This window comes from Calliopsis andreniformis, chromosome 3, assembly GCF_051401765.1.
Source record: "Calliopsis andreniformis isolate RMS-2024a chromosome 3, iyCalAndr_principal, whole genome shotgun sequence".
Classification (NCBI taxonomy): Eukaryota; Metazoa; Arthropoda; class Insecta; order Hymenoptera; family Andrenidae; genus Calliopsis; species Calliopsis andreniformis.
The window spans coordinates 4,528,708-4,672,886 of NC_135064.1; the positions used below are offsets into that span (position 1 = coordinate 4,528,708).

Sequence of the window (144,179 nt, forward strand, 5' to 3'; positions counted from 1 at the left end):
AACACATTTGAATAAAAATTGAGGCATACGTTAGGTACTTTTCTTATAATGTAAAAGCTGTGGATTATATCAAAGTGTGGATCCCATGATTGGAGTATGTAATTTGGTGAACAATTGCTAAGTTTCCAGTTTTCGTGCAATAATATTATACAGTAATATTGAAGCCACTGTACTCCAAATTTGTATTAAATTGAATAAAACTGAACGTGCACGTACATTCGACACATAATACGAATGTATTATAATAATACGATCTTTAATACTTTTGGACAGTTCAATACACACAAAAATCGTGAACTTTTGATGGAAAATAATACTCAAAGTACATTTTATATAAAAATATATTTTATACTACTTTATATAATAAAAATAAATCGAACCACACGTATGTCAGTGTTACTTAAGCAGTGATAACAACAAAAATATTTTAAACTGGATATTCCTTTCCCATTAAAAAATTTCTTAGACTTAATTAAAAGAATGTATAATTTTTGGAGAGTTTGAAAACAACTTTTAAAGTCAGTGATTCATCATTAGCTCATAACTACGTATGTAATTAAACATTGGTTATACCTATTCTAGAGTAATTTAAAATATTCAACAAAAAAAATACTACGAAGAAAACATTGCAATTTTCTGAAGAAAATCATGTAGAAAATAAGGAAGAATTCTTGGGACATGAGACATGATGCGGAAAATTTATACGTTCAAACTGCATGTGCGTTGTATGAATTCTTAACATCTAATACAAGTTTCTTTCTGAACAATTTTTACATTTTCGACCAACGACAGCAACTCACTGTTTATAGAAACCCAACGAGGTTTTTCTCAACATAACTTATGGTAAAAAGATGGTATTGTTTTTTTACAGCATTCTTCACAGGTTAAAGACAATTACTTCGCGAAAAACGCGTATACCCATATATGTATACACAAAACAGCATGTGCGTTCCCAGCAATATATACAATCTCAATATTTAAATGTAAAATATTTTACATTTTAGTTCAAATAAAATTATGATTTCAATAATACTAAAATATACTTTTGCTTTGCCCTTTTCACATAAATGTGATAATTTACATTAAATAAAGAATTTATTTAAATAGACTATAGATATCATTCTGTGTTACTGTTTTTACTTACAATAGTGTGACGTGATATTAGTGATTTCTGAGTTTTTGTTTACTTATGCTGTTTTTTTATTTGAAAATTGAGCAGTAATATCGAGCCAAATATAGCCAGACATGTCTAAAAGCCCTAAGCAATTATATTATACGAAGAAAGACATAACAAAATATTGAGGCATACAATACTTTTAAAAACTGTAAATACTTTGTAGAAGTTATAAAATCCTTGTTATGTTATTGAAAACTTAATATTTCTCGTAATAAAAACGATTTCATTTTAAATGTATCTTCAATTCCCTCCTTGTTCAGACTCCAAATAAATGACACAATTCTAAGAGACCATAATTTGATCAGTTACTGCATTCTTCATAAATCTAAAGATCAAGAGCCCATATCCAACTACCGAAAACTGTCGTGCCGAAAGACAGCCTCAAAGGAGCAAGAATTTTTAAATTATGGTTGTTTTTTTTTCAAACCATAACAGATCACTGAATCCCTCATACGAAATGTCCCACGTGACCTGTCGACCTTTGCGCGCGTAAACTTTCTGTTCGCCGACCGCTTGAGGACGATAAACAAACTCGAAACCAGATCCCTAATATATTCCGTATCCATGGCTATTCCCTGTCCTTTCCCATCCATTGTACAAAATCGTTTCAATTTCGTTCGGATACGCGGTAGAGCCCACATTTAACACGCCGATTCGATCTAGGTTCGAATGCAGGAACAAGATTCGCGATCGATTCGTGAAACGGTGACAAATTCCGAGTACGCACCTTTCCTCCGTATGTACGAAGCTTATCCAAAAAGCGAGGGCTCCGTTTGTGATCCGTGAGTACACTTACTGAAAAACACTGTCCAAGCACACAAAATCCACCAAAATGTTACACTCGTTTTTGAAGACTCGGCAAACACACGCGTACCACAATATAACGACAGAGAGACGCACGCGTTTCTACTTCGCTTGGAACGGCAGCGTGTCGCGCGGAACCGACGTCTGCGCCAATGCGTTTGCGGCTTCGAACTCCAAAGCGGTTCTTCGTCTTGGTTTCCATCTCCCCTTCGCCTTTTTCTTTGCGATCGCCCCTCTCCCATTTACATTTATCGAGTCAATGGCTTCTGTTATTGAAAAAGCCGCTGTCGCCACCTATGCACTAGTAGCTGTACTATTATTTAGAATTCTTTCAGTCGATAAGGAAGTTTTTTTTACCTCATTTTTAATACAGGGGACCTCGACGTTCGAACATCGCTCAATAAATACCATAAAATTTGTTTTAATCTAGCATTTTATATACTATATACAAGTATTGTTAGGAGACCCTATTTGTAGTGTACTTTTCTTATCCTACTAAATATGTTTTTAAGTAAATATGAAGAGCGGCAGGAGGCCGTGGTATAAACATTTAATTATTCACGAGAGGGACCCGAGCGAGAACGCCATTTAATATAGAGGATATTACTTATTTTAAATTATATTTAAGTGCCATTACGAAACCTTAGGACGTTCTTTCAAGTTTATAAAAAGTTCTGTTAAATAAAATTTTAATTATACGTAGAGTTACTTACAGAAGTATCCAGTTAGTTACCCGTACCACTTTGAACCTTTGCGTCGTTTGACATGGTTGAGTAAGGGTTATTCCGTGACAACTCGATCACTCTTATATCTCGAGATCAGGGATTTTGATCATATCAGAATATATTGTGATCCATGTGCAATTGGGGGGGGGGGGGGGGGGGGGGGGGGGGGGATGTCATCATTTTGATAATTTCAAAATTATTTAAGCCCCCAAAGTTTACAGTTTTTACCAATTTTCACAACTGTCTACATGTTTGAGTTTATATCTCCGAAACTACTAAAGATACAAAATTCAACTTTTTTTCTATTAATCTATAAGGATATGCATATCTAAATAAATTTTGTTCATATTTCGGAATAGATACGACACATTTTGGAGTACCATCTCGGATTTTGTTCAAATTTGACTATGTTGTAGTCTTTAGTAGTACTTAAATGTGTGTCGAAGGATTTTTCAAAATTTTGAAAATTATTGGTTTACAGCTACTCAAAGTGTAATGGTAAGATTTTTTCGAAAAAATCATAACTCTTGAACCACTAAACATACGTGAATATACTTCTGAATAACTATAGCGAACACATAAAAGTACTAAAAAGAAATTGTTTCAGCTCAGAAAAAGTTTTTTCAAGCACTTTTTTTGTAATTGTTTTAAACAAATGCGATTTTTTAGTACCGGGCACGAACTTAAAAATTTGAAAAAAGTTGAGAATATAGTCTTATTTGTTTTCTTTAAATTGAAAATTGACCAAATGAAAACTGATTGAAAGTAACGTTGCGTCGCGTCGAAGCGTACCATGTGCAGCCTAGTCGTACGGCACTAATAGTTAGGCGGCTATACCTGTAATTAATATAGGGGGTATACAATAATTAATTATTTACTAATTTTAACAATTTTTTAATTTTGTCTGTAGAGTAAACTATAGAATGTGAGAATAGGATTATATTCTCGATTTTTTCAAATTTCTAAGTTCGTGCCCGGTACTAAAAAATCGCATTTGTTTAAAACAATTCGAAAAACTGCTTGAAAAACTTTTTCTAAACTGAAACAATATATTTTTAGTACGTTTATGTGTTCACTATAACTACTCAGAAGCATATTCACGAATGTTTAGTGGTTCAATAGTTATGATTTTTTCGAAAAAATCTTACCACTACACTTTGAGTAGTTGTAAAACCAACAATTTTCAAAATTTTGAAAAATCCTTCGACACACATTGAAGTACCACTACAGACTACAACATATTTAAATTTGAACAAAATCCGAGATGGTACTCCAAAAAGTGTCCGATTTCCATGAAATGACCCCAAAACAAAAGTAAACGATTAATAAAGTAATACACAATCATTAGCCGGCGAATTAAATCATTGACTGACTTACTTCGCACATCAGAGCTGTGCAAGCTTCTGGAATTAGTGTTAATAAGGTAAAGGCAGAGTCTAATACCGCAGATACTCTATAATATAGACGGACGCCGCTCAGGCCAGTTTGCCGTTTAAAGTCACGATAAGAATTTCTACGCAACAAAGGAAACTGCATTGCAGACGATCACAAAAGTAAAAAATATTCTTTTTAAAATAAAAATAAAAATATATATATATATAAATTTTTCCACATTTTAATTAACACAAATTCAAGTTTTAACGATTTCTCGTAAAAGTTCGTTTGAATTAATTACTAGCTGTCATGGCGTCAATTTCACATTGGCGCCAATTTTTGTCACTTTAATTCTAGTCCAAGGGTTGTAACAGAAAAGAAAGAGAAATTCAAGACATCTGTATACAACCAAATAGATATTTTAGAAAATAATACTTCGATGCAAAGATATTAAATAATATCAGATAGAGAATAGAGAAGAAACCAGAAAACCGATAAAATTTTACTTGAAATATTAAAGAAATCTCTAATCAAAAGTCTATTAACGTTACATGAAAGTAGTAATAGGAGATAAATGAGAACAATGTCAATGAATAAAATAAGAGTAGCAACAACAACATATCGACAGACAAATAATATTGACGAAGTTTTCGAAACATCTAAACTTCCCAAATGCCACTGAACAAATGGCACAGAATGACGACTGATAAGTGGTGGGAGGAGAGATATAGTAACAGTTAGCGACATAGCGACAGTAGAAATGTATAATTCCAGTCGAAAAAATACGATAAGTATGTTAGCTTTTCATCTGGTACTTACAATTTCAATGTTATCCTGAACCAGGTTAGCTAGAAACGAATGCTATAAAATCACCTTTCAACATTAATCAACTTGTTTATCTACGAATAAAGACTACAATATTTTTATAGCATTGCCTATATTTCAACTGTTTCTCCTTTTAAAAATTGGGTCTTCAATGTATCGTGCAAATCAGAGATACATCTCAAGTCTTTGCACAAATTCATTGGCATATGAATAGAATTTATCATCCCATTTGCTTTTGTTGTCCATTTTATTAGAGTTTGCGTACTTTTGCAAAACTTCATTGGGTGCGAAATTCAGGTTGGGTGTGAAATTCTAGGTATTCCTATCTTCATGGAATTAAAAAATAGGTTAGATGACGTATCTATGTTGTACATTGTTAATGTTACTGTTCATGGGGCAAACATAACCTCGTTATTGAAAAATACTTGTTAGAGATTTAATGTAAATGTAAATACACAATGACTGATATAGAAATACTTAGTACTGTTTTATCTGCGATTGATAGTAATACTAAGAAGCCGGAAGAATTTTTGAGGTAAGCAGTTGTCTTTTAATATTTTCTTGTACTAATCTGTACTAATATGAAGTAATGAGCATAATCAAGTGTTTCTAGTTTTATAATATTTTTCCTTGTAAGTGTTTTAAGGTAATTAGATTATATAATTTCAATTTTATTTAACGTTCATAATTTGTTAATGTTTTAGCGTGCAAAACCAAGCTGCTCTAGATTTTAAAAATTCGATTAAACGTTTATACGATTTTACAAAAGAACAGTCACAGAGAAATACAAACGCTTTGCCTGAGCTTGTAACTGAAGGTTTCGATGAAGAACAAATATGGCAACAACTTGAGTTGCAAAATGAAGGTGAACTCGAGCATTTTTTGAATGGCATTCCAAAGGTTTTAGCTGTAAGTAAGAAGTTGACAATACCAGTTACCACAACAAAACCTGAAATCACACAAAACGATGAAAGAAATTTAGAGGAAGAAGATGAAGATATGTCTGAAGAGCAAGAAGAAGAAGAAGAAGAATCCATGGGAGGTGAAGGGGAAATAGGTATTTTGAAGAAACAGAAGAGACAAACAAAAACACATAAGAAATCCATAGTGGATGACAAGTTTTTCAAGTTAGAAGAATTAGATGAGTACTTAACAAAAGAAGAGAAGAAGGAAAAGCAAAATGAAAAAAGTGGACAAGAATCTGACAGTGAATCTGTAGATTTATTTAATGACTTTTCTGACGATGATGATAACACTGAAGAAAAATTGGTAAAATATGCAGACTTTTTTGATAATCCACAGAGTGAAGATGAAGAAGTTAATGATGCTATGCGTTATAAGGATATTGAGAATAAAGGAACAGATGATGACGGATCATTGCATAGTAGTGATATGGATGATGTAATGGACACAGACAATGAAGAAGATAAAAAGTCTTCCAAGAAAAAAGTTACATTCAATCTCACTAATGATTCTGATGAAACAGATAGTTTAGAAAATAAGAGTACTAACGCAGAAACTGCAGAAGTTAAGTCTTCTCTTGAAACACGTCAAGAACGATTACAAAGACGGATTCAAGAATTAGAAAAAGAAGCACTTTCAGAAAAACCATGGCAACTTAAGGGTGAAGTAAGCGCAGCAAATAGACCACAAAATTCTTTATTAGAAGAGTTTGTTGAATTTGATATTACAACAAGGCCTGCTCCTGTCATTACTGAACAAACAACATTAAAATTGGAAGACATAATTAAACAAAGGATAAAGGACAAAGCATGGGATGATGTTGAAAGGAAGTTTAAACCTGTAGAAACTCCATTTGAATATAAAAAAAAGTTGATTTTAAATCAAGAGAAGAGTAAAGAAAGCTTGTCTCAAATTTATGAGAATGAATATCTTAAACAGAAAGAAGCATTAAATCCTGACAATGAAAAAGAAGAAGAAGAACCAAAATTACACATAGAAATTAGGGAAATGATGCATTCATTATTCTCTAAACTAGATGCCTTGTCCAACTTCCACTACACACCAAAATTGGTAAGATAATCATAAAAAGATTTTGTTCTTATTATAGTTTGTGTTACATTTTTGATCATTTTCATGTATCTATTTTAGGCTAAACCAGAAATTAAAATTATCAGTAATATTCCTGCAATTAATATGGAGGAAGTAGCTCCAGTGGGAACTAGTGATGCTGCCATGTTAGCTCCAGAAGAAATTAAAGGTATTCACACTGGAAAGAGTAGCATTAGAAAACAAAAAAATTAAAACACTTTCGATTTTGTAGCATTAAATTATGTTATGTATTTATTTTGCAGCAAAACCGCGAGGTGATCTGATTGGTAAAGCAGAAAGAACCAAGGCAGATATGAAACGAGAACGACGACACAAGAAGATGAAGCAGCGTGCGCGACAGAAGGTTATGGAACAGAAAGAGAAATTGAACGCAATGAAACCAGGCGTTGAGAAGAAATATAGAAATGCTAAAGCCGCGGAATTGGTGAAGAAGTTAACCAAGAATCGAAATATAATAAAAATGGATGAAACGAGTCAGAAAGTACCAAAATCGTCTACTGCATTCTTTAACCAATTGCAAGATCAAGTGAAAACTCATATAAAGTCAAAGACTGATGTGAATACTAAAAAGAAACAAAAAGCTGCCTTGTCTGCAGTGAAATTAAAATTGTAATATTTGTACAAAATTATTTAAATATAAACGAATTTGTTATACAGTTCTATGTTCAACTTTGTACAATTTAATTTCAATGGTATCTTTGTTTAAATAAAAATTCTTAATATACATGAAGTACTAATAAAAGTAGAAAGATAAAATACATGGGGTTTAATAAGTATTCCAATTCTGCAACGCAAATGTGGATTTTATATTACCAATTGTTCCACAGTTCATACAACTTGTATATTTATTTAATATAAGCGCATGGGTGACAAGTCTATAAAGAGTTTCATTTCTTTTTTAAATAATTGCATTGCATTGCAAATTTCAGGTAACTACCTTCTTGCACGAAAAATTAGGTTTCGAGCGAATATTGCTTTCACATAAAAAAAATATCAAGAAAAATAATCGCGAACAATAGAGGACAAAAGATTTTAACATGGTTAACTGATATGTTTTAAAATTTAATTGATTTGCATAAGTATATTGATGTCTTTAACGACTTCAATGCATATTTTAATTATTGTCAGAGCAATATGATACTGAAACTACTCTCGACACAGAATAATTAAAAAGAACTATATGCGTAATTTATTACTTTATGTATTCATGAAAACTGTTCCCAATTCATTATGATATGCTGCGATTTTTTTTTAAATCTTGTTTATAAGAATTTGCTAAACATGTACAAATGCACTAAATCACACGTGGTTATTTATAAATGCAATTATTTTGTATGTGTAACATTATCTATATTTTTTTTCTTTAGGAATATCTAAAAATGGTGTTTCTGCACAGAGAAGCAAAAGTGGATTACATAATTTTGTACATCACTGAGTTCAAACAATTCTTTCTTTTTCTCTTTTGTCCGTTGAGTGTCGACTTTACGATTGCACTGTTTATAATTACAAAGACCTAAATTAAAATAATTAAGCTAATCTTAGAAGTCTAACGATAAGCTGATATTAAAATTACCGTGATTTGTGTAGAATTTGATTGAAAAGTTTTAAAAATACTTTTTTCCTCCTTATTGTTTAGAATGCACCTTCTTTAATACCTATCAAAGTGTTCCTTTCTTTTGTACCAAATAAAATCTCTAGTGCGAAGTTATGCCCTATTTACTTATTAATAAGCACAGATGAGGCGTTTATGGTAATGTAAAATGTGATGATAATTGTACACGATATACGCAGTTCGATACAATGTTCATTTCGAAAATTTTAACAAAGTGCTACTTCTGAACAATTACAAATCTCACACGCATTTGTTTTTCATCCAAAAATTTATACATTTACTTACATCCATTAACAATAGCTCAATGAAATTCTAGGCCTTTCTCTATCGTTATTCTTGAACTTCATGTACAAGTTAAATATACCTTACCACTATAATAATTGCGATCTTCTTTCTTTAAAACAATAAGAAAAGTTAAAATTGAATACTTAAATTACATTTTCTCTTAAAAAATGTTTTTTTATACTTTAAATTCAGATCAACAAAAGAAATGAATAGAAAAAAGTATTTTAAAATTATTCAATAGTCATGATCTTAATTCGCAAAATTACAAAAATAAACGAATATAAGCTAAGAAGTGTAAATAATACTTCTCACTTGAACAATTTTCACATATTTCTCGTCGCATCAAATCCTACAATTCATTAAAAGTTTCCTAATCCTCATCAATTGATCCATCTGTGCGTATTATAAGTGACCATTTTTTAGGGATATTTAATGGCACTTTCACAAAATTGATGTTCACAAATTTCGGCAATTTGTTAGAAAATCGTGTACGATAATTAGAATCGTACTATTTAAGCGATAAGAAATGTAATTTCTTATGAAGGAAATACTAAATCGATGAATTAGGTCAATGAATTGAGGTTAGGTCATCTAAACCTCAATTCGAATAAACTGTTTACACGTGAGGTGCTAATTGCGAACTTTCATACCAGATTGAATGCTGAAGTAAAAGTGCGGATTATGATGATTCCGGGATAATAACCCTAGACAGTATCGATGATTCATAACCTTAAAATTTCTTTAAGGTAAACAATTTGTGGTCAATGCTAATTCTTTATCGCTACTCAAAATTGGTATTAAACATATTTAGTTCTTCGAAACCAGATGCTCCACCTTGATCTTGCAACATCTGTAACATATCTGAGAGTTCCTGGGGTTGCGTGCCAGGTCCACCTTGAGCAGGATGAGGTGGCTGAGCTTGTCCAGTCACTTGAGGATTTGATTGTCCACCATCTTGTTGAGGTGTTTGATGTTGTTGGCTTTGCCATCCCCACATACCTAAAACGTACATTTATGTGTCCTTAAAGTTTATTATATTTATTTATTAAGTATTGATATGTGTAGTGATGTTCAACACAGTTTCCAGAATAAATTCGTAACTACCAGCCATTAGTACAGTCGAAACTCAGTAACTCGAGTTATGGATGTTTCGTCTTATTGAAGTTTTCGAATAAGACAGGTTTTATATACAAAAATTCAACATACAGAGCGTTTGAATATAGACTAATATTTTTCTATTGTAAGAGTCCAAAGAGGTAGATTATGCTACTTTATGTTATTACTTGTTATTGTTCAAAAAGTCTGCAATTTAATTTTGTGTTGCTATGTCAACATTGTTGATCAACAACATTTTCCACTGTGACCAAGGCAGAAAGTACGATTTCCTCAATATTCTTACATCCTTTTATGAAAGTTCGTAGGACGTTAACTGTTCGAGGGTCCAAGGATAGGAATACGGCGGGTGTCGTCTTATATTCCCGAGCATTCGGGGCAATTCTAATAGTTGAAAAAAAAGGAGACAATATTTGATTATCTGTTACTGACACGTTATGACGCATTAATTATTTCGAGTTGTAGAGGTAGTGGTGATAAAAGCTCGACTCACGACCGATTTCTTCACCTTCAGTTAAAGTTAACAGGAGGTTCAGGTACAGGGAGCCTCATCAATTCGCGACTCCCTAGGCTAGTTACATTCCAAAGTATCAATATTGAGTTCAGCTTCAAAGTGGAAATGATGAATATTAGCAAATAAATGATCATTCTTCAAAAATACATTAATTCGGTTTTGGAGCAGCAGTTTAATATTGTTATTTTAAACGATGTAATGTAACTAATTTAATGGGGAATCACCAATCGATGACTCATCATATACTTGAACTTTCAGTTAATTTTAAGTTCAAGATAACTGGAGATGAAAAGATAGTCTGTTATAGAGATAAAGTTCGATCTGCAGAGGTTGGGTTACTCCGAATTCGAATTGCAGATGTATAATAACGCACCTAAGCATGTAGCAAATAATTCGAGATAAAGTAAGTTTATATTTGGACTTGTAGAGGTTTTCACAGAGGAGTGGATGGAAATGAACATCATTGTAGTCTTATGAAGGTTCGAGTTACTGAGGTTCAACTAAAATTATTAGTTACAGCCGCGGTATTAACATTCTTGCAGCTATTAATGTTTAATAAAACCAATCTTACCAGGATTATTAGGCACTGTTGTGACTGCATGATATTGTGTAGCTGGTGTCCTAGCACCGCTACTTAATTGAGTGTACGTTGGTCCGCTTGGTGATCTCGACGGACTTAATTGACTGTACTGGTATCCTTCCGTTACTGGTTGCTAAAGAATAAGTATGTATATTTTAGTATTTTTTAAAGTAAAACAAAAGTTGTATTGTATGTACATATGTACTTACTTGTCTACCAATGGTCCATGCTTGCTGTACCGGAGTTGGGGATGTATTAGCTGGCTTTTGAATTCTACTTAAAACTGAAGATGATGCGTTCTGCTGTCCAGGTGAACCGTAAGCTATTGGCGATTGCGTTGTTTCATATCCCTGATAAACGTTTTGGGTACTGGACGGCCTAGGCTGTTGAGGACCTAACAAAATTTGAAATATATTAATTAAATTATGTGACGAAAACTTTGGGTTGGTCTTCTTAATTAAGAAGATTAATTAATACTTTACCTGCTGTAGCTACAGTTGCCGGGTGCTGCATCATGTGATGTCCCGAATACAAAGGATCCCTGGCAGGATGTCTTTGAAGAGAATAATCTAAGCCAGGTTGTCCATAAGCAGGTACAGCTTCATTTTCTGTTTGACCATCACTACCAGGATGGAATGACCTAAAACAAAATTTAAATATATAACACAATAAAGGAAATAAATAAAATAAGAAATCTAGGATAACAAATCATACCTTGCATGCGTGTTTGTGCAGACGATATATTCAACTTCGTCATTAAATGGATTCAAAAATGCAAATGCAGACGTCCGTAACCACAACCAGTCCCGGTTTTTGGCTCGAAATCTGTACATCACAGACACAACTTGTCCTTTTGTCTTTAGCACTAGAAAGAAAAGTATTCATTAATGACAACGAACGCAAGAGTTGTTTTATATGGTTTTTAGGACAGCTCACCTTGCTCAAAGCTCTCTCGCATGTGCGTTAAATCTTCTGGATGAAAGAATTCGTAACACGGATGACCTAAGAGCTCCGAGGGTGTGTACCCTAGAATTCCACCAACTCTTTGGTCCACGAAGGTAAATTTACCTTCTGCTGAATGACGTGAAATAAATTCTGAAATATGAAATTAATTTACTCGATATTTCTTCTACCGAACAAGATAGCTTTTAAAATTTATGAAATTTGAATTTTACTATTCAACAATTTTATTCACAAACTTATACAAATAAGATTTGTAAATATCAATTCTATATAATTATGAAAGAGAAACTTACCATTATTGCTATTAGAACCTGCTAAATCGCTACTATTTGGTGTACTAGTGACCTGAAGTCGTCCAATGGCGACCAAGCAGCAATTGCTGCTACTGTTCTCATCTCCAACTACACCATCAGGTCTAGCTTGAACACTACCTGGTCCCCTGTCACCTAGACCCACACCTGGTATACATGGGGGAACAAAATCACCTACAGCGTAAAACTATGAATCAGTTTAAGGCCCCCCGTAACCATCAACTGATTATGATTTACATGCTGCTAGGTATTCTTTAAAACTACATTAACTTTAGTGCCTAAGAAATAAGAAAAGGAAATGGCGAAGGTTCCCGCCATTCCACTGGACAACACGATTCCCTTATTATGCATCGGGAGCCATCGATAGAGCATACAAATTCCGCGTCAGTTCGTCTAGGCTAGGATAGTTTATCGGTATGCCGACTTGTCTGTCGGCTGTTAGGTCAGCACGATTCCATTCATTCTTATAAACCAATGAGAGAGATACTGTCCTGACCTGTTCGGCCTCTCTAGACGGCTCTCTTAATTTATAGTACAAACGTCGCTATCCCCGTAATTCTACGAAGCCACGAGGTTCGTTCATATTCCTACAGCACATCGTCTCCCTCGCTTTAAAATAGAAAGTTGGCGCTATGTCGTGGCCAACCGTTATATGTCGACGATTAAACGACGACGTTGACGAGGAAGACGATAGCAACGCAATATTGGAACCCGTACCAAACTCACCGGTAGGAGGCCAGTTCTTGATGTACCCTGTACAGTGAACTACCGCGTAGTTCTGACCATCTCTGGCTGGAGGACCCAGTGAGTTTCTTTGCTTCATACGATGTAGACCGTGAGCTGCTGCCATATCCCCAGTCGTTTGAAGGTTGCCGACCTTCATGCGACAGATGAACCCTCTTCTGGAGCCCATGCACATCCTCATTGATGCTGTAGAATAGATTGTTACTCGATCGTTTCCTTATAACTTAATTTACCTTAATATCGAAAGAGTTAAGGCGGGATACCACCATGAAGCGTAAACAAATAAGCAACGTTTTTAGAAATTTTTTCAGGGGTAACTAGTGAATGAAAAATGTACTCTTTTTGGGACAGTATAAGAAATATAGGTGTCAGTTGTAATTTTCAATTTTTTAAAGATCAAAATTTTGCAAAATGGCGGAGTTGTTTGGTATTCTCTTCGGATAGAACATCAATTATTAGCCGTCGCATTAGATAAGAACCGGGTGCTCTAAAATAAAAAAATGTTTGCTTATTTATAAACTAGAAACTATTATCTATAATGTAGCGTACGATTTTCATATCTCAATTATTAGATTTTTCGTAGATGATAAAAGTTGATTTCTTGGAATAAAAATTGATGTTTTTCTCTTAAAAATGTTACCAGTTCTACAATTATAAAAATTTTCAAAAATCCGTATGTCACATTTTAAATAATAGCTTTAGTTTATCAATTAACCAAAATTTTGTATTTCAGACGTGTCAGTTTTTATCAATTGTGACAGCGAGCAATTAATGTTCTACTTGTAAGAGTTTTGGGAACAGCGAATAGCTTTGCCATTTTGTAGAATTTTTACTTTTAAAAAATTGAAAAATAAAATTGAAACTTTATCTATTTTTTGACGCGTCAGGGTGGTGTCCCCTCTTCAGTTAGATGCAAGTTTAAGGTATATATTACTAGTCAAAAGTTTAGCATCGTGTTCTAAATTGAGGAGAATAAGGTTATCTTGAACACATGGCTTTTATAATAGTAATCAGTTATATTAATTTATTGTATTATTTTGAACGATCAACAAAGACCTTTGCAAATATTGTTACAAATAACTTTGAATAGAATGTATTTTTCTATATATATAGTATAACTTTTAAGCGGTAATATTACTGAAAAGTCTATTTTAAGATTTTCAAGAGCATCAGCTATATTAATCATATTTTGGAAGAATTTGTGTAATTCTATGGAAGTAGGTTAAAGATGGTAATAGTAATGTAATCCTTTAAGTCAAAAGGTGACTTAATCCTTTATTAAAAGTCAATAACTGAGAAATCAAATATGTTCCAAGGTATTTAAGATTTATCTAGTAATATAATGAGGACTATTAATAATAAGGTATCATCCACTTACATTGGCCTTCTTTTTTCACAGTTCCTGTTTTAAGATCCAGTACCCTGCCTCCATGCTGGGGTTCTTCGGCGCTCAACTGTTCCCTCACTTTCTCAGTGTCATCAGGATGAAGTTGGGAATAGAGACTGGTGCCATACCAGTCGCTTTGCGTATAATTAAGCACCGGTGCGACGGAGTCGGAGACATAGATAATTCTACCGGTGTCACAGCTCACGACGAAGAGGAACCCATCGGCAGCTTCTAAGATCAGGTGCTTTAGCTCCTGATCGGTGAGAAACGATGGTTTGTACGCGTTGTCTGTCGCTGTGTTTCCTGTACCTAGAACAAACAAAATTTTATTATATGTAGTTACTAGTTTGTATAAAAGTTCTTGATTCATAATTAAGTCGGTGAGTTGAGAACAGTACAAGTACAAAAACGACATTTTCAGATATTTCATCTTAATTTGTAGTACTATGTATTTTATGTATCTGGATCCTAGAGCCAGAGTGTATTAAGTCCATTTTTTCTCCGTGTAATTTAATATACTTTGGTGTTGGAATCCAGATATAGTCTTGAAATTATTTAAAAATGGCTTAGTTTGGACTTGTACTGCTCTTCAACTCACCGATTCAATTATATTATGTAAGGAAAAGGTAACTATTCCCAAAGAGGAATGAAAATGTCTGACATTGAGATCTAAATAAAGAGGATTCGCTCTTTCCCTAATGAAGCTGTCCCAATTTCATGACTTATGTAACGCTTAATATATATGAACCCCATCGATCGATGAGTGATCCTGCTGGTTGCTCAGCATCGAATGCACGTGTAACAAGGAACACGTTTCAAACGAAATGATTACTCGTCCAAAGGAAACGTGCAAGTACCCCTGCACGTGTAAATCGAAGGCACAGATTTTGGGATTGTATCCACTCTGTATTTCTGTAATTACTAGCTTCGTCTTCTGTTGAAATTTGGTCGCAACAAATTTCTACTTCAGGCAGACATCTGAGCAACATGTAACTAATCTATGATTACAAATTTATGAAACAGAATTTTATAAAAAATAGAGTTCTACAGTTTTGAGATAACTAATTTCTGGCAGTAATTTATTTTATATTCCACCTACTAAGAAACACTTGTTATAAATATAACACAGGATTCTATTTTTCATGGATAAAAATTGTACACGCCTAGGTGTATGCAGACTTTTAAATTCAATATTGATCTTCACGTTGCTAATAAGATTTTGAACATACACGTAATTTAATTCATATAGTTCTAATATTAATAGTTCTTCTAAATAGTAATTACACGCACTGATAACAATTCATTTACGTAAAATTTCATCAAAATAAACATATACCTGAACGTTTTAAGCAGATTCCACCAGGTGTCCAAATACTTACAGATGATAGTATTGTACATAATATAAAGTGTCCATACTGTCGAAACGGTGGAGTAAGAGAGAGATACCGAACCATGGTACCAAAAATGAGGACAGGGCAGCTCGGCAGCGTAGGTAACTATCGAGGTGCAAGATCGGAATTGCAAAGCGGACAGGATCCCGCGAGGCGGAGGAGAGTGAGAGCGGGGCTGCGATGCGATCTTTACCCCGATATACGGAGAAATTCCGGGAAGAGGTACTTTAACGACTTCCAAACAAGATCTATGGAAGACCCCGGGTGACCTTCGTTACCATTACCTTCCACGTCGAGAACGTCTTCGATGGACATTAATGCTGCGCTATTCGGTCGGTTTCCTTCATTGGCGAAGGAGGGAGAGAGAGAAAGAGAGATGAACTTTTATCTAAGGATACCCTCTAGCAATCTTAGCACGCTTTTAATCTGGATCTGTGTAGGCGCTATTACTTCTAGTAGAAATCATAAATCATAGTTCTTAGATGATCCCTTGGCAAGATCTACAAAATACGGAGGTATCTTTAGGTTGCGACATATATTCCTTTTGATGAGGTCTAGTGTTGCCCTAGGGATTGTTAGTGTGAGAAATTGACACTCTCGTGGTGTGTGTACTGTGGATAGTTTACTGAATCATGTTTTTTAAGATTTGACATAACGTTAAGTTTCTTCAGTACAGGAATGTTGTAAATGAATTAAAATAGTGACTATGAGACTCGAATTTTCTGTAAGCCTTTAGGAATTAGGAGATTCGAATTTAGTATAAGACACCATAAAACATTCATTGCTACATATTTCTGAGTCCTAAGTAGATTAAGAAAAGTCCTTTAAAATTCTTCAATGAAGAATTAAGCACTGATCCAGGATTTCTATTTTGGAATTATTTCTAGTAAAATTTAAAAACCTCCTAAAATATACATACTTCCGCTACCTTGAAACACATGGTAGCGTGGTAGCCCAAGGCAATGTTTCACCACATTACAACTATTTACAAATTCAAACTTCTAATTGATTATTTAAGTTCACAGCATATCTTCATCCTAAGCTACATACCTCCTCCGGGACAAGACCAAAGGCAAACCGAACGATGCGCCAAAAGGGAATGAGAAGTCTAGAAGGCGAATACGGTTAAAATCAGTGGGTCTGACGCGTCTCACGGGTGCAACGAGGACGAGGGGGTGGTGCGTGTACGCGCGAACGAGCGTCGACGTATCCCCGGGAGGCGATAGCCTCTTCTTCTCCCGGTCAGGTAAAAGAGAGAGGCCCCTCTGGTTCGAGCAATTTGTATTCAGCGGCCCTCTTGTCGGGAAAGAGGAGAAGTGGCTATAAACAATGCGACGCACCACCAATACTTAGGTGGAATCACGACACGCACACCGATCCACGAACGATGGGGCCCTGTATACGCGCGCGTGTGCGCACGCACTGGCCAGGGGCTAAAGGGACAGCCGACCACGAGAGGCAACTCCACCCATTCTTGCACCGGAAGCATATATCGCGCTTTCTGCATTCGATATGACCACCGTACGACGAAACCTTCAGTGAATTACGACCGTTCCGGTACGCCACCGGCCGGATGAATTCTCGTCAGAGACAACTGACAAGAGGCGGCTGAAACCACGACACTGGCAACATCCCTTCAGAGAAGCTTAAGTTATGTCGTCACCGAAGCAATAATGGGGAAATTTTTCTTACTGTTTCGTGTATCCTGAAAAAGTCGCTGCTTGTTGCCGAATGTTTCTCCAGGTTTCTCTAAGCTATGTCTACGCTGAAGTTATAGCGAGGAATTTTTTGTAGCCTCTTTGAAAAAATAAAAAGAAAATGCAAGACGCTTTTGAAAGATGGGTTCTAGACACAAAGACAATGAAAAGTTTAAATGCATATATGCCCGAAAGCGCATAGCTTTTTAGTTATACACTTTAGGCAACAGGAGATGATGAGATGTTCCTCATTGTTATGTCAGTAGAGACATAACTTTAGGCTACATATAGTAGTTCATGAACGTATTTGAATATTAGACTGAAATATTGTTAATTTTTTAATTACCGTAACTTCTTAAAAAAAGTCGTACGGTAACTTTCTTTAGGTCATTTTAAAGGACAACTTCTCTACTTTCACATTCCTAAGTTGAATTTCTATGAAGGTGTTTCTACACTAAGAAACAGATGGGAAAACGAAAGTAATTTTTCTATACAAAATTTAAAAAATTTAAACGGTTGCAGTTTCTATAAAAATTGTTTATGACATTCAAATCACTATGTATTTAAGCATTGAAGCCTTACGTTTACAAAATCCTTCATGAAAGTTGATACGTGACTTTTTGTTACCGAGTTAGTTCATTTTGAATGAAGTTGCTACCGACATAGTATGTAATACCTACAACACAATACGAGGAGTTTATACGATCGATCACACACAAGATATAAGCCTTAACTAAGTAAGTTTGTTGTTGTGAACTGAAACGAGTAAAATATCGTTTGATTTTTGTAGTTATAACAATTATGATCGAAGTTAATTTGCATTATGGATATCTATATATCAGTGGTACTCTTCATTAAAAGTGGAATAATTTAGCAATAAAAACAGTTTTTCAACTCTTTTGAAGGTTTTTGTAAATGGACAGGAAACTGGATCATTTAAATTTTTACAATGCTTTAGAGAAAAACTATTGTTGCTTTTCTATCTGCCTCTTACTGTATAAATATCTTCATAGAGATTCAACTTAGGAATGTAAACATAGAGAATTTATCCTTTAAAATGATTTCAGGAAGATTAGTACATGATTTCTTTTCACGAAGTTACTATAATTTAAAGATTGACAATGTTTCAGCCTAGTTCGAATGTTTCGTGTGCCACTCGGTAAGGGCTGAAAACTTGAATGTGAACGTTTGTTTCCTATTAATTATAATCATTGTTGAGATATTTAGCAGGGCAGAGTGAGAATTACTGAAGCAGGGAGTTATTACTATCTTGAGTATCTCTTGATTGGCACAAAACTGAATTACATATGCGAATATTGAAGAACTTATTGCTGGTCAAAATATATGTAGTTTCTTGTGAATCCTGTTTTAAACGTTACGGGAAATAAATTGAAAATTATCTAAGTAGGAGATTTAAATGCTGGAGAGTCTGATTCGAACAATTTTTTGCTATGTATTTAGTTTAAGCCGCTTTTGAAATGTTAGCAAAAGTTACTAAAATAGGGAAATACCTTGAGTATTTCTTAACTGGCATAAGATTGAAATATGTAGATAAAGAGAAACTTAGTTTTAGAAGTATATTTTTTCGCAAATACAAATTTTATTTTAAATGTTACGAGAAACAACAAATTCAAGGTTACTTCAGCAGAAGACCTAGATACTGAAGACTCGGTTTCAAACAATTAATTTCTAGTTTGTCATATTTAAAATACTACGCAAAACAAGGTGAAAATTACTGTAGTAGAATTTTTATTTTAAGTCTCTCTTTGCTGCCATGAGATTAAACTATCTAAACAAGATATTTTTAAAATAGATTTTTCCATGAACTCAAACCCTACTTAAGATGTTCTGAGAAACAGACAGAAGACTATCTATATAATGTCTTTGTATTATGTGTTTATTAGCAGAGAAAGTGAAACCAAGACAATCTACTGCTTAATGTGAGTTTTCAGTGATGTATTAAAGTTTAACAACTAAAATTTTCATTAAAATACCGAAAAGTTGCGTAGCAATTATTAATGGTTAATTGAGAAACGATTTAAACACAATAATTTTAAATACGTCGCATTACTGAACTTAAGCAAGTACATTTGCAATACGTTCTTGAGTGTTCGATAAGGCACAAAGTAGCTCGAAATGAAACGTGACGATTATGTGCCGTCGATGTTTAACTTATCCGGCACGGGCAGCAAAATAACTTTGGCAACGCGATCTTTCAGCTTCGACTTGAAGTGATTGAATTACGCTCGAACCAGCTTACTCGATTTCTTACACTATCGATGTGTACGCTCAAAAATAGCCAGATATTGTACGAAGAATTTGAGGTCAATTGATCTTGACAAGGTTCAATTTAATTTGCAATATTATACAAACAGGTTTCAACATTTTAGGTCTCAGCTTAAAATAACTACGAATCAGTTTTGTACACATTTGCAATATTATATATATTAGTGAATTGATATAATAAAATATACTAGCAAGTCAGCCAATTTCAAAGTTTAAATAACTTAAAAATTTAAACAGAGAATAAAAATAAAGTAGTTTTCATAAGAAACTTACGTAAGAGTTTTTATAGTAAGAAACATACTATAAATCACTTTCTTAGAAGTATATTACTTATACAGAATTATATTACTTATATTCTGTACATATGTATATTCTGTATATTACTTATACGGAAATATATTACCTATATTTCTAAGAATGACAGTAGGTACTAAACTTTATTGTTCATTACAGATACTCATCGATAATTGATTGCTGTCAGAGCTATAGAAAGATACAAGGATTTATAGACCAATTGCATTAAACTTCTTATACAACTTTCATCCATAATTTTAAAACACAGAGGTTCGTCATTTTGACATCTGATAAAACTTTTGACATAAACCGTTAATGTGTAATAATTGTTCTAAATAATATATCTTTAATAAAACAAACTACTAAATAAAGATCAAATTTACTAAAGTCTGAAGAAAGTTGTTACAAATGAATATGTTTGAGGAATATTAAATAACATCTGTGTTCTAGGATTAAGAACTCACTTCTATATAAAATTTGAATGCTCGAAAGAACTTACCTCTGAGGGCTTTCATATGGGCGACTGCCATCCTCAGTATGGTCAATTTGTCCGGCTTCCTGGCTAATGCTGAACATGTTGGTACCATGTCCGACAGTTCGGTGATGTAGGCGGTCATCTTGTTCCGCCGCCGCCGCTCGATTTCGCAATGATTCTCCCTACAGTTAGACGCAAGACAAAACCAAGGTAATTGCATAGTTCACAATATAGTTTCGCGTATAATGACGAAACTGTCGTTGGCAACGCGCTTAGGAAGTTAGTTGAAACAATGTGAACGGGTCAAACCTGGAATTTTAAATTTGCAAAGGAGGTTAATTCACGAAAAATGATTTCTACTGATATTGGTAGAAGTTCTACTTAAATTAAGGGTTTAAAGACAGTATTAAAGTATTTTCTTTTGGTTAATTGTAGCATTTCTGCAAGTGTGAACCTCGCTTCACCCTGGAACTCTGATTCGATTCGAAACAAATTTTGCACTTTATTTGGCGTAGAAAAACATATGGATTGCAATGCACACGACATTGTTAATGAAGCGTAATTACTTTGAAATGTCGCGTAGACCTGAGCCGATCTTTGCAAGGCAGAATCGAGTCTGGAATTTAAGCCTGAGGTGTCTAGGAAGATCACAATACAGTGTTGCGCATGCCTTGAATTTTAGACTTCAATGTTTTAAATTGTTGACTACTAGTTAAATACCTTGGTACCGATATATCAATAAATACAAATTACTTTTGAAGAATACTATATTCATTATGTTCTTGTTTTTTACTGTAAAATAATTATTTCTTAATATCGTTTGGAAAATTATCCCGTTGTAACCGTAGGGAATTAAAAACATATATTTCGGAAAGTGAATAATAGATCTCCAAAATTTACTGAGAAGGTGTTCTACTTTAAAGGTCTATGAAAATTGGTAACAATAGTTACCATTTTAAAAATCTTCAGAATTGAATACTAACACTTTACCTATCGGTAGAAACTATTAATAAGTCTATTACATATCTGGTAGGTGAAGTATTAAATATATCAGAATTGGTGAATGAAAGAACAATTGTAAAGTACAATTGCAAAATTAACCATTTTCAAATAATCTTAAAACTATATTTGGATTATAGAATCAAAGTTTGTTAAGTTAATAGAGGACAAGTAGACTTAGTATACTCTGGCTCTAGGACCCAGATATATCAAATGCAAAGAACTACACGTTAGGATCAAACATCTTCACAGATTTATTTACAGTACAAATTAATATGAACGCAACTTATTTTATTAAAAAGATGCACAGAAAGTTATAAAATTATTCCAAGTAGAAAGGCAATATTCCCTCCCAGATCTATTTTTCTTTAACATTAATCAATTTTTGCCATAAGTGAAAAGTTTAGATAACCGCTAAGTTATCTAAATAATATGTAACTGTTGCAAAAATCTTTTTTAAGTCTGCAACTGCAATATACAGATTCTTTTTAAGGTTTCATTCTATTAAACTTCGAACTTCCAGCGATCAAAAACCTGTCAAGTACTCAAGAGATGAGTTTCTTTCGGTATATTTCAAGAGTCCAGTAAGATCATAATTCCAAGGGCCCGTAGGGCTAGCAGAAAGCCTTTCAGGATATTCTCGGCGTATGTTTCATCGGACAGGACCTTCTATTTTCGTTGGGTGATCCAGGAGGATCGGTAACGCTCCTCGACGACGTAGGGCCGGCTATTTAAAAGAGGCCAGAGCGCTTAAAGCGCAAGTATAAAGCAGGGTATGCACAGTGTACAAGACGGTGAAGGGGGCACAAGAAGAAAGGGGGAAGAAAAGAGGGAACGAAGGCGATCCGAGGAGCAGGACGGAGAGAACCTCCTGGGTCAAGGGTCAGACGGTCCGAAGTTGCCCGCTCGCTCCGTGGGTCCAGCGAACGCTGTACAGGGTGGTCGCCTTCGATTCGGCCTGGTATTCTCTTCCAAAACATTCTACTCTCTTCGTTGCAATTGTTTGTTAAGTGAATTTTAATGTACAGAAGAGATGCACATGAGAAAAATTACAGACCCTATTCATTCTAAAGCCGCGATTCGTTATCAGCAACGAGCTTCAAAAGTGTATAAGAACACATCTTCAGATTAGTTCTTCTAAACTGAGACTAAGAGAAAATAAGGAATTTCAAAAACTTTAATGTATCAAGTACGTATTGACAAGAAAATGCAGTAGGTAAATAAAGAATGTTTACATGTAGTTATACATTTTTGGTGTGACTTCAGTCTATGTACATGATCATTGTGTCTGATCAGTGTGGTCATTTTTGTACTTGCGTCTACTAAGCTGTTTGTCAAATTTATTTAATTGTTTTATTTCTTTTATTTCTTTTATAGAGGTTCTCTTTCCTTACTAGTTCTTGTTAGTCATTCTGCTTGATGTCACTCATAATTATGGATGTTAACATCATCTATAAGTATAGAGAGAAGCCTGTCACCCGCATGTGACGGACACAATAGTTCAAATAAGAGGAAAATTGCAAGGACTATAAAGTTTCTGAATTTTTTAAACTGCTTCATTAATTTGCCATGAATTTGAACCGATCTTCGATTATAGACCTCTAGACACATAAATCGGCAAAATGAGAAAATAAATTAGAAAAGAAAATAAATTAACTTATACATTAAATAATAATCTTTATACAATGCACAAATCATTGATTCTCATTACATCTCAAATTATTTCCCAATATATGATATGAACAAAAAATAGAGAAAAGAAAGAAAATCATACGCTTTCGTTTAAATAGATACATCTAATATCTAACTCTAATGGCAGAAAATAGTGCAAAGTACTAGAAAAGGTACAGCTCCCTCGAACCAAGAGAATTCACAAAAAAAGAACCAACGTTTTACTAAATCGATTATTTAATTAGAAACCAAGGATCGAACATCGAGCCATCGGAGCATCAAATGCTTCGCTGGAAGAATCCACCCTGTATATCGATCCTCGCATTGTGATGATACAAAGTCGGCATCGAGATGCACGTACGGTGCAGACACATAAAATCGTTTCAGAGGAAAAAGGGTAGAGGACGAGAAGAATGGAGAAACTTCTCCGATAGAATGAAGGTAAAAACAGATCGCGAGGAGATCCGTGTCATTATCATCATCGTCGCCGAGCCTATGAGACAATGCACCATGGTCCTATGAACGACAACGTCCGCGCATTGTGAATTATAGATTTCTCTGACGATCGATTCGAACGAGCTGTCGTGTCGATAGAAGAGTTCATAATAGACTGTATACTCTCTCTCCGAGCCCCTTCCATCCCTCGTCCGCGACGATGGGACAATGAAATGAATTATGAATCGTTCGAAGAGGACCGTTTAATGCGATCGTATTCGTTATCGAATGATATTCCGAGCGCGCAACATAGCGGTGGATGTATGCTAACGAGGTATCTCCAACTACTACGAGTGATTTATGCCAAATCTTAATATTCCGCATGCTAATGGCCGGACAGATGTTTGAATTTCGCGCTTCGAAACGGAATGACGATTCCCAGCGACGGATTTCCGGGTCTTCTGAAGTGTTGGAGATTGAAACAAATGTAGGGCTCGATTCGATTCGTTGCAATGAGTTATTTGAATTACTTGTTGCTTTGCATGTATGTATGATATTTAGGTCTATGTTTGCCAGTGGGTAGAAGCAGTGAACTTATGAAAAAGAAAAGGCATTTTAAACCTATTTTTACGTTCTATTGCAACTAATTTAAATTATAGGGTGTTTCGATAAAAACTGAATACTTTGTTTTTTGAATGAAGCAATAAAATAATGAGAATATTTCCGACTTATTTTATTGATTCTGAAATTGGTACACAGAAATGATGTATGGAATATAATATCATTTAAATGGCCATCTCAAATATTCTGGCAGATGATCATTCGTTTGGTCATGTTTCCCATGACATTTGTACACAAACTTGGCTCTATTTCGCCAACGATGTGACGAATATACATTATGTTTGAGTTCAGGAATTATTGCAGGGTTATTAGTGTAGATCTTACTTTTAACAAAACACCAAAAAGGAAATCCAATGGCTTTAAATTGTACGATCGAAGAGGTCAGTTGAGGTTGCTAAAATGAGGAACGCTGTGCAACTGTAATTGAACCATTATTTTGATAATAAGTTTTTATAATTTACAAGTATTGTAGTACTTTATAAACGTTCCATAACTATTATAATTTCCCGTGTTGCTAGATTACATATGTCAAATTTCAAATTTTAGAATAATACTTATGCAAAATGGTAGCAAATTTAAAACAATCAGCTCTTATTACTACACCCTTTATTTTAGCGGATAAATTTATTAAATAGGTTGGAGAAGTTTTCTAGTTTTTACATTACTATTGGTTATTCTAATTTATGACAGAAAATAGTGGAGCAGCCAAGAGTCTGTAGATATGTATTCCGTTTCAATAATATCACATCTAATCGTAAGTTTAACTGTCTCGCAATTGTATCTAGATGCCAGCTAAAATGCTAGCTAAACTTTGAGATACAATTTCTATTGAATACCTAAGAGTCACAGATAGAATTGCGAAACTAATGTAGAATCATAAATTATTTGTACCTGTTAAGTATTTAATATGTAAAAAATTTTTATTTACTTCTATTGATGAGGAATCTAGAAAATGTTTGCAGACAATGTCTGTAAATCTATACAGGGCTTAAGTTTGCGCGCTGAGTGTCGTTTAAATCATTTCCAGACGAAGATGTTAGAGTCGTAAGCGAAAGGAACAAGTGTTGGGCGATAAATTTCTTCGAGACATGTTTAGTACCACACAAACGCAATCGTTAAAGAAGGGACTTATCGCAACAACGATGCAACAAGTAACGAACTTTTTAAGTCTGTCTTTGCCATTTGTGTTTACTTGTCTGGTCATGGACTATCATTGTAACTGGTAAGAACAAACTTTGTAACAGACATACTAGAAAATTACAAAAATTTATAGGAATTTATAGGGATGTAAAACTATAAATCGGGTCAGTTTAATGATTTCGTATTTACATCTTATGTATTTGTAATAAAGCCAATAACATTTTTCAGTAAGTTTAGATTAACCTCTACTGGCTATCTAACTGCAGTTGAAGTTGAATCTGATTCAAGGGAAGCACGTCCCATTTATTGTTAGTATGTAATGTACATATAGGAACAGATTCTGTAAATGGGTATCTATTCGACCTTATTACAGTATCTGTGAGATACGATGCAAATATCATAAACAAAAATCACATTATTAGGCGGAGTATCTCAAAAGACAAAATCTAGATTTAATCCAAATTTGTCTTAAATCTTTACTGTCATTGATTATGCATGCCAAAGTTTTCAAAAGCATAAGAATATATTGATGCTAAAAGCACGTGAGTTTATAAATCGTGCAGGTTGCAATTGATAATCGAGATGCATAAATCGGTACTCCATTAAAGTATAGATTTTACTTTACGAATCAAAAAGAATTTTTTATTTCAGACGCTTCATTTCTTGTCGGCAATGGCACTCAACTATCCAAAAAAGTTTCGGAAATAACGAATATCTATGACATTTCCTAAAGATTTTACTTCAAAAAAGTTAGAAAATAAAGTTAGAAGATATATTAATATCCCTAGAAAAAGAGTGGAATTTTTCACCTATGAAAAAACTTATAAAAACATTACCTATCTTTAGACATGATTAAGGTGGTCCATCCTTGACCTAGATTCTGTACTGAGAACCACTATAATAGCAAGAACCATATCGAATAAAAATAAAAATAAAAAAAAAACAAATAGCAGCGCAAGCCAATAGCCCACATTGCTATCCGCGTCTTTATTTCTTACGACAAAAACCATTTAATACTCAATTTTCGAAGAAGAAACCCACCTAAGGTATACAAAACAAGTTACGGCTACAAGACTTCATCAAGATACGCTAAAATTGATACTCAAATGGAATGAATGTCACCGCAAGAGTGACTCCTTTCGGAACAAACCAGAAGATGGAAATTACAATGTCCATGATGCATTCCCGAAGGAAAAAGGAGGGTGTCTCGAGGCGAGAGAGCAAAAAGCAGCATCTGTTGCTCAGCGGACCGACAAAAGCGCGAACGTGGAGGCGATTCCGTGGTTTATCGTTGTGCCAAAAACACCCGGGTCTCTCGTCTGTGTTAACCGCGACTGTACCAGCAGCAGAGGTAAAACAGGCGAGGAAGAAGGGGGTCGGCACCGAAGGAGCGGGCGAAGGAGGATGAGAGGGTTGCGCGCCTTGCGGCAGGAGGCAGTAATTGCGTTATTAACTTAAAAGTGAGGTTCCTGGGCGCTCGCGACATCGGAGTTGCCGGCTTTTCCATGAAACGTGCACATACAGTGGGCGATTTCGCTTGGATTCAAAGTGGTGCTTCTGAGGTATTAACATGGATTGAATATAAGAGGAAAGAGAAAGAAAACGATGGATCTCACATTTTGTTTCTCATTTTACGCGTTTAGATACAGTGAATTTTTGAATTACAACGAAAACAAGTCGAGTTAATTAATGAATACACTTTGGCTCTGGGGCCCAGATATGATTTTTCTATGAATTTTACATGAAATCTGCACATATAGTGGGTGATTTCACTTGGACCCGAGATGGTACTCTTGAGGTACTTACATGGACAGAATATTAAAGGAAATAGAAAGAGGATCATGGCATTCACATTTTTTCTCTTAGAAGAAATCTTTTACATATGTATTTATACATATAGGTATGGTGGATTTTTCTATGAAACTTGCACATACAGTGGGAGATTTCATTTGGAACCGAAATGGGGGTTTTGGAGTAACAACATGAATAAAATATTGCGGGCAAGAAGAAGAGGAACATAGAATTTATATTTTGTTCTTTACGATTTTTCACATTTAAATATAGTGGATTTTTCCATAAAACCTGCATATATAGAGGACGATTTCACTTGGAACCAACATATCAATCCTGAGGTATCAATATGGATAGAATATTGGATAAAAGAAGAAGATTACAGAAGATTCTTCTTTATTTCTCAGAATCTTACTTTATGGAGAGTTATTTATACTCATTCAATTTTTATAGAAATTAGTACATGGGAAACTTGTAAATAGTAGCAATAGAATGCAATAGTAGTGATCTCATTGTAATATCCTACAATGCTGACATCGTATTAGCCGAGAGTTAAAAAGCATTACTAATTCTAGATGAAAATAAACGGTTCATGGCTACTAGTGGATTCCCAAAGATTAATTACTTGCATGTATAATAATTTACCAAAAATAATCGAGCTGTGTCATATTTTAAATAACCCTAATTCTTTAGTTAGCAGAACTACATATTACCAATAATATTTGTGTTAAATTTTACAATAAACTAATAAATATGTAACTAAAGTTTGGATTACTTCGCCCGGTAAAGGAATATAAACAAGTATATTTTACAGTATTGTGGGGCTATGGTTACTACTATTTCAGTTCACTTCCGATATTTGAAAATGCAGCCTACATTTATTATAGCATGTCATTTATTAATTACGACGACAGACATTTCCTTGATAACCATCGATTGTTACCATTAGGCTGCAAATCTTTAGGCACTCATAGTTTTATAAATACAACAAAAGGATTGGAACGTAAATAGGGACTTGTCATGTTTAATACATTATAATAGGTACTTTAATTTAGATAAATATTTAATCAGTCTTTTATTCTATATTTGTTCTGTATTTTTTTATATGTTTAAATTTCTTATAAATATATAAACATTTACAACCTAGTTATATATTACAACCTAGTAGCTATATATTACAACCTAGTTGTATATTACACTGAAATACTAGGACGAAATACAATATTAAAAAACATGAACGTATATCCTATGCAATATGTGCCTTAGGTTATTAGTTATAGATGATTAAAGAAACTATTCAAATTATTTACTTTATGCTGCAGCACCTAATTCAAGTTTGCAGTCAAAACACAAACAGTTTTCTGTTAATGCATGGGAAGAAATTGTGAGAGATAGTATAGTGGGACCATACTTTCTTCCAGTTCGAGTAAACGGAACTGTTCATCTTCATTTTTTATGGAACAACCTTGAGAAACTATCTATTGCATAATCCACTCCTGGATATCAGGCAAAACTTGTGGTTCATGCACGATGCTACTCTGCCTCATTCCTTTCGTACAGTGAAAACATTTCTCAACTACATCTTCCTAAACCGATGGATAGAACGAGGTGAATCTACCACGATCTCCTAATACCAAATCATAGAATATTACTTTTAGGGCAATTTAAGGAGGAAAATCACTATGACCGATAAGAATAGAGATTATTTTCAAGAATTTTTCGGGCAAATTGAAAATTTTTTTCTGAAGTGTCTTTAATGCTCTTATAAAGTACATATCTTGAACTTGTTCTTCTAAAAATTTGATAGAAAAATATTCATTATTGTAGTCACAGTAGGAACATGTGTGAGAGTTCACCCAGTAACTTTTGAAAATGACGGATGCATAACTTTTCGCTGCAAGTTCTCAAAAGAGTAATCATTCCATTTTTTTAAGTTATAAGGCAGTAATTTCAATTGCACGTTTAATTTGTTATAAAATAAAATAGTAGAACTCTCAAGAAAAAAGAGTTGAAAAGTGTGAATCAACATCTCTTCTAACATTATGTAAGAATAATTACTCATTTGAAAATTTCTTACGTTTAACTGGAGAGTAATATAAGAAACCACTACTCAAAATTTTTAGTAAATCGAATAAAAATTAACCGAATTATGAATCCGCCCAGTTTGAAAAACCTGGTTTCAAGAAAAACGTATTTAAGGTTTAAAGCGGCCATTTACGAGCATTTCACTACATTGAATAAAATTTCTGTATTTTTGCCAATTTCGTGAAGTTTACTTTAATATCTTAAAGGATCATTTTTGAAATCCCAAACATTAAAAAGAGATTACAACATTTTTTGATTTTTTCAATTCCTCACAGTGGTTTCCCTTTCTAACACACTGCGTGCCACGTCATTCATATACACACAACTAACACCAATGTGCACTGCGGGGCCGCGTCATCAGTAGGTGAAAATAAGTGATTTTTAAAAAAAATTGTTTCAAAAAGACTTTTATAAAATTCTCTTGGCACGCAATGTATAAAAACTGATTGTGTTGAAGAGAGGATACAAAATGGATTTGAAATTGCTTGAAAAATACCTGGTATTTTCGAGCGAGTGCAGAACTCTTTTTTTTAATTGTTCATAAGTCAAAAACTAAAGCATATAGCATATATCGCGAATTTGTTGCAGCAATTATATAACTAAAAATTTACTCTTGTTGAATTATTAGCATAGAAATAACGGTTTTTGCATTCAATAGTGACGCTGTCATTTCCCTTAAAAATCATAATTTTTAAGTTACCTCATTCTTGCAGCAACTGGGCGATACGTTCATTTAACGTTTTTCTCTTATTTTAGTATATGGATTTATCCCTTGAAGTATGGACATGCCTTTTATGAATCAGCCTATACATGTATTTCAATGTTAATTTTTAAAATCATCCTGCTTTTTAACCTCAAAATATCATTAAATAAATTTTCATTAACTTTTACTTTGTAAACGATTCAATGCAATCTGTTTAAGTAAACTACATAGATTATATTAGCTCAGATACAACCTTCTCAAGGATCTTGCATGCACAGTCAGTAAAAAGATACGTAGCGTTCTATCACAAATGCGCTGCTAGTAACATAACATATTATTATTTCTACGCATTCCTTTCAGTCTTACAATTGGATAAATTGGTAATGCATTCTTACGAGAGCGCAACACATTTCTTTGATCTATGTGTACATAATTTGGCAGCTTACTGTCATGTAATATAAATACAAACAATAAACCTTTCACATAGTGTCACAAGAAAATAAAAAAAGAAACAAATCAAGGTTTCCTTTAACATTAGAAAAGTTAGAATAAAATAAGAGTATTATTCATGAAAAAAGACTCAGAGCTCATATTACGATTAAATAAAACGTAATATTGAGCCAAGCTCAGAATAATAACACGACAGCATAACAGAACACCATAGAGAACTCTTGTATTTCTCCACTACGGGAAGTAGTCCAAACATTAACTACATTTCTCACTGTACTTCCACTTCATCATCAACACCACAATTTTACACTAAAACTGTTGGTAACATGTGTCATTTACAAAAACAAAATTAGCGATTCAGAACATCAGCAGATCGAACCTTCTCTCCGAGTCAGATGTATCTCACCAAACGACACCCTCCACCCACGGTTTCCAACAATCAGTGCCCCACAGTCGCAGTCTGCTACAGGATAATGGGAAGTAGGCATTGTTCGACATAATACGCGCTGCTCGTCGTATTTCATTTGGCGTGTCGCACTGTGTCAACGTGGATATAACGCGATAGAGGATCAAAGATACGACGTCTTGGTAGTATAGAGACCAAAAGGACTGCGCGCGCGTATAAGTACCTTATGGTTCCCACGCTGGAGCAGCCCGGAGGGCTTCCCATTCCGCTATCGACTCACATTGCCGGGCATCATGTAGGTATGTATGTATCTACGTACTTGAGCGACCCATGTACAGGGTGTACCGGTGGAACATATTGGGCCACGATTCCGTGAGACGAATTAATAATGCCGTCTCTTTCCGTACGAGCTTCGATCCACGAGATCCAGACTCGAGAGTGATTTTGGAGATACGACATACGTAGCCACGAGATTTTTTTAAGCATTTTATTTGCCAGAGATAGTTTTTTCCTCGAGGGACCTTTGTCTTTAGTAATCTCATGTTTTGAACAGTATGGTAATGCTAGAGAATAATGGCTGTTGGTGTGCACGAAAGTTCTTTTTGTTAAAGTGCAGAATTCTTCGAGATTAAATGTTTGGCTCAGTGGAGTTTGGGAGAGGGATAAGTGTACATGATTTTATAACGTAGAGATGCGTCTTGAGGTCGAAGTTATTTTCATGTCTTTGTACGGTATGTGATGATAAAATTTCGAAAATAATTTATTTACTAAGGTTTATTTGCAAATAAGGCTGATGTAAGGCTATCACCACCAGAGTTGGTTTTTTAAGACTGTATAGATTTATAACAAGAACTGTAAAGATTTTTAACAAGGACACCTTCGTTTTCATTAATTTAGGAAGTGATTCTAAACTTTTGGCCAATAGTGTAGGTACTCAATTTTTAAAATAAAAGTTTTAAATTAATTATTCTTGAAGCTTTATTATCACGCCTCGTACGTATTAGTATCTCAGAAGTCCTTTGCGTGAAGACGAACTCAGATTTCTTCCAAAAGAGTACATTTAACCCGTTCACTGACCTCCCTCATTTATCATGAGGACTGAGAGCATGCAAGTTACGTCGAGCCTGACACTCACCTCGCAAATTTCTCTTTGTCCTGTACATTCTCGTCCTCCAGCCTCCTGTATTTACACACGCTGGGGTCATCTTCGTCGGATCTGGAAGACAAATTGCCATTTATGGTCATTTCATCCTGCTTACATCATAATAATGATGCGTATCTATATATATATTATAATAAATATACATATTATATTAATTGTACAAATAATAAAATGATACGTATTATTTACAATCCTCCTGCTTTGAGACATTTGTTGTCTTCCATCTTTTTTAAGTTACTGAAAGAATGGTTGTAACTTTATGTAGAAAAGTTAAGCAAATAATTTTAGTTGAATTAACACTAATCTGGGAAAAATGAAACAGAAATAAATTGATATTAAATGAAGGAATTTGAAAAGTAATGCCTAAGTTCAGAGAACAGAAATGATCATTCATCCCTTTTTTGAATGACGTATTAAGTATTATATAACTGTTTTTCTAAAATGTTAATCAAGAATTGTATGTTCCATTTATGTAACATTATTAGTAGAGTGCTTAGTAAAAATTTAATTAAAATCATTTCCATAATTTTAAAGAAAATGGGTTATGAAATTCGCAAATTTTTCACATGGATAAAGCTACTTTTCTTCTCCAACCATTGAAGAACGCTCGATTGATTCATTCAGAGAGGCTCATCTGCCAGCTCGAGCCGATAGAAATGCTAAGAACGTCGCGAGTAAATGTCGCCTCGTCGATACGCGAGGTGTAATCACTTCCGGATTACCAAACGCGATCAAGCAGCGGTACAAAATTGGCCGTAGCCTAGCCAACTTCCCCAAATCTGGAGCGTGGTGTAACAGTTAAAGAACGATAAAAGTCTCTCATGCAATATTCACACATGATGATGCTCTGTTAACTCGAATCGATGCCAAGGTGGACGAAACTTTGTGCTCGCAGCCGCGTTAAAATTCAAACTAACGAACAGATATTTGCATAGATTAATCCTTTGATTTCTTTACGCGCAATGGAAAGAAATTCCATCTAGGTGACTTAAGCACAAAAAGTGGACGTTCCAGGTGTTGATGTATCAAGCACGTTAACACTTAAAAACAATTAAATAAATACAATAAGGTACTCTAGATGTAAAATATCCAGTACTTATGGAATATTTAATATTCTACTGCTATTCTAAGTGTTAGAATATCATGATATTAAATATACAGTAATAGATACAGATGTAGGCAAGTTAAGGACTTGAATGCTAAAGTTAGTTAATCGTGTTCTAACATTGTAAGATGCGAGTTAGAGTGTAATTATATTATAAGTACTTAATATACATATGGTCTTCTAGACCATACTATTAAAATTTAGTGTAACTTCGGAAAATTTCTTTCTTAGGAATTATTAAGAAAAGTATTTTGAATGTTTATACTTATTTATATCTACATATAATTGAAGTAATCATACAAATTTTCTGACAGTAAAATATTCATGATAATAAAAAGATCATTATTGCTAACATCCCTGGTTTCTACCAATTCGTTTATCCGAAATGGAAAGACCAAGAATATCTATATGACTAAGTTTTTTTGGTGAGAAAAGTAACTGCAGATATCGTATTAATATGGTTCCGGTCATAAAAGAATGTTTTGTCTCTCCAGTCATAAAAGAATGTCTGGTTTGATTATTATAACATAATATGCTAGAAACATACTTTCATGACATAAAATTTTAATGTTTTATCTTCTACATGTTCTACTGTAGAGGAACTCCATAAAGCATTAACCATGAAACATTTATGAACTGAAATCCAAGACACTTCGTTAAACCTAAATTCAAATTTTAATTCAAATTTTTCTAAAATCAAGGTAAATAGCCGAATTAGTACAGCTTAATCACTATGCAATCAGGCTCTGCACCGTATTTATGTTAATTACAAGAAACTAGATCGCTTGAAATAATTACATATTCGTCAGTGAATGTCATTTCTTCAAGACCTAATTGTATCGAACTCAAAGTGTTACACGATAAATTTCGTACAGGAAGTTTGTGCACCAATGCTAGGTTTTATCATTTTTTTGCATCATTTTTTCAATTTAATCATATTTTCACTAATCCCTAAATCCAATATGGACCGTTTTCACTTTCCATAATCCCTAACTATTGGCATTTAATGGTTTAGATACTATACAGGGTGTCTTAGGTTTTTTTTCAGCCAAATGGTGGTAATATATTCTACAAGTAAAAATAAGAAAAAAATGTCGTAAATGTAGATTAAAAAGTGCTTTTTTAAAAAATCAGAAGAAAAATACGAAATAACAACAGACTGATTGGAAATATTTACCTATGTTAGTGTCATTTCAATGTGTCGTTCGTTTTCGACAATACAGCATTGATATTTATGAAAAATTGAACGTACTACGTGGCGAATTTCTTTTTCGTTTCCTTTCATTTGTTGACGGACAAACTTTCGTGAAACCGCAAATAAAGTGAATTTCAACATATTCCCGATTCTACTTACTAAGTAATGTTAGAACTATTACCACACATATTAAGACGATTTGAATTTGTAAACACAGATAAGAAAAAGGTATAATTATCAAGAGAAATACCACTAACATTTCTACATTGAACGAAAACCAGTTCATTGTTATTTCATGTATTTTTTACAATTTTTTAATAAAGCATTTTTGAGTTTTTATTCATATGACATTTTTTCTTTATTTTCGCTCATACAACATGCTGACACCGTTTGGCTGAAAAAATCTGGGCCCCTGTATATTTATATTGAGATGTTACATAGAAGTGAGATACATTCTGCATTTTTATTTTGTATAAGTTGAAGTAGTTCTATGGTATACTATACTCCACAATTGTTTCATTGCAGTGTTCACACTTACAACATGTGTTATAAATGGTCATTAGAAAATACAGCACACTTACGTAAAGAAACCAATTTTTATAGGCGGACAAAAATAATAAACGTATGGCGTCAACTCCATAAGACTCTACAAAGGTTAAGAACCATTTAGAGAACTCAAAAACATCGATGCAACTTCAACCAAACCCAACGAACCTAGTCAAGTTCCTCCTTTGAAGCACGTAGCCTAACAAGAAACTCATCACTTGTCAGCAGACCTAATATCCCTTCGATCTTCATTATGGTCAATGCTCGTCACAACTCAATTTCCATCGCGACCAGAAGTTCCCCGGGTACGGTGAACGAAAAAAAGGGGGGAGGGGGAGAAAGCTCTAGAACGAACGAGCAAGAGAGTCGATCGATGGCGGGGGGGTGAGGAGCAAAGGGGACGAGGAAGAAGAGCGTCGTAAATCCGTCCATTGGCATCTCGTTACCGGCTTCAACCGTGTTCTCTCCACCGGCCAGGCGTATTAAGCACGATAGAAAATTATGCTCTCATTGGGGGCCGGCGCGGTGCACATAGAAATCCGGCCTGATCGTCAGTCTATTACACCGCGAGGAGCGCGGGTGATGTACGCCTCTGACCCTGAGCGAAAAAGTGAGATCCCCTTCTTTCCAGCTCACCCCTCGCCCCCCTCTCTCTTTTCTGTTCCCCTGCGCGAAGTGTCTTTTTCTTCCTCTTCGCTCTGGTGAACGCCACGGCGAGATACAGCTAGCATCTGACCCCCACCAGGACCCCATCGGTCCCGAGGAACGAGGTGGGGATGGTGTAGGACCCGCAGCGAGTGTATCCGGGTACACCGAGAAGGCCCCGTATACCTTTTGCCCCCCACCCCACCCATCCTTCGCGCTGTGCCCCTTTTTTCCCCTTTTTGCTGGTAGGGGCTCGAGCGGAACGAGGAGGAAAAGGAGAGAGAGACCACGGCCAGACCTGGAGACTTATGGAGTACATAATGATGCGGACCAGCGGTATTATGTCGACTTAACAGATACGTACATGCACGCCCGGCGATCCTGGAAATGCGGTGTCTCCGCGATCTAGAACTTTTTGGGGCAGTGTCCGAAGCTTGATATACGAGGAAATTGATTTTGGAAGTGATTATGGTATCAAGGGATTATGTTACAAAGGCAGAAGTTTGTTAAGGAATATGAAGGAACTGAATTGGATTGAATTGTTGATCATATCCTAAAGGATGTTTTAAAATGTGAAATAGAGGTTAAGACATGAAGTTCAAAGGTGAATGGGGTCTTATTATGGGTGCTACTCTAGACCTTGGCGTGAGACGGAAAGATTCATTGCGAAGATGGGATTGCAAAGAATCTGGTAGAACTGGAAGGTATCTTGAATCTATTTCTAAAACTGAGGGTAGCAATTTGTTTCAGACCTTACATCGGTATGTGATTATATACAATCTATTATAACAGTTGTCATCAATTTTTAAGTTATACTAATTGTAAGGAACTTGCACAGAGATAAAATTATAATAAATTTTTGGGTTATTTACGAAAGTATGTGTCCTAGAATTGAAAATGAACTTTGGACCTCAAGCACATGACAACTACAAGGCTTTCTTATAATAATTGTCGGGTATTTTTTAATTGAAGTAAAAGATATTAGCGGACAGAGAAATTCATAGATAGTTTCTGTATTTCGAATAGAGTTTTAAATTTATCTCTAAAGCCTGAATGAAAAATATCATTTGAAATTTCTGATACACACTACATAAACTTATTCTTTTTTATTCTAATTAATTAACAAGTTTCTAAAATAATTAACCCATAAATAGTGAACCCTTCAACAGGACAGGAGGCAAGCCAAAAGAACTCAAAATATACATATACAGGATTTTGTTACTAATAATATTTCAAAACATCTTTTTAAGTAATACATAGTAATACATGCCTTATAAATATTTTTTTGACAGATTTATCGTTTTATAGTTGTTTCACTATCAACGCAAATATTAATTGCGAATATTTTTTAACGGAGAAGTTTTACTAAACATAAAGTTCATCACGAAATAAAATCAACAAAATGCAGAATTTTGTCTAGGAAAATTATTCTATACATGAATCATCACTGGTTTTGTCAGACCAGTAGAAACCGAAAGTAAAATCGTTGACTATTGCTACAGTGTCGAGTCAAAATGACCCGACCGCGTTGTCCGAAGGTGAACTTGAAAAGAATATGGATTGTATTTTTAATTTAACGCTTTGAGATATTTATCAGTGCATCTGAGAGAAGAAATACTTCTTTAAACTTGTGCGGTTGAAGAATATATACATATAAATACATTTTGGAGAACTGTGGAGAATGACATTTTGGAGAACAGTGAAAGCAAAGTCTCTTATTCGCAACATTTCACGTATCTTGGAAACATTCGATAATTTGTAGTCATGAAAGTCGTGGGAACATAAGCTCGATGCCGACTTTTATCAGCATTTATTGAGAATAATCGTAAATCATCGAAGCAGCAGCGTCGCCAGATGTAGCACCAGCAGCAATGAGTTATGGCGTTGCGGTGGCTTACGAGCTTCATAGTTTCAGTTCATTTCTATTTACAGTGATACGATCGAGAGACGTTAAGCGACGATCACGAACGAACGAGCGAGAAAATCTAATTACGCATCGAATCGTATTTTGCTCAACCACGACACGAAATTGTATTCAAATCACTGTATCTTCGTGACCTGAATACTTTAGTATGAATTTTATTCTTTGCGGAAGTACTAGAACTTCAAATACAGTAGATTTCTTATCTGTAATTTCTCAGTGCATTTTAATTTCAAGTACTTATAAGTAAATATGCATTATATAATTTTATTTTAAAATAAAATAAATTTAGGACAGAAGTGAAAATTATGATCAATTGCTCTGATATACATCCAATATTTGTACTTATTGAATTAACAAAAGATCATAAGTTACCTGCTACATACAAGTTATTGGTCTATATACAATATCACGAGAAGTAGATATAACCTTGTCAAAACATTATAATGTTATACGTTTTCCAATGTTAATACGTAGTACAGCATATGCTTAACATACCATTATATTGGAATATAAACGTCAGTTGTTAAAGAATTAATGCAATGATGTTTTCACAACTCAACACAATAGCATGTATTTGTAAGAAAAAATTATTTTAAAAATCAAATTTATTGAAATATGATAAAAATAAATAAAAAATATTCTTAAGAGTTAACCTAACATATTAAATTAATGTTGCCATCTTTCTCTTTCATCACTAACAAAATACTCACAGATAATAAAATATGTCAAGTTATTCTTCGTTTCTTACTTTTTGTTCATTTGTACACATAAAAGAATAAAAATACTTCAATTGATAATATTGAATTTTAAATATTAATAATTTTGAGTTTATCTGATATCTTTATTGATTTCATTATCTTCCAATTCATCAAATTCTGCGACACCATTGCTAGTCGTTCAGGTCCTGTAAAACTCATGACAATCTTCATCTATGAAAAGCAAAATTGATAGAAAGTCTTGTTTTTTAAGAGCACTATTTTTAAGGCTACCCTTCCAGCATAAGAGAGAAATACATGAATACACGTTTAAATAATTAACGGTTTTTCATTTGTCACGAATCAGGTGACATATCTCACCTATCATGAATTATCATCTTGTATTATTTTTAAACAACTTGATAAATAAATGTTATCTTCTGTAAATTAATAGATCTTTTAATCTTTTTTTTAAATTTATAATTTTGGCTCGATGAAAATAGACATACATTGGTACTTCCAGCGTTAAAAATTTTTTTAACGCTTATTACAATGTTTCCCTGTCATACGCTCACAACTTTCTGACGAGCTCATATCGTGAGTCTTTTCTGAATCCACTTCATACACTGATAGCCCATCTGACTTTTACTGAAGACATGAGCAAGATAATTAGTAAAGAGACTGATTTACTCTCAACAACTCTCTGTTACTGTTAAATATGGCAACGAGCTTACAACGAGAGAATGCTACATTCGCGTTTATAATATCTAACGATTCTACTGACTTACTAGTTCAAACATTACACAGTAATTCTACGAGAATAGTAATTCTCCGTTAATACGACAACAGCAGAGTCCATAATCGACTATCATCTCGCGGGTACGAGGATTGCAATAACGTCTTGATAACCCACCCTTAGCGGTCAGTTTTCTTCTACTACCATCCCCATTAATGAGATGCGGTGTTACATACGCTGTAATCAATCCTAACACGCCGCGAATAGCGATCCCTGGCTGGATACATTGTTCGCCATCGATTTCGCGTCTTAGGGTCCGCTCGTTGAATTATTCACCCCTGTGCATGGAGCCCATGCGATCGATTAGTTAAACCGACGCTTTGCATTGAAATTAAGACGTTCATATACTGGTATTTACCGCTGTAAATAGTGTCAAAAAAGAAGTCGATAAATGGTTGAGTGGAATGAGACGTAGTTCGACTGAATTTAAGACGAAGAGGAGGTCACCTAATATCGTCTACTCAAGTTAAAAAAGCAGTCCTGATTGAAGAGTAATTAACAGTTTGGTATTAACTTTTTGTCTTTTATTATTTATCGAAGTGAAATTTCATAAGGGACAGTAGTGCGAGTTGATTAATTAGGAATAATTAGAGTGAAACGAAAAGTGAAACGCGGAGAGGGTTGAGAGATTCCATTCTGCAATATAGTGAGTAGTGAGTACGCTTGGTTTCACTATGTTATGGCACTATAGTGAAGCGAGTTACACGCGTTTCGTATAATTTTTTAACTCATCAATATTTTGGAGGTATTTTTAACTAAATTATTTAAAAAATGACTATTATAAAAGTAATAATATAGTTTCACAATATTTATTGTAATTATATATTATTTTTTGATAAGCTTTGAAGAATGTTTATAGGTAACTATTAAATTAATTTTAAACATGGGCATTTCCTGTTTTTTTATCCTTGTCCTTCAAATTAAGTAGCAAATATCCGTAATAAAATACTCTTGAGATATTATCAATAAATGGCCCATAAATGACAGAGACTCTTTACCACTTTTTAGGTTCGATGCACACGAGCGATATTTTGACGCACGATCACGCTGCGATCATATGTTTTTCTTTGTTTTCTAAATTACAAACAACGAAGATAAACATACAATTACAACGAGATCATACGTCAAAATATCGTTCGTGTGTACTGGCTCTTGAAGCCTTAGTGTTTTTCTATTACTGAAAAAAATTTCCCTGATTGTGTAACCCATCTTGTGCTTTATTTAAAGAAGAATTATTTATCACTGAGATGACGTTATTCTACATCTGTATATTATCATTAAAAGAATTTTCATAGAAATAATCACTATTCCCAGCAAAGATTAGTTACCCAAATTTTTCTAAAGATGTATCAGAAGAAAAAATGTCATTTAGGTAACAACATCCTCTAAAAATAATACCTTACAAAGACCATCAAACATCCAAGGAGGATCATATAATTTATTCAAAATATTGCCCAGATCAATTAGTTCATATGAACTATCGATCAAGAGTCAAATCACTTGTTAATTTTCACTAAAATCATATTGCCTGTCTCTTCACTACAATATTTTCTGTGTTAATACACCTGAGAAATGAATCTACACATATACAATATACAAATATTCAGAGTAACTTCAATTTATATCATTAATGAACAAGTCGCCACTTTCTCCAATTCAAAAACTGATTCAAATAAAGTGATCGATTTTAAGTGACTTAAATTGAAATGTAGATGATAAGAAACAGGCTTAGAAAAGGTAGTGAAGACGACTAAGGAGGTGAATCCTAGGACACAATCCTCGTCATCCCGAAGGAATGAAAGAGCAGACGCGCAAATATCGGAAGGGCCAAGAAGGAAGGGGATCCCAGTGACCGTGGAGCACCGTGTCCAGGTTACGGTGGCGCCTTTTTGCATTTTTCCTCCTCGACTCCGGAGTCACGACTTGGACTCCCTCCCATCCCCTTCCCACTCGTTGCCCACAATCGTCCTGGTACATTTACGTTCGCCATTCCTCTACGTTCACGTGTACATCCACCTAGTCTTCCTGTAGTCGAACACTCGCGCGTATCTTCAGCTTAGCCGTGTTTGAACGGTGCTGATCTATCTGCCATACAGGACTACGCAGACTTGGTGTCTTGGGAACAGGAGTGGCAGTGATGCATCAATGCTTTAAAGATTGATACATCGAAACCATTGATGATTTTTTCATGGATTTCCTTATTTGTGTAGTATAGCAACTAAATCCCTCCTGAAGTTATTTATTATGGGAGTTATGCTAGAAATATTGACATAGGTATTTGTCGTCGTAAGTAGTGTCGGTATTTTCTTTTGTAATAAATTTTTTCTCGCAATCAGATTTTTATTTTTTATTTAGTTTTGATAAACACCGATATATCGGTTTAAAGATACTAAAAGGGTTAAAGTTTGAAAAGGACTAAAACTATTACATCACAATCTATTTACTTTCGCTCGAGAATCCCTCTCATTAGATGCTACATTTGTTGCAGCAAAGAGACTATTTTCTTAAGCTGGTCTAACTATAACATAATGGAGAAACCGTTTCTTGGGGTTTACATTGAACAAATTAGTATTGTCAAATAGTTTAAAAAACAGGCTTAAAAAGCTATCAATGAATGTGACATGTATTAATATATCGATATTTTTTTTGCCATCCCTACCCGAGTAGATCTTTCTCTTTTGGGTAGATAATTTTCTTTATTTCATTTGAAACATTTTCTATCAAAAAACCGAAATTTTTATAAAATTTGAAGACTAAAAGGACGTTTCAGTAACTTTCCAATGTTACAGTAAGTAAATTTATACAAGCAAAGCAAACTTTAGGTATAGTTATCAGTTGGTAAATAAAGGTAGCTAAATATTAATGAGAATTTTTTGTGAGAATTAGTTCCTATTAATTGGTTTCAGTATTGCATCTAGTTTGCTCTCTAAATGAATGCACATTCAATGACATTTCAACTGAAACCCTTTACTAAATAAAACAAGCAATATGACCAAAGTATTTAATTTGTCAAATTAATAAATTAAATGAGTGAATACTAAAAATATGGAAAAATAGAGGCTAAGGGCTATATTCACCACTATTTTTAGCAAAAGTAATACAAAATTTTTATTTCTTATTTGCAGATTTTTATACAGCAATAACAATGCATTTAGTTTTGACAAATCTCTATAACAGCATATCCTAATCCTCGTTCTAAAGTGTTTAGCAGGGAATTTTATCTACTTTTTCAACCTTTACTACAGGCTCCAAAATTGATCTCCAATTCTACCAGCCTGTACGTGTATTTCGAAGAGTAATCATAACTCGAAGCAAACAGTTACCAAGAAGTTACAGCAGAAACCAGAAGCGACGACAAAGAGCAAAGGCGAAGCGAGCTAACGAGTCCATAATACTGACAGTGGAATCTAACACCTAAGCAAGTTAGTGTGACTCTTTTTTCATTAGCAGAACGGCTATGTCGGCGGCGAGTGTTCGCATATTAAAAGGAGAGAGCGTAGCTATTGGCCGATCCAAGGAACGAGCTCCACAACAGGAGGCGGTCCATCCTTCTCCTGGGTCTTATCCATTCTCCTCCGATCTTATTGGTCACCGCCTCCTCGATCATTCCTACCTCCTTCAGCTACTTGCACTGAATTTTCTGCGACATCCAATCGCTGTCTCAAGAGCAATGACTTTAGTATCAGTCTGATTAGATGCTTCAGACACCTAGTCCCGTCCATGAGAGTGAGAGGTTTCCTTTGTGGAAGCAGCTTAGTGAATTGGTTAAGAAGGATGATGATGTGTTTCTAAAGGTGATCGATACGTCCTTAGGTCATAAAAACATATCTCTGTGGGAGACTAAGTATTTAATCATCTAGCCTGTCAAAGCTGATGTTCTTTGCTCAATGATGGAGTTTTTCTACTCTAATCCTTAAATGCTATAGTAGAACCTCCGTCGTTCGAACTGATAGGGAAACAAAAGTGTTTAGATAATTCAATTTTCGTAATAACACAAAGTGTTTAGCATTCAATTTTCTAAGAAGCTCTCAATTTGAGCTCTGATCCTCACCGATTTTAATAAAATTTAGCAGGATTATAGATATACACGTATAACAACCGTAAGTGGATATACAGCCGTAGATACCCAGTCAGTTATGAATAAAATATATATATATATATATAAAGTTTGAAACAATTGCTTGGTCAGGTATATTTAAATTTTAGAGCTGCCGAACGAACAATAACTGTTGTGTAGTGGCAAGCATCGGAGACTTGCTACTATTTTACAAATTCTGTGACGCATGGAATATTTTTTCAATTAATCATACTATTATCTATTTTTCAAAAAAAAATCCCTAAGACGGGCCAGGTGTGAATTACTTAAGTATACCTGGCTAAATGACTTTTCCAAACATTACATTTTTTCTCATAATTAATTGCTGTACATATACATCTATAAGCCTGCCAAATTTTATTAGAAATGGTGAGGATCAGTATTGAAATTTCCCTTGTAAGTATTTAAAACAAAGTGGGATGAAACTGATATTTGTGTTTGCATAGATAATTTTATATGCACATTGATAGTAGAACCAATTTCGTTCATTGATAGTAGAACCAATTCTATTGCAACTTTACTATTCTAGGATGTGTTGCAAATCCTTGCCCAGTTTATGCACATGCATTACCCTGAAAGAACTCTTACAGCGTATCTTAATCTTCAACAAAATCTTACTTCGCTAACTACAACTGTATGTCATCAGCGACAAATTATCCTTGACTGGGCAAGTTATTACTAAATATGTAAATGATTATGTATACTTAGCAGTTAATTTATTACTGTCTACCTGGTTGTAAAGAAGAAATTAACCCTTACTGTTCATAAATTGCCTCTAAGATAACTCCCAGAGATTACAAGTATGTTGACATTTCAATCACTTCAAACACAGTCTTACTGTGATTCTTAAATTACTAATAATTAAAGTGAATATTCTATTAAAAGTGTATACGAGTCAATAAGTTTAAAAGGTGATTTTACATGCTAAAATAAGACGACAACGAAGATAAAAATTGCATTTCGTTGCGTCTGATGTCTGACTAAAAGTCAATTCGCACATAGCCGTTATCATCCGATCCGTCTCGTTCTGTTTCCTTGGAAAAAACATCTTTTTCTTGTTTTTAAAGGGAGCAGTTCGCACTGGGTCCGTTTCGTCCCGTAAACGTCTAGAAAATCTAAATATCGTTGCCAACGGTACTTTCGCTTTCTGCAGTAGACCGACGGAAAGCGTTTTGAAATCGGGCGAAGCAGACACTTTTTTACGACCCTTGTGAGTTCTCGAGTCGAATGTCTTGAAAGACGCATCATGGGGGATCGTCATAAAAAAGAATGGTGGATTATCTTCTAATAAACATGCAGATGCCTATGTATATTTCTCATTACATCTTTATGAAAGTATTATTGCTAGATTCTTTGTGTTTTCCTCAAGAAAATGATACTAAACATGACATAATTCGGAATATTTTTAATAATTGTAATGAAAAACGTAAGTATATAGGTATTTCAACTTAATACGATACCAATGCGACCCATTGTGAACGTTTTTATATAATATAATTGTGGGCTTTTTCACGCCAACTCCAATACTTCTGCTCTTCAACATTACTGATTTTAACAATATTAAAATACATTATAGTGCATGTGTAATTGAGTACGTTTTTCAACTTGAAAATCATTTAAAAAATACTACCCCTTAAAATTTTCCAGTTTTGATTAATATTTATACACAGTGCGTTCATAAATTAATTATCTCTAAAACCATTACAAAATGGACTTCGGCCTTCTTTTTAATTACGCATGTTTCTCAGATTAATCTTAAATTCTCGAGAATAAATTTTTCGTGAATTACAAGTAAGATATTCGTAATATAAATATAATAAAAATATAGTGACTGACAAATTGATCAAATACTAGACCGAACCATTGTCCATTTTTAAATTGCTGTTACTTTGTAAAAAGAAGTCGGACAGTAACCTTTCTGGAGTCGGAAGTCGGAAGTACGGAGACGGACGGATGGGAACGGACGGACATATGCGAATCGACCTTTAGGTTGCGGTTACAGTGGGTGTGTTTTCTGACGATTATGTCTGAACTTGCCTTGCTCATACGATAAATAGTTCAGACATATTCATCAAAATATCACATTCGTCGAAAAATGCATCTGCTGTAACCGCAGCCTTAACCAATGGGCGCCACACCGGCCATAAAATAAGTCTCAAGTTATACACATTTCACACGATTACACGAACATTAAACGCTTTTATAACCGTGAATAACTCTGAAACGAAGCCCTAAACACAATTTTATCATTTCTTATTTTCGCTATATTTTGACATGTAGAATCACTTCTTAAAATTTCTGACACTTGTCGTCGATCATCCTATTTGTATTCGGAGTTCTGTTGTCGAAGACTTAATTAACCAACAATTAATATGAAAATGGTTCATATCGTTAGTTTTATCAAAGATGGTAACCTATCTCGGTATATGATCCCAAAAACTGAATATGAAAGAAAATGTTTCAGTAATTTGGAAATTCATAGCGGTTCTAATTTGATAGTCAAGGACTGTTTCATCTCAGAAATTTATACTCCATTTTTTAATAATCACTACATAATTTATTTTCACTTCACAAAGTAGAATATTTAATAGCTAATATCACAGACCAGTATGAATAATGGAGGCTGAATGACTGAAAACTAAGAACTTCTATAAAGAATAAAAGAATCACAGATACTCGAAGAAATGATCCACAATAGAAAAGAACAGATTTGCGAGTACTCAGATCTATAGGTGACGAAAGATACAATGACTCGACCGTTTCACGGTAGAATGGAACGATCAAGGAACTCGAGTATTCTCACGGTTGAGGAAACCCCTTATTGTTTCGAGGGCGTGCGGACTTGTGCCTCGAGCGGAAAGTCACGCGACCAAAAACCGTGGAGGGAAGAGGAAATAAGAAATCTGCTTAATTGCAAGCGCCCCGTTTGGTACTTCTGTTCATACACCGTGTAACTGCCTCGGCTGTTTCAGTTTTTCCGTTCTTAGCTTCGTTCAACTCGATGGGCCAGCGATTAAGGGCGCGGAAGCGTGCCATGTGCCCTCTTGCTTGCTCTAGTGAAAATACTCTCAATTCGTAGGCTTAACTCACTTAATTAAGTATATGTAAAGTATGTTGTAGGAATGGTATTTCTATAATGAATGGACTGAAAAACTTCTGTGGTGATAAATATGTGGAGATTGCTTGATTATTTCTGAAGAAATTATTGGTTGAAATACTCAAGAGAAATACTCAATAAAATAACAAATTAAATGATCAACTCTTGTATCGACAATGTTTATACGAAGCGAGTTATGATAAAGTACAAACGTAGAAGAAATTTAGCTAAATATTCTAAAAGTATATAACTCAATATATCTATAGAAAATGTACACTTAATTATTTATAGATAAAAATAGCTAAGAAATTTTGTTACGTGTAATTTGATAATAAAGATTACGATAAATTAATTCATTAAAAATTTATATGAAATTTATCCAACAGCGTGGAACAATTCGGACACCTTTAGTGATTACTCTGGAGATTTCAATGCGTGGTAAGACAGATGTTTTTACATTCCAAAAAACTGAATTTATTATTCTCAATTTCTATTTACTAAACAAACTGAAAATTTTCGCACTTAGCAAACACTAGATAAAATAATTAAAACATGTTTAACAAGAAGTTTGTAATGCACTTTTAATTAAGGAACACTGAAGGCACATACGCCGTATATTAAGATCCTTAATATGATATTTTATACAAGTCAGTTCGTGCGAAGATGCGTGTCGATATTGTATGTATGACATACATATGCATTATCTGATGCGTGTAGCGAGCGTTACTAATAAGGTCTTAATTACGAAAGAAAATAATATGCGCGCCAACGCCACAATCTCGAAACATACTTTCCTCCTCGTTGATGCATCCGGTTCGATGACTTTTCGCAAGTCAAATTTTTTGTTAGAATTTTATACTCATTTTTGCCAATCATGATGTTTAAAATATTGAGTAAATCATCTGGTATTGTAAGAGAGATTAATACTTTTACTGTGATAGTTAAACAGAGTAATGGGTATTAAAATACTTATTTGATACTCCAATATAAATAATACACGTATATTTAATTAAAAGTTACTACATAAATAGGTGTACTATAAAAATGTTTTACTTGGTTATTTAAATTGGGTACAAAATCACTTGATTACAGTAAGGAGCCTGTATGTTTAAACTTACTTATCTTACAATCTCTAATAATTAATTTCTCAAAAACGAGGCAGATGTGCTCTTTCTTATTTTGTGAAAGTGTTTTCGTAGAGTTCCTTTGTTAGAATTGGTTACAATGGTAAGTATTAATTATAAGCACGTACTAAGAGAGATTCAATTTGTTTTCACTACTTCCACCATATCATTTCCAATATTTAATAACATAAGTACGGGAAAAATGCCGCACTATCGATATTTAAGGAATGGCGATAAATTGTTACACCGTCACTCACATATGTTAAATACTGTTTTCTTGCTGTCTCTTTTCAAAGAGCTTGTCATAGCTCAGAATATCCATCAGTATTTTACTAAAGACTGGTACAGACTGGGATACAATCGTTGTAAATTTTATACATGTATCGACTATCTTCATATTCATTAAATAGAGAAACAAAGGATTGTCATTGCCTTCATGCGTTTCCAGCGATTGTATCCTATATAGACTGTATCGGCCCTAACAGCTTCCAATAATTGTATCGCAATCATAGGAACATGCATTGTCCCTTTTATCATTTTTCTAAGGACTTAACCACCCGTAAGTATCATAAGTGTAATACATATTTATGTCTTGAGAATATCGTTTTATCATTACGAGGAGATCGAGGATATCTTGGAGGAGATTCCTTAGCCTGTTGAACAGCTCGCAGTACGCGGTCAGAAAATGGAAATCCGTCAATGGGCCGAAGAATTAAGCACGCTCGGTACATTACGCAACATAATGATCCGGTAACCAGCGAATTCGTCAACGGCCGCAAATCTCTGGTACGTGACGAATTCCTCGACGAATGGGTTTTGTTTGGTGCTTAGCACGTTCGATGCACGTGGTCGAGCGTACTACGTTTATCTCGTGGCTTTAGACAGATATCTCATAGCTTTAGACAGATACCTCGTGGCTACGATTCTCACAGTTCTACATAAAACAATTTTTATGATTCATATTTTCCTGGATAATTGGGATTTACAAACAAAGCTCTCAATTTAGAGAAAAATACTCTCGTTAGGATCTTCCGTGACCTTAACTTTTTTCAGTTTCGGTTCCGACAGTGAATACTGTGAAGGTATAAAATACTTAATTTGATGGTCGATGGTAGAATATTATTATTCTATTCTATTGATATTAAATTAATTCTAGGTAGAGACCTATAATTAACCCATTTGTATCATGAAGCGAAATAGTCCATACAAAATGTGTGGTTTGCATTACTTAACGCGGAATAATCCGCGTGTAGGCATGGAAACAAACTGTTGTCGGTGAGAAGGGCCAGGTCGTGCAATCAGAGCTGTGATGCAAATGGATTAATTCCACAGCACTAAAGTTTTTCATTTTAGCGATAAAAAATGATCAACTTTTTTTTACATCAAATTGAAGTCTGACAACGAAAGAAGTGTCTGTTTTATTTTTTTAAATAGATATAATCTGTTTTATCCTTTTTAAATAGATATAAATAAAATGATAAAAAGTTCTGTACTTTCTTTAGTAGGTATCTTTCATAAAGGATATAGTAACAAAATTGAAAACACTTTCAACAGTAAGAAACTACCTTATGTCATGGTGACGGATTGTAAATACGTCAGTTTTTGTAAACCAGTATCGATTATTCTTAATAAGTTAATATATTACCTGGTAATACGTATATGAAATTAAAGCATTATGAAATTTTCTGAGGTTTTCATTCCAGTAAAAATTTATAATTAATTTCAATCTAGATGATTTATGACGAAAGTATTTGCCCATTAAATCATTTTAAATTAAGGAACCAGAAAGAACCATGATTTCCATTACAGTTGCTATTAATTGACAAGTATAAGTATTTCCTTTTTTTTCCAAAAAACTTTACAGACTATTTTCGATATAATTTAACTAACTCTTAACAAACACATCGCTATCTACTTGCTCGTCCAATGATTTAATGTACAAGACAACGCATAACGTTGATCATATACCTTATTTACCAGTCACAATTAAAAATTTTCTAATAAAATTTAACAGAATCATAATTTAGTGTATGCATTTTTAGATAATATACCTATTTATATAAATGTGACACTATTTTTCAACTTGGTATTCTAGTATAACATTACAATTGTGCATTATTAAAAGTCTAAAATTTAAATCGTTTTCGTTTAACATTTTATTTAAAAGTTTATAAGTATTTCCCCAGTGAAAGTAAATAACAAATATTAAATTTCAGAACAAAATACTAGGTAAGTCTTACAACAATCTAACTAAGATTAAATGCGTGGAAAACTCAACTAATATTCATCTTGGAAAAATAACAAACTAAATGTTACATAAAATAACAATTATATTGTAACAACCATTACAACAAAAATAACATGTAGTACTAATATAACTCTTTGCACGCGGGAGCGTTCTAAATAAGACTAAATAAAAGCAGTGCAACTGACCTTCTGTAGTGCAATAAGTTAAAAGTATCTGAAACCAGTTGAAATTCAGAAAATTCTCAAATTTCCACGATCAGAACCAGAGAAACCTGAAATCGTAAGAGAGGAAACGCAACCATCACATCATTGCTATGAAACCTTCCCTTTCACACTACCAGTGTTAATTAAAACGCTCGTTAAACAAGGGAAAAGAAAAAGCGATTCGTCCATGGAAATCGAATCAGTCTCATTACCGCTCTGTTCCGCGGGAGGAGTAGATCTCGTAAAAACTGACGCGCTAGAGCCGTTAATTCCAAGGCTGAAGAGATTCGAAGCGGCAAGAATGTCCCGCGCTTCGAGTTGACGAAGAAGAAGAAGAGGAAGAACAAGAACAAGAACAAGAACAAGAACAAGAACAAGAAGAAGTAGAGGAAGCCAATGAAGCGTGACTCGGTCCCGATTCGACGAAAGTGAGAATATAAACCGGCGAGGATAATGGCCTGACAAAAGAACAGGGGGTGAGGGCGGAGACGGAAAAAACTCCCTTTCACGGCTTCACGGTTACCCTTTCGATAGATCGAGTTTTTACAGGGATCGTGGAAATACCAGGTCGTACAGTCGACCATTTTCACTAACAAAGAATTTTTACGGCCTTCAGTCTTTCATGTTACACGAAACGAAAGAATTAAAGCGATTTCTCCATTGTTTTTTGGGACACTCCACACCCCTAACTGAGGCTTTTCTAACCCATTCGCCTCCGATTTATAAGATTAATAACTGCTCTGAACATCGAAATTATTTATTTTGTACGTGCACAGTGCGACCTGCGATCGTCATCTGAGTTTATGGCTTCGCACGGATGACGAGCTCAGCTCGTCAAATGAGGTGAATGGGTTAACGCAATTAATATGATCGATGACGTGTCTCTGTGACCAGATTTTTCTTTTATGCAATAAAATTTCATGTCCATTTCTTTCAAAGGAAATTGAAACGAATTTTATGTTAAGTTACTCTATTTACTTTGCGCATGGTACAACTGCTTCAAGTAGGGAAATTTAAGATAGTTTTGTAATTCGAGATACAAATTTCAGAAAATTCTTTAGACATTTACAGAGATGTGTTTAGACATTTCGCACTCCTGTATTCCTGCATCCTTAATTCCTGCATTACAAAATGTATGTTAGCTAAAACTTACTGAAAAATCTATTATTTAAAATTACAAATGATGGTGTATGTATGTTTGTATAAGAAGATACTTCATGTAATCAAATGAAAATTGATAATTTTTTACTTTTAATACGAGTATTAAAGGGAGGTTGTAGTTTTTCTAACTAAAAAATAAGAATTCATTGTATTTTTTTTTTTAAGAATGAGAAAAATTACGAAAACAAATATATTAACAATTCTCTTATTAAGTCATATTGTTCTATAAGAAAAGTGTAAGTACTACGCAGACTGTTCTTGTTTCATTCAACATGCTGTGGATTGTAACTTACAATTAGCCCATCATTGCAATTTCACAGTCATCTACTAATTGATCAGATAGGTTTTCACACATTTCATGACAATCCGCGAAAATTTTAAACGAATAAATCTAATCCTAATCTCTAAACCTAATCTCCACACACGTACAGACTTGAGATTAGTAACTACTCAAGTTATCCATCAGTTATCTTCAAATAAACATCGTAGAGTGATAGTATACTCTAATTGAATTTTAGTATCTAAAAAAAAAAAAAAAAAAAAAATTTAGATGTGCAGAAACTCACGTCAGAACAACTTTTCATATCAGATACAATCTCATCATGATGTAAACACAAAAAGAACACATTTCGTGAACCTCGTTCTGAGTGAAGTACTATCCAATTATACTTCAAGAAAAACAAACGGAATACTAACATGAAGTAGAAGATTTGACGAAGATAAAATATGCAGAGTGTGATGACAAAGTGAACGTGTTGATTGAAAAACAGTCACGCAATAAACATTATAGCCCTCCCTAAAGTATGAGGAAGTCGTACACACTCGTTTTTTTCTTCAGTCCTTCTGTATATGCAATGAAGTCGTCGTTTTGTTACGCAACAATACTGTACAATAATGAAGCAATTTACTTCCGTCGAAACGTGACATTATTTATAAATCCAGCAACGTCTACATGTTTGCGCTTTCGTCGAAAATGTCGATGATGCTTGTAATAACACCGAGTAATGTTGTATATTCATCGTTGTGTTTGAAGTATGGGAATTTTCAAAGAACCTTCAGATAAATTCTTATGTGTGCTGAGGTTTGAATTACATACATTTTGTATTTACTTGAGACTGAAACTTGAGTCCACACATAGCATTGCGAGCATTCAAATCTCTATTCTGAAGAGTATTAAAGAGTACCGATTGGACAAAAAATATTCTAATCCTCCGATTAATTTTGGATTCCTTTTAAATTCAGTCAGATTTAGTTCCTTAATCTTAAAATGAAATTTCTCTCCAATCACTGAACAACATTGAAATTTCTTAGTGTAATACACTTATAATAAATATATGGAAAAAGAAAATTGTCATTTTTCAAAAATGAAGATTCAATTGAAACTATCCTGAACAACTATTTATCTAAGATAATTATTCCAATAAATTTCAAGCATTTCATCAAAGTAAAAATTACTCACTACCTTAAAGTGTACAAAAAAATTATTCGATTAAAAAATGATGCTTCTGTGATGAATACAATTTTATTGGTCATTCGTCATCTGAATAAAATTTTGCTCATTCCAGAATACTTCTATGTTAATATTCATGACTCCTACAAAATGTCTGTACTAGAAGAAGCAACAAGCAAGTGTATCGATTGAAAAAGATGCGTGCAACCATGTGACATGAAAATGGTACTTCCAACTCTACTATGTATCGTCGAAATTCGTATTTCGTTCCACGTGGTGGCGTTAAAGTAGTTTTATGACGATCCCCGTAGTGCTTTTACGCAAGTTTCAGTCGATAATCGAGCTATCTCGATTCAAAGGTAGACCGTCGCGTCGTTGTGTTTCGTTTCGTTCTTTTTTTCCCAACCAATCGCGGATTAAGCGCGTTCTACGTCGAATTATTGGCGATACGACAGAATGTTTTGTAGCTGATAAAACTGTACGTGATAAATTTCATGGAAAACTCGACGTGCGTTCGTTGTCGCTGGCACGTTTGTGTGGCTAAGCAATATCAAAGTTCATTTAGACAATATCAAAACTTCTATGTCGTAGGTTCATTCTGTTATCGATTATCTGTCTTAAATCACATCTATTCAAACACGGAACAATACTCATCCAATCTTCAAGTAGAATTTGATTGAAGGTGATTTAAATACTTTTCAAGGAAATGAGTAAATATTCAAATTTAGGTAGGTACATTGATTTGAAAACAACTAAATGGTTTCATTTAACTATTATTATGTTAAATTATTAAATGTAATTGTAAATGATAGGATAAGCTTTTCATAAGGAAAATACTGTAAAATTTTCTTAAATATACAAAATTTACAATAAAAATTTCATCAATGTATTTTAGTTTAGGGAATAATGACATTTCCTAACATAATTTGGATAATACTATTATTCTCTTAAAAACATAAAAGAATAACTAAAATTATTTAAATTCGTAACTAGTATGGTGCCAGTATTATAACATAATATATATGCTGCCATATACAGTTGTTGCCAGTCCATTATCAAATATAATTAATAATAGTGAGCAAAAAATTCACAACTTTTCAGTTTGTTATAATCTACACATAACTCACTAATAGGCGGAGTTCCCCTAGTGTCGGTACCTAATACTGAACATTAGCTATATCTTTCAAAAATGAAACGCGACAAAGCTGCCAAACTGCAAAAGTGATAGAGGGGCAATTTTTTTAAACTACTTTACACAACTAATATTAAAAGTGAGGTAACAGAAATGCTGTGAGTCCACCATATCAGTTAAGAGTTGAAACTCGACTCTTTTCAATGACTTTAAGCGCATTCTATGTCGCATGTCATACATCACATGGAAATAGGGTCTAACTACACAGCGGCGGCTCGAACTCCGGGTTCGAAAGGCAGTATTGCTTTCATGATAATCCGCAAATCGGCGTACCACAAGCCACGTACTGTCCAATTGGGCCGCGTAAATCGCGACATAATGGGCCGATAGAAGAAATTTCCGAGGCGTACCACAGAAATTCTCCCTCTCCCTCTATTCGCTATTGATTTAAGGGAATCGCAGATCCACGACCGCTACACGTTCACCTCTCTCAATTTCAATAAGCAATTGTAAGGAACAACGATCACGATTCTGAACTAAACTAGATCGAACACGGCCTGACTGGTATTCGTAGAAGTCCTTTCCTCTATTAAACATTTTTTTCATTCTTCATTAACTATACATAACGGTCATTTACAATTTCGAGATCGTGTGCCTCGTTGACGTGAACCATGTGTTCCAATTCAAGAACATTATGTTGCAAACTGCTCAGAGTTTGATATGATATTTGATTATCGAATAAAGGAATAGCGCGGGTTTCTTCTTACGGCACGGATTTATGATAACTGTGCGACGAGGTTTGGATCTGAACAAAGGTTTCGACTTTACTTTATGGAATACCGTGGCTCATTCTCCACGCGGTGATCGATTTATAACGATAGTAGCTTCTTTTATTTCTTTCGTTCTTTCTTTATTTCCTTCGAGTGAAGAACCTATGGCACGAATATATTTCAGCGATGTTTTGTACCTCGCTCACGCATGTGGAAACAAATGCATTTTAGGAACTGAATTTTTCTAGTTGGATACGTGATGAAGCAAGTGAATCATAATAATAGAAGGTTGAAAGTCCGTAGTATGTACTGATTCTCTATGCATGTGATTCATAGTGATTAATGTAATATAATATATATAACGTTTATTAAGATTAACTTAAGTTTTTGATCATATTCTTTTGGTCATTCTATCATACAGATTATTTATGTACTTGGAGAACGAAACCTAACATAGTCTGTTCTCTCTACACTCTTATTATTATCTTGTTATTGTTAATAATTCACTTCGTTTTGAGAATTCATCAAACTGTTAACTATTAACTATTAGTTAACTAACTATTAAGTAAGTAACTAACTGTTAACTTAACCAATTAACCTACACTACTAGTAAAATTTATTGCATCACTTGAAACTGGTTTACTGATGGAAAATTGTTAAATTTCAAAGTTCTATAACTTTGTTAATATCCACCCAAATTCGATGCAGCAAAAAGCATAGAAATGGTAATTATGCAGATGGTCTTTTAAACGACTATGGCCTCGTCTAAGAGTATTCCATATAAATAGCTTGAACAGATACATTTTTCTTTTCTTCGATTTTTCATACTTCGTTGTTTTAAAACGTTTTTAGAGCATTTAGTTAAAACTTGTGCAAATAATTGGGTTACAAATGTTTTAATATGCTCTATTTTTTAGCTAATGTTACAAACTATTATTTTAAACACCTTCTTATTCATTAAATTTTTTCATTTGTTTGGCACAATTTTGTGGATTAATGGGTGAATCTGCTTGACTGTTGATAAACATATCTCCCTTTTCTGAATATACTGGGATTTTTGAGATAGGAAAAGTAAACACTTTTCAAAGCCGTTCATACAGGTGAATCAGATACCAGGATATGTTGATTCAGAAAAACATGGAATCTTGCCGAACTCAATTTCTGCTAATATAAATGTTAAATATTTTTGTATGAAAAAATTCATATGAAAAAATAGAAAAAGCTTGACCAAATGTGCAAAGTTTGAAATCAAAAGACTGAATCATTTTTGTTCTACGACATTTTCCAACATCTACATAGAATAACTATCTGAAAAGCGTAAAATGGATAAAAAGATATTAACAAACTTTTAAATAACTTCTAAACTATTTACACATATATTGATATCAATATGACAATATCTAAAATAATTAGATATCATACTCATTCTTTTTTTGAAAATAGAGTTGATCTTAATTCTTTCAACAGTTTAAATTTCTTAGGATATTAACTTTAGGAAGCTCAGTTCGCGGTACTAAATGACATATCAATCAATAAACAATACTCTGTTTTAAAGTTTGTTATTACATACAAGAGCTTCAAGTCAAAGATTTACCCCCATCACCCCACCCTCACCCCATTCTAAGAGCGTTACCTTTTTACATTACTTCAGATACGAGTACCAATGATTGTTTGTTGACTGATTATATTGTGTCCCTTCTTTTTTCCCATATAACAAGTTATAGCAGGTTTTAACTGAAAATATTTGATTTTATTAAAAAAAATACATGTTTTTAATTTTATAGTGATACGTTTTATTGTATGTGAAAATAAAAGAAGAAGGGGTTGCACAGTAATTAGTCAGTATACAGTAATTGGCATTCTTATACCAACAACACCAACATAAGTAAAACCAAATACTTTCGCTACGATAATAATTCTTCAGAGTTCACCACACCCTATTTTAGTAAAGGTGGATTAAGTCGCGTTGGATGAACCTGCTTTATGACCCTACAAGTCAACGACTCTCCGTCCTACCTGGGTAGGCCTAACCCGAAAACCCAGAGATGGCGATCTCCAAGAAACGAGAAGCAGCGGAGCACGAGAGAGAAAAAAAAGGAGATTTCTGTGGATGATTTACCTCCGTCTCTTGGACTGTTGCACGTCCGTGTGGGTTTGCTGCATATGATGGGGCGATAGGTTGGCCCCGTAAGACAGAAGCTGACTTCCGGCTGTGGGGCAGGTTGGAGGGGGCGGCGGGGGTGGTGGGCCCAATTGGTAGCCCACCGAGGAAGCGGAGGGTATGTAATGCGAGGGGCCAGCTCCGGGACCCAAACCGACCCCGTACCCTCCTCCTCCTGCCGAACCGCCCCCGTACATACCGCTACCACCGGGGTACTCTATTTTGCCGACCTTTCTGCCCTTCTGCTAGACTTGAAGACCTCAAACCCAACGTTCCGTCGCCTTCCACTTGTATTATCTCCTCATCTTGCTCGCAACTACGATGAGATACTACGTCGATTCCAATTTAAACAATTTTATCACTGTCACTGTCACTCTTGTTTAGAAATATTTCATAAATTTAGTCAATGTTCTGAGGAAGAATGATATAATTCGTTGATTCCAATTTTAAACAATCTTGTCACTCTTACTATTGCACGTTATGTTTTGTTTGAAAATGTTTCGTGTGCCTGGTGTCTAGTTCATGTTGCGAGGGAGAACAAGTGTTTCAATCCTTGGTCGCTTATCGGAAAATCTTGGGACCCGAGATGGCCGATGATCGCACAAATATGAATGGACTTGCTTGATTTCTGATAATGTGTTTAGGATCTAGGTATTGATAAGAGACCTTTGTTGAGTCGATGGCCCTCGATGATTGTCTTAGTGTTTTCGTAGTTTATTAAAATTCTTGACATTTTTCAAAAGACACAAACTGAAGAACCTTGCTACTCTTCATTGATGTGTTTGAATTTTGTCTTGTACACGATATGGTTGAGATATTGTAGTGGAAGTACCTAACATAGGTTCTAGGTTCTTTAAATTTTTCTTAATCGCAGTAGCTTAAATTTGTTCAATTCTAGTGTTAGTTTCCTGTGGTCTAAGAATTGGAATTTTCTAAAATTCTGTTCTAGATCGCTTAGATTTCGCCTGTGCATTCATATTTTTGTAGACATTCACGTAGAAATGCCCATGTTCAAGAGTCGCTTTACAGAACAAATGTCCTGAAGGTTGGTTATCATAAAATCGCCAGATGATCCTAAGAGGATCCACAGATTACACAGGACCCGTCTTGACAACGTTTACACCTTTTCTAAAACTTCATTATCTTAACATTCTTTCTTATTAATTTCAAAATTCTTCCTACACACTTTGTTTCACTAAACCTAAGTTTACGAACACCATCAATTTCCCCCACGCTTGCCTAAGATTCTTCAGTGACATAAATTCTCCATAACGAAGAAAACTACTTAAGCCTAAAGCCCTGTGCTTTCCAATCTTCCACGTTTACCTTCACACTGTCAACATTTCTGGAAACTAGCGATCACGAGTTCGTTTGCATTGAATCTAAATATTGTCTATTTGAAATCCTGCAACCGTTCTTTCACCTCCATGAGTTATCTTATCATCTGGTGGTTCACGCAAAACAGATCTATGCTCGATGAATCCTTGATACTTTACACCCTGTTCGCAGCGTGATCCCACCAGATATTCCGCGGCTGTTGCTCGTAGATATCCGCAGTGATTTTTCCCCGATCCGAGCGGTATTTATGGGTGACGCCGCGAAGAGTTATCCGTGTCTGGCGGACTTTATTTCCACTTTTCCAGCGTACTGTTCGAGAATGTCAAGCAAAATGATACGATAGACTTCACTTAACTTCCATGGATCGTTTAACCTTCAGACACGCATTGGTTCACTCAACGACCTATCACTACTATTTCGTTATCTCTCATTTAAACTACGAACGCACAGTAAAGGTTTCCAAACTACAAATTCTTCACAACACTTACGGAATCACATTTCTGACTTCTGAAAGCAACACTATTCAGAAGATTCATTTTCCTCGAGGTTAGACTTCAATCACACAACGAGGAACGCCCAAAGTTTCATTCTCAAAGTAGATTGAACTTTTACCGCGCCTACGGCGCGTTGCTCGAGGAGACACCGTGGACACCGGTCCGATCGCATACACATTATTCAGCGCTTTCAAATATTGGCAGCTTCGGTGCCGTTTTGGAAAGTAACCACTATGAATCGCTTTCACGTTGGCCAATCAACCGCCCAGTCCTAATAAGCCGCGACTAATCTAAACGATTGTCATTATTTCACCCAACTAGTTTCACTTCTAAGTCTCCCTGCAAGGCTATCCACTAAGCCAAACCCTAAACCCAATTCTTGCCTCTTCGATCACGATCTATCGATCTTTCGAGATTGAAGGTTACACTAGAACTCTGCACATTTCCTTTTCATCGATTTTACGCGCAAGATAAAAGTCGAATTCAAATCGGATACACTTTCGAACCGAAGTGATTCTTCGATTCGCTTAAGCGCAAAGATTTCTAGGTTTTAGGTTGATTCGAAGGACGCCACGGCACGTGCGCGATTCGAACGGCGAATTTCGTGACTAAAGACACGAGTAGAGCGACAGAGGCCTCGATCGCGATCGATGAACTACGGGGAAGACGGGGGGGTACACGGGAAATACGAACGCGGAAGCACGGACTTCTCGGACGGATGGGTCGCCGACTAGTCACCACCCACAACTCGCCAGTGACTGATTCCACCATAGCCGCATAATGTGCCGCTGTGCTATACCCCGCTAAGGACTATCACTTCTCCCACCAGAGAGCCACGGAGAACACAGCCACCGGTGTAAAGCATGACTTTTAAACCGGGCTGAGGATGCATCACGTTCGCCTTGTGCACGGTCTTCGCGCTCGCGAGGACGACGATCTTTCTGAAACTGAGCTCGTCTATTCAGGTACACCAAGTGGAGTGCTGCTAAGGGTGGAACGATCAATGAGGGTAGAATCTTTTTTACTTATGACTTCTAGAAATGGGTAAAAATTGCTTCTTATAATGATATCTAAGCGTTCAAAATCTGAATTTGATCAATAAATGTTTTAAAGTATTGTAAGTCTCTTATAAATTATTGTTATGGATTTCAAAACTCTGATTCTAATTTCTTTGTCTTTAGTCTGATCTTATAAAATGTTGTTAATTGTCTCTTCCAAAATTACTCTAAATTGTCAATAGTCCAATTAAGATAATAATTATTTAGAAAGTATGCAAAGTGAAAAATTTTAAATAGTGTAGGTACTTAAACGATTTTAACTGATGTCTATTAATATAAATTTTGTTTTAAAATCAAAAATGAGTGTACATAAATCGATACATGTGATGCTTTTAAAATATATTTAAAAATTGTTACGACAGAAATTAGCGTTTGCATATTTAATCTGGTGAACTAAAGACAATATAGTTTCATTGTCCGAAAACAATTACACAACTTTGATTTCCTTGTTTCATCCGACTGTTGATGCACGTGGAAAATAACTGAATTTACTCTAGAGTTTAAAATCTTTATATTAACTTTAAAAGAGATCCATTTGTTTCTAGAGAAAGAAAACTGTTACACAGTTTTCTTTTTGTTTTCTCTCATGAATTTTTTTGTTGCCTCCAGTAATAAATTTTATAGTAATAGTTGAACAAGATATAATAAATTTTAGGTTTTAAATTAAACTTTAAATATATCTTTCTTTCTGAAATTTCATCAAATTTTTGAGGATATAATTTTAAAAGTATTTCTGTAACATTTCAATATTTTCTAAATGATTCCAGTACGGACTGTTTTGACATTCCAATTTTTGAGTCAAATTGAAGGAAAATTTGTATTTATTTTAAGCTTGGAAATATATACTTTTCATAAACTGAAATATGTATAACTAGAAACTAACGAGGATAACTGAAGGAAACAAGTTATTACTTTAGATTATTGTTACATAGTTATATTACATAATGGGTATTTACATAATTTGAGTTCTTTTCTTTTATATGTAATTGAAACTGTGTCCTCAAACTTGAGCTCATTACAATATCCAATTATCGTCTTTTGTTTTAAAGTAAGGTTTTTTACAGTAAGTCACTTAGCAGTTAAAATCTTCAGTTTCGTTATAAAACTTTCTTATTCATGGCTAATAACTAATTGTAAGTAAATAAAAAGAATAGTTAAGAACAAGTGACCCCATTATGTGTTTTGTATAGGGTATTTCTGTCAAATTAACGTGTAAATTCCCGTGTAATTTCTTCGAGCCAGGCGCTAAGGTTTTGTGCCGTCAGTAAAAGTATGCGTCGCTTACGATAACGAAATGTTTCGTGCCACGATGTCGCAATAGCTTGAGTTGGTGTAAAGGAATATTAGCGAGCATCGATGGCCCAGAAAGTGCCTACCGTTAAACCAAACACCGTAATATATTAATATAGGTAATACAGTATTTTTTCGAACCTTATTAATCAATAAAAATTAAACCTTGCTAACGTATAATACACACCGACAAAATTTAGAGGAATATATTTATGCGTCTTTTAAGTTTATATGATAAATTAACATTTAATAAAACAGAAATAGGAATTGAATATTTGACAAAGTTGAGGAATATTGCTCTTCAGTTATGTGTGAAAGAAATTATTTGCTAGAAATTTGCAACAGTAGATGATTTTGAATTTCACAAAGCATTAACTTAACTTGTTAATACTATCATTCATGTTATAAACTATGAAGGTTCTAAAATTCTGATCGTACAATTTGATGCAAGAAATATCATATAAATAATATACTGATGTAAATACGCTTAAAAATATGAAAGAGAGCATTGATGCATATGATGGCGTTGATAAAACAAATATTAGTTTCTCAAATACAATGGGCACTTAACAAAATTTACAGATTAATATTCAAATAATAAAAAAAGCAAGTTTCAGACATTTGGATTCTTCTAATACGCATCATCATTCTACAGATCTAGATTTTAATCATTTTTATTTGAAGCTTAATAGGAATAGAAATTGCAACTATATTACTTGTTAATTCTTTAACATATTAGATCAAAAACTATATATTTTATAAATAAATATTAACAATTATTAAACTTGATAAATTAAGAAATTCTATATGGTTTGTATCATCTACAGACCTTTTATTATTAAATAAATATTACATTTTGTAAAAAACTATTCTAATCAAATATTCAAATATAAAATGAAATAAATGCATGTGTAATAGTATATTCAAATAATATGAAATAATCAGAACATTTTATAAAAGTACTTACCCAATGTGCGCCATGCCAGCAGTGCGCTTTTGGGTCATTCTGCTCGGATCACTCCCTGCAATAATTACAAAATGATATTTATGATACGTGCTCTACAATTTCTGAAAGTACTGTAAATTTTATAATATTATATGTTACGTAAGTTCACATAATTTCTAACAATACACTGAAACACTAAAACAAAAATAAAAGAAGTAATTGAGATATTTGATATCGAAATTATGTATATATTGCTAAACATATACAATATGCACAAATATGAATGCCTAAATGTTTATATACATAAACTTAAAGAAAATTGCCTAAATGTCTATATACATATACTTAAGAAAATTTAAAGAAATTTCTTTTACTTATGCTTACTTTTATGAATTAACTTTGTACACCACTTTAATTTTAAACAATCCCTTGCAGTTACATTTAATTATAATTCATAAAAACGACATTAATGTAACTAATTCTCAATAATTTCATGTATCGGAGCAATAAATTATATATAACTCTACGTGTGTATTGAGCAAAAAAAGAGATTATACACACTACAGAATAAAAAACAAAAGCTTTCAATCTAATAAGACAACACATTTGCACGAAAAAAAGCGATATGTAATACAGAAAATTACTTGCATTTTATGATAGAAATGTGTCCCACTTAAGAGGAGAATCGCTGGTGCTTGAAAATCTGCGTAAGTATCGTTCCAGTTTCTCAAATTCGTGAAATGATTATCGTACACGAGTGAAAATAATTCATAGCGAAAATTTCGAATGAAATTTTCCTTCTTTATATTAATTGGCTTCGATGGGGAAACGTTTTCAATGTCAAATAGTTTCGATATTTACCTGGTATAGAATGGGCGATCGTAGATACAGTGAACATTCAGGTAAAATTTGTTCGTCACACGGTTAAACACAAGAAAACTGTAAAAGCTAGTGAAACTTTCACGCGAGCAGTTCGCGGCTAATACACCTTACTAACATCAAAACTGGGTGTTTACACTCAGCAGTCGCGCCATTTTGGAGTTTTTACTCTGAATTTTATTTTTTCCTCGAGCCTTCCGAGCATAAAAGTCGAAATTGGCTAACGTCCAACGCACTCTGCCGGATGATGCTATGAAATACTTCGTCACCAAATAAAAGGTGTTTCAGAAATCCCTACTCAATTTCACGAAACAGGGTCAACTTTTGAGGAGTAATTTCATGACACAGTCACGTATACATTTTTTTAAAAAACAAAAATATATACAATATATTTTAATTATTGTATCTTCTTTCTTATCCTTCTTCCTAAAATTTGTTTTATGATTCATTTTCTTATACCACTGTGAAAGTAGTAATGCAGAGTTTAATGCAGATAATACAAATATTGGCCTTTATTCAATACATGTATAATATTTATAAATTTGGAGACATCTTAACTTTTATCGAGTATTATTTCACCCCTTTCAATATTCGTTTCATGAACACAACAAATCATTATTCATATTACATATATTTTCAGTTATTGTATTTAAGAATAATACTCGAAAGCAGTTAATGACTATGAATGATACTCTTTAACGCTAATTGAGTTAATTGAAGGCGCAATTAATCGAAAAATATCTATTTAAATGTTAATTACTGCAAGATATGCAATTAAAGTGTGGCGAATTCTCATTTGCGAAGCACTTCAAGACTATGTTTGGGCGCCAACTTTAAACTGAATGATGTACATTCCTAAAAATGAAATATTTATTTAACAAATATACTTAAATTCTGGAAAAAATTTGTTTGATATAATGTTGATGCTAAATTTTCATCTTCAAATAAATAATATCGTTACACGTATATTAAAGAAATTTATACAATCAAGTAAAAGACTGACAACATAAGCTCCGAAAGAGATGTTGGTAGCGCCATCTGTGAACAATTTCATAGTATCATCGATCATGCGACTACAACATAGTACTGAAAGTTTATTGCAACTACCTGTCTCTGAAATTGCATTTAGAAACATATGTTACATGGACAAAACAAATCCTAATCGATACTATTTCATTTTACAAAATTATCTACTTTTTAGACTATAAGGTGTGAAACGATATCAATAAAATAATATTTCGCTAAATACACGTCATTTTCTTCCTATATTAGAACAAGATTGTTTCTCTTCAACAACCAGTACATTTTTATTCGGCTATTGCCTATATAGAGGTACCGTTAGGAAATAATTATTATTAAGACAGGGTTCATAAATCAATAGGAATAGATATTTCGATAAAAGCTATTGAATTCGAGTCGAATGTATCGCTTTCATGCGAACGGCGCCGATCGTAATTCGAAATGCGACGCCGTAGCGCCGGTATACCTGTATCTGGCCCTGTATCTACTACGCAACTTCCGCTAACTCGCTGCTGAGCAAAATGGACGCCTTTGTGTCTGTTTTCTTCGTATTCACACTATAAATACTGTTTTCCCCGCGATCTACCACCTTTGACATGGCGATGTTTACAAGGTGTCGCGAGATACGTGAGTGAAGATTGTGCGGTGCCGTCAAGTTAAACGCGTTCTTTGGTGGTCGATGTGAGAACGTGTCCAACCAAATAGGCCACAACCACGGATGACAATTGAGCGAATATCTTCACGACCGAAAAGTTTGGCGAACAGACTCGTCACAAACAGGGACCGTTGTTTTGACTAATGTGCGAGCATCTAAGGTTTTTGTGCATTGAAACGTTTGGGGATCTTGGATATCAGTTCGCCTCCCGCCAAAATCCCATTCACAGATCGGATTCTCCAGTATAAATAATCGTTGCGCGTAGCTGGGTAAGGCAATTGGCACGAAACTTTCATCGAAATTCGTTCTGTCTCACCGTTTGACACAGAAATGTTTCTATTAGCGTTGCTCACTGTGTCAATTCTATTATTTAACAGAAGTGGTTCAGCTCTGAGAAGTATTCAATACATAACATCATCCTAAGGCCATGTTATTATACATATGATGTTGGATGGTAGTAACCCAGCGACTGGAGGTAATAAGCTTTATCTAACTATGGTGCATTGTTGAATGTTGTGTGAACATATTTCAATAGAGTTATGTGAATTAGTGACACGAGCATGATTGTTGGAGAAAATATTGTTTGTAAAAGGAGAATGACATTTTGTTGACATCGCATACATTTAGCGTTCATTTTGTTGGTTATTTAGCTTCTGTTGTAACCGTACTTTTGCAAAGAAGTGTTATCGTTCATTTCATTCATATTATTGTAAAGAATGGCTCAACGAGCCATTAATATACATTTGCCATCATCTTGTAACAATAATTAGAATATAGCATATATATAACAAGAATAATAAGCAATTATTAATATAATTTCAGTGAATAAAACATTATATTTAAAGCAAAATTTATAAATAATATGATCTAATGAAAAGTAGACGTATATTATTATATAGTATTTGTAATGGTTGATTTAAAAAAGATTTTATTAAATTGATCTAACCTTTAAAAGAATTCATATTTTTTTAATATCTATTACATATAATTTTATCATTAACTATTTGTTTTATTTTATATTTACAATAATTTTTATTGTGCAACACAACATTTGTTTAATTTCCTAAATAGTACATAAATAATAAGGTAAATTTATGTGAAATTCATATTTTGTGAATACGTGTTATTAATTTGACATTACAATAGTTTTCATATCAATCTGTGAGTATGTATGCGTATGAATGAATTTTAGGTAAGAAATTGTTTTATTATAATTTGTATAGGAAGTCTTAGTACAAATAAATATTTAACCCTTTGCAGATGGCACATATTTTAAAAATACGTGTTCATATGTCACACTGTAGCGATATTTGCCCGTAAAGGGTTAATATATTTTGAATTAGAGTGTATAACGCAGAGTACATTTTTATCTTCATGATTTATGTTCCAAAACATGATTATTAGTAGATTGTCTGTTTATATGTTTAATATAATAAAGTAATTGATTAAAGTAATTGATAATTCAGTAACGCATTATTATGTTTCAGGACAAGACATTACAACTAACAATGGACCGATTGTTGGAGGATCCCCGGGCTTCATCAAAATTTGGTTGATACTTCCTTCTGCATCATGGGAACTTAAAAGAGACTTTGTTAAGTTCCCAGTATATGCCTTAGTGCTAGTGTTCTTTAACAAGCGTTAGATATAATTCTGTTCGACAGTGAAATTCGTCTGATATTGGAATGTCTTGAACATGCGAGTGGAAAAATTTTAATAATGATTTCTTTAAACATTTGTGAGAACATTGCATTTAGGTATGTTCGGTTAATTTATATTTATCGTATATTGTGAGCAGAACTTTTGTAATATGTCAGTGCAGTGTTTGTTACGTTGGATAATTCTATGAACCTCGGAGTACATGTAAGGACATTGGACCTAATTTTAATAATATTTTTTGTCCAGGCTGTAATGCCAGAACAAATCAAATTCAAGATGAACGGGGTTATACCGAGTGTGCCAATCACAACTCTCGCTGGTATTGCGAGTCTCACTGACTTGTTACCTGAAATGCCCCTCCCAACGCCGTTGCCTCAGACATTGACGAACAAGTCCCTTTTGTTTCATCCAAGAGTGGCAGAGGAAGCACAAATATTGTTAAGTGTTCGCAATGAGAACTTAGTGCCGCAATTAATATTATCTTTATCACAAACATCATCTGAACATATTGAATTGAAAGACAATTATGCGAATACGGAACAACCTTTGGAGACCGAGCAAAATACTCCAGAATTACTTAAGGCAATCTTGCAGATAAATCCTCATGTATTTAAGGGTCCTCAATATAATTCACCTCGAAACTGGGCCCAAGGTACACCTGTAATGCATGCCAATCAAACATCTGCAAATTGTGGACGGTTTTCTCCATCATACTCCAATTCTTCAGGATCAAGACAAACACCGCAAGGCAGTCCAGCACATCCTGCTGCTGCTAGGACAGTACTTCCCCCATCTGCTGGTATGAATCCCTTACCCAATATGACACCACAACCAAATATGTATTCTCCAGCACATATGAGTTCTCCTGGAACACCATTAACGAGTCTTGGCAATGTAACACCTCAACACCATAATATGGCTGGTATGACACCTCAACACAACATGCATATGGCATCTCCCATGCGAGTTAATATGCCTTTACAACAACATCAGACCATGAATATGCATCAAAATATGTATGGTCCTATGATGAATCAGCCAGTACATTCTTTAGGACCTCAGTTAATGGAATTAGAGAATACAGTGCAACAGTTTTTACTTGGTCCAGTCACAGGTCTTGTGACTCCTGATATTGATTTACCAATGGAGAATATTGAAGCAAAACAAAGTATGGATAATACAACACAACATTTATTATCAACACAAACTACATCTCACCCAAGCATGGATACTAGTGATACAGAGAATACTTTGAATATCGCTACAACACCAATGATGCAGCATCAACAAAACAACAATTCAGAAAAAGCAGTTAAAATGCCCGGTCCTATACAAGAAAAATTGAAGGAACCAGTTGTTATGTTAGATAGACTGTCTTTAGCAGATCAAGCTTTAATGCAAAAAAGTATAGCTGCCTTTGCGGAGAAATCGCCAAGTCGGGCTGCAAAAATGGGAATTTCACATCGTGAGGAAGTCAAGTCAGAGTCAGAAAGTGAAGAGGAGATTGGTAAGAACAATAAATATTTTAAAGCGCGTGCGAAAGAACGACAAGTTCAACGGGAAAAGGAAAAAGCGGAGAGGAAGAAAAGTGAAGATAGACGTAGACGAAGAAGAGTATTGGATGATGATGATGATGATGATGAAGACGAGGATAAAAAAGAAATGCTTACACCTTCGAAACCAAAAATAAGGAAGATAGAAAAGAAACTTGTTCCAGTTTTAGCTAAACTCAGTGTAGAAGAATTAATGGAAACCAATACATACCAACGTTTCAACACAACAATAGAAACGATATTTGAAAACACAGAAGATGTTGCAACTAATGCCGAGTTAGATGACGATGGTGATGTGCCTCCAGAATTATTAATTCCTAAATATCAGTTACATGATTTATGTACAGAAGCGGCCAAATTAAAAGCATTGGGAGCAATGGAATCCATTCCTGCGGACAGATTGGTTAGGTTATTGAATATTTTAGAGAAAAATATTCGAGATGGAGCTAAAGTATCCCCACTTGCCGATCCAGACGATGACGTTGACGAAAGTCGGCTATGGATGCAATTAGCTATGGAAAGAGTGCAACGTGCTGTAGATGCGTCTTTAATTGCATTGCATATTATGACATCTAGCAATATGCCAAAAATGGTTTATTTAGAGGATGTAATTGACAGAATAGTACTTTTTATGAAATTTCAGTTACAAAATACTATTTACCCCTCTTTCGATCCTGTTTATAAAATAGATACAAAAAACAAGACTGAAAATTATAATTCTAGTGGTCGTAAGAAAAGGGGTCATATGAAAGAGGTTCGCGAGAAAAGTATTCTTCAAGTTTATAATAAAATGCACGAATTAGTTGGTCTTCTCGCTGAATTATTAAATATACAGGTTTTAACAGATACGAGTGTTTTACACGCGTCTACTCTAGGCGTTGCACCATTTTTTGTTGAATCTGTTAGTGATCTTCAATTAAGTGCTTTAAAACTTGTCACAGTTATATTCACAAAATACGAGAAACATAGAAGATTGTTATTGGATGATATATTAGCATCTATAGCACGACTTCCGAGCAGCAAAAGAAGTTTAAGAACATATAGGTTAAATTCTGAGGATCATATACAAATGTTAACTGCATTGGTCTTACAACTTATTCAGTGTGTTGTTGTGTTGTCAGACAATATAGTTCCACAGCAAAAGAAACAGGATGAAGAAGAAAAGAAAGAGGAGAAGAAAATAAATTACGTTGATGCTGACGTTTTAATTATTAACAAATATGAAACGGCTACTAGAATAGCAGGAAATTTTTTAACAGTGTTCCTCAGTAAATGCGGTAGTAAAGGAGAAGAAATAGATTATAGGCCATTGTTTGAAAATTTTGTTCAAGATTTGTTAGCCACTGTTAACAAACCAGAATGGCCAGCAGCTGAATTGCTGTTGAGTTTACTTGGAAATTTGCTTGTGGGACATTTTTCGAACAAAAGCTCTGATATGGCTCTCAGAGTGGCATCCATCGATTACCTTGGTGTAGTTGCAGCCAGACTACGAAAAGATGCAGTGAGTTCCCAATGTAAATTATCCACCATTGATCAAATAATAAAAGATATAAGAATTGAACAGCAAAAAGACTCTGATTATGATCAAGTAAAAGATAAAGAAATTATGGGTTTAAGTGAAGATGAAGAAAGGACAGTTTTTTTACAGAAAGTACTTTTAGATTATTTGGCTGTAAATGGAACAAAGGATTCTGCTTTGGGATATGCTCGTCATTTTTATTTGGCACAATGGTATAGAGATTGTGCAGTAGAAAAATCTAAAGTTGGGCAGTTAAAAAATAGTCCAAGTAAAAAGATGCATAAAAAGAGAGTGAAAAAGAAAAATAAACATCATTCGAGTGACCAAGATTCTGAATCAGAACTTGATGAACCAGATGCGGATGAGAATGACAATAATGAACAGAAGAATTCAGAAGCTTACAGAATTATAGAAGAAAAGAAAAAATACATTGTAAGTAGAATAAGGCCATGTAGTACAGGAACAAAACCAGATATTCTCCAAACGTATATTGATTACAATTCTGCAGAACTTATATCGCAATATCTTGCCTCAAAGAGGCCATTCTCTCAAAGTTTTGATAGATATTTGAAACAAATTCTCCATGTTCTAACTGAGTCATCGATAGCAATCAGAACAAAAGCTATGAAATGTCTAACAATGATAGTTGAAGCTGATCCCAGCGTATTAGCAAGAGTGGATATGCAATTGGGTGTGAAACATTCGTTTTTAGATCATGCTACGTCCGTAAGAGAAGCAGCCGTTGACTTAGTAGGAAAGTTTGTACTAAGTAGGCCAGAATTAATAGATAAATATTACGATATGTTGTCGGCCAGGATTCTAGATACTGGCGTTAGCGTTCGAAAACGTGTCATCAAAATTTTGAAGGATATCTGTATGGAGTGTCCAGATTTTCCTAAGATACCGGAGATCTGCGTCAAGATGATCAGAAGAGTGAATGATGAGGAAGGCATTAGAAAATTAGTTATGGAGGTGTTTCAAAACATGTGGTTTACTCCCGTTAGAGAACGTCCTACTCTTGATTCTGAATCATTACTAAGAAAAGTCATGAATATAACGGACGTTGTAGCAGCTAGCAAAGATATGGGTCTTGAATGGTTTGAACAGCTGCTGGTAAGTTTGTTCAAGCCGAAGGAAGATAAAGATGATAGTACAAAGATGCAAACTGAACCTCCAAAGGCATTGTTGACAGCATGCAAGCAAATAGTAGATTGTTTAATAGAAAACGTTCTACGACTAGAAGAAACTAATTTAGAAGAATCTGAAAAATCCGAGAAAAAGGGTTCTTCACAAAGATTAGTCGCTTGCTTAACGACTTTGTATTTGTTTGCAAAAATACGACCGCAATTGCTGGTCAATCATGCAATTACCTTGCAGCCTTATCTGAGTTTAAAATGTCAGACTCAAGGCGATTATCAGATTATTAGCAGCGTCGCGCATACTTTAGAATTGGTCGTACCCTTAATGGAGCATCCTAGTGAAACTTTTTTAGCCCAACTGGAGGAGGATTCTGTAAAATTGATTTTGCAGCACGACAGATCGGTAGTAGCCAGTTGTTTGTCGTGCTTAGGCTCTATAGTTAACAACGTAACGAGGAATTTTAAATTAATACGAGACTGCTTTAAGAAATATTACGGACATTTGACCGAGTACAAATCCTTTTACGAGAAAGATCCTACCAATCCTATGCTTTTAAAGTATAGACCTTTTGTCAGAAGAGCATTGTTCACTGTCGGGTTGCTGTTACGACATTTTAATTTCACTGATGCTGAGGTAATCGAAGGCCTGGCGGAGAACATAAAGGATCAAGTATTCGAAACACTGAACTATTTCGTGCACCTCGACAACGACGATATTCGACATTTCACCTTGTCAGCCATCGGTTCTCTGTGTATACGTCATTACGAATTTATGTTACTGCCAGAACTGAAGGAATTATATCATCACCTGCTCACGTCTGAGAACGCTTTAGTTCATATGAGGATTCAAGTATTAAACAACGTTGAAGTATATTTACAGGAGGAGGACAAGAGGATGATCAAACAGGATATGGAATGGGCGAAGATGTCGAAACAGGAGAACCTAAAGGAGATGGGTGACGTTTCATCAGGAATGGCAAGCACGGTGATTCAGTTATACGTAAAAGAGATACTCGAGTCTTTTTTACATGCGAATGTAAGCGTTCGACACGCTGCGCTGAAGGTCATCCAACTGATCTTGGCACAAGGTTTGGTGCATCCTGTCCAAATTGTACCTTATTTGATTTGTATGAGCACAGATTGCGAGAAAGCGGTGAGTCATAGCGCGGACAAGCAGTTGCAAGATATCGAGAAGAAGTATCCAGGATTTATTCACATGAAGTCCCAATTAGGTATCAAATTGAGCTATCGACTGCAGAAAATTCTGCAAAACGACATCACAGTGAGGGGTATGCGAGTGAAGGAAGGCGAATTCCCAGGTGCATTGAATGGTTTTCTGTACACAATCCTGAGGAATACGAAACAACAGAGGCGGGCAATCGTACAATCCTTCTTGAAGCAATTCGACGAGTCCGCTAAGACGAGTTTATCACAGATGCTATACTTAGCCGATAATCTCGCTTATTTTACATATCAAGTGCAAGACGAGCCGCTGTTCATCATCCACCACATCGATATCATTATCTCCATGTCTGGCACAAACTTGCTACAGTCATTCAAGGAAGCGTTACTACCAAAGGAAGGCAGCAATCAGCACCAACAAATGCAGTCCCACGCGTCTGTAGGTCCTGACGGTCAACCACGACCGGATCAACTATTGACCGCCCTGGAAGACGAAGAAGACGACGAGGAGGATGAAGAGTCTCTCTTGATGAGACTGCCGGGTGACACAACGTTGCTTAGGGAGTACATCACCGCCAGCCAAGGTTTCTTGCTTCTACTAACCCTGAGGCAGCACCTGAAGGATTTATACGGGTTTTCTGACCAGAAAATCGGTCAGTACTCGCCGACGGAAGCCGCGAAGGTGTACGAGAAAGCAGTGAATCGAAAGAACAATTTATTGTTCAAACCAAAGGCTACACTGCAGAGACTGAGGGAGGGCGTGAGCAATGCGGAATTGGACGCGGAGGGCAGAAAGAAGTTGGTAAAGGAGTACCTGGACTTTAAGCAGTTAATGTTGAAGTTCGATCCGGAGGAGGGCGAGGAGGATGGTAACGATGGTGACACAAGCGGTAGTAAACAGGCAGCTGAGAACACGCCGTCCAAGATGCCTAATTCCGAGATGGATGGTAAGCTGATTGACAGTGGCGTTACGAATCAGTACCAGAGCAATGTGAACTCCACACACGAGCATCCGAACAATTCTATGAACTCGGTGATGGGCTCGGGACCCGTGCCATTGGTACCCATGGGTCAGATGCATGGGCACGCGCAGCCTGTGGCACCGCAGCAAACCCCAATGGCAACCCCGCGGGTGCCCAAGCTTACGATACACGCGCATGCGGAGTCGAAGGAACACCGCAAGCATCGCGCGCACAAAACGGATAAAGTAAAGAGGCACAAGAAAAAGAAGAGGAGAAGAATCTCCGATAGCAGCGAAAGCGGTGAGGACTATAGTGACCCGGATTTTCTCGTGTGAGTGCGGTGGTATCCGCGCATACTCTGTACATACATGTCTGATTACATATACGCTGCGTGTGGGTGTGCGTACGCGTGAGAGATTTGAGCTTCTCTGTTCTCGCGGAATCGGTCGTGTTGAGAAGAGAAAACAGTTGATCAGTTATCAGTGCCGGACGCTATCAATGTGTTGTAATTGTTAAACACATACACTAATAAGAGCCTCTATCCTGTGCGGAGGGTCGAGGCAAAGGACGCGAAACATTAGAAACTATGGAAGTAATGAAACTGTGTACAGAGAGGATGGTGGTGCTCTGCGTTGAGAATGTATGAGGGATGTCGCGAGTTGTGACTACGGAGAGAGTGATGCGAGAGAAATTTAAATACTGATCGCTCAGGCGATATTAGGATTATAATCTTGTTGGCTAGGACACACACTCACATTTACACATACACACGTACACATGTACACACAGTGGATGCGCGTCTACGACTTTTCTCGGTCCATAAGTATGTTCGAATCGTTGCGTGACTGGAGGAAGGAACTTGGTTCAGTTATGATCTCTATTTTAGTAATCGATACCACTTTTTATTTGTACCTCTTTTTTATTTGGTTCTCAATTCAAAGAAAATTAGTGATTCATAGTATGAACGCTGAAGGAATTGAATAAAAATCCACTCATAAAATCACAGATTTATAAAGTGTTTATGTATCCAGAAGATGTCGAACCAAGTTCCATACCGAGAGAAACCATCCGAGTATAATAGAGTTCACGCCAGAATGCGTTACGTTCGAACAAAGTTGTCTCTGTGTAAATAATATTGAATAATATAACAGCAAAATTGATACGAAAAATACAAAATCATTAGTTTTTATTTTTACGGGGTGAAACCAGCGAAATATTTGGAAGATAAGTAGATAATTGGACGTTCGTTTTGTATGGTTCGTACATGTTTAGTTTTTAAACGAAAGAGAAGGAATAATGATAAGAAGGTCCGAATATAACTTGGGGAAACGACGGACAAGTCAACCAAAAATTAACAGTTTAATGACATAGACGGATCCGTTTAGACTTGCTCCACAGCATGTATAATAAAGAGGTGTGTAGTTGAAAAAAAAGGAGAGGAAAAAAAATGAGTATGAAACACATTGCCTATGCATTACGAAGGAAAACGTTGTTTGTAATATCTGTACATACAAATTTCAAGTAAAGTAATCTTATTTTCTTACAAACTATATAGCGGTGACATTTACGGGAAGAATACTTAAGATTTTGTTGTAATATTAAGTATTTATTCAGAATTCATGTTGTCCCAATATAGTTTGCTTTACGCACTCGTCTTTGGTGTATTGAAAGAAAAGAAAAAAAGCAAAACTAAGAAAAAAGTATCGTTTTTATACAAGCTTAGGAGTAACAAAGAAGGGAAAAAAAATAATCGTAGCGAACTTTACCCTCGACGGAGGTGGGGGGAGGGGGCGAGTGAGACGAGGGGAAGAAACGAATCAGTAGACCTGCGAAATAAAAAAGACTCGCAATAATGTATAAACAAGCGTTTAAAAGAGAAGAAAATGGCAAACGGGAGGTTTTCAATGGATCAAACAGGTTTCAGTCATTTCGTTTCCTCCGTTTTCAGGTCACTTTGAAAAATACTATTAGATTTGACCGTTCAGGACCAGCTACAACTTAAAATCCAAGTAAAAAACTTTCTTTTTTTTTGAGATTCAAATGAACAGTTGTGATTCAGAGGTATCCTAAAATGATATAGGCGCTGATCATTTTATTTATTGCGGTAATTCATAATTTTTATACATCTATAGTTGCTATTTGGTGTGTTCGTTTCCTTAACGGTTAAGTCTATACATTAAAATGTGAATTATTGAGATCTCTGTGACGTAATATAATCAAATTTATAGACGTGATATCGATATTGCGGTTTATCGTAACTTAAGTTATTTATCTTGTTACATCTGATTGACAAACAGAGGAAACGGTGATTGTTTGTGGCAACTGCTTGGTTCAACTGGAAATCTCTTTTTCTCTACAACGAATTCGATAGGTGCACGATGGTTTTTAATTTCTGCATGTGGAGAGCAGTTTCGTTCAACACGAACGACGTCCAATAAGCTATCGACATCGCGATTCGCATTTAGAGTATCACGTTTAGTCTCAAAACGAAGTCAATCGTCTCGCTCTTCACTGAATCTAGAGGTTAGAGTCCGCGCAACTTGGTTAACGAACGCAACCAGGCAAGATGATCTAAAGGATATCACGCTTCTTTCGTTTTACGATTTTAACGTAGCACTTTATTGGGGCCCAGATGTACATTCATCTATATCATCAATAAATCTGGCAGCAAATGGAATTTATGGATTCATTCGATTAGCTTGTAAGTGCACACGCGTGAGAAATGTCTTTGGGATCTGTTTCTTCCTATACCTGTTTTCTATTCCTTTTTGAACTCTTATTTTAGTAAATTAAAACATTATTATTTTTTTATTAGTTCATTTTACTGATCCCTAACATTTCTTGCCCTTAATCTAATGAAAATTTGAGTTCTACTCGAATTCAATTTCCAGTTTAACTTAGACAAATTTCCTATTAACCGCGTTCCCTTTCATGCATTATAAATTCAATGTGTTGATTACTTTTTTTATGACAGAAAAGTCAGTAATTCTTATTTTATGAAATACCTATTATAAAAGAAATGAACCCGTGATTTAGGGTCTCAAGTATCTACCATTTCTAGAGTGTCTCGTATTAAAAATAAAGGTTACTTTCTGTTTCACAAGAAAAGTACTGAAATTTCCAGCTATCCAAATATCAATAATTCTTCAATATCGATAAAATCTCTTTAAGAGATGGCACAAACCTCTTAAGGTCCATTGCGTTCGTTATGAAAGCTTAGCGGACTTCTCCATGGATTTTATCTGTCCGATCGATACCGAAGAAAAAAGGAAAGCAGAAGGGAAACAGGGGAAAGATGGACACCTGTTGCACATCGATTTCCATGAAGGGAGGGAAAAGAAGAAAGAAAAGTGGGGAGAATGGGATACCACGTCGGGGGTTATCGATACGACAAACGTTAACGGGGTTGAAGCCGAGTTCGAATGGGGCAAACAAGATCTTTAACTTGTACAAAATATTTTCGCGTGTACATATTTATTTTAATCTGGTTCGCTGAATCGTTGTGTCATCTCGCAGCCCCCTCGTTGCAACTGGGGGATGCGATCATTGCACCCGAGAATGCGATTGTGTCGAGAGAAAGCGGGTACGTGTGCGTTTGAGGAGTGAATATTTCGAAAATGAATGAACGGAAAAAAGAGCGCGAGAGAGAGAGAGAGAGAGAAAGAGAACGTTGAAAAGCGTTTCATTAAACACTTTATTGTTCGTTGTAATAAACTTCTAGAAAGGTATACCCTATAAAGATTCTAAACAGTTGTTTCCATGTGCATATATACATATATAAGCCAGTATATATGTATGTATACATAGTTTGAACGAAGGAAATACACGTTCTAAGGAGTATACTCGTAAGCGTGCTTGAAACTAAGAATGTGAGAGGTGGCGACATGAAAATTGCAAAAAGAGGAAAACGTAAAATAGACATTCGTCGACCCCGATCGATCGTACTCAGCACAGTACGAGGCACATTTGTATTATAACATTATATATATATATATATATTGTATCACTTATGTTTTTGTATTTGGTAACCCAAACGAGAAACGAAACAAAAAAAGAATATCGAATTAACGAACAGAAGGTTAAATAGAAAGTATATTATATATTTGAGTAAAGCTGTCGAGAATTGGTATTATCCATTACTGGACTGGGGAACAACAATAATAATAATATACTAATAGTAATATTAATATAATGATAATAGTAGTAATAGATAATCGTCTTTTTACTGGATAACACGCGCTTAATTTTCAGTTATTTTTTTTTCTGTTTCTTTTTATTCTCGGGAGGGGGTTGCAAACGCTCAGGAACAAAAACGGGAAGGGAATCGATTTGAAGGGGATAAAGACTGTTCTGGATAAAGCCAACACTCGTTTACTCATAACTTATTATGTACATCGTCTGAAGAAACCGGTACGTTCGTAAAGAAAAAAAAAAGAAATAAACATAAGTATGTATCAATCGGTTTCGTTCATTTCCTCTTGCCCCTCCATTCATTTCGCACTTTCTCCTTCTGACTTTGTGTTTCCTTCATTGACGCTGCTATTTTCCCTTGAAAATTTGAAAGCTCTTTGTAAAGGATGCAAAGTTTCAATGTTGCGTCGTGTTGTGCTGAGCTTAAATTTTATAATTACAATAATTGATTCTTGAGATTAACTGCTGGTAGGCTTCGTTCGATTTCTTTCTCGAGGCGAGTGTCCTAGAAACAAATAACCGCGGATTCTTTGTATATGACGAATTTTGCAATTGTAAACAAATAAGTGGTAAAAAGTAATTCGAATGTAATGACCCGTTAATCGTAAATCGAATTTACTTTGAATGAATTTTGGATGGATAATGACTATCCGTTTCGATCTCTTCAGTGTTCGTTGAATCATAACACTTGCAATACTTCGAAGACTGTTAATGTAGTATATTAGCAACGAAGTACAAAAGATTTTCAAAGGCAAATCCTACTTGTTTGGTTGAAGTGAATTTGAAGAACTTGGGGAGTAAAGTAAGTACAATTATTGTACGTATTTGAAAATACAATAATAAATATTATAAGATGATACTAATGTGTTAATATTCACTAATTTAGATTGTAAAGTTAGAAGAATAAGAGGAAACATATCAATTTTTTTTCTAATTACATTTTATTTCTCTTAAAAAATGTACATATAGGATGGAGAAAAATATAACTAAAACAGTGTATGTAGTTCTATTTATATTGTACCTTTTGGCACTATAATAGTTAATTTCTAAATAAAATCTACCGCGTTAAGTGCACAAATACTTTTTCAAGAGTGAGGAATAAGGATAACTGTAATATTTATGAATAAAAAATGTATATATATGTACATATTTTTAATCTTAATAGTTACTAGTTATATCTAACTGGCATTATGTATACAAAATAAAGTTTATGAGTACAATAAATCGAGCACAATATTACAATATCTCTTAATTTATAGTTTGGCAAGATGACAGTTTCTTCAGGCCAGCATTAAAGAGTTTCTCAAGTCTCCTGACTCCTCGTTTCTCCATCGAATGCATCTATAACAAAATTTATAGATGAAATAAATGAATAAGTTAATAATTCATTAATTATTTACATTTTTGGAACGTCTTTAACGTATTGTAGTTCACTAGAATGCTTCACATTGTTCCTAACTTTACACTTTTCCTTCCAAATTTCCGTGCTATTCATCAACGTAGAACAACTCCTACTTCTCAAAAGTTCTGGTTTCTTCGTTTCTATCGTTTTATTTCTAACAAATCTCTGTGAACGTTGAATTAAGTCTTTTTTTCTTTTAGTATATTCTTCATCTTGCTTCCTGCAATTTTCATTTTATATTCAATTTCTGTCATATTGAACATTGAATATTATTTTGCGTAAATATTACCTGAAGGCTTTAAGTAACGCCGAGTCATATTTACATTGTCCTCCTGAGACACTTGATTCCCTTGAGCTACTTTCTAGTGATTTCTTCCTTCTGTATTCTTCTAAGGCTTCCTGAATCTTTTCTCGTCGTCTGTTCCGTCGACTATTTTCTATTTCTTGTTTTAGTTTCTTTTGTATCTTTAATTGCTCTTCGTCCATCGAACGTTGTTTCTCCCTCTGGATCCTCCATTTCTTAATCATCTCTTTTTTGTCGCTATTATTTGAATCTGCACTATTATTTGACCTTATTGACCCTGTTCGTGACGTCTTTGCTGTTTTCGGAACTGATATTTTGTTTTCCTCATGGATTTTAATTCGACTATCTTCTTCATGACAAGTTTCAATATTTCTGTCTGTTTCTTCAATATTCTTCGCTTTTTCTAAGTCTTTTTGTTTACGCCACTCCTTTACTACCAATTTTTGCTTTTCACGCAAATTTTCGTAATGTCTGTACCACGCTTCGTGATTTACTATAGTTTCTGCTGACAGATCGGGACACTTTTTTTGAATGACATTAACTAACGCTGGAATATTCTCGCACCTTTTCCGCATTCTGAGAAAATAAAGATGGTCTTCCATGGTCCAGTCTTCTGTGTGACCTATTTTTAATTTATTTAGTAATAGAGTTGTAAAATTGAAAAATACTTTTAGGTCAACTTGTATAAAAAAAAACTTTTATATTCTCCTTATAAATATTTTGAAATTATAAATAAGGTAATTTTCATGATCATTTTCGATTCTATAATCTCAGCTACCTGTTCTTGTAACCAAAGTATGGAAATCTTGCACCTCCTTGTAGTCTTGCTTTCCTTTTCTATTTTCTGTTCTACTTTGACGCAAAGATATTGGATTCTTTTGAACGTTTTCGTATTTGTGTAACTGCGGTTCGAATTCGCGTAATTCAGCCTCGATTTCAGTTTGTTCTTCCATTAAACTCTGAACTGGGCAAAATTCCTTGAGATCCTGTATTTTTTGCGAAATTTTGATCAATTTTAATTTGTATGTGGCTACATCTAAACATAAATGCAAATACATGATTTTCTTTTTGTTTGTGAGAGACAGTTCAACAAATTTCGAATAAAATTGAAATGATAGGTCAATGTTTACCTAATTTTTTGATTTCTTCCGGGTTTTGTGTCACGTATTTGGCGACTTCCATCTCTGTAGCAATGTCTTCCATGCTTTTGTGTATCATACTTAAGAAATTTTGTCTGGAACAAAAATCTGTTTTTACTACACTCTTAATACTCTTAAATATTTTACCGTCGTAGACAGAAAAACTACATGATTAACTTTGTAATTCAGGTTGAGGGAAGGTTCTCATCACAGTTTACATAGAAATTTAAGGAATTAATATCTTTTCAGAGTTCATTTCCACTCAAAAAATTATCTTGTATACTTCATTATGCTTTATATTTACACAAAGTTACGGAATTACACAAATCGGAATTACCAAATTGAGAATTTTCTCTTGTTTTAATAAAAAACTATGTACCTTTTTGTGGCTAATTCTTTGTACTGGTGCACAATATCCTTTAATAAATTTGAGTCTATTTTCATATTGCTAATAGCAGAAGTCAGTCCTCTTTCGATAATATTTTCTTCTCGCTTTAATTTCAACAACGGCTTCATATAAAGCTCTTTTTCGGCAGATGGCATTTTCTTCTGTGTATCGTTTCTTCCTTCAATCTTGCCCCTCATTTCAATGTCCTCCAAACTAAGAAATTATTTATAACCGAACTTCAATTATACAAGGAAAGTGGTTTCCGTAACCTCCTTTGAAAGAAATTACACTTAGCCTCGGATTTCATTCGATTTATGTCGTCGATTGAGGTATAGCATGGGTTTCCATAGCGATATACCATAAGTTTACCCCAACAATTCGTTGCACCTGCCAGATCGAAACGAGAAAGTGGCATGTAGTTGTTTATATGTACAATGGCCTCGACAATGTTCTGTCGAACACGTAGTCAAACAAGTAATTGGACGATTAAGATGTTAATTGCATAAAGAGAGACTGCATTTTACTTTACAATTTTCATGTGGTATTAATTATTGAAGGCTGTACAATGTATTTTCGTGATGTGGAAGTATAACGAAGAATTTTACGGTAGTAGAATAAATAAGTTTCTATTATATGATTATAACTAGAAATACATAAGAGTAGAATGTGGAATGCATAGCAGATAGCATTTTCTTTTCAGCATTGCAAACAATTATTGATTGAATGAAATCGATCATGAAAAATCCTACATATCCTATGCTATACTAATTATTTGTTGGTAACTTTTGCATCACTGAAAAGTTCTTTATTACGAAATCATAGGAGAATAAAGAATAAACTGGACAAGAAATGCTTTTTTCACAGACGAGTATACAGGATAGATTGGACATTATGGGTTTATATTGGTTCATGTTCTGAAATACCGACTTCTCGAGAAATCACTGGTTTTCGAGCGCTCTCTGCGATTTTTGAGCGGTGGATGTAAAAAACACATTGTATTTTCATTACTGGCGTTGGTAACAACAGTGAACGAGAAAATGTGCCTACCATACCAACCATTATACAAGGTGTCCTACTTACTAAACTATTCTTCTTATTCATCTCTGCAATTTCGAGTAATATATTGTTGTAATATCGTTGCAAGTAAGTATTGTTGCAAAATTCTTATACCAAAGTAGCAATATATTTATTCTAAATGAAATTTCTAATTTTTAAGTACTAAAATATACTTATTCCGAAATTCGTCACTTCTGAAATATCTGTTTGTATCTATGCTCTACATAATGTAATAAAAATATGCATCGGATTAGTTAGTATATTTATGAAATACGTGACAAATACCAAGAAATACATAATAAGCTCTTGCAATAAATACGAATGTGAAAACGTGTAGCAAAGAAAAATTATTATATGAGAACTTTAAGGGGAGAAACATGATGTGATAAGTTAAAAAAATAGATTCATAATTAAATAGTTTAATATGTCGAAAATATATTCGAAATATAAAATTCGAAAAATTAATGTAGTTATAACAAGTTTTACTACTGCACGGCACGTGTACAAGATCGAATGCCTAACTTTATCACCTGAAATGTCTCACTTGTTTTTGATAACATTAAAAAATATTTCAAGTACAAGTTGGATGGTTTCGAGTAATACATAATCTGACATTATTACCTTTTTCGTATGTAAATGTGTAGAGGACATATGCAGTTCACTAACCTTTGTTTAAATGGATTCGTATATTTTTTAATACATTAATCAATCTATTTAATCATTCTCCGCAAAGAAAGTATCAATCCATTTATGTCGAAAAACCATTCATTTACTAGATATTTAAATGTCAATTTCTTCAATTACTGTATGTAGATATTCACTAAGCAAATGTTTTTTTGGTATAAATGGATTAATACTTTTTTGTAGGATATGACCAGCTAAATCGATTAGCGTATTAAAAAATATTGGAATCCATTTGAAAACAAATTGGTAACCTTGATATGTTCTTCATGCGTTCACTTATGAAAAAACTAGTTATGTCAAATTACGTATCTCTCAAAACCATTCAGCTTGTATCTAAAACATTTTTTAATATTATCGAAAATAAGCGAGATATTCCAGATGATAAAGTTAGGCGCACCACTCTGTACATAAATCAATACTGTAAAAAGTATTCATACAAGAGTCAATTTTAACTTCTGGAACTTCGTTTATTACAAAAAAATGTCAACAAAAAATTCCATGGGCCTGGAGTAGCAGATTAGTGCAGAACAGCTGTAAGTTTCCAAGAATTATTGATATCTCCAATATAATCTCAGTATACTCAAAACTTAAGGATGAACTTAAGGATATGTGGTCGGAGACATGTGAAGAGCCTTCTGTAACCCTAGAAAAAGAAACAATAGAAATAATTGTTGTATCTTTATTCGGCCGAAACGTTCAAAAGCGAAATGAAAGGATAATTAAAAAAATGAAAGTAAAAGAGCTACATTGGGATTTGAACCTCTGTCTGCGGCCGAATAGAAGGCAGAGATATAAGATCTATTTTTGCATCCAACGAACCGAGCACTAGCCAAGCAAATATTATACATACTACTGAAATATTATATACACTATCAATACGTATTTCGTCGATGAAATCGTTCGGTTCGACTCATCGGTTACATAAATGGACTTACATTCGTAGTAGTGCGACGAGAGTGCGATTCGTCGTTGTTTCACTTCTCACGATTCGGACATTACTGCTGCATACATGTTGTATGTATGTCATTAAAATGTCTCTCTCATCTTATCCTGAAATATTTTTACAGTGACTGTTGGAGAAATTGTTAATTGAAAGTAACATTAACATGGATGTTAACGTCTATAATTTCCTTTCATTAATTTTTTTCTTTATAAATAAATACATTATTTATAAAGATTAATAAATAAATAAAAAAATATTTACAAAAATTTATTCTTAGATTAAATACATTATCAATTTTTTTAAATAATTTCATTATGAATTCATACTATAAGCTGTATTATAGCAAAAAAGGTCTAGAAGAAGAGAAAAACCTCAGATCACACTATGGATCTGCTATAGTATGTAATGTAAATGCATGGGACGTGACAGTAATGTGTTTGCACCCTTAGAGTCAGTTTGTTCAGCAAATATTTTCATTTGCACACTGCAAAAATGATAGAGTTTTCTCAGTTTGTCCGCTTTGCCGTGTTTCATTTTTTAAAGATATAACTAATATTCGGTATTAGGTTCCGTTTGACGCTAAAAGAAATCCATAATTTCGTTCTAATTTATTATTGTATCATCTAATAGCTAGTTTACTATACTAATCTGTATTACTGCCTCTTCTACAAAAAGAGCGTAACAGATAAAGTTGGCATACATTATATCGATGGAAACAAAAACTGACATTCGCCATTTCACCCCTATCTCCCCTACACATTATATACGTATGACGCGAAACAAAAACATAGCAATGGTAAGTGAATAAAACACATCGGATGACTGTATAAAATACCAATACTTTATTTTTCAATCGACTGTGCGTTGCACCACGCACGGGATATGTACAGGATGGTCGTACCGTTTCACTTGCCCCGGTACAACTCGCACACCTACCAATTAAAAATTATTTTTACGTGCTAGGTTTAAAAAGTAACGCATATGTGTTTGTTGCTGTTGCTTCTGTCTCATTTTTTTCGTTTCCTTTTTTCCTTTTCTTTTTAGGTTCATTTGCTTCATTAATACAAGTGATTATTAAAAACTATACATGCTTGTTCCGAGCGGTGTATGCGGTGCCTGAGGTATATCAGTGGTATTTTCTATTGCGTTGAGTTGCTTCGGTTCGAAGAATCGGGAAAACAACTGATACAACAAATATACAATGTGTAACACATGCAGACAGATGCGAGTACAACCTTTGTTCATCGAATCTGACAGTGATCCGTCGTCGCGGAAGAGGTTAGATCTCGAACTCTTTTGGCGCGTGCTGAAAACATCTTATAAATGTTTGCGTGTAAGGACACCAATAGTATGAAGACAGGTGGTGTCCCGTACAGGATGTATACATTGCCTTTAAGTATAGCACAACGTCGAAAGAGTTCGAGAATCTTGTGCTCGCATCGAATGAGGAAAACAATCCAAAAAATTAGATTCTCCGTGATTCGTCTGACGATGAGTAGTTGATTACAAATTTTTTTTGGCAGAAGAAGGAGGAAGAGGGTCACGCAAGACCTACGTTGTGTTTTTACAAACTTTAAAATTTGCGAACCTCAAAATATAGTACTTCAAATCGATTTATTTCCTGTGATTGGGAATATTTTTTAATATATTCTGTTTTGTTTCCACGAAAAATGAGATGAGTTCATTTTTTTTTAAATTTATTTATTTTCGGTAGTCTGCTTCTGTGTAACGCGTCTCAATAGTATAGGAAATAATTACGAAGAAACTTGATAAATAAGGAATAACATTTTAACGCAAATAAATTAAGGTAATATAAGAAAACAGGAGACCGTGATGGTTAATCTAAATAAATACGAAATTGTACAAGCGAGTACAGAACCCTAATTAAATAATTTAAATAAGTTTCATGTAATAAAAATAAATAGAAGTTCTTGAGGAATTTACATAACTCGAAAATGTGAAATAATTGTAAAACTGCGGATGAATATAAATTAATTCGACTCATCATAGAAAAAAATACGGGTCCTCATAAACTGACACAAACAAAAGAGCAGTTCAATATACAATTGTAGTTAAATTAATATAAATAAATCAGAAATCGATATAAACAAACGTAGAACCCAAATATTTAAACAAATCAACTAACGAAAACGTACGCAGAATTGTCAGTTTGATTAATATAAATAAATATATATGCTTAAAAATCATAATCAATATAGATGAATCATTAATAATTATAAGCAACAGGGGCCTCCTATTTAAATTGTCAAGTTCTTCGTATAATAGTTAATCTACATTTCAAATAAAGTCAGTGCCATTCCTACTTTAAAAAATAAATAAATCCACATTCTGGTACGTACAATGTCCAAGAAGAAACGTAAAGCTTTACAATGTACATACAGAAGAATGGTTTAAATCATTTTCATATAGGTCACTTCTGAAAAGAGACTTTTTGTAAATAATTAAAATGAAATTCACATTGCGAATTATACATGTCGGAATGCAACTTCGGCTTTCACTTATACTTCTAAAAAGGTAATCTTTCTTCATAGACGCCTTAAAAAAAGCAGACTTCCGTTGTATCGATATCCTATTCATATCTCACCCTTTAAAATTAGAGCAAAATTGATGTCTTCTGAATGAAAAACCTTCCCTCTTTGCTTTCGATTATTTCCTGAACGCGTTTTCCCTTGTTCCTCTCTTTTTCTTTCTTTTTCTCTTTCTCATGCGCTCTCTCTCTCTCTCTCTCTCTCTCTCTCTCTCTCTCTCTCTCTCTCTCTCTCGACGATTCTCCCATTTTTCTAAGGTACATAATACACATGTAAAATTGGTGCGTGCATAAAATACGTGTACAGTACGCATGCACTAGTAGTACAAGTAAGAAAAGGGTCGGCCATGCGTACCAACAGCCGGGATAATTGATTACCGTTTTCGTTTTATATTACTCGATCTCTACATTGTACTAAGATTTGGTTACTGAAGAGTATGTTTACTAACTAGTTTCGCTCTGTGGCACTGGGCTATCTCCCATTTTATTAATGCGGAATGCGGATATGAGCGCGGACGATTTTCGATTGTCCTTTCTTTGTTTGAACGCTAGAAAGGGAAAAGCAACTCACGTTCTCCGCAACTCCATCCCCTTCTTTCTCGTTACCCTATTTCGACACGCATTTAAGTACTAACAAGTTAATATTTCCTTTTTGGATAATCCTTCCTCAATTCTCTATCCGAACGTTTGTCATTGGTCAACCTTCAACTACTGTCGGGCAAGCTTCTAACGTCGGTGATAACTGATATTTTGTATATTTTTGGTCGTAATAGTGTGTCTACGTCTATTCAATAGTCTGGCTATAAACCTATATACGAGACGGTACAAAGAATGTTAAATATTTTCTCAGCATTGATTGTAGGCGTTAACGTACTGAAACAAATTTGTATAGATGAACGTTTTTCATTGTTTTCACGTCTACAATCGATCCTGAAAGCGTATCATTCTTCAGAATATTCTGTTTCAGTTACAATGAAGTAATTATAAATAGTATAACTAGTGAGATATATTTTGAGAGCCTTAAGATTTTATCTTATAAGTGACTGTTGCTTATACGTGATTAGGTGACAGTAGTTGAAATTTGACTTTCTCGGTGCTGCGGATCAGTATATTACAAATATTTGATGCAATTAGTTTTAGAGTGAAAGATATCTCTTAGAGTTGCATTCTGAAGCTTGCTTATTTGAATATTTATTTAGGCCTCTTTTTTACGATATAACTATAAGGTGATGTAATATCGGTTCCTTTGGAGTTCGAACTAACCATAAAATATTTGACTATAAGGTTTCTGATAGCTAGAAAACGTGAATTATCACTATGATTTCGAAAAAGGACGCCATTAATAATTAAGTGGTTCCTTCGACGTATGAAGTACTTGACTATATGTGACAGTGAATGACTATAAGAAGGAAAACTCTGAAGAGTACCACATATCAACTTTTTCAAAATTTGATACAGCCGGAAAAATGAGAATTAGTTAAGAGGTAGTCCTCAGTAAGGAGCATTATTCATGTCAATGTTTAAAGGTTTCTGATTAATAATAAAAAAAATGACAAATATTGATAACGAAGAGAACTCGAACAAAGGTGCACTACGTAAACTCAGTCGTTCTAGGAATTGAGTAGGTTATAACAAAATAAGAATTGACTATAAATAAGGACGCGAGAAGAAATTCTATTTAAGATCAGTGCCATTGAGATCTAAACGTTTGTGCTACAAAATTGCATATTATTGTAACTTATTCTAGTATATGTTATACTCATTTGATATGATACACTGGATTACTGAAACGGTTAAAAGTATCTAAATTGTGCTTGATAAATTGAATTGTATAACTATGATACAAAAATCTGACATTTTGCACTTTGTAAAAGTTAGGAACTGAAATGAGATCTTCATTTTGCACTTATTACACAATGTAGAATAGAGCTCTACGCAATCACGTGTTCAGAGACCTTAAGATTTTCAAATTTTAATAAAAGAGGTCCAAAAATATCCGCACTCGTCGATAGTTGCAGCACCGAAAGAGTTATAACAAATCGTTTGAAAACGTTCGGTTATCATTTACAATTAAGCTCTCCATCTCGTTTTTTTTTCGTTTATTTCTCGATTCTATCGTTCTGCCACATTATTTGTCGTTCTATCTTACACGGACTACGCGTTAACTCTTAATCGTACACCTCGTATAGTTTACCTACATATGTACAACCGCGATTCGGTGAAAAGAAGAGCTACGTAAAGCTTCGATTTCTTAACATTTATTGACGTAATAAAAACTCCGTATGTCATCATTAAGCTCATCTCTTTACAAGGTCTTCCAGGAAACTTTGGTCATTAGTCTGTCATAGACGATTCAGCAGTAGCATTCATAGCAGTTCTTTATATCAACTTTGTATAGCTTATATTTTTAATTTTCATTGCTAAGCCACCTAGTCTTGTCTAAGACCATATTCTGACATGTGCAAAGCATATCAGAGGAAAAGCAGAGTAATTTTCGTTTGTGTATGTGCAACATCTAACACGAAGTATCATTCAGTTACATTTCTATATGTTCAATACAAAACGACGAATATACTACTTTTTTAGCAGATACGCTGCTATATGTGCTATATATGTTGCACAAGTCAAAATGTAACTTTAACTACCAACTCCTTTTGGAGTTCACATGTTCTTTATGGATAAGAATCTTTTCTAGGCTGTTTAAAAAAATCGTGACATAATCCATTGTACATGTACTATCGTATACTCTTATAATGTCTGCTATGTTTATATTATTTAGAGGAGTCCTTTTCATCTTTAACGAGGTAGGACATTCCTTCCTATTTTTAAAAAGTAACTAATTGTGTTTTACTCAGCTTTTTTCTCTGTCATACGTTGCACGCGTGAATACGTAGCTTAATGGAGTTTTCGACCAAAAAGCTGATTGAAAAGTGAAGTCGTAGGTGAGATACTTGACACCTCGGCAGACTTTTCATTATAAAATCGATTCTTAATCAGAGCTCTTCTTTCTCATTTTTCACACAATTTTTTACACCCACACACACCCATACATGCATACGTTGCATTTCGCGCTTATAAACGGGACTGGGCGCAACCGATCTTAGGAACCGACTGGAATAAGCAAAGGGTTGCGTTGCAGCCCACTCAGGGTAAACTCATTTGGATTAACACAATATCGTAGCGTAAATATAAAAAAAGAAACTATTTTCTATTGTCTAACGTCTGTCTCACTTTCTCTCTCATTCTGCGTACAATTTTATTCGCATGTGTTCCTGTTTATACTGTCTCTCCCTTTCTCACACGCAAACATACCTCGTATGTATATCTATGTACAAAACACTAAGTGACTCGACATGACTATGTGCATTTTTTTCATCTCTCTTCTCCTCTTCCCTATCTTTTCTTCCTCTTCTTTTTAGTCTCGCGGAGGAGGATTAATCGCGTTCATCGTTTTCGTTCGTAGAAAAACCTCGATACGGTTGGCGTAGTAGTTTCGTCGTCCGGCTAAAAATTAAGTGTATAATTCTATTACGAAATAGAAGCGTAAAGCGTATTGCATTGCCTTCCCCCAACAGCACGCCTCTCTCGATTCGTTCCCTTTCGCTTCTCTTTCTTCTTCTCCTTCGAGAACATTCTCGACATGTCGCGCGATGTCGGGCGGAGATCATCATCGTTTCGGAGATGCCATTTAGTCTTATTATCGACTTTCCTTGGGTTCTCAAACAGTCTCGCCTTTTCTTTTTATCTTCGTTTGAACAGAACTTGAACGATGTTTCAAAACCGAGGGTTCAAGTGATCTGTTGTCTTGTTCTCGCTTTTTCGTTTGCGATTTCTCTTCGTCGATCTCCACTGATCGATTTATTAACCCTCTAGGGAGATCAGAATTCATTCCACGACTGGAAATTGTTCGAAAGTTAGTTGGTCGAGGTCCGATATTAACGTGAAAGTTACGGAGCACTTAATATCGCGTATCGCAATGTTGCAACACGCAGTAATTGCATCGACGTTTTGGGGCGAATAAAAATTGAACGCCTCAAAAATTCAAGTTTCGTAATGATTTAAAGACGTTCTCATGCACTACATTCTCTTTTTATTAAGAATTATCTTACACAGTATTCTTTGCTCCTCTAGTTTTCCACGTGCCAATATTTTTTACTCCATCTTCCAAGAATTACCGGAAGTATCCGAGCAACAGAGGGTTAAATTACGATCAGTTCACGATCAAAGAAGATGTTCGGCCTGATTGAGACCCATCATCTCCGAGAAGTGATCCCGTTGCGATCAGGGGCGTAAGACTCTAAACGAAAGAAACCAACAGTTTCTGGAAACTTTAGATCATGATTCGAGACGGACGCTGAAGAGAAAAGAAGAGCCGGGGTCACGATTTCTTAGTTAAAATAAAACGCGTACAACTAAATAACAATAAATCCAGCGGATGTCCCTTCGACAGCGTCGTTCGACTTTTTAATATAAAAAGAAACTACAGATTCATGATCCATCCAGGACGTTCCGGACGCTCGAGTAAAACCAAGCTATCGGAGAGCTCTCGATCGACTAAAAACACAGTTCGCGTGTCTTGTGCAAGGCTATCCTGTATCGTTCCTTCCTAAGAAATTCCTGGCAGTCTAACAACAACCAGGGATTTTCTTAAACCCACGAGTAAAAGAAGAAACAGATTTCATAGGGATATGGTTCAGGGAAACCGTTCTGAATCCATGAATCCCTTACAACGAATGCTTGTGACGTGATTATACTTATGCAGGACTGGGATGGGGTCTTTTCGAAAATATCTTCTTTTCAGTGATATCTTGACTTCACGAGGGTGTCCCTTTTTTGAAGGTTTCTTCTTCATGAGGCTGCTGCTCTTTGCTAGACGATACTTTTTCACCAAGAATCTTCTTTCTTCTGGGATGTCTACTTGAGGGTGTCTCTATCTTCCAGGGTATTTTCTCAACGATGTCCACTTCCAAAGGATATCTTCTTCACGGTATAAATCCCTCTTTTAGAAGATATCTGTTCTTTTCGAGAATATCTTTCGGAGGACGTCTTCTTTTCTCAAGAACAATTGCTCGCATAAACGAAGGGAAACCGAACGATCGAGGATAACTCCAGTAGTGTGTCCCTCTTCTTTTTTTTTTTTTTTTTAAGAGTCCTTGCTTGTTCCCTGCTGCTCGGGCTGTTTCTGTTCTTCGTCCTTTTTCATTCTCTTACTGGATGTGGGCCCCTCAGCGCCTTCGTCGTCGCCGCTGGCTAGTTTTTCCTCCTCGGCTTCCAGGTTCAGCAGAGAGTCACCCTGGCCAGAGTTTCCCTCAGCGGCGTCTCTCAAAAATGGACGTCCCTCACGTCGGTCGGCGTGCCTGCCTTCTCGTGTTCCAGGATCTTCTCCTGGCTGGTGATCTCGTCCCCCAGCGGCCTCTGTGGCGCACTCGAAACAGATGTTCCAGTCACCTGATGGCCGTTTCCGCCAGCACCATCGGTGCCCATGTGCGCTTGCGACACCATCTCTTCTATCTGTTCCAGGCACCCTTGTAGGTAGTCCTGAAATCGAATAATTTGCGTGTTAATATTGAAAACGTTAAACTTCATATTTTAATGTTTTGATTGTGACATTTATATGGTTATTGTATTACGTTTTGAAATCATGAAATTAGACATAATTTATGAAAATATTTTAGAAATTAATTATCCAAATACAACACGAAATGAAAGAAATTATTTGATGGACAATTTAAGTAATAACAACACATTCTTGACAAAACTATTTGCCTAGATAGTTTTTTAAAGATCTAAAGACACCTTTTGATCAACCCTCTATTGGCGGATGCGGCTTCATTTTAACAAATATAAAAAATGTCAACGAAAGGAAATGTTTAGTGTTATCAGATTTCTATAATTATAAAAACCTGATGTAGGTACTCTCCTAAAGCTGTACAATTATATCACGATTTATCTATCAGATATAGCACAAAGGACAAAGAAAGAAACTAACGTTTTACAATATTAATCTGTCAAATAAAACTTCTTGTATCATCTACCCCCACTAGCCTTCCAATCATATTTAATTCTTTTTTAAGATAAACCTGTCTATCATTAACTTTTCAAGAAGTATTTATAGTGAATTATAAAGAATTCTAGGAACTCATTTTTTGGAGTCACGTGTATTCGAATTGCACTTATCGAAACGAGGATAATTTGCAGAGTAACACGATTGATTAATCGCGCAGTGGATGATGTCGCCTTCACTGAAGGAGAATTTCCAAGAAAGAAAAACGATTCCGGGGGATCATTCGCGAATTCAGCCAAGACGTTGCATAAAAAGCCCCAATGAGGAGCATAGCAGGTGTCGGGCATATGTTTAAGGGAAAAAAGACCCGAGAGCATGATAGCAGAAGGAAGGAGAACCCAAACACGCGCAGACTATACATTCGTAATGCACCAAGTGCAAATAAAATGCTCGCGTGAATGACTCGGCATGGGGTCCACGGTCTGCAAGAGCAACATTTTCGTCGGCCACCATGTGCTTAGGGACAGGAAGACCATCTAAGAAATTACTTGGCCACCTGCTTCTTCATTCATAATCTCGTACCGTTGATGCTGTGGACAGCCAACTACATAGTCCCTCAAATTTTGGATCTTTTCTTCTATCTATTTTGTCCAATAACGAATTTTAAAAAGGCACATACCTAATTTTTCAGTGAAAAGTATAAAATTGCTTTGCAGATTAATTCTGAAATAAATTAATATATTTTTTCCTGAGAATACTAGCTTAAAATCTCTCAACTAATACAATTTTGAACAAAATAATTTCGGTCTAAATATTCAGTTGATTACAAGGATATTCAACCGTTAAATATTAAATTGGTTATGTAAAATATCGTATTCCTGAATGAAACTTCAAATTTATATGTAATTCCTTTAAACCACGATATACTTATTAAAGTGACATTAATTTTAAAATACCAAATTTATAAAGATGGATGGAAGATGGATTTAAAAAATCTATAAATTTTACTCTTACAGCTTCCTCACTTTGATACAACTGATTCATTAAAAAATTCTTTATGTGTTTGAGGAATGTAAAATTACATATTTAAACCCCTTGACCTATAATAACGTGTCAGACTCGTGCACTTTTTACTATATCTTCGCTGCTAATTACGCGATAACGCGTGATGAGAATTTTTTGCAAGTAACCGATCATGCACCATCGCGTGAGGAGTCTATGTTTGCTTAATGGGAGCTCTGCGGTTGGCAGTTTAGGATCGTTACCTGTTTCAGATCGGCAGCGAAGGTGATAAAATTTCGAAAGAAAATCGTAGGTCAAGGGGATAAGCCAAGAAACTTTTATGTTCGCTTTCAATATTGCTATCTTCATTTATCTACTTTTAATCAATGTACTTTGACAAGTACAAAAAGCAGATATATTTTGAGCACTTTGTATGTCACATATGTATTCCATGAAAATATTCTGTTTTTAAAACGTTTGAACTCACATTCCAATCGTTATTATTCCTTAATTGTGGCAAATGAAGATGTTAAGTAAGATTTTGATTTTGATCGATATGTAGCCACATGGCTATGTAAAAAAAGAAAGGATGAGCTCGTACAGAACCCATTTATCTATTTCCTTCATGTTTCTATGTGAACTAAATTCCGAAGATAAGTAGAATGCTTCGTTACCATTTACTACTTAAAATATAACTTTTCTTAACATTTGATATGTAACACTCTCTATAATCTCTATCAGAGTACTTTATAATTTTTCTCAAAAAAACCGATCGTTCCACCTAGAAAAAGAAACTTTTTCTCTAGCATATAGAATAACAACTTTAACCATAGATTCAGAAAAAATTTATAAGAACATAAATATAATAAAACATGGCATACATTTCCCACGAATGATAGCCAGAAAGCCTATAGCAATGCTATGAAAAGTGCGTATCCGTTTGCGTACAGGAAAGATTGCAACAAGAAAAGAAGAAATGCGATACAGCACCCCTAGGACATGACTCCATTAGACCAGTTAAAGCTACATCCACTTTTTTTTAGCAAACCTCTCGGATCCCGAAGGCCTGTCAAGACTAAAACGAGAATCACCGCATGGGATTAGAATCACAAATTACTACCCATCGGAGCGCTGGAACGCGAAGACTTAACGCGAGTTCCGTTGAGGCACGTTGATTAAAACGGACGAGTTGCTCTCGTTCCTTCTATCTTATCAAATAGTCACTGTGATCTGCTCGTTTTGTCTAAGGAAGTCGGACCTATCGCGTAATATTAACACGTGATGCTTAAACCGAACAGAAAGCAAGCGGCAGCTGTATTTCTATTCCTCGACACTACTGGCCGAAGTTTTTCCACATGTCTTGTAATAATATCGACGTGGGGACAAACCTGTTCGATAGCCGTGATGCGGGTAAGCTCGTCGAGGAGGCCAGCCAGCCCGTAACCGCTTTTCCCAGTCCAATCGAGACCGTGAAGGGCTGCTGCGACGCTCGCCGCCGCGATCATGCTTGGCGTGTACATCGAGAATTTGTACTCTGCAAACAGAAATAAGTTGATGCGTTAGTTTCATGGGATTCGTTACACAATACATGAAACTTATTTTGTAGAGCTTTCGTGCCTCAGAGTATTTCATTTCCTGTAGCATTCCAGGTAGCACTGCATTTTTCGTATAATCGAATGTAGTTTTCAGTATGATTGTGTCGAAAGTAGGACGAAATTGAAGTAGATTAAAAGTTACTTAACACAACTACCACTATAATAAATTATGTTAATTACAAGCTCGTTATTATATTAATGTGAATATTAACAATAAGTATTTCACATTTTCTAAAAATTAAGGAAATTGTTCAAAAACATAAAATCTACGATTGGGTAGAGAGAAAATATGAAGTATGTAGTAGGGTTAATTCTTGTACAGAATATAATTAAGGAATGTTTCACTTTCACTATTATTTCAGAAGGGTTTTATTGTTACTGTAACGTGTCTATTTTCTTCTTTATTAATTACATTGTTGGTTTCTTCCCGATGTTTTGCTTCTCTTTGTAATTTTATTAATGACTTCTATCTGAATACTCCTAAATTTTAGAATTACTCCTAACTATATGCATCTAAATTTCAATATAGTGTTTACGTTTGAATATCAAAAAGTGGTTCGTCTTTCGGATATAGTAATAAAATTGTAGTTTGCTATAGAATCATGAGTTAAGACTTCTGTTGTTAATTTCTCAACATACTTTTTCTTTGATACATCGGCCAACTTACACATCAAATTTTCTCTATCGCTGTAAACCGTCTACTCTATGTACATAAATCTTGAAGTGCTTTCAAAGCTACTGACATGTGAAAATCAGAGAGTAAGAATTGATAGTATCACAACTTTCTTGATAAATTTAATAAAATTACACAACCTTCCTTAGCAACACTGAGGTGAGACTATTCTCCAACTAATATAAAATTCAAGCAACAGCGTTAATAACCATATTCAGTGATCGATAGATTAAATTGAAAGAAGAAGGAACCGTCCTCTAAGCCTAGAACAATGCTTCGAAGACGTTGGCTTCGCGACCTCGAGACTAAAATCCGCTAATAGAAGTACGCAGGTAGATCCTGAGAAAAGGATCCCAGGTCCCGAAACGAGATTTACGACGCTGAAAATTGCGGATAGACCTCGGAGGGGGCGAAAAGTCCAAAGGTTACCGACAGCAAATACCAAGCAACCATACACCGTCTCTCGTTTTCTTCCTCTCTTTTATTACAGCTGAGTTGGTGCGTGAAAGCTTTTGTCACCTAGCCAGTAACAACGTGTAAAGGCCCAGACTGTCCATGGGATCGAAGGAACAAACAATTAAGCAGGCCTTCGGGTCTGGGACTGTCTTAGAAGAAATCGTTGGCACATCATAACGGTATCCACAGTTCCTGCTAGCCGAAATCTGCAAACCTGAACTTTCTAATGCCTCCTCGTAAATTAGCAGTTTTCCTCGACCAATACTACTTTTTTGTGTCTCGAGTCTCGACACCGTCGAAATATCGACACGCGATCGAAAAGTTGCTCTTTGGAGGGGATAATTTTCTTTGACGATCAATCGAGAATGATGATAGGTGATTAGACGATACTTTACGTAGCTCAACTTGTTTGCTAACGATAATTCTATGGCAACCGAAGAGTTTAGTAATTATATGATATTCTTTGAACTTAAGTTTTATTGAGTTTGAATAGAACAAGTTTGCAGTATCAGTAAGATCATGTATTTACAATTTATTATATCTATCCTAATAATGACGAACAGAGATCTTTTTTTTATAGAGTGAATTCAGTTTTAAACGTAAATGAACTTATGTATGCGAATAAAACTACTCGTAATTTCGAATTATGAATTCATTTTTTGCAACTGATGCAACGCATTCAGTTACGAACAGTACTTGCACTATTTTTATTATTCTTTTTATTTTGCTAGCAAACGTAAGAGTTTGCACATTTTGGTTAGTCAATTCTTTTTATCTTTGCATAAGTCCAAAGTTTACTAAAAGTCCCTACTATTCCATACTATCCAATAAAATTATAATACCGTCATTCTAGCACATTCGTTACAAAAAATTAATATAAACGAAGTTAATATTGCATTTGATTTCACAGCCCAATCACAGAAATGAAAATAACCAAAATATTGTAATTTAGAAAATGTTTTCAAAATATTAATAATTATAATTTACGGATTATTAAAAATTCATTGTTGCTCGCAGCATTTGTTTATCAATGAAAATCCTACCTACATTACTACTAAACTGTGAATTTTTATATATACTGTATGGAAATTTTAAATGCATAAAATTACAGAATGCGTGTAATATACAAAAATATAGAAAATATGAAAAGTAGAGTGAAAATTATACTACTATGTCAAAGATCAAGCAAATTTTTATTTAGGTTCCATTTCTTTAACTGTGCTTATGAAAATACGAAGTAGCGTAGAAATTCGCAATATAATTATCACACTGAATATTTGGAAATCAATAAAAAAAATATAATAGCTGAAACAGGAGTTATTTCAAACCTAAATGAGCTACAAGTCATATGAGGCATGGGATCTTCAGTTGATCAGTTAAGTCCCCAAAGAAGAAATTCCACACCGACTCGATGATAACAGAAGCTTTAACGATTGATGCCGTGCAAAAATTCGCATTCCGATCTCATCCCCTCCGCAAACAACTACGGGCAACAATTTAACGAGTGCACTTCACGAGTGAAATAAATGGTCGAGCGCTAAATTCGATTCGTTATTCCTGCCGATCGACCAGTTCGAAGAAGGCGCTGTCGTATCCTCTAGAAAGAGCGATTCACTCTACCGGTCGCGGGTGACGAGAAGAATAAATCGTAAAGCAAGCCTTGAAGCCGACAATAAACGCAGCAATCATCGACGCCGCGATCGTATTCATCGTTTTACGCCGGCAATATATGTTCTTTTCCGGCGAGAGGTCTCGACACGCGTTTTGTCCTGATTTTTCTCGAACACGGCCGCTACTATTCATTCATGAAAAGATGGGGAACTGGTTCTCCTCCATCGGGGCACAACCGAAATGTCCGATGGACGGGCTGAGAAATTCAACGAAGTGCGTGCATGCGGACGGTGCGGCAGTAATAAAGCCATTAAGAATGGAATTCCACGAAGCCGCTCTTAAATTTACAGAGCGGCCAAGAGTTCGTTTCAGTTCGCGCAGGTGCGCTTGCTCTGCTCCACGGATCGAGAATTATTATTTGCAAACGACATTCCGGCACGAAGACCACCCCCATTGATTCGCCGCGAGACTCATTCGTTGTTTATTTTAATCACGGGTCACATCCACCTCGGGGTTATTAACGATCATGTATAAGGGAGGAATTAAAAAAGCCTTGACTTTAAAATCTCTGCGGTCAGGTTTGCTCTTTCGAACTTTTTTCTTTGGTTTTTGAAAGTAACAGAAGAGCATTTAGATGAAACCATTTAACTGCCTCGTTCGTACGTGTTAATGCTTTCGTTGCCATTATTTATACCTAGAAGATTTCAAATAGTATTAATTTGCAGAGATAGAGATGACATCAGTCATTTACAATAAATATTACTGTGCGAAAAGAGTTGCTATTAGTAGAAATATAAGAGTGAATTAAAAATGGCTTTGTTTAAAACTAGAGTAGTGTGACAGCTAAAGTGTCAATATGTATTCGATTATTTTATGAGTATCCTTTTTGAAAATTATTTTATTTATAAAATAAATGAATGTTAATAGTCAGTAATCAGTAATATGCTCATTCTTACTTTCCACGCCCATCTTTCCCTTTTTGAAGCCAATCGTGAAATGAGGAATAATATGGAATGGCCTATTATATACAATATTAAAATATAATAAATACTAATGATTTAGTAATATCAAATTATTTTGAGTATCGATTAGGTGCGTATATTCTTGACGAAGTATTGATAGAATGGAGCAATAAATATCGATAATGCAAATAAATACAAGCAAAATGGGCCTTGGTGTAAAATTAGGTCAGAAGTATAAAACAAGTTTTGTCGTGTGCAATTTTTATTACTTTTTGGGCATATTCAAATAGCATTTTCGTAAATCGAATTAATTTACTATGTACGTCGATAATGTCAGAGAAAAAACACGGAACAAGCATTTCCCGAGTTTGCTAAAATTAGAATTATTTTGAGTTGTTCGGTACAATTGACATTGTCTATGATTTTTTTAACAACGTTCTTAATAACGTATGTACATTTCATCAAAAGAAATGATCTATTCGTTACATAATTTAAACTATAAGCATTAAGTGATAATAATCATCGTTCACTTAATTTTACTTAAAATTCTTCTACATAATTCGCTGTTAATTAAATTATTGCGATCCTGTTGCATTTTAATTTTTGCATTCGTCTTTCTTAAAAAATACTTCACGTTTTTTTGTTCTACTGATAATACGATTTTTGACCTTGTAGTTATTTTAAGTACAATTTGGGTTTAATTTTTTAATTGTTCACTCTTGATGGACGTCTCCCTCTTCTCGTGTCCCTTTATTTCTTTGACTAGTATTTTCTCTTGTGCGTGCTTTATTTGCATCTCTTGATGCCTTCCTTTTCACCTTCTCTTGAACGTTCTTTGATCATGAAGTTTTTGCCATTCTCCCTTGAGGGTTCTTTCTTGAACCCTTCTCACGTTCCACTTTTCTTTCACTATTCCTACTTTTCTTCTTTTACATTAGCCTCTCTTTGCTTTTCTTTTCCTTTTATGTACCTTTTCTTCCTCCTTTACTCGGTTCGCGTTCGTTTTCTTTCTTGATTGCTTTTTTTCTTTCTCAGATCTTTCCCGCGATTCGTATCTATTTCTAAATCTGTTTTCCTTTCCTCTTTTAGTTGTTTTCTTTCTGTCTTGACCTTTTTTCCTTCGTAAGCATTTTTAATTTTGCGCTTTTTTCCTTTTAATTCCCCTTCGCTTGATATATTTCTCACGTAATCTTTCTACTATTTATCTCTTTCATTAAAATATGATAACGTTTTATGGCATATGAAACGCATGAAGGAATTCACAAAGCCAGAGCAACTCACTGTGTCGCTACTATAAATCCTTCAAGAGAACTTACTGCTATCTAAAAACCTACTAATGATGTAGCATTATTGCATCAAACTGCAAAATATTAACACAAATAATAGACACTGCTATACAAATATTAACATGCACTTCTTTTGACTTTGCGCAAAGTAGCAACGATTTTTTTATGGATGTCTTGTGTGAAAATTTTCTAGTTTTATTTGTTACCTATATTCGGTGAACATTTATAATAGAAGTTTCATTTTCTCAGTTTGCATGACATCTGACAGCATATATGATAGATATACACATATTTACAAAAATTTAGTTTATTTGATAAACACGAATGAGTTTTTGTTATAGACTTCATTAATAAACTCGAGGACAAAGCAACGAAGACTAATTAAATTGTAGTTTTTTCAAGAAATAGAAAATGTGTCATCTATTATTAGTTTTACTATCTGCTGCACTAACGTTTTATTATGGTAGTAGTGTTCTACTATCAGGTCTTACAAGTAAACCCATGTAAAGAAGGTGAACAAAATTATATCTGTGGCTGTAAGGCAAAACGACCTATGCCACATTTTCACAAATTTTGAATCAAGACCTTTATTAAGATCCAGAATATAAAATTTATATTTCAGGAAACAAGGGGAATTAAAAGAACTTTTTCGCCTAAAAACAAGGATTTAGGAAGATACAAAACCATACGACAATATTGAAGTTGAAAACTTTAAGCGCAAGTCTCTCGAAAATAAACACATGTGACTTAGGTCGTTTTTGCCTTACAATCACAGATATATGTACGTATGTATGAGAGACATAAATGAAAAACATATACATATGCAAATAGAAAACTATTTACAAGAAGTCATTTGTAATTAGTTAATTCCATTATCTTGAAAAATAATTAATAATATTAAATAATGGTGAAATAAAAACTTAATTGTTAAAATATTGGTATTACAATTTCTGCTACTTGCTTTCGTACAAATATTTAACTAGGTCATTGATAGATTTGTATACTGTTATTAAATAAAAGTGCTTTGCAGTTACTCTACGAAGTTTCTAAATTGCAAATGCGCTGTGTTTTGTACTATTCTATTTAGTTCAATATTTGTCGTAAGGATTAAATAATTCTCTAACTGTTTGGTTCAGTGTCAGCATTATGCAAATTGAGCAACTTGAAAAAATTGATTATGTTTCACATCTTTAACGATATATTAACAATATTCATTTATTATAAATGATCTCCTCGCTCCGTGTAACGCAAATACTCGATAATTTATATTTGTAACATTGAGGTGTCTCATTTTCCTTACTTTCCAAACTTTCCTAGGTTCATCATCGTATATACATATGACACAAATTAAGGACATTTATCATTTTTTAAACTACCCTCATTATCTGTATTCATGCTCAGTAGTAGCAAGTGAGTGTTACACTTTGTTGCACGAGTGTGCAAAATATTCTTCTTAGAATTGCTTTAGTTGATCATGAACATTGTGGAGCATAGAAAATTGAAAATGTTGTGCAATGTTCTTTTTTTATGCTTTGCAGTCGACACGGTGCAACTCTGTCAGTATACCAATACATATGCATAGCAGCTCACAGTATTCCAAACTAATATTTAATTTATACGCTTACATCACCAAAAAATAATAAAATAATTTATTGTAAATTAACCCATTAGCTGGCACGATCCCCATTAAGGAATTTTGGAATTTTACGTACACCACTTGGCGCCAAACATATATTTGGTGTATTTTATCTGGCCAAAAACTTAAAAAAAAAAAAGAATTTGGCAGTTAATGGGTTAATATAGTGAGTGTACCCTGATTTACCAACTCCGAAAACGGAACACGCAATGACAATAAATTACAAACTTTCTTCTTTTAAAAATTTGGTTCAAACATTACTTGCAACCCCATTTTACCACTGTAAGAAAAACTGATTTGCACTGCTTTACATTTCCATTACCATTGCAAAATTTTAAACAGATGATCCCAATTTCAATTACAAAATTTCTCACCCATACAAGAGCGTATGGCATCCTCAGCATTGTAAAATCGCAGGAACTGAAAAAAAGAGATAAAGAGGTTCAGAGACCTTCCACGATTCAAGGAAGCGGTTGGAATTCACGGCGCCGTTTGCTTCTCTTTTCGCCACTAAAAGAAGAGGGTCAACCGACTCGAACTGGGCCCGGCTACTACCTAGTTTGGCTCGTGAGAAACAATCATCATCCCTGGGGCTTCTGCGTTCCTTCTCCAGCCGGAACCGCAGAGAGCCGGCCAGACGACGAATGGTCCTTGCTTTTTGCTATCGACGGTTGTAATAACAACCGACTGGCAGCGGGCAAAAGGGATTTAAACGTGTCCCGATCTCGTCATGTCCCGGCGCCCTTATCTTCTTCTTCTTCTTCTATTATTTCTTCCTTAAGCCACCCTTCTTTTTCTCCCCTGCCATGGTTTTCCAAAAAGACTCAGTAGTTCTAGAACGATTTCAGGCTCTCGATGACTGTTTTCGGAAAACACGAATACCTGGCGATTTTAATAATTGTTCCTGAACTTGTCCACTTGCTCGATTCCTTTTCAAAACGTGGACACTTCGATCAGTATGGTTTTCTCAAGGGAACAAGGCTTAAGGTTTACATGGCGATGTATTAATAGCTCTTTTCCAGTGGTAGGTCATTTCTACTTTCACTGTGTGCTAAATATTGTTTTGGCGAATGTGCAAAGCCAATTAAAACCATAATAAATATAATAAACGAACTTGTAGCGAGTGAATTCTCTGCAAGCGGATTATGTAATCTGATAACAATGAAAGAACTACTTCATTCAACGAAATGCATAACCATGTTGCGCAAGCATTTTGCTACTTCGTCTTCTCATTCGCCCCACGTCCGATCTATAATTATACATGCGAGCATGACCTATTAAAAGCGAGAGAAGGAAACACAGTAAAGAAAAATAGGCACATTGAATTGATTCGATGGTAGTTACGCGATGGTTTCCGCCGTGTGCACTATACGATGCACCGGCATATTCATTAACGTGCGAGTTAACGATGCACGTACCCGATTGTTTATGATGCCGTGGCACGGTTCTAACGAGGCTGACAATGAAGGCCTGCCGCGTAAGAATCGCATTTTAAAATCGTATATCGCATTTACTACGCACGTGTTGCGTGACGCGATTATAATTTCTAACGAGAGCCTAAAAATGTTCCACGCGTGTTGCAACGCTGAAAGAAAATTACTACATACCTACACCGTGTATAGTATGACTCGAAGTATACTACTATTTTTTCGTTCTTGAAACTGGGCCTAGGTAATATAGAATTGAGACTTGGAAAGAGGTAGTCGATCACGAAGGTTAGAGTTACCTGATGAAAGTACTGAATTTTTAGTAAAAGAAAAGCAATTTAATATTTTTATTAATGGATTTAGACCCTTGATATTCTGAACTAGGATGTAAGTAAGATAATTGAGAAGCTAAAGTTATACGCAATTATTCGTTATAATTTATACCAATCGTTACTAACAGCGTAGAACACGTCGAAATACATAAAAGAGATATGGTGTAACATGGTTGTTTCGTAAGTCTCAGATTTATAACATACATCTAGCTATATTCTACCTACTTTAGGGAACTTATCCATACATATTTCTGTGGCTTCGGATTAAAATCATTTTAAAAGCAAGAATTTTTATTAGAAGGGTAATACTTTTTTAAATCTTAAATGTTAAGGAGTAAACTTAAAACAAAAATAATTTTTCAGTTTATAAAAGTTTTTTTTTATAAATGATTTTAATTCAAAGACAAAGTATTAAGTACGGCCACAGAAATATGGACAAGTAGCTTATATGTGTATGAGCCGCTCATTTACTAAATTGATTGACTCCATAAACCAAAAATATTTACATTTATTTTAAATACAAAAAGTTAAGCATTAATCAAGCGCTAAAGCATTAAAATTTTAAACATTTCAAAAAGTGGAGCTAACCACTTTAATACACAGAATATGTCCAAATTTTAAGCAAAAATTCAAAGCAATTTAAATTACGAATCAGATTTTAAGAAGTATAAAACTGAGGTCTGAGTACTTACGTTCGTTTCATAAATTTTTAGAAAATCGTTAGGCTTAATGTATGAAAATTGAAATAAACGTACATTATATAGGATAATTCTTTATTATTAAAAATGGAGTAAAAATACGATTTGCTTGCGCTAACTTTTTTGTGTTTTCTTCTCTACCAAGTTGCAATTTATGCAATATTCTATTCCATAACTGTCACGCACGAATATCCTTATCGTGATGGTTGCAATAGGATGTAAAGTATAATAGTCGGTGCTACAAAATTCAAAAACCCGTCATAACGACTTCACGAGTGAGAAAAGTAGAGCGAATTGTAATTTTCTTTTCGAGTGGTTTACGATGGACATTTATGACATCAGTGCTTAAAAAATCGATATGTTTTACGTTCACCACGACGACTGATTCATTTATTCCATTACACGTGTTCGCTGATGATAAAAAACATCATAATGATGAGATGTTAATAATATGGAATTAATTACATTTGCACATTACCTCGTTGATAAGAAATTTCGATGTTTTATACTTTGACCTATCTTTGATGCTTTATAAATACTGTCCATACAAGCATTGTTCCATAAACATTGTAAGGCCACGTAATAATAACCAATAAAAACGAAGTTTCCACATTTTACATTATTTTGATAACTAAATGATATTCCTTACATAAATTGCTGTAACTTCTGTTTATTTTAGGATTTATATTTTGAATGAAGAAAAATAATGAAAATTACACAATTACTTATTAAAGTCCACAAAATTATAACAAAAAGTCAGCCAAGCGGGTTCTGTGTAGAATCATTAAAAGTACTCATACTTTTTGCATGAACTATAGTTTGTAGGACAAAAAGTAAATTTAATTTAGGTTCATAATTATGGAAAATAAGGATACAATAGAAAAGGTGAAAACTAAAGCGAAGATACTATTTAATTCCAACTTATTATGTACAAATTATAAATCGAAGCGAAAAGACAATATTAACCACAAAACGTTTCTCAGAAATCCAGACTGATCGGCAATATTCTGTCGACATCAAGATTTCAAGAAGCTGTAGGATGGAACGAAATATGTACAAGGGCAAAAGTTTCTGTAATTATGGTTTCTAACAGTGGATAAAAGTTACCTTTTATAATGGTACTTAAACTATGTAAATTCGAATTTCATCAATAAATTTGTTAAAATACTTCATGCAATACTTCATTCATTCATGGAAGAAAATTATCATTTTTATTGATTTCAATATTTCATATATTTGTTAGTTCCTTTTTTTTGGTTTTATCAAAATTTATGAATTTACTCCTAGAATTACTCCAAATTACAAATATTGTGTTATACGATAGGTGCATTCACTTTGCAGGGTATAATAAAAGGTGAACAATTTTAAATAATGTGAATATTAAAAAAATTTATGTTTCATGTCTCTCAACTAAAGAGGATCTTGAAGACTTATTTTTGACGTTAAAAGTATTTATAAGAAGATGACGAGATAGAAACATTGTAAAATATACTTATAAAAACAGAAAATAAAACTTTAAATGTCCTAAAAAATAGTAAATTTTTGGTTAGTTAATAAAAAAATGTTCCAATAGCTTTTATAAATTAAAACTGAAAGACTAAAGGGAAATTCTTCTGTGAGAAAATTTCCACGCAGTTTTTTTTTTCGTTCCATCCTAACGAGAATACATTTGATTAATTAATTAGTCCCCGGCTAAATCGGTCGTACCTACCATGTCTCTCAGTTCCTTCAAAATTTTCACAGTGCAGAGCGCACTTATTCGCATGCGAGCCCGTCCCACATACATAAATACATATGTAGTTCGGTAATCCTGATAGTTTCTCACCTCTGGCGCTGAGGGCGATGAAGGTCTGTGCGTGCCTCCTGACCATCGCTGGGTCCCAGGTACGTGGCACTGGCAGTCTACTCAGGATATGCATCAGGAAGTCACCAGGCGTCACCGCGGATAATTCCCACTTCAGTTTAGAGACAACCAGCTGTTCCCACCTCTGCAACAGTCAATTAGAGAGAGGCGTTCAGAGGCTGTTTGTCGCAAATGTTATCGAAAATTTGAACACGAAATAATAATGGGAACGATCGTATACGAGATAATGTAAACAGCGGTTCGGTTTATATGGTGAGTGCTGGATATTTGATGCTCACATTGAGGAACGTGGTAGTATATTCTTTTGCTATAAACGTTTTGTCTATAAGGTATTTTACTAGTCATGTTTTCTAGCTATGGAGTGTTTCATTGTTGTAATGTTCTATATGAACGATGTTTTATACTGCAAACCAGCAAATAAGATACTTTCCTTATGATGTATAAAAATATATCGATATTCTTCGTGTGGATTGTTGTTTAATGTATTAGACATTATAACACGTTCAAAGACTGAATCTTAAACTGTTATGTGTCTACATAGTACAGTATAGGTCAACATGTGACATGTAGTCATTACAGGCCACAGGAACATTGTTGGAGTTTTTTGTCACCCTAAGTACTTAACAATGAAGAGTAAAAGCATCGAATTACATATCTGCTTCTGTTCTATTTTACAAACTCAACCCAGACCACTTTCAAATAAGTAGGATGTTTCGTATTGTATTTTGAATGTAACAAATACCATTCGATATTACACATTTCATGTATTACATATTTGGTATTGTATTGGATTCAATGTAGGTTCCACATATTCTTCATGTTACATACTAAAGTTAATAGTCATTCTTGATATAAAACAACAAATATATTGTATAGATATTTAATCAAATTGAGACTTTTCTAAACAGTCACTGTGACCCTTGATTTTCACTGTTAATATTAAAATTAAAATAAAATCATGACAAACCTATATTCTCAAAAAAATATTTTTTTACATACCTTTCTTTACATGTTTACATAAACGTGCGCATCATTAACACAAGTAATATTTATTATAATATTTTAACTATGTACAATTGTATGCTGTTTCAATAAATAAAACTGCTTTCAAGTGTTTCTGATAGACGAAATATAGCTCCTATCATAATAAAGTTTCGTAAAATTGATATATGACATCCCCCGTTTTAGTTTATAATATTTTTCATTATGAACTTCATCGCACACTTGTTTTTGCTCAAATAAAAATATGTTACTAACCTCTAAGACTGCCTCAAATTGTTCGTATTCCTAATAAGCTCGTTGTTTCTGCCAAGTAACAAGTATAAGATAATAACTACTATAGTACACTTGGCGCCTTTTGTTATATTAAATAGATTATAAATTCATTAGTAGATAACATATTTCCCACAATGAATAAGTATTTAACGTGTATAAATATCTGATGTATCTTACAGGATATCCTTTGCAGTATGTACATGGTTTACTATATTGAACATTCTTCATTCTAAGTATCCTACATACTGATTATTCCCACTGTCTCCCATGTTATCAGTTTCTGCACAGGCAGGGCCGCATTTACTATAAGGCGCATTAAACGCAAGTTGGTACCTTATTCTCTATGGAGCAACAGTTCAAAGTCTTACCCTTTAACAAACAGCAATATAAAAAATATTTTACTGCAAGAAAATCTCTAAAAGAATATCTCACTGCTCCAGCTTCTAGATACAACAAATGTGTCTCTACTTTTACTGCGTAATTTAGTTACTACTTTTTTAAAAATTTAAGTCTGATTTGATTTTTTTAACATTTTTTAAAAATATAAATATATGTACACTGATCAGGATTAGGATCAGAAATCAGAAATCTCTTAATCAGGAGATGATCCCCTGAAATAATATGGATTTTATGAGTACCATCTCCTGATCTCTGAATAATACCAAAGTTGTGTTATTTTTAGTTTATTAAAATCAGTTATGATGGAAATGTCGACTTGTATTTCCAATAAACTTAAAAAAATGCGTGTAAATTAGATTAACTGAAAGCGACTTGTCCCTTTGAGACCTCCTAATGAACATTGTATTTAGGACCTTCAAAAGTATAAATGTGGCTTTGTACATAAATAGGCATATCTACTTCACATATTAAACATTTTGGATATTTAACTCTTTGTGGTCAGGCATATGACAATGGAAAGATACAGTACAAATGCACTTAAATTGATTACAATCTATCTATTAACAAGTTAGGAAAATGTGATTTCAGTCTGAAACCATTGGGCCGCAAAGGATCAAAGGAAAGTTGACTTATTATACTTTCCCACATTTCGTATAAATAATTGTACGCATGGTACAATACAGTACACACGTTAAAAATTCCACGTTTCACCGTGGAAGGCCCATTTAGCTACGTACGCATGGTTCACCATACTCGTCTACGTTCGCTTCCTCCGTGTGTATCGTAGTTGTAATCGAGTAGCGTACACGTACGTTCTCTGTTTCCTTTCCGTTTCGCGGATGCTCTGCTCGCTCGAGTACGTCGTAGTACCCTCGTTTTCTCTCGACCATGAAATTACACAGCGGCTATACTACGTGGAGTACTACGCGTCCTTCGGCTTGATTAAAAGTCCATTGAATTCGGCGGGTACGCTACTCAAGGCTGTGAAACTCTCTTACGGAACCGTATCACGTGGGCTTCTCGTCAGCACACCAAATAAAGTACTCTGTTTCGACTTCACTTTTACGATCTAGACATTAATATGATTATGGAGGGTCGATCATTGACTTATAATCGCTTTCACCGATCTAGACCAAATTTTAGAGAATTACTTTCTAGGACTTTTGGATAGTACCTACATGTATTTTGGATATGACAAAAGCAGGTCACTGTGTAGTTTAAATCGATTTTTTAATAAAAACAAATTATAAAAAACGTATCGTGTTCTAAGACTATGTATAAGAACGCTGATACACAGCGAATTGAAGAAGCTTTTTCAACTTAAATCGGTAGTTTTCTACCGATCGATTTCTCGAAGACTTTTCTTAATATTTAGAAGAGATATATTCAATTGTTGCGTCGTTTTTAACAAATGAAATTGGCAGAGAAATTGATATAAAGGTTTCTTTTGCTTGAAAAAGAATTTTACCTCCTTCCTTCTTGCCTCACCTCTTCGACTAACCTCTTATCCTTGAGGGGGTGGAGCTTCACACTCGACTGCGTCCGTACACGCTCGAACTCGAAACGTGACACGCAGCGTCAGTGAATGAAACAGAGACGAGGCGCTAGTACAGTGGTACAACCGCGATTTTTCCGCGACCAGACATTTTCTTCAGTGGTTTTGCAATTGTACTTAGAAAACGGATGTATAAGATAGTATGAAGGTAATAGTTTGTGTCGACGTATGGATTAAAGGTTATAAATGACTAAATGAATGTGGATACGACCTTTCTCTTCCTTTTTCTAATTCGTGAGATGAAACATTATGGGATTAAGTAGCTAATAACTGGGATTAAGTAACTTGACACTTTTCTTATTGCTTAAACGATTCGTAAGTATTTTTAGTAATGTATGTTGTGCTATGATAATATTTGTGTAATTTTCTAATCAATAATCGATTTTAAGGGTAGTAACTCTCTTACTAATAGAATTTTTCTCTATTTAAAATATTTTTACACAATTTAGATAATTTTTATTTTGAAGCTTTAAATCTTGCCTAAAGACCAAAAATAATATTTATTATAATCAGTGAAATTAATTTAATTCTACCATGTCAATGAATTTTTACATCACTGATTGAAACGAAATCGACAATGAAGTTTCTCAACGAGAAAAAAGTTATTTTACCACACAAAAAGGGGAGAACTCAGCAGCCATGTCAAACTAGCAAGGAAAGACAGAAAAGATTGCAAAGAAGCACGTGCTGAGAAAGAAACCCACTATAAAACACATCAATCATTAAGCTTTTGAAGGCGTAAAAATTCATTTACAGCCGTCGCGGTTCTCGAAAGGGATGAAATGATAAAAAAACAAAAGAACTACTTCCACAGCGGCGCGCATTAGCGTTAGTCGCAAGTAAAAGCGTCAGGAATTTGAAAGATTGTAACTATACAGGGCGTACCAAAGTGAGTTCCATCTAAAATTAACTTTTGCTCTACTGTCTTTCAAAGATAATGATACAGAAAAGGTTAAGACCAATAAAAAGATGCTATGTTCTGGTGTTGCTTCTTAAAATTATTTTTATATTTTTTATTGCACCTTCACTTTTCATTCTTTACAACCTTGTTGCTTTTCCCGAGTTGTAAATTTATAATTATTGTAGACTATATTTTAGGCAAAAACTAAAAGTCTTGTTATAGTTTCATACTCGTTAACGTCGATGATCTCATACAGCAAAAGAAACAAATTTCTGAATGTAAGTAAATCATGTTTCTACAACTCGTGTTTGCCTTGTCATATGTAAGGACGAAAGAAAATGACAGTCGCTTCAAGAGATGTTTGAGCTAGCATCGAGTCTATAGAAAGCAAATGGTGTATTAGTCCCTTCAGCGGGAAAATGTTTTTTATAATTTCCCATTTGGAACTAAATGTAAGTATAATACTTGCCTATTTTGTATACAATAAAGATAAAGTAAAACCTGTTATATTCAATAAACATTGAAGCGTACACCTGAGTTTCAACTGCGGATATAATCACTCTCCTCGTTTCAGTAGTTAAAATAAATGTCTCAATACCTGGACGCTTGAAATGTCAAATGTCTTAATAAGCGAGCAACCTAAAAATGCATATCCCGACACTTGAATTAAATCCCAGTAGCTGAATACACTACATATTGTTTATTAGGTATCTTAAGATACGAACACACTAAAGTTCACAAATTGTCCACAAACAATTTGAAAATTAAATTTCCTAAAAATTGTCTGTTCATGTATCTGTTTACATACTGCGCTTGGTGGCCGCGGAGAAATCGAGTAGAAGTGATAAAAACTTTGCGAACAATGTTTGCTGACGTAGACCCAGCTTCAGAACGTAAGTTTAAAGTTAAATAAAGTTACTATCAGTGTTCAAGTATCGGGACATGGTCAGTTAATGGGACATTTACCTTAAAGCCAATATATTATGTAGCCTGAACTACAGTCGCTGGATATACATGACGACAACAGCAATCCTTCTTTATCTATCTAATAAGAAAACAGTCGAGATACAAAGTCTCGAACGATTGTATCTCAGTCCGTAGCAATCGTTACTTCACGGGATCAGTAGTACGAGTCTTTGTTTCGCGCGGCATCGTCTGTTGAGACGGCCTGTACCACACAAATAGCAGAGTGCACGTAGCCGAGTGAGCGGCACAAAAACACGTCGGCTGTATACACGTAATATCTCGTCGATGGTCGTAGGAAACTCGCCGTGGTCGTCACGGAATGCGTCACGGTGCAACGACGCGGCGATGCACCGGGGCTACTCACGCCACGGTACGATGCGTACGCGAGCGTAAACGTAACGATTCCGAGCGAGAGGCCAACGATCCGCCTTGAAGATACGTATGCGTCGCGTTTACTATTTATAAGTAACGCGCGCGTTGCGGTTTTCTTGATTGTCCCGCGTGGCTCGATCGGAGACCGATAGTAAGACAAGTCGACCAACCAACTCGCCTGCCTCCCTTTATTATTTCGTCTTGGAATATCTGGTGTCTCAGCGCAACCAGCGTATGCCTGTGTTAAATGATGCAATGCCGCTATGCCGCGGTTGTACTTGTGCATTTGCATTTTTCCAGCGGACTGGTTCGGTAGACCAGCCAGTCAGCCAGGTTCTCACGAGGACGAGTTTTCACGCTCGAAATGACGCGTGTGCCTACTACGGGAGACGCGAATCCCAGCGATGTGCAACGTTCGATTTCGCGCTGTCATGATTGTGGAATAATTGCTGGTTTCAGTGTCCAGCTGAGGAGATCGTTTCGGTAAAGTATTTTATAGTAAGCATTTCTTTGATTGTTACGGAAAAGAATGGAAAAGAATTTGGTATGTTTAGTGGAATTGCAGGTACAGCGAGCAATGATTCATTGGTTAAATTCTTTCAAGATAATTATTATTACTATGCAGCGCAAAGCGAATGATTAATGAAATATTGTATAGATTTTATGAAAATGCCTACTCTTTTAACATTCTTATATATTTCTATTGATTTTGTTATTTTTGTGCGATTTTTCATACACTACAATCATTTTATAATTCTATTTTTGCTATATTCTTACAATTTTCTCCTAGTTTGTAATATAATTCATTCTTACTCATTTTCCTGCTACATTTTTATCTAATTTCTCTGAGTCATTTATGATATTCATGTATAATCCTAATCCTCCCTTAATTTAGAAACGATTTCATTGATTACACTATTTCTCGAATGTCTCAGTTTTTATATACAAAAGTTTCCCTAAAGTTAGTGTACCTTGAAAAAGCTTTTCCCAAAGATATCTCCAGAGAATTGAAAAGTTAGCTAGAATGTAATTTTCCCGCATTCTATAATTGAAAACAAATACTCCAATTGAATGTAATGTCATAGTAGAATCCAACCATTCGATCGATGAAAAAAAGTAGTCAGGGTTTCAAGAATATCTGCGCGTCGTGAGGTCAATATCATTTTATTACCATCGAACTTCCTGTTAGCTTTCTACCAGCGCCGATACGCGTTATCGGCCGCGAAATCGAGAGAGAAAGTCGATACCGTGCACGGATAAGAAAGAAGAAGGAGCATACCGTGAGACGTGGAATCGTTCGAGCTCTACACACATAGTATGTCCACAGGTGCGAAGCTATGGATGTTGTAATAAGCGTGTAAGCGTAACAGGGCCGTAACGCGTCAAAGGGAAGGAGCCACGCACTGAAGAACAAAGAAAGAAAATTATTATTAAAACCGCCTTGACCTTCTGCCGAAGGTGATTTGTACTTAACTTTAAACGCAACGTAACAATTGCAAAATTAGAATTCACACACCAGACCACTTCTTCGGCACTTTATTGTCAGAAATTACAAATTTGCGCATCCGTTAACCCTAACGATTTGAACATTTCTAAGAAATACAATCATCGTTTTGAAATTTTATTTGATAGTCGATCGTGGGACATTTTTTCTCTTAACGTTCTCCAAACGGTTTAAATAACCCGTCGTGTATTTTATACGTTATACGAAAACAAGTACCAGCTACGACGGATACTAGTTCAAGAAACGATCGATAGAAAAAAGGGGACCAGGGAGACGAGGACGTCTCGTCGCGGCCGCCTCAAAAACCCCAGACTGGTTCGGACCGGTTGACAAAGTGAGAATAGGAAAGCTGATTGCCAACGTCCGGAATGGATGCATTCCACCTGAGGAAGATAAGAGAAGGGAAAAATCGTCGAGCAGCTGGCTGCAAAAATGATTTTACATTTTAAACGCAGCAAATTCCATGCCTTCGAAGTTGGATACCGTCTGTACTTGTTAAAATCTCAGGACTCGTTACCATCAACGAACCTAGGCAGCATAAGATATACGTTTGTGAAATAGATTAACCGTTTAACGAAGACGCAATTTTATCTACAAAAGCCTGAAAAGCCTGTCAGTCTTTTAAACAGAATCTATTAAACATTTCGTAAACCAGTCATTTTTCGACAACATTACTCTGATACGTTTTTATGTAGAATGACGAGAGGGATCGATATATACAAAAACAGGAAGATTTTCATTTAAAACGAATGGTTCCAATTGTAAAATGCAGATACATTATTATGCTAGTGAAAAAAATATAGTCGTGAGTATTTAATCCATGATGAATTATTCGTTTTCCTTAAACATTTTTTCTTAAATCTAGCTAAAAAGAAAAAATACGGGTTGTTACAGTTGCGTGAATCACCCTGTACATATGTACTAATAAATATTCCACTATTACATAGTAACTACGTACTTATTACTTGATTGAAAATTGCGAGTGCCACAAAAGCTTAAGAGAACAAAGTAGTCTTGACATCAATAGTGAACATCTATAGCCTAAGTGTCTGGAGAATATGGTTCACACTTTAACTATCATCGAAAAACGAATTACACTGAAATTTCGTATCGTAGTACAAATGAGGAATACATACAACAGAGGAAGACTATCTTGTTGGTATTTGTTAGGCTCCAATTGAGAGATAATTAAATTAACGAAGTACTCTAGGAACACATGTATTTTTGAAAATGGTATTATGTATTAATAATTCATCAAATAAACAAAATTCGAGAAGAGGTCACGAGCGAAAATTGTAGCTTTAATTAAATAGTAAAAAAAACTGTGTATAAAACCCAATTCTTAAGAAGTTTAACATGTCTTGAGGTGATCCCTCACAACGTACTCTCAAAAACCTGTCACTTTTAATAGTTGCAATCTTCTTGGAGCACTGTTGAATAAAACTATAGCTTAAAAACTTAAAGGTTTCGGTCTCATAAATCACTTTCCAACAGATACAACATATTTCCAACAGATATTTTCTGCTTTCAATAAAAGTACTGAGTATTAACCAAGTATTTTTGAAATTTGAATAACAGCTGTTAAAGAAAAAATGGTGGGGGCACACAAGTGACTCGATACAACACTGGGTATTCATGGTATTGCGGTAGTGCGTATCGTGTGTACGCGCACCGTGCGTAGACGTAGGTATACGCATACGTTCGCACGAGTGACGCAACGCGTGTGCATGTGTGATTCACGTGCAATTTAACCCTCTGCGGTCTCGTCTGGCAGGATTCGATATTGCACTTCATACATCTTTATCGTCGTTGGATCAAATTAAACACATAACAAATGTACATATTTAATAAGAATATTCAATGATATCGGCCAAACGTAATATCGTTTATCCTGAGCAGCATTACACCAAAAAAAGATAAACAAATCAATCAAATTTAATGGCAAATGATTAACTTTACTTTTCGAACTCTTTAAAGTTTTAGTGGCACAGCATTTAATTGATGCTTAACTTTTTGTAGTCAAACTTTTATAGAAAACTTTTATTTTATGAAGTTAATGGATTTGGCAATTGATTTGGCCATTCATACATATATATAATTTCAGCAGAAGAATGAAAAATTTCCGAACGAAATATTTCGTTCAACTATGTTCGATCTTAGCTGAGCTTGAGTAATAATAACAAAAACAAAATTTTAGCATCCTAAACTGATATAATAGAAAGGATAGCGAATTAACTACTAGTTAGCAAAAGATTTTTCGCTGTATCGTGTTGCATGCATTTACTACAGGCTATTAAAATACCGCTAGGGCATTAAACGCGAGTTCAGCAGTAATTTCAAGGAAGCAAAATTGCAATTTCTAACGAAGATCATGATTGAAATCTATCTTACAGTATGAAACATTTGGTATCTGAAGTTGGCTGTAAAAACTGTTCAAGGTAGCGGACCTTGAAAATAATGGCTGCCGTTTGCTTTATCAACCCGCTGAGATATCACCCCTTTAACTACAGCTTCGACCAATATCGTTGTTCGCTTGTGCCGACGGCAACGTGTATGGTTATTGGTTTAAGTTCAGTTTTAACTCGAGTCGTATCTACCTACGTCGTAAATCGCTCGTCATTGATTGTAATTAAGCTGCCACTTCCGATGTACTGTATTGACCGCAACAATCCGTTTTATTCTGAAATTAAGTTATTTACTGCGAGTCAAGCTCGAATTACTTGGAGCAATTTTTACACAAGTCAGAACCAGTTATTTTTAAATTAATTTCTAAGTGTTCATGAAATATTAAAAGTCTAAAGAGTACCAAGTATATCTACTTGAATACAATTTCCAATGTACGACTGAGAAATGATTCGACTACTATTTAATTTGCTCCAATCGTCTTTTTCATATTTTGTATATACTAGTTGTTAGTAATCAATGGAAAGGTGGATATTTCACATAAACCAAGTCAAAAATGTAGAATAAAATATCTTCATAAGACGCCTCAGTTTTGAGAACGTTAAATTGAAATTTTGACTCAGACAGCGAGTGTATAGTACAGCTTTATATGCTTAAGTAACATGTAATTAGAAGCGACATAAGCATTCTTGTGTCTTCCCGTGCTCCTTGAACGTCAAAAATTCCTTTTCAGCATATTCGTGCCTGGGCAAAATTCAACTTTCATTTTCTCGAAAGCGAAGTATGTTATCAAATTACGAATACATTTTACGTTATATTTTCGACTTTTTCTTACGTATAACTACCCTCGCGCTTAGGTTATAGTTCGTCACAAAAGTATCTAAGCAGTTGTTTTTGCTATAAAGTACATATTAAGCATAAATATGTATCAAGTCAGAGCTCAAACTTTTAACACGTCAATTTTAGGATATGTGAAGTAAATGAACACAACATATGTTATGTTAAGGAAATAAGGCATCGTGTGAAATTGGATAATATCTAGTGATAGTGGTATGCTTAATAATTACAGTTATTAGCTGTAATTATAGTGGTTCCATGCTTTTCCATGCACGAGAACATGACGAAATTTCAAGCGACCAGATGGCGGGGGTGGAATCACTGCGACAGGTGATGAACGTGAAGCAACAGGGTTAAGCGTAGGTACTGTACAGGATGGCAATTTTTCTTTACATTTCAATTGAAATAAGTATTATTAAATTTATCAAGAGTAGATATATTATGTGATTTACAATATTTACAAAAACAAGGAATTATTTCTTGCTATGTAGGTATAATTTTCAATCTTATAGTTGTTACATTTTAGAGATATTCCTTTGTTTCGAATTTTTATTTATCTAATATGCCTCATTCATTAGCTTAACAATCGTTCAGGAATCTCCCTTCTGGTCATTTTTGAGTCAAGTACAATTTTTACTTTTCAATAATCTTTTAGTTTTTATCATTTATACATTTTTTATTATTAATCATTTACTGCTATTTTTTAATCATGTATTCCTCAGATTTCAGTTTTCCATTAATTGCTTATCTTTTTGTCAATGGCATCACTTTGTCTAGACAGCTTAATCATTTCTTCATTATGGAACTTCATTTTGTTAATGTAATAACTATGTAACGTAAATATGTAACATTCTAATAGCATATCAATTCTATTCTAATCCGCCACTCACATTTTTAAATAAATTACTTACTTATTATTCGCTATCAATTATTAACTCTCAGAAAGAACTACCAATTATCATACAATAAAAATCATTCCTTTCACAAGTACATACCTACTTATTTTTATTTGTCCTGCATCATAACGCAGATCAGAATCATCCAAGACCGCTTTGGTCCACAATTTCAATCGACACGTAAAAGCATAAAATTAAATTAGAATCAGTTCGATCGAATGGCAGTGCGTCACGCGAGGAGCCGCAAAGAAAAGAGTGACCTGACAACAGCTCGTAGTCTCGGCTACGATCAATTTTCGCACAACGAAAGGCGGTCCCGAATTCTAGACAGGACCGAGAGAGGAACTACGACCAAAAACGGGCAATAAGGTCTAACGGACAATAGCTTTCCTTGAGAAGAGAGAATCGCGGAGGGTTACGTCCCTGCCATTACCTGGCCAGTTCCGAGAAACGGGGGTCCGATTTATCTGGTTCGCAATGAGGAATCGATAGGAGGCGGCCTGTAACGAAAAGGTAGATGCCGAATTATATAGGGTGTGTCATGAAACTGTCATCACACGTAGGAACTACTTCCTCAAGTGGTCGTTTAAGAGTAGATATAATTTTTTGGAGAGAAACATTGATATCCAATTAAAAATTACATAGCAATTTACAATTTAAAATTCTAAAATGTTAAACATTTTCAGTGAACTCTCAATGACATTCTTTAAATTTTTTAAAAATGTGTGTGTAAATAGATATTAAAGAAAGATAAAAATCGTCTATTACTAAACATTCATACTCTATTATTATTTTACTATAAAAAACAGATCTACAACAAAGCATCGCGAAGTTTCATACACTCGTAACTAGTTATACAACATAATCTAACTTTTGACACTTCCTGAAAGAAATCTTTCAAATCATTAATAATTGTAACGAGTTCGTTGCCTATCATAAAACAATGCCCAAAATAGAATAAACAATTTGAATCGGTAAATCGTTCGTAAATAACCACTCGTTCGAAACATATACGGAAGAATTCCAGAGGAGTGATCGAATCCTTGTCAGATGGCAGCACGGGCAACTGACTAACTAACCAAACCGAAAATTCGGAACACCCGTTCGATAGGGGGCCAGAAAAGCGGGCAAAGAAAGAGAGGGCCAAAGAGAAAGTGAGAAGAAAAGGTAGAAAACGAGCCGACGGGAATGGAAGCCGGACTTCAGTGACTGGACGAGGAAAGAGGGAAGAGAGAATGATGCAGGATCGAAGGGCGGCGCCTGTGAGCAAGGTGTTTACCATTCCGGCCAAAAATAAAGTACAAAGGCCGGGAGGAGCTCCTTCTTCTTTCCTCTCGCGGCGTAACTGGCAACAAAAAGCAGAATCACCGTCCGCGCATTCCTTGCCCTCCATGGGCGTAAGACATTCCCGGCGCGAGGAAAGGGAGGGGAAGGACCCTCGAGAGAAAGAGGAAGAGAGAAAGAGTCGAAACGCTGGTGCGCGCTCGAGGGGTCGTTTTGCTGATCCTTCTAGTAGCCATCTATGGCCGCGCCACCAGTGTGCACCACGGCCAACGCTACTTCCAGGAACTGCCTCTCTCTTCTGCAGGACATCTGCTCCGATTACAGGGAGGAGAATACGTCTCGAGTCCTTTTTCGCACGTAACAGACCCCCTATCCCTCCTTGCACTGTTCCTGCACCGGAACAGAAGTCACCCTTCTTTTGCATTTATCAGCACGAACGTTCGGTGAAATATGGACGCGACACCGTGAAAATTTGGCCGCTTCTTGGGTGATCTGTTTCTTCGTTAGACCTATTGTTTCCTTGGGAGAACAGAGGGTTGATTTACTTTGTACTTGTATTTAAATATTTCTGACACAACTGAATGTCATCCAGGTATATCATCCAGGCTGACATCAGTCAGCAATATATCAATACTGGCGTATTTTTTTGTTGAGTCATCGACATCTGTCATTTTTAAAAGAATAGGTAATAAACAACATACCAGAACATTGTGGAGAATAGTGATGGTAAACCATGGACAGCAGATACATAGGATATTAAGAAATAAGTTCATTTTAATAATAATAAAAATGATTCCTTAGTAAAGGATATGAGAAAATCCGATTTTAAATAAATTAATTTAAAAAAAAATTAGCGAGTGCGAATTTCGTTAAAATTGTATTTTAATGTAAAATTTTCCTTTATTTCAAGTTTGTACCTTTAATATCTATGTTCTCCATCTTAATATTATTAAACACATAAAAACAAGTGTTCGTATTTCAGTACCTTTAATTCAATATTAATAGTATTTGATATATTTGATATTCTTTAATTCACAGAAAGGTCTAAAACTTTTAGATACTAATACAGAAGACACTTCTTTATTGTTAAGTGTTATTCTCATTTTACTATGTTTACCACGTACCAGTAGGTGGTGCTTGAAAAGTACAAAATTATTTTGAAATACTTGCAATAACTAAATATATATTTACATTTAGAAATATCTTTTTATTATGCATCATTGCATACAATACATATTATGGTTTTTTAATGGGGTCAAAAAATATTAGAAAATATGTTAAAATTTTAGATATTATTAAAAATTCATATACTTCTAAAAAGACTTAATTTATACTAAGGCTCACAAAAAAGATTGTTATGAAAACTGAATTATTTATCCAAGATTCAGCATAATGATGAACAAAACACTCTTAATCACTTATGTGTATCACATTTTACCAAAGTAACGACACTACCCAATTTAATGCCAAAATATTTAAGAACAATAAATTATCTTTTGAAGATTAGATACCTTATGATAATATGAATATTGTCTTTTATTATCGTTGGCATTTCAACCTAATACTACAATCTACATTTTCCCTGAAATCTTTTTCTATCTTATTCCGTTCAAGTAAATTTAAATTTGAAATAAAAATTTCTCTCCTTCAATGCGTGTATTTATATATTTGTTTAGGATACTGAAAGGAAGCTCTGTAGTTCCTTCAACGTGTACACAGAGGAAGACGTATCTCGTCCTCCCGTGTCGATTCCTTTCCAGGAACTGTGTGGGACATCTGCTTCAAATGCCGACTTCTATTTGTACATGTGCTTATGCATCCTCTAAAGGACCGTGAAACGTATCCCCTAATTCTCTACGCGGGTCAGGAAAAGAAATATCACTGATATTCATTATTATCCAAACTCGGCTATACATGGGCTAATTAGGTTCCTAGCTCCATGAACCCTCATCGTTTAAGGTTTAAAGGTTTCCTTTTTCCGTGTTCTCTATGTGAGATATATGCAATTCTAATTTTCGAGAAAGCCATTTGCTTTGCATTCAATTTTTTTCGTTTCCTCTATTTTTCATAAATTTTGTTATTCAATTAATATTTCACTTCATAGCTGGAGATTCAGTTCGAAGCAGAAACATTGCTTTATTATAGAGGTTATAATGATAAATACTGAATAAAATATTACGTAATCGAATTCTTGTAAATAGATTTCATTTTGAAAATATCTTTTGAAAGGGGCGAAGAGGATTTCAGTTTTAAACAATCTTCACAATTTTTGATATAAATCATTTGAAAGAATCATTGAATAGTGGAAGTTCTCAAAGAACTTGCTGCAACCTTGTCCGACTTGTTTCTACGTTCACTTTGGGAGAAGAACAGCGGTGACCTCATCGTGCGTGTCTGACGTGGTACTGGCAGAGACTACTGATTTCTCCAAGTCAGCTGCACGTGGTCTGCTCTTTGTCAGGCTTTTCCTAGCCTCGTGAGGACTTTCCTTCAAAATTGTTTCACGTAATATTTTCGATGCATACTTTCCTGGATTATACAAGATGGTTTATTTTCAAAACTCAAATTGAAAGTATATTTTATCAAAGCAAAAATTCAAATTCTATTTGGAATCAAATTTTGTTCTCACTTTATCGATAAGAATGGTAGGTATTATCGGTCCTCAAATATAAAATGTCAAGAAATCTATACAAAAACATCTTTATCATCTTCACTAGCTATATACAGTTTTCAAGATAATGCACTAAAAGGTACAGGTTTCCTCTTTACAAGTTTACTGTTACAATTTACAATCTTACTGTTAAATACAGTCTTGGTCGTTGACAAATTCTCCAATGCACAAATTCTTCAATGTTAAAAGCGTTTGCTTTCTCAAACATAACACACCAGTTCCCTTGAACTACATTGTGCACTATAAAACTACAAAATTTCTAACAAATCTTTAGAAACAAATTCAGTAGTCACTGGTTCCAAAAACTGGAGAAACAGGTTTCACTTCAAACCACGATTATTCAACGCACGAAAATTGTCTTCCAAGGATAAAACAAGTTCAAAAACTATGGAAGAACTTAAAAAATTCTCTTTGGACGAACGTCGACGGATCAAAGACCAGCCTAACACGACACGCTTATTCATAAGCCAGAATTAAACGGATCGTGTGAGGGAACTGTTTTCTAGGAAAATGTCAATGTACCCAGCGTACCTGGCTACGGGTACCCGCATACACCAGGGCAACGTCCAAAATTGTATTTAATACCATTCGATGAAACTGAAAAGAGGATTACTACGGATGACTACGTGTTTCGGAAGACCATATGGACTCGCGTCCAGGAAAAGCGTAATTAAGATTCACTTTGTGTTCGGTGGGGGACTTCAGGTCCTAGGCTTCGAAAATTTTGTATTTCGACGGGATCCACAGTTTCCTGTTTGAAGGTAAGTTTACGACGTTAAGTTTCGAAGTTTCAATTTTCGTTTTTATATTTTGTAATTTTCCTCACGTGTAATACTGCCTTCACTGTTCGATTTCATAACAGAAGATACTGTGTCCCATTTTAACTGTTACTTTAAGAGGTAATTTTACGGCAAAATGAGAAGGAAAGGTGTTAATAATTCATATATGCGTAAAGTAACTAATTGTTATTTTACTTATACAGAATCTACGCTTATGCAATCAGCACAATACAATTATTCATATTTTAAAACTGGTTTAATCTTTTGGGTTATATTTTCTAAATAAAAGGGTTATACTCATAATATTGAAAATGATACACGATATACTAAGTTTTTGAAATTCTAAAGTAAAAAATGAATTTTAATAGATTAAAAGGATCCCATTCATATTAAGATATCTAAATATTATAACAATAATAAACTACAATGTGTTCAAAACAGTTAAAAAATATAGGGTACTGCAAAAAGTTGTTGAAACGTGTATGGAAAACTTATACACGTTTATACTTTCTTTTCTTTTCTTTGTTGGTGATACTATGTACTAGTGATGGATAGGTAAGGTTTTTTAAAACAAAATATACGGGTTTTGATACTTTAAGAACAGTTATTTTTATAAGAGTGTTTCTATTTTTTCTCAAAGCCCCTATATTGCCATTTTCGCTTTAGTAATTACATCTCGAAGCAAGAAATCGCTCTTGATTAGAGTGAGGTGCTCTTTGTGAGTGAGCAGAGTACCAACACATGGTGAAGCTTAGCGTAGAGTTCCTCGATACGTCACATCCCATGGTCGAGGCCAACGAGAAGAATTGGCTGGCTGTTGCTGTTGCTTTTAAAAGTTAGAAAGCCGATTTTTCTGTCGACCTATCTGGTCTTGGCTCGATCAATATTTACGAACATCCAGTTTATAAAGATTAAATAACGTGGAGCAGCACGAGTTTGATCGAATTTACGACACGAATACGTTTCGTGACAAATTATGATTCAATATGGTAGCCTGTAAAAGCCAGAAATTTGTATTTGATTTCAAGAACCTTACCCCCTACTAGTTTTTCAATTCCTTCACCCAAATTCGATTTTACAATTTACAGAATGTTCTAACGGGACAAACACTAAGGTTTTGTGGAGTTACTTATATCTTTAAAAAAAGATTTGCAACTTCATTCATTGCTTTTTTAGTTAATCCATTTCCATCATATAAAAAAATAATCATGCCACTAATGTAAATTGGCTAAGAACGTATACATATATGCGCTCCAGTGATACTGACCAAGAAAATTGCGTGCATGTATACGCTAATGATGCAAATGGATTAATATAATATATCATCTGACATGAGGGTACCAGTGACTGGTGCTCTTAACTCTGTTTTCTTGTTTTTATTATACCACTTTAATAATACATAAAAGATACGGCATAAAAGCAAGGTTCAACTAAAGCTGTTATTAAGCCTAGCCTAAAGACATGAGTGACATAAGAATAACAAAGAAAAGTAAAAGTAAGGTAATGATAATAGTAACTATATGTAGAGAAGAAATAACAGAAATATAGACAAAGAAACTGTACTATAACGTGTGAATTTTGCACTGAAATATAGAAAACTTAAGAATTGCCAAACATTCGGTTGTAAAAAATAAGTAAATAAAATGAATAGCAGTAAATGTTAAGACACTTATTATTAGATAGTAAGATGAGCTAAGATAAATAGGAATGAGCTGAAAAATAGGAAGTGTACAGCTGTCAGAAGGCAGAAGGCTGTAGCAGTATGGAGTCCACACCTTTATGAAAATAAATTACAAAATTTTGAATCTTGAAAATGAACCACGAAACTTATCAAAGTAGCAAGTGAACTTGAATATCTAATAACTCTTCCACCACGCTAGTGCCTGTAGAAATAATATAAAAAACTACTATATGTGCATCAGTTACAAAATAATCTTATTTTTCATAACATAGATTTACATTAGTAAGAATATGAAAAAATCTATCGAACTTATCAGTTTCTTTCCATTTTCTCTCAAATTGCTATGAGATCTGAACTGAGAATAGAAATAACAAATTCCAAACGAATTTTTAAAACTTTTTAATGACTATGCACAAATTTACAATAAAGCAGAACTTGTTAGTACTAGTAGTACATTGTTTTGTATCTATAGTAATACTGACTAACTAAATTTTCAATAAACTCTTTCTACGTTTTAATTAATATATTTACATCTCTCAACGCATGAAATGAAAAAGTCAATAAGTAAACACGTAAACTGCTTTCAGTGAAATACAATGAATTGCGAGATGGAACCACCATCCCTGCTCGCTCATGAAACGACTATTTTCGCGGTCGTCAGCATTGTTTCCCACACAATGTTTTCTTGAAGCACGCGTGAACATTACGCAAATTAACTGGCTTTCACGCTCATATCGAATTGCAAAATTGCTACCCCTGACAAGGGTGTTCTGCCGCTCAGCCGTTCCCTCTTTTACTTTTGAATGAAACATAGGATCCAGTTGTCACTCAGTCTACCACCCATATGTACATATCGTAGAATGTCGACATCGAGGGGTTTAAATGGACATTAGAAAGCTGAGAGACGTTTAAATGCCGAGAGGTATTTAAAACCGAATGGCGATGCTAAGGAACCGTGGAGAAGTAATCAAATGTTTGCACGGATGTCGTCGACCTTAAGGGTAAACCTGCAATTCTAGGCCCATTAAGTTTAATATCTCTTAAATTCACACTTTCTATTCTGTGCATATTGACAATTTATAACCTGCTCCCAGTAGTTAATTGGATTTAATAAATTCGATCGGAAATAGAGATTGTATGACAATGAACGATCATTGTATGCAGGTAATTGCTGTCGTCTTAAAAGCGTCGCGTAAATATGCCACTTAAAATTCAAAGTTGATGTTGTAAATGGTTGTTGCATTGCCGCAGTGAATGAATTCGTATTATGAATGACAACTGACCGATTTACCGTTTTTCTCATCTTCGTGTAACGGTGTTAACATAGTTTCTTTTTACACAGAAAGAAAAGATTTCTTGTGTTTAAATTGGTATGAGATTGTGAGACATAAGAATTTTTAGTTGACCCGATGAATGATTTAAGAGGACATCTATGCTGATTGATTATAATTCTTGTAACAAATAATAGACGTTTTACATGTCACTTAGTTTCAAATTTGAAATCACACAAGAAGTAGAAATCACATTACTTCTAATAATTTTTTAACTATACATATGTTTCTTTTTTTTCCATTTAAAGAGATCCATAACTCTGTTTTCAACGGAAGCTTTATTCAGATAATTGATTAACGAGATAAACAATATGTACAATAACATCATTTCAAATGCAAAAATTCGTTTTCAATCATTTTTTATAACGCCAATTCACTATTTTTTTCTAAAATAAACAAACTAATATCAAGAAAAAATAGTACATAATTGAACTTACATTGTATAATATACATACCTATACCAAAAACATTACTTAATATATTTGCATAATATTAATTTATTATAATAAGTAGAAGAAACTATAATAACCCAGAAAGAGAAATAGCATATTTGAAAGTTTTAAGAAATTAAATTTGCGTGTGTAACATTTGTCTACAATTTGTAGTCTATATGATACTTTGTAGAAAATTATTCATACTATAATTTCTAAAAATTATACACTTTCAGCAAACGTGATATTATTGTCTATGCTGCATTGCATTAACTCCATTTAAATTCACGGAAACGACTGCTCTCGTTTCCCAAATATTTTTTACTCCCAAATACGACCGAGTTTACCCGAGTTTCTACATACGCGTTTTTTTTTGCGCACTAGAATTTGAACCGTATAGAACATTCATTAAAACTTCTCTTAAACCTTCGCCGTTTCCATGTCTACGCTCCCCCACGTTCTACTACTTCAGCCTCAACAAAATTTCCACCACTTTTCGCGTTCCCGCTCTCAAGATTCTACTTCAACAGCGCCCTAATTTGCATCAACCCCGGTGCAGGAGTCCTCCAAAGCCATCCACTAGCAAGTCGTTGGAGTCAACAACCAGGAATTGCAAAAGAGAAGCGAGAAAAACGAACAAGCTTCTATCACGAACCCACGTGACGCGTTTAAATTTCTGTCGGAGGGAACGAGCGAAGTGTATGCGCTTGCTCGACCATATTCGAGCCAGAAAAGCGAGTTTACACGGCCTCGGGCTGGTCACCGCCCCCGTCGACCTCTTCACGGCGAAACTATTTCTAATAGTCAGTTACGAGCCGACAAAATCGACTTCGTGACGCCTCGAACAATAGGCGAATACGCTGTATCAAGTAAAGCAACTAAAAGGAATGGTCCTGGCTACGGAATAACGCGTTCCTATTGTACTTCAGTACTCTCTTTTCGCCTTTTTTCACATGTTTCTTCGCTTTACGTAACTAGAAAAAAAGTCGGTCTACGTGCGTATCACAGGTTTTTGGGGCTTAGACGTTTCTCCTAACGGGTCAGAGAAAGTTTCAGTTTGAGTATGACAAAGCAGATACGCTACATAGAGTACATTGCGTAGAACGGTTCTTGTGGCGTAAGTTAATTTGTGTGGTAGAAAAATTCTCTAGTCAAATCGCAAAACCTGACATATCACTTCTTTTCAAAAGTGAGATATGTACTGCTCCATGTGTATCTAGATGAGCTCTATCAGTTTGCAAAAGGTGGTACCTGTTTATTGTATAATTTAAGGAAAAAACAAGGTAGTAATTTATGACATGTGGGTTTATCTACTAGTTTACCTAGTTTTAAAATCGCTTTACTTAAAAGTAACTTCGTTCGAATGCAGACATCGAAGTCTAGCGCCTCAATTAACTTCATAGATTCAATTTCACGCAGCCGAAGGAATCAATTCGATTCTGGTCTCCTTCATGCAGGTCTTTCGGATGATCCCTTTAGCCTCAGTTCCATCGGAACGGAAACCTGCTGGCAAGAACGGAACACCTGTTGTGTGGCTACTTTAAGGTAGGCCACGACGGGAAAGAACGTGTCGTTTCATTGGTCAAGGGCTGCAAGGTGTTCTTTACAAATGTTGCGACAAGATGCGGCATGTGCCGATAACACCTTATAATACTTTCATGCACTTTCCCCCTTCCATTCAGCCTCTGTTTCCTCCACACCGCGCATCCTCGTCGAGAAACCATATTACGAGACAATTACTCTCAAGTCTGACATTTATAACATACCCTACAGGTTTACCTTCAAAGTTTACTCTATCATTCTCCACTTGCTATTTTGGCGCGATGAAAAGTTAGTTTAGTTTAGTTTAGTTCAATATACCTGATGACAATTGACTTCGATGTATCTCAGTTTTATTTTATATAGGCATGAATATGAGAATAAAGTGAATAGTTAATTAAGAATTGATTAATTATGAAATTTAAAATTTTGAGAAATAGTTTCGACATTTTAGGGAATAGTTTAGATTTGAAATTTCATTATTTCCAAAGATTAAGTTTAAATTAAAATGAGTAATTTTGAAAATTTAAACAATTTTTCACGTTAAAACACATAATTGTAAATACATTAGTTCTGCTTTTCTTTAGTTTTAATATACTTACAAATGGAAAATAATATAATACATTAAAATTATTGCAATATTAAAAGTTTGAAATTTCCAAACATTCTGAATCAGCTCATCAGCTTTCACGTGCATACAATATCCATTTTCCAATTTGTAATATTAGAGATTAGTACCAGGCAATGACAAACATATTTGAAACGTTCAGAAAAGGAAACCTTTCTAACTGTACCGCGAACAAACGGTATAAGTTTATCTAAAGATGATACATGTATGGTACAAAGTGGAAGTCATTTGTCTTCGAAACGAACTGCTATTGTTCGCGTTTTCCTTCTCTCAAAAGCGCCCATTTGTGATGTTTGCGTTTAATAAGTGACATCGTAGCTTCGGACCGTTTTTCTGATGCCCGTCACGCGCTGCGAGGGAATTTAAATGCCGTAGTGGCCAGAAAGGAGCCAGGAGAGCGAGACTTTAGGCTGCGTGATGAAAGACCAACAACGAAAAACGACTAGAAAAAAAGGGACAAAGAGGGATACGGGCCGAAGAAGAAAAAAAACAAGAAACAAAACAGGTGGAAAGCATCACACACCTTTCCGTGCTGTAACTTCTTTACGATTCGTGTGCTTCGTAATTGCAACGGCAGATGGCCGACCAGTTGCATCGATGCTCCGCTGATGCACTGATACGATCAGATTCCATTGAGATTAAGCTGGTCCTTCGTAAAAAAGGAGGAAGTAGATCGCATTATTGCTTTAAGAACTGTAGGTATTAGTTGCGGTATAAATCGAGAAACCGAGACAGTGTAAATGGATCGGGCAGACGAGTCACTTCTGACACACGGACAGGTGTCTGACAGAGAACGTCTGGTTCCCCTGCGCGCGAGGTTATTGTCGTGTCTTTGCACTAAACTCTCATTTACATTACCTGAATACATTGAATTTCGAGTGATACCCTCATATGTATTCATTTTGTTGTAACGATTTATTTTTAATTTTGAGAGACTGCTTTATCGAGAAATTTGTTGCTTATTCAAAAGCTGGTTGCGCTTCGTACCTCCATGTTTCTTTTGCTTGCGAAATTATGCAGTAGGGGAATGTTAATCGTATATCGTTGTAAATAAATTAAATATTAATATGGATATTTAAAGACGAATTATTGTAAACTAAGTGAAAAATTCAATAACTCTAGAATATAATAGTATTTTCAATCAGAAGATTGTGCATAAATTTTTGTAGATATTCTATGCATATAGTTAAAATGAAATACAAAACAAATGGATAATATTAACCCATTGTTAACACATACATTATACTCTTTAATACAATGTACTAAAATGACTAATGGAGTATTACAGAGTAGTACGTACGTTTTTCTTCAGATCACTGTAATATGCACACAGTACATGCATTATTATGTTTTTATTACAAAATTATGTTCTTGTATTTTATAACTAATACACAATAAATAACGGTTCAAGCCAAAACAATAAGACATTCCAGGCAAACGTCATAATAGCTCGTGTCTCGACCAAGCGTCTTAACTCATTACGCGTTATCCACTGTTTACGATTTGGGCCGATCCTCTCGACACTGTCATGGTTACGAATGGATTATGAAACTACCAAACATTTCTTTGCTGACATGAAACGTGAAAACGTGAAAACAACAGAAATGAGGTGTGTATTTAAAGAGGTTTTATTTTTTACTGATAAAAGACTTTTACAATGTCAGTGTGATAAATAAAACAGAGAATATTAATCTTACTATGATCTTCGAGTCTTTTTTTACCCAATTATGGTTCTTGTTTCTTCCGACAACTTCTTTAATTTTTAGAAAAATGTGAAATAGTTGTTATTAATATCTACATTTCTGATTACTTGATATTATATTAAAAGCTCATTAGTTGTATTCATAACAACATACTGGCGATTATTGTTGCTTCATCCAAGGTTTTTGAGAGGAATGTATGAGGGTAAAGTAAGAAAGTTGCAAGAAAATAAACAAAAATAGTATCTATCTTTGTTCGTAGATGTCATTCCAAACAATGCTTTACATTTTTACTGAAATTTGATGCATTATTGAGGATTTATAGAAAAAATGTTTGACTGTAAATATTAGAGTATCGACTAGTCTATGACGCAGCAGTCTTGTTTTTTGCAAAAGAACGAGTCGTTCCGCATCCTTGCGCCGATCCAGCCGATAGCCTTGCAATCTCGTTAAAAATGATCGTACTCTGAGCGATTTTGTTGTTTTCTACTTTACAATCGTCTACCTCTACTTTTCTACCTTGCACTGGAAATTGCAAAAAATCTACGGTAGAACTGGTCTGAAACCTGACAGTACTTGGTCTCGAGTGCAACTCGTATTATTCAGCATTGTTCAAGTAAATTGATTTTTCTGAATTATCTGAAATGTTTGAATAAATCGAATTTTCATCAAGTCATTTGAACGATACAGATTGAATTTCTTTTGAGTTAGTAGGTTTGTTCGAACAATCAATATTTCTATGAGCTGTTCAAACCACTCTAACGAATATAGTTTTTTCATTTTCCTTTCTTTAAGTATTTGAACAGAACAAAGGTTCAGTAACGTTAATCCATAGTTGAATAATTTCACCTGGGCGCAGCACGTGCTTACATGCACTCGCAGCAGGTGCTGTCAACTGTAGTACTCTCTGTACACCCTTAAAATTTCTAATTGTGTCACTTAAAATATGTCTTTCTTTCTTTCTTTCTAAATTGATTTTCAACTTTTATAATAAATGATAAATTTCAGCCACTGACATACAGCCACTCCCTTTATCAAAAGTAACAGAATATTTTCCTTTCAAGATTTTTTAGAGACTTACAGGCATTTATATGTAAAAACGAAATCAAAATTGACTATAGTCAATTCAGATAATTCAAAATATCACGAATATCGCTATACATACCATTCCTACAATTAAATTGTACGTGCAGATACTTATCTAAATTGATCTTCTTCTCTTATCTAAGAATTTAGTATTTCACATTTCTCTTAAGCTTTTGCCAATTGTAGTACTTATTAAATTTTATATACATATGTATGGTATGTGCTCATTATACGTAAAATAGAAGTTACGTTGATGATTAAAACCCTACGTACTATGCTCAACAATAAAATCTTAAAATAACTAAGCGTAGTCGAAATATTGAGTTTAGTCGCCGTTTTAAATCTTCTTTATCGACTATAATTATGAAGAATAAACGGTTTACGAGCATGCATACTGGCATCAGAGTACGAACATACATACATCGAGACAAATAGGCTCGCCAAACGAGGATTTACAAAGAATTATGCATGAGGAACCTAATAGACAACTGGCAAAAGTTAGAAAAGGGATTAATTTCTAGTTAATAAATGTAATAAAACCTAGACAGGAAAAATTGCTCGCCTCGTTATTCTCGTTCATTAATACCGGGAAACGCGACAAGATCTGCATGCATAATCACAAAGGCAGGTGGTTGAATTTCGATGCGGATCGACTAACGTCCAAAGAATTCGTCGACTCCGTCGTCAATAGAATTTTTCCTTGTTCACTTATTATATTTAAGTTTTCTTTGAATTTTCTGCCATGTGATTTAGAAAATAGTTTAAAATTTATTATGTAAGATTCAAATAGTTTTAGTAATCAAGAGTAATTTAATAAAAGAGTTAATGTAGTTTTATATGAAATTCTTTGAAGAATCTAAACCATTTGAAAATTTTAAGATACTGAGTTCCACAGAAGGACTGTAAGCAACAGACGCCTAAGGGAGAAAGAAGTCTGAAGGGTCTTCTCAATATGACAAAAGCTGGGGAGAAGGGGTCAAACTTCACAGCTGCCTTCTTTACGCTCTTAGCGTTCTTAAACGACACCATGAATTTGTATGTATGCCCATGTAAGAGTGTATCTGTCACAAATAGCGAAAAAAGGTACAATTTTTATATTACTTTCATATGAATGATCAGAAACAACTTATTTCACGTATCATAAAGAATGACATCAAGACAAATGTATAAAAAATACCTCTGTTAACTTAGCCAATACTAATAATGTGTAATAATAATGTGTAGATATATTGTATAGTAGACATAATGCTAATTGAAAATAAAGTTAGTTGTACGATAAATTCAGGAATGAAATAAAAACAAAATCTTAATGCACTGATATTTAGAATTTCATATAATCTCTAAACTTATTGAAAGACTAGAAGTCAAAACTACTTAAGGACCAGCCACAATTACTGACTTAAGTATTTAACTTCAAAACATAAAAAAGAAATTAAACTTATCAGTAACAAAATAAATTACACTAAAACACGTAAGTCTAGGCGCACCCCTAGCGACAATCGGTGACCGAAAACTTTGTTGCTCTGAAGGCCGATTACAGAAAGAACAATCCTTTGTCTATCTAATGAATAAAAAGACAATCGATACATAAGATTCTGTTAAGTCTGTAACGAGTCTTTAGACCGACAAAATTGTCGGTAATTGTGCACCTAGGCTTAAATTCAAATTCAAACAATTCCCCAGGATAATCAGAGAACAAGGAATAAAAGAAACAACAACGGGAACTGTTTCAAGAATCATTTGCAGCAAGCGGTCAGCCAGTAACTCGATCGTCCCTTTTTGCGCCCGATACATCCGTAGATCAACAGGTGACGCTTTCCATTGCAATTACCGCGCACCTGGTCTACATATCCACGCGTACGATGGATCTCTCGTAGTCCACGGGCCAAGTCTCGCTTTCACAGGCTCCATGAGCCAGAGGAAGCCGTCTTCCGCACCGGATCTCTCACGGATGCGTAGCCAGTACGCGCCAGAGAGAGTATTCGCGTAGCTTCGACAGGGTTTCTTCGTTCGCGGAGAAAGAAAGGGGTGCTGGCAGCGTATTCGCAGATGCAGCTGCCAACACAGAGCCCGGTGCAGCCATGAAAAGAGCCAGGATACGCCGTCGTCAGCGACGTGGATGACGACGCTTGGCCCGCACCTGGCTCTCACCTGCTCCCCTCCTTTTTCTGCTCGCTCTCGCGCTGAGGACACGGACCAGCCGGCCGGAATTCGCTTCTATGGGGATTTTCACGTGATCCAATGTCGCGCACTGCCCGTATCCTGTCCACCAGTATTCCTGCCACCTTTTTGCGAACGCGGTTCTAGGGACTCCTCTGGGAACGCAGTGTCTTCCGGGCGAAAGTGATTCCTTGTTATGCATCCTGTGACCGAGGTTGTATCCTCGTTGCAGGAAGTGAGTATTCTATGTATTATCGTTCGTTTTTTCTGGATATCTGAAGTTAGCTGAAGTTGGATGAAGTTAACTGAAGCTAACCAGAATAGAGGAAATTAGAAGTTAAATGTAGTTACTTATATGAATTTAATTTCCAAAGAAATTATTTTACTTGAGCCTAAAAGGTTATCTGGTTTCTCTATAAATCATATATAATTTATAGTAAAGTATATATAATTTATTATTAGATACTCTTTCCATATCAAAGAAAAGATTCCTCATTCACTAACTGTTACGTACAAAACTATAATAATTCGATAGTTTCTGGTTACGAGCACGTTGTCATTCCGAGCATTTCTTTAATACTGTTCGCCTTTACTTTTGACACGACAGAAACAGAACAACCATACATAAATTGAACCAAGACCAAGAAGTGCAGTTTTTATGTTTAGTTGGTCATTTTGCTGCTGGTAATAAATATCGATCTCGCAGTAAATAAGGACTGTAAATGTTGAGCGAAAGACCACGATCAAATTAACGAAATGAATACAGTTCTTAACGATGGCACGTTACATGCGGTAATTTCTATGCGTAACTTTATCCGTAACACAGCAGTGAAATTACCAGTCATTAAAATGTTATGCGGGTTTATCTCCTTAAAGGCTTCGAAAAGTAGATTTTAAGCTTTGATCATAATTTAGCAAATTGTCGGTATTGCCTTAGATCATGTTAAGTAACATTTTAGATTTATTTTTATATAATTCTCATTAGTTACGAAATAGCGGAGTGATATAATATTGTTTATCATCGTGTTTGGGAAGCTTTGTCAGTCAGCTAGTCACTAGTCAACACTAAGAATCGTATGATGTCATGTCATTAAAGCTTTGAATCTTTAATCACATTGAATTAGTGACCTGAAAGACAGTACAAGCCCAGAAACCATATTTTGAGATAGTTGATTCCAATGTGTAGTTCTATGCATTTTACATCTCTGGACTTCAGGATATATATACTGCATTTTTACTTACAATTTATTTTATAACCTTCTATGCACCTTTTTAGTAAAATAAGCTCTGTTCATATTAATTTGCTTAATACTGTAACTGAATCAATCAGAATATTTGATCCTAACGTGTAGTTCTGTGCATTTTACATTCATATCTGGACTCTAGAGCCAGAGTGTATTAACTCCACTTGACTCCTGTGTAACTTAATGCATTTTAGTTCTGAAATCCAAATGTAGTTTTTAGAGTATTTGAAAATTACTAATTGTGAACCTATTTTTCAACTCACCGATTCAATCTAAATACTATTTCGTCAATTCAAAAGATCAGCGATAAAAACCTCAAACAATGAAACAACGAGGCGCGTCGCTAGCTCGCTATTTGCTGTTGCAAATAGCGGGGAACGTGCCCTTCCACCGTTTCCGGGGTCGCCGCTGGATTCAGTAATTTCGACCGGTGTCCACGCGATCGATAAACTTTTTCCGTGCCTGTTGCACGCGTGCTCGTGCATGTGCACGCCAGTGTGTCGCAGGTGCACCACGCCCTCGACTAGCACCTTCCTGTTTATTTTCCGATGATTAGTCAGCGGCCTTTCGTTGTTTCTTTGCTTTATTACACGATTCGGCGAGCACGAGGCGCGACAACCGGTCGTGCGCTGTTTATTGCGCCAGGGCCGACCAAATTGGCCCCGAAACAGCAATTACGCTTCAGCGTTTCCACTGTTTTACGTGGCTGATTATCTGCTCCAACTTTACTGCAGTCCTTTCAAAGCACTTTAACCGCTTGACCGCTCCTTTACTTCTTCACATATTGCTGGCCGAAAGTGTCGGAATATAGATACTATTATATGTATATTAGTAACATTATTTCTCTATTTATGTGCTCACCACTGTAAGTACTTCATCGCGACATCGCTTAGTTGCACATTGAGTATATTATTGTCATTAGGGCAACTTGTTTGTTACTCATGTATATATACATATGTGAACTCCTTAAATACTTCTTGTACGAACTGCTGTGCTGTAAATATACTTACTTGTGTGACACGAAGAAATATAGATTTTAATTGAAAGTTTAACGTGTATTTTGTATTTCAAGATTTAATGGAGAGCTCCAACAGAAAATTTGGAATTACTTTGTCAATTGGAAGTTAAGTCTTTGTCATTGGGCAAACCAATTTGTATGATGATAAATCAATTATTTATTTGTTAATTGCAATGGAACGAAGAATATTACAATCACCGCTGACATAATTATTGTATTACTTTTTTAATTACGTATAAGTGTTAAATATGATACTTGACGATGTTTTACTTTTTAAGAAGTTTTTCAATAAATGTTGACTGATTTCTAAAATTAATTATTTTATTATTTGTTGTACAAGTGTTGTACAAAATATAAAACCAAATTCCTAAGGTATTACAGTAAAAATATTAATCATTATTTTAAAAATACGTCTGTATTTCTCATTTATTATTTAAATGAAGTATTTTCATTAATACTGTCATTCTAGTTTATATTCGTCGTGTACTATACGGTAATATCATGCATCAATTTTATTGCATTTAGGTCAGTACGCTCTTAATGATTGGAAGCTATTCCTAGAAAAGGAATGCAGTCACTACTGCAAACATTCGGTCGTTTAGATAAGCGAATCAAACACGGGACTGTTAAAATATAAGTTTATATGTTTCACGTTACGAACAGTTAGGAAATGCAAATTGAACTATTTCTTTTGAAGTATCAGTAAATAAAGAAACTATTTCCCACAGTATAACGACTTTTTTCATTATAACGACCTATCAATAATAGAGAATCGAGGAAAAAAGTGTAGAATAAAATAAGTGAGAATGAAGAGAGAAACGTATAGTCAATATAATATGCTATGATGTCAACTGAGTACTCAGAAAACTAGCGAGTAGAAACCTGGAGACCAAAAGTAACCATAATACAAAAAAATAGTTAAAACTAACTTGTATACAGTAGATAGTCATAGATAAAATAAACCGCAAGTTACATCATCAAGGACAATTTAACAAACTTCCATTGACTAAAGGTGGCTTATCTACGTTTGCAAATATTATACGCCTCTAAATTCAACTTTCGCGGGTTAGTCGACTTCTGAAAACATCATCCATCAATGAAATCAGAAAAGGAACAAATCCAAGTAGAAAGACGCTCGGAATTGTTTTGGAGTCTAGAGGCGACAACGGTGTCGAGTGTCAAATTGCGCGTTGTCAAGGCTAGTATCACGAAAAGCAAGCGTCTCGCAAACAAGAATTCCTGCGTTATTCGTGAGCAGGCTGGACTTTTAAATATCTCAGTCCGTGGAAGAAACGACGCCACGAATCGGTAACTTTTCGAGAACACGAAAGCGTAACCAGGCTCCATAGGTAAACAAGCGATAGCCTGAGCAAGCCTAAATAGATAACGTCTGATACGAGGAACGTTATTTAATTTTCAACCACTCTCGAGCTCAACGATCGCGCCTGGAACACGGTTGCCTCGCTCGATCTCTTTTGATCGTTTCTCGAAGGACTCTTTCAATGATTCCGTCAATAGCAGTTAGCGTTTGACACGTCTATATTGGGTAACAGAAGCTTCGATGAACGAACAGGATGTGATAAGAACAGCTTGGAAAGAGAGACTTAGGAATGGGTGAAGACGTGATAATGATACGCTAGAAATAGTTTTGGAGCATATAAAAGAGAAAGAGATAATACTTGATCATCCCACTTTCAAACAAGTTTTGTGGTCCCTTGGGATAGTGTTATTAAAGCTTGATGTGAAATTTAATAGATCAGGTATGCTATTAAGTTAAACAATGTTTTCCTGATACATATACATATGCCTTGCTCAACAGCTATGTTTAAATTTCTAACATAAATAACCCTATTTTATAAGTAGCAAAATTTTGAAATCTTTTTAAATTTTTTCTCACAGAATATGGTATTTAAGAATTAATATGCATACTGGGTAAACTAACTAAACAATTTAACACGCCGTACAAACTTTTACTACTTTTTCCTAATTCAAAAATAACAAAATATTGTAAAATGTTGTGGTTATAAAAGTAACTGTAGGTGATATTTTAATCATTTTTATCTACGGCCCTCTCCCTGGTCATTTTCTAGTACAATAATAGAATCCCATAAAGCTGTTGAAAATGACGTGAGACCATGAAGAAAAGCAGACGCATTTACACGGTATAAATTCTGGTGACAACTGTGCTTCGGTAAATTAGATCGCTGTGGTAACGAAGTTTTGCAACTTCCGACATCCTCAAAAGAACGTCTCGGTGCTCTCTGGTCGAAGCTGACGTGGATTCCAATAACTATTTTTGGAGACCCAGCAGCATCCACGCGACACGATGACCCACGCTATCGATCGATTTATGCTTTGCTACGTTATTGTCTGCTCCTAATTACTCCAAAACTTTGTCATCCTTGCTCGTTTTGGCGTTATCAGTTCCCTGAGTCATTGTGGCAAAGGCTATTTCCTTTTTTGCTTCTGAGCTGAGCACAGCATAAGAAAAAACGCTGGTAAATTTAAATGCTTTGCGTCGTTTGGAATTTTTCGAGTACTTCAAAAATGTTAACGTTAATCAATCAACCAACAGAGTCAGCAGGATTTATTTGATAGCATCGTATTTTTATCTGATAATGATGTTCGTTGGTATTCTGGTTTTTAATGAATCGATAATTTTTTGACGATTAGATAGTAAATAAAAAGGTGGATTTGTTCCTTAAAATTTTGATCCTTTACACAAATGTACAGCTTTTCATGACTTAGTATAAATGTGTAAAAGTATTCAATACAACGAAAACCTGTATTGGAGTCTTGGATTAGATTTATTCCAGAATTTAGTTATGCGCTACATGATTGCATTAGGTCTAAATTAAATTTGTCAGCATTAAGGAGTAACCTAGGTTAAGATTAAGTTTATTATACTATAGCGTTAAATTTGCATTAAGGCTGTAGTATTGTAAGGTATGATAACAGGCAACTCGGAGTTGGTTCTGTATCTGTATATCTACTAACCATCATACTTTCAGGTTAAATCTCTAATATCTCCGAATTGAACTCTAGTTTGAGATGCAATCTGTACTGAATCTAAATAGATTAGATGAGATCCATTATAGATCATTTATGATATCTTTGGTTTCATTTTGTGGAAGTTATGAGTTAAACTTTCATAGAATTTGGATTATGTTCATGTCTAATATTGTTCGGGGTCAAGTCTTTTAATATCTTCGAGTTATGTCCATGATAAGATTAATTTATGTCTTTGATAGTCTTAGAAGGTTCGTACCTTATGTACAAGTTAAGAGTATATAACATTTTATACTAGATACATATTAGACCTGTATTTATCCTAATTTCAACTTAGGTACCAAATGTTTTAAGAATTATTATAAGTACTTTTATTTCAAACATAAACTTATGATGAATCTGTAACATCAAATGGTATTCAAGCCTGAGTAAACTTTCTCTCTTAGATTTGCAAACTATCTGCGCAACAGATTAGAAAGTATCAAGAACAAAACAACAAAAGCGTGCCCTCATGCCCGATGTGATCTTCCATTTCATGAATGACAAATAAGAAATCTTTCTTACGCTCTGTTGAAAACAAAGCTGGATACACTTCATGCTGAACTATGTGACAATCAGTACGACTATCGATAGAGCAGGTTATCACAAACTTGAGATTCGGCAACGGCCATTTAACAGTTAAAGAACGACCAGAAAATACAGACTCTAGACGCAGATAACGTCTTATAAGTGTACTGTAAATTTTTCTTATGAAAGTTTCATGGCATTAGCATACACGTATGTGGATCGATACAGTTTGCGATACATTTCAACAGGAAGAGAAAATTTCCTACGCACTGGTTGCCTCACCTTCTTTAGAATTGTAAAAAAAAACTACAAATTTCCCATGCTTGTGCATTTAACAAAAATTCTGACATGTACATTATACACAATTCTTAATTGGAAAATAAGAATAATTTTCCCATGAATTTTGGTTAGATTCTTTTGAATTATGAGTAACACATTTCTTTTATTATAAAAATTAAAACAATGTATCCTTTTTAAAAGTTTCCTGAGCCATCAAATCTCGTGAACAAGACCTTGAAGTACATTAATGTACTACATACAGTGATTTAATATCAGTATTTCTTAATCAAACAATTGTAGATAAGGGAATTTAAATCAACAATTATATTACAACATAACATCTAAAAAAGATTTTATGTATTCTGCATCATTAGATAATGAACTTTTACCAACCCCAAGTTAGAATTAGTTTCCTAGGTTTTAAGTAGTAGGTCGTTTTTATATAATTCGATACAGTAAGTGTTTCCTTAGTTGTCATTAACACACGAAAAAATTCTTTTTTTAGATAGGAAAATTGAAAGGTATTAAATCACATGACTTTCCAGCTGGAAATATATTCATGATATTCTACTATTTTCCCTGAAACTTTATCGCGTACTAAGGTGCAATTAGCGATAAGCTCTTTGCGTTTCATTAACGCGTACTGTTTTATCAGCGAAAGGTGATAGCGTTTACTAACAGGATTTTCTCTCTTTCTCTTATCGCTGGTAATAAAAAGACCGCTAGGGCTTAGTTAAGCATAATAACTGACGTGTTGGGCATTAGAAGGAAAGGAACCTTTCCTGTGTCATCTTTCTTAAAACGATCTTTATACGTTTTATAATACGTGTGATATCGTCAACTCATGTTGCTTTAGCATATTCGATAGATTTACAAATTTTAAACAATTTAAAATTATTTCCTTTGTATTTTTGAGGCTAGTTTATTCATAGCATCTTCGTGTATAATAACACTAGCACATATTTGTTATCACAATTTAAACATTTATTTATACATATATAATATTATATACGCCAGTGTAAACAGAAACTCTTATCCTCCTCAAACAACCCAAACCTGGCTTACTAAAGTTCAAAGATCGAATATTACATTGTAATTTCTTTTGACTTCAGTCTTGGCCAAATTTTAACAATTCAATATCTACGTTCTTTTATCATATTTTCAAGAATTTTAAATTTTAACAAATATAGTTATATGAATAATGAAAACTGAATGATAATAAAATGAGTAAGCAATTAACAAGTAACTATTGCAACTGTACTGTACCTCCATCTTTAAAAATCAAAGATGCTACACAGTAATTAGCTTCCTAAGTTAGGAATTCTAGCACAATAACTGCTAATTAAAAAATGGTAAGTACTCTTTAAATGTTATAAGTGGATTATATTATTAAGAGGACTAGATTTTTTCATTTAACAGTTCTACATTCCTTATAAACAATCAAATGCCGCTACAATAATGGACCTCTCGAACGGGGTCAGAGAAGCTCAGACCAAGAGCGAGCATCGACGAGTCGATTAATCGGCCATCGATCAGAGATACGATGGAACATGGCACAAAAGTAAAACGAAACAAAATGAACACTTACCCATAAGTCATCTAAAGTGATCGAGTTGTCCGTGTAGAAAACGAGCACTTCTGCAGTGAGTGGAGATGGTTCTCGCAGTTTCGAGGCGAGAAGCAGGCAAGCGGTTCCTAGCAGCTGCAATTGTGACTTCCTGATCGCGCAGATCGAGAGGAACCTGTCGACGTAGTTCATCGAGAGGGGAAAGACCTCGTCCTGGCACTTCTGCTCCTCGCATACCTGTTGACAATCATCACCAATCAGATTAGAATCGAGCCCTTACTAGGGTATAAGGATGTTACACGCGCAGGAAAAGAATGGAAGGGTTATTTTGGTAAGTTGTACCTTCGTGGGATCTTGGACTGAAGGAATATGGTGAAAGAACTTTTGGGGGCGAATGCTTAACAATTGGATAGGTACCGATACCTCTATTTAGGATTGAATGAAGGAAGGAAATATGAATGCAGGTAAGTTTCTAGGTAACCTGATAGCGTCTTTCTTCCTCGTGAGGATAGAAAAATGATAAAAATAAGGTATTACAGGGCAAACGTATTGAGGATCGATACAAAATGAAGGGAATCAGGTAATACAGGTTAGACAATATCTACTATTTGATCTAAGCTAAATTTTCGTTATCACGCTGTAAGCCAATTTGTTTATCATTTAAATTACTTTCTGTGAAAATGAAGTATATTATGTAATTTATTTACGATTCCATCGCAGCGCAAAATATGTATGTAAACACACAGCAAATTGAAAATCAGTCTCAAAATTTTGTAAATGCACGTAGCATGCTGATTGCTTTAATATCATAAATTACGGGAAAGCCAATAACAAATTATTAGCGACAAAATTACCACGAAAGGCGAAGACGAAAACGAAGTGATTATTTCAGACCGGATTTCCTCTGCTAGTAACTTAACGTCATGGCTTTAGCTAATCGATCACCCTGGGGCACAGGTCGGAGACCTCGGTTTTTGTTTCCAAAGCGTTCTCGAGGAAAAGATACAATCGATACAATCGATGCTGGGGAAGAGCATAACGAGTTCTTGACGTGGAATGAAATTCCAGTTTGAGAGGTTTGAAACGACTCTTACCTAGACAATTAAGATTTCCCTTCGGAGATGCTTTAGGATTAACTTTTACAAATTTTAAATTTGGTTTTAAAGAAAATTCGAATTCCGTTTCAAAAAAGTGGTACAATCATTTTTATGTACTCACTCAATAACACTAAAACTCACTCAACGACACTAAAACTCACTAAACAACAATAGGGAAATGGACCCAAAGTTTATCTCCGTCGCTAATTTCGTCTCCCAGCTTATTTACAATGTTAAATATTGCATCTTGGTGGGGATTGTGTAGTCTTATATTAAATAACATGATTCTTATAAACTAGCAGTATAAACAAAGAAACTCCATCAAACAGCTTACAGCCGTTTTTTTCTTTATACCTTCTGGTTACAACGTAATACCTGGTCATATTTGAAATCACATTTCAATACCTAAAGTAGACATTTCTATCACGCTTTTTTATTTAAATGTAGCTTATAATCATTCAGTGAAACGAAGCAAATCTAGGACCACAGTTTTCATTAGACAACCACAAATATTTGCCTCAATATAACACCTCAACTGTAACAATATTTCAACCCTTTCTGGCTAATTAATTTTGGGTAAAGTTTACCCAGACCTTCAAGGTAAACACCGTCAAACGGTTCGGACTGCACACGAGATTGCTCCCTCAATTTCCGGAGGGTCAGGGGCTGACCGAAATTTTCCAGACCGGATTCACAGAAACCCCACCGGTTGCTTTTGTGACCAGTGGGCGTAGCCGTACGAATCGACCAGTCTGTCGTTGCACGGCCAAGCTTATTGAGCGTGACCAACGGCTTCTACCCTTTCACAACACCACACGTAATTGCTTCATGACGCGTATGTACTACGACCAATTAGTACCAGCGACTTAACGAAATAATTGTCTGCGCATCTATCATCGATTAATCGCCGCGTTACGAGGATGCACGCGCACCCTTCGCGCTTCAACCCAAGGAGAGAGAAATTATTCCATTATTTGAGTTAAGAAGGAACAACGTTGCAGGGGACTGAAAGATTGCGTGTATCGTCACTCAATATTCCACTTCGTCTGCACGGAAAAAAATGGTTTTACGAATCTTGCAAAAGTCTTTTCAGTAGATTGAAGCAGTGTAGATTTCTGTAGGATCTGTTATAGACCTCTGTAAAATCAACAAAGCTAGCTTGATTACAGTAAAAGTGGCTTTGTCCAATCTACAAGACTGGTACTGATTCTATTGAACTCAGATCTGTCAGAGTACTTTTATAAATTCTACAAGAGACTTCAATTACTTCAGCTTAACATTTTTTCCCTTGTGAAATTGAAAAAGTTATTTCGAAAATCACTGTCAAGCTCTGGATTACCCTAAAACATCACGGGAGTTAGAGATGCTGACTCCCTGCATAGTTGAAAATCCGTATATAATTTTTCATTCTTGAAAGCTGAACTTCTTATTAAGTGAATATTATTGAAAATATTTTAAGGAAGAGAAAATTCGATATCAAAGGGGCATGTCTATTGCCCTGATAAACATGGAAACGTTGTGCTTATGTGATATTTTGTTAACAATGAACTTGTTAAAAGTTACCACACAAGTGAAAGGTTTCGTTTCTTTTTCGACAAACAATACTGCTACTGGGGCGACTATAATTTATGGCTCATAGATATTACATGCGCTCTTGCTTTTTTAGCCTTGTCACTCACTGTAACAAATAAAAGTAAGCTTAGTAGATTGATTCGAATGGGCAGGTAGCTGACATCGAATTTGTCAAGCAAAAATCCATGTAAAACGTATTCGCTTTGAATAAATTGTTTAACTAAGTAATAAAATCTAAATCAGTAATAAAATATAAATTAATCTAAAATGGTCACCGAACTATGAGAAACTACTAAATGATTTCATATATGTATATATATTAAACGTAACCGTGTATTATTTCATGTTTATTTTAGTACAAGCGTATTAACGTATCCGTAAAATAATTTTTTTGTTCCAAAAATCACTCCAGTAAATATACCTACAGACTCCTATATTCATGTCTTAAAATTACATAAACTACAATCTACAATACCTTACTACCGAATTATGTGTGAAATATTATACGTTGATTTTTTGGTATTTAAATACATGTGATATATTACATGGATATTCATGTGTATATTTAACAAACTTGTACGCGTGTCTTTCTAATACACGCTCCAGATCCCTGACCTCTAGGGACTACATCTAAATTCCTGGAAAGCCAGCGTCTCAATAAAATAGAAGAGAATCTTTTCATAGCGTCGACTTATCTTTGTCGAAGAAATTACCTTCTCCCTTCGATCACTTCATAAATTACCCCACGTATTTCATGGCGGAGATTATTTTTATCTCTTATAGAACAGAAGTTATTGATACGACACGCACGAATATCAGGGACAACGCTCTAGTCCCCTATCAACTTTTAGAGAGCAGCTTCTAACAACTGTTTGCCGATCTTGTGAGCATTTGTACACGTACGGTCATGGGGGCTAGGTAGCAATTTCCATGTTATCTGCTATCTGCTTCGATAAACCTTAATTCTTCGTTCTTCTGCACGTCGGATTCCAGACACAAAGAAAAGATACAAAAAGTGATTTCTAAACGCTTGCGGTTACGACAACGGCTGGGAGAGTTTGTTCAATAATTCGAATAGTCAAATATTCAAATACTATATTTTGTAAAATTTTAATTAAATCTTTCGAATTCAATATTCCTTCTTAAATATCCATTTTTTATTTTGTTTGTCCACAACCGGTTTTATAAGTTTTTATGAACTTCTGTAACGCATTACTACGTTGATATAAAAGGCCAACTATGTTGACAATTTTTTGCTACATGTAAATAGTTTCTTTTTAGACTGACTGTGCTTGACAATAACGTTTAAACGAACAAAGCGATATGCAGAATATTAAGAGTGGTCTGTACATATGTACATACTCTGAAACCAGTTCATAGATTGAGCCCTGTAAGGACTCTCCTCGAGGTTTATACTGATTAATCAGAATAAAGGAAAATTAATTTATGAGATTAATTTTTATGTCTATCTTTGCTTGTATAACAATGACAGCGTTATTTGCACGAACATTTGAAATATAAATTATTATCTTAATACATATTTAATGAAAATAGTTATACATAAATACTGAGGTTTATAAGTTTTTCAAATAAAACTAAATGTGGTCCACAACTACTTATAATAGCAGGGTAAATTAATTTCGTTGCTATTAGAAAATACTTTCTAACGGATAATATTATTCTTATTCAAGTATTTTATTCAATTAATCAATTAAATTTCAAGCTTCTAATTGTTTTATATAATACAATAGAGTTGCAAAACAAGTATTAATGTTTAGTAGAACTAAAAATAAAGATTAAACAAATAATTTGGTTCTTAGGAGCACAGTTTTTTTATAATAAGAAAAGAAATCATTACCAGTGATACATATTCTAATTTTACATACAATTAACATTATTTTTTAGAGTATTATCATTAATAAAAATCTATTCCTTAAATAATTATCGTCTACACTGACAATACTGTGTAGTTTTTAATTGCACTGTCTAATTTTTACTTTTATCTAGCAGTAAGAAAAATGTATAGTTTTTAAATACATTTAGCACAAACATCCTAACACCAACTACAAATTGTAAAATACATAATATTAAAATTCATAAAAGCTGTTCAATATCGACATAACAGTTGTCGATAGTTTATAACACCAAAGAAACCACGATTTCATTGACTTCTCTCAATAAACCGCAACATATCCGCCTGAAAGGAGGAAAAATGAATTCCCACACAGTAAAACGCCAAACAAATACATAGCAGTTCCATTTAAATCGTTTTAATTTCACCATAAGGCTTCTGCGTTGTCCAATTAAAAACTGTTCCCCTCGTCTTCAGCTTCCAACATAGACGCACGCGATCGAGGTAGTCTGAGAATAACCTGCGGGAAATTAAAACCGGTCGAATCGCAAACCGTGAAGGACAATTTGCACCTTTTTACTTAACAGGAAGACATAGTCTCCAGTCTTTCTTGATCTAGAGGGCGCGCATCGGCGAACAAATAATCGGAACATCCTAAGTGGTTCTACCGTCAAATAATTCGGAGCAATGGGCAATCTGCGCACTCGTGCACACACGGCACTATCCGATTATATTTTGGGCATACAGCCGACTACATACGCCTCAAGGCCGACTTTACAAACCTCGCCGGTTGTTGCAATTAATCGTGCAAAAAATCAATCGACCGCCGAATACACAGAGACCTTGAACCTCTGATCGCGGGAATCTGTCCATCGAACATGAGGATCTCGTTCGAGGGACCTCGGGAAGACGCTTCACCCTTTGGACTCGAACGAGCTTTCATGGTCAACTAATATACAATTCCGAAGATCTAATTACATGTTAACTTCGTATTGCGTGAGCAATTGACACTCACAGAGTGGCGTACTGAAGAAGTTTGAGGTTTCATAGGAAACTAGAGATACGTTAATACGACTGCTAATGAAGATCGAGAAGAATTTCTTGAGGAGTTCGGAGCACACCTGGGCACTACTAAGTAATGAATTTTTAAAATCATTAGTTGATTGATATAGGTGTTCTCAAGTAGGTATAGTAGAGCCTTGACTTAACATTTTTGCTGGTAAGGTCAGGTTTTCGATAA

General features: G+C 34.7%; 5 protein-coding genes across 9 annotated transcripts in view; 2 read left to right on the plus strand and 3 right to left on the minus strand.

Annotated features, from left to right (window-relative positions):
- Window positions 1–5,300: 5,300 nt before the first annotated feature.
- On the plus strand, window positions 5,301–7,984 carry LOC143188857 (U3 small nucleolar ribonucleoprotein MPP10). Its single transcript, XM_076393343.1, has 4 exons — window positions 5,301–5,440; window positions 5,610–6,939; window positions 7,018–7,126; window positions 7,221–7,984. The coding sequence occupies exons 1-4, from the start codon at window positions 5,364–5,366 to the stop codon at window positions 7,589–7,591; spliced, it is 1,887 nt and encodes a 628-aa protein (XP_076249458.1). The 5' UTR covers window positions 5,301–5,363; the 3' UTR covers window positions 7,592–7,984.
- Window positions 7,913–62,615, minus strand: Tgo (Aryl hydrocarbon receptor nuclear translocator homolog tgo). 5 transcript variants are annotated; one of them, XM_076393342.1, is made up of 14 exons: window positions 62,429–62,615; window positions 62,216–62,270; window positions 61,589–61,643; window positions 32,067–32,147; window positions 20,655–20,812; window positions 14,479–14,796; window positions 13,074–13,286; window positions 12,339–12,530; window positions 12,019–12,177; window positions 11,797–11,947; window positions 11,565–11,722; window positions 11,292–11,476; window positions 11,074–11,215; window positions 7,913–9,874 (listed from the first exon to the last, which is right to left on the minus strand). In XM_076393342.1, exons 3-14 carry the CDS (start codon window positions 61,624–61,626, stop codon window positions 9,657–9,659), a joined length of 2,013 nt encoding a protein of 670 aa, XP_076249457.1. In that variant the 5' UTR covers window positions 61,627–61,643; window positions 62,216–62,270; window positions 62,429–62,615; the 3' UTR covers window positions 7,913–9,656. The 5 variants fall into 5 exon arrangements, with proteins under 5 accessions (XP_076249457.1, XP_076249456.1, XP_076249455.1 ...); XM_076393341.1 differs by lacking the exon at window positions 62,216–62,270 and having other exon boundaries at window positions 12,339–12,491; window positions 13,083–13,286; XM_076393340.1 differs by lacking the exon at window positions 62,216–62,270 and having other exon boundaries at window positions 12,339–12,503; window positions 13,083–13,286.
- Window positions 62,616–64,036: 1,421 nt separating this feature from the next.
- Window positions 64,037–74,317, plus strand: Nipped-b (Nipped-B cohesin loading factor). Its single transcript, XM_076392909.1, has 4 exons — window positions 64,037–64,390; window positions 64,499–64,596; window positions 65,609–65,878; window positions 66,027–74,317. Exon 4 carries the CDS (start codon window positions 66,033–66,035, stop codon window positions 72,468–72,470), a length of 6,438 nt encoding a protein of 2,145 aa, XP_076249024.1. The 5' UTR covers window positions 64,037–64,390; window positions 64,499–64,596; window positions 65,609–65,878; window positions 66,027–66,032; the 3' UTR covers window positions 72,471–74,317.
- Window positions 74,318–77,550: 3,233 nt separating this feature from the next.
- On the minus strand, window positions 77,551–79,756 carry LOC143177253 (uncharacterized). The gene is made up of 6 exons (XM_076375116.1): window positions 79,551–79,756; window positions 79,163–79,266; window positions 78,811–79,068; window positions 78,018–78,654; window positions 77,727–77,948; window positions 77,551–77,667 (listed from the first exon to the last, which is right to left on the minus strand). Exons 1-6 carry the CDS (start codon window positions 79,754–79,756, stop codon window positions 77,607–77,609), a joined length of 1,488 nt encoding a protein of 495 aa, XP_076231231.1. The 3' UTR covers window positions 77,551–77,606.
- Window positions 79,757–84,973: 5,217 nt separating this feature from the next.
- Cycd (cyclin D) overlaps window positions 84,974–144,179 on the minus strand; it is a 65,842-nt gene continuing 6,636 nt past the window's right edge. The window contains exons 2-5 of the mRNA XM_076393683.1: window positions 138,440–138,655; window positions 104,298–104,460; window positions 93,185–93,330; window positions 84,974–90,328 (exon numbers count right to left, since the gene is read on the minus strand). Coding sequence (XP_076249798.1) covers window positions 90,113–90,328; window positions 93,185–93,330; window positions 104,298–104,460; window positions 138,440–138,655 — 741 coding nt within the window. The 3' untranslated portion in view covers window positions 84,974–90,112. The remainder of the gene's footprint in view (window positions 90,329–93,184; window positions 93,331–104,297; window positions 104,461–138,439; window positions 138,656–144,179) is intronic.

Excerpts from the sequence above, each read along its gene's own strand:
- LOC143188857 (XM_076393343.1), top strand. The coding sequence starts at position 5,364 with ATGACTGATATAGAAATACTTAGTACTGTTTTATCTGCGATTGATAGT. Across the intron at positions 5,441-5,609 it reads AAGCCGGAAGAATTTTTGAG|CGTGCAAAACCAAGCTGCTC; the intron begins GTAAGCAGTTGT and ends TTAATGTTTTAG. Across the intron at positions 7,127-7,220 it reads AGCTCCAGAAGAAATTAAAG|CAAAACCGCGAGGTGATCTG; the intron begins GTATTCACACTG and ends TTTATTTTGCAG.
- Tgo (XM_076393338.1), bottom strand. The coding sequence starts at position 62,465 with ATGTTCACTGTATCTACGATCGCCCATTCTATACCAG. Across the intron at positions 32,148-61,588 it reads GCTGGCATGGCGCACATTGG|ATCCGACGAAGATGACCCCA; the intron begins GTAAGTACTTTT and ends TTTGTCTTCCAG. Across the intron at positions 14,797-20,654 it reads CCATATGAAAGCCCTCAGAG|GTACAGGAAACACAGCGACA; the intron begins GTAAGTTCTTTC and ends TGTTTGTTCTAG.
- Nipped-b (XM_076392909.1), top strand. The coding sequence starts at position 66,033 with ATGCCAGAACAAATCAAATTCAAGATGAACGGGGTTATACCGAGTGTG.
- LOC143177253 (XM_076375116.1), bottom strand. The coding sequence starts at position 79,756 with ATGAGGGGCAAGATTGAAGGAAGAAACGATACACAGAAGAAAATGCCA. Across the intron at positions 79,069-79,162 it reads GGAAGAAATCAAAAAATTAG|ATGTAGCCACATACAAATTA; the intron begins GTAAACATTGAC and ends ATTTATGTTTAG. Across the intron at positions 77,668-77,726 it reads GTTAAAGACGTTCCAAAAAT|ATGCATTCGATGGAGAAACG; the intron begins GTAAATAATTAA and ends ATTTTGTTATAG.